Source organism: Salvelinus namaycush, chromosome 12 (genome assembly GCF_016432855.1).
Source record: "Salvelinus namaycush isolate Seneca chromosome 12, SaNama_1.0, whole genome shotgun sequence".
Taxonomy (NCBI): Eukaryota; Metazoa; Chordata; class Actinopteri; order Salmoniformes; family Salmonidae; genus Salvelinus; species Salvelinus namaycush.
Window position 1 is genome coordinate 35279279 of NC_052318.1, and position 144179 is coordinate 35423457.

General features: G+C 40.9%; 5 protein-coding genes across 8 annotated transcripts; 1 reads left to right on the plus strand and 4 right to left on the minus strand.

Moving 5' to 3' along the window:
• Positions 1-44325: 44325 nt before the first annotated feature.
• LOC120057171 (SWI/SNF-related matrix-associated actin-dependent regulator of chromatin subfamily A member 5-like) lies at positions 44326-70149 on the minus strand. Its single transcript, XM_039005644.1, has 24 exons — positions 70015-70149; positions 69051-69140; positions 68526-68692; positions 68245-68345; positions 67950-68050; positions 59627-59806; positions 59347-59502; positions 59081-59212; positions 58448-58516; positions 57487-57596; positions 57130-57356; positions 55822-55943; positions 55405-55557; positions 51811-51943; positions 50619-50764; positions 49834-49962; positions 49298-49408; positions 47464-47577; positions 46716-46838; positions 46449-46581; positions 46178-46296; positions 45714-45926; positions 44977-45087; positions 44326-44753 (listed from the first exon to the last, which is right to left on the minus strand). Exons 1-24 carry the CDS (start codon positions 70147-70149, stop codon positions 44685-44687), a joined length of 3144 nt encoding a protein of 1047 aa, XP_038861572.1. The 3' UTR covers positions 44326-44684.
• An 11011-nt stretch (positions 70150-81160) lies between these two features.
• On the plus strand, positions 81161-100198 carry gab3 (GRB2 associated binding protein 3). Its single transcript, XM_039004748.1, has 10 exons — positions 81161-81472; positions 84994-85303; positions 95091-95292; positions 95400-95848; positions 96054-96109; positions 96357-96606; positions 96972-97062; positions 97175-97256; positions 97636-97755; positions 99036-100198. Exons 1-10 carry the CDS (start codon positions 81401-81403, stop codon positions 99150-99152), a joined length of 1749 nt encoding a protein of 582 aa, XP_038860676.1. The 5' UTR covers positions 81161-81400; the 3' UTR covers positions 99153-100198.
• A 550-nt stretch (positions 100199-100748) lies between these two features.
• On the minus strand, positions 100749-119682 carry arhgef9a (Cdc42 guanine nucleotide exchange factor (GEF) 9a). 4 transcript variants are annotated; one of them, XM_039005645.1, is made up of 11 exons: positions 119561-119682; positions 115944-116123; positions 114980-115069; positions 107749-107973; positions 106282-106461; positions 105793-106025; positions 105333-105462; positions 104498-104629; positions 102974-103217; positions 102820-102888; positions 100749-102657 (listed from the first exon to the last, which is right to left on the minus strand). In XM_039005645.1, exons 1-11 carry the CDS (start codon positions 119579-119581, stop codon positions 102488-102490), a joined length of 1674 nt encoding a protein of 557 aa, XP_038861573.1. In that variant the 5' UTR covers positions 119582-119682; the 3' UTR covers positions 100749-102487. The 4 variants fall into 4 exon arrangements, with proteins under 4 accessions (XP_038861573.1, XP_038861574.1, XP_038861575.1 ...); XM_039005646.1 differs by lacking the exon at positions 119561-119682 and adding an exon at positions 119140-119223; XM_039005647.1 differs by lacking the exon at positions 119561-119682 and adding an exon at positions 118878-118959.
• Positions 119683-133539: 13857 nt separating this feature from the next.
• On the minus strand, positions 133540-138289 carry LOC120057173 (APC membrane recruitment protein 1-like). The gene is made up of 2 exons (XM_039005649.1): positions 138197-138289; positions 133540-137444 (listed from the first exon to the last, which is right to left on the minus strand). Exon 2 carries the CDS (start codon positions 137332-137334, stop codon positions 134551-134553), a length of 2784 nt encoding a protein of 927 aa, XP_038861577.1. The 5' UTR covers positions 137335-137444; positions 138197-138289; the 3' UTR covers positions 133540-134550.
• Positions 138290-141318: 3029 nt separating this feature from the next.
• On the minus strand, positions 141319-143736 carry asb12a (ankyrin repeat and SOCS box-containing 12a). Its single transcript, XM_039004749.1, has 3 exons — positions 143665-143736; positions 142017-142785; positions 141319-141763 (listed from the first exon to the last, which is right to left on the minus strand). The coding sequence occupies exons 2-3, from the start codon at positions 142777-142779 to the stop codon at positions 141606-141608; spliced, it is 921 nt and encodes a 306-aa protein (XP_038860677.1). The 5' UTR covers positions 142780-142785; positions 143665-143736; the 3' UTR covers positions 141319-141605.
• Between the last annotated feature and the right edge of the window lie 443 nt (positions 143737-144179).

The window sequence follows — 144179 nt, forward strand, 5'->3', positions numbered from 1 at the left end:
GCGCCTGAACTGCCCGTCTGCCCTACGCCGTCTGAACTGTCCGTCTGCCAAGTGCCGCATGAGCTGCCCGTCTGTATTGAGCCTTCAAAGCCGCCCGTCTGCCATGAGCCTGCAAAGCCGCCCGTCTGCCATGAGCCTACAGAGCCGTCCGCCAGACAGGAGCCGCTAGAGCCGTCCGCCAGACAGGATCAGCCAGAGCCTTCCGCCAGACAGGATCAGCCAGAGCCTTCCGCCAGACCGGATCAGCCAGAGCCTTCCGCCAGACCGGATCAGCCAGAGCCTTCCGCCAGACCGGATCAGCCAGAGCCGTCAGCGAGCCATGACCAGCCAGAGCCGTCAGCGAGCCATGACCAGCCAGAGCCGTCAGCGAGCCATGACCAGCCAGAGCCGTCAGCGAGCCATGACCAGCCAGAGCCGTCAGCGAGCCATGACCAGCCAGAGCCGTCATCCAGCCATGACCAGCCAGAGCCGTCATCCAGCCATGACCAGCCAGAGCCGTCATCCAGCCATGACCAGCCAGAGCCGTCATCCAGCCATGACCAGCCAGAGCCGTCATCCAGCCATGACCAGCCAGAGCCGTCATCCAGCCATGACCAGCCAGAGCCGTCATCCAGCCATGACCAGCCAGAGCCGTCAGCCAGCCAGGATCCGCCAGAGCCAGCCAGCCAGGATCCGCCAGAGCCAGCCAGCCAGAATCCGCCAGAGCCAGCCAGCCAGGATCCGCCAGCCAGGATCCGCCAGAGCCAGCCAGCCAGGATCCGCCAGAGCCAGCCAGCCAGGATCCGCCAGCCAGCCAGGGTCAGCCAGCCAGTCCGGTGTTGTCCCTCAGTCCGGAGCTGCCGTCCCTCAGTCCGGAGCTGCCCCTTATCCTGGTGCTGCCCCTTATCCTGGTGCTGCCCCTTATCCTGGTGCTGCCCTTTATCCTGGTGCTGCCCCTTATCCTGGTGCTGCCCCTTAGTCCGGTGCTGCCCCTTAGTCCGGTGCTGCCCCTTAGTCCGGTGCTGCCCCTTAGTCCGGTGCTGCCACTTAGTCCGGTGCTGCCCCTTAATCCAGTGGGGTTAATTTGGAGGGTGGCCATTTGGAGGAGGATACGAAAGCGGGTAGTGACTATGGTGGGGTGGGGACCACGACCAGCGCCAGAGCCGCCACCGTGGACAGACGCCCACCCAGACCCTCCCCTAGACTTTATGCTGGTGCGTCCGGAGTTCGCACCTTGAGGGGGGGGTTATGTCACGCCCTGGCCTTAGTATTCTTTGTTTTCTTTATTATTTTAGTTAGGTCAGGGTGTGACATGGGAAGTTTGTGTGTTTTGTCTAGTTTAGGGTGTGTGTATTGTTTAGGGGGTGTTGAATAGTGTATGGGGTTGTGTTCAGGAGAGAGTTCTAGGAAAGTCTATGGTTGCCTGGTTTGGTTCTCAATCAGAGACAGATGTCATTAATTGTCTCTGATTGGGAGCCATATTTAAGGCAGCCATAGGCTTTAGGTGATTGTGGGAGATTGTCTATGTGTAGTGTTTGTGTCAGCACTATCTGTATTTATAGCTTCACGGTCGTCAGTTTTGTTATTTTGTTAGTTCGTGTATAGTTGTTCGTTTCTTGTTTGTTTTCTCTCTTCTTATAATAAAGAAGATGTATTTTGCACACGCTGCGCCTTGGTCCAATCTCTCACAGCAAGACGATCGTGACATATGGCAAGCCTGAATAAGTCTAGGAGTAAACATTTGCTTAATAACAAGTCACATAATAAGTTGCATGGACTCACCCTGTGTGCAATAATACGTTTTATCATCATTTTTTAATGACTACCTCATCTCTGAACCTCACACATACAATGATCTGTAAGGTCCCTCAGTCAAGCAGTACATTTCAAACACAGGTTCAACCACAAAAACCAGGAATGTTTTCCAATGCCTCGCAAAGAAGGGCACCTGTTGGTAGATGGGTAAAAAATAAATAAACTGACATTGAATATCCCTTTGAGCATCGTGAAGTTATTAATTACACTTTAGATGGTGTATCAATACACCCAGTCACTACAAAGATACAGGCGTCCTTCCTAACTCAGTTGCAGGGATTTCACCAAGTGTTACGTCCGTCGTTGGATGAAGACCAAGGTGCAGCGTGGTAGGCGTACATTTTACTTTTATTTAAAATGACACCAAAAAACAACAAAATACAAACGAATGTAAAGCTCTGTAGCGCTAGACAGCAACTATACAAAGACAAGATCCCACAACAGAAGGTGGGAAAAAGGGCTGCCTAAGTATGATCCCCAATCAGAGACAACGATAGACAGCTGCCTCTGATTGGGAACCATACCCGGCCAACAAAGAAATAAACAAACTAGAATGCCCACCCAAATCACACCCTGACCTAACCAAATAGAGAAATAAAAAGGCTCTCTAAGGTCAGGGCGTGACACCAAGAAGCTAATGGTGATTTAAAACAGTTACAGAGTTTAATAGCTGAGCTAGGTGAAAACTGAGGATGGATCAACACTGTTGAAAGTACTCAACAATACTAACCTAAATGACAGAGTGAAAAGAAGGAAGCCTGTACAGAATAAAAATATTCCAAAACATGCATCCTGTTTGCAATGAGGCACTAAAGTAAAACTGCAAAACAAATGTGGCAAAGAAATGAACTTTATGTCCTGAATACAAAGCATTATGTTTGCGGCAAATCCAACACAACACATCACTGAGTACTGCTCTTCATATTTTCAAGCATAGTGATGTTTGCATCATGTTATTGGTATTCTTGTCATCGGCAAGGACTAGGGAGTTTTTTATGATAAAAAGAAACGGCCAAAATTCTAGAGGAAAACCTGGTTCAGTCTGTTTTCCAACACACACTGGGAGACATATTCACCTTTCAGCAGGACAATAACCTTAAACACAGGACCAGTTGCTTACCAAGACTACAGTGAATGTTCCTGAGTGACCGAGTTACAGTTTTGTCCTAACCCTTGTGTAGTCTTAGCATTCTGTATACTCCCGTTGTCCTGAAGGTAAAAAATTATCCGCCTTCACTAAACCCCTAAAATAAAGCAGCTTAATTGAATTTTAAATCCCAAATATATTTTGCATGAAGAAACAACCTGTCATTCATCACAAACTTTGGGAATATGTGGATTTTCCCTCTTCATAATGCAGAATGACTGCATTTAATCAGTGGACACCACTCGTTTTTATTACAACACACCTGTCATAATTGTTTTCTTTACTAAAGTAGAGGTTTATTATTATTATTATTATTGCTAAAGGTACTGCATAGGTGTAAACATCATTTTTTAAACAAAAGATAGCACTTGTATAGCCTAAGAAAGTAGCAGAAATGTGCAAAAAGAAGTTTTGAATCCATTTTATTGAAGGGAAACAATAACAGTCTTGAACTTTTTTGGCAACATAGTGATATATTCTTATATACTGTACAATGAGGAATTCAACTACAAAATACTAGTCTTCTCCTATTTTTTAACCATTGCCCCCACCCACAAGGTGTATGAACAACAACAATAAATAAGAATAAAATAAGATAATAGATACTTAACAAAACGTGAAGAACATAAATCAATCAACTCTAATTAGCACATGTAGGACAGTATGCAATTGTGTGTGCATGGACTTTGCAGATCTATTTCTCACATGTGCAGCACATAGTATTGTTTTACAGTCCTTCTTTGGGGGGCAGAATTGGCATCTCCTCCTCTTGCCTGCCCCAGCTGCAGCCTCAGGTGGATCAGGACAAGATTCAGCCCCCTGAACAGCTTTCACAAGCTCTGCAGAGGCTGCTGTGTGGGGGAGATGCTCCCTTCTTTGAATGTGTGGGTTACAAGTGCCTTTCCCAGCTGCTCCAGGAACAGCCTCCTCTTGTTCCGCTTATCAGGCATCCAGGTAGGGTTGATCTTGTTTCATATCACGAAGGCATTGTATAAGGACACATCAATGATGTTATGGAAGATGACCAGGGGCCAGCGGGCAGTCATCCTCCTGCAGCTGTAAGTTCTAATCGCCTTGTCCAGGTTATCCACGCGTCCATTGTCGTGGTTGTAGTCCAGGATGATGGCTGGCTTCCTGTCCTCACGAGAACCACATTCGTGTTCCTCTTTAGGAGGTAAGAAACTAGTGTGGTAATGGGGGTGAAGGCAAACTTTGATGAGAATGCCTCTCTCCTCCTTGTTGCGAGGAGTGCAAGGGGGAGCTCAGGCTTGTTCTTTCTAACTGTGCCAACCATGGTGATCTTCCTCTTCAGGAGCTGCTGGCTGAGTTCATAAGAGGTGAAGCAATTGTCACATGTGACATTGTGCACCCTCAATCCATCTGTCACATCAAGCACAACCCGTATCCCCTGGTTCTTCTCCGGGCCTCCACTGGTCGGCTTCCCTGTGTAGACTTGCATCTTCCAAGCGTAGCTGGATTGTGCGTCACAGGCCACCCATATCTTGATGCCATACTTTGCTGACTTGCTGGGCATATACTGTCGGAAAGGACAGCGACCTTTTGACAAAAGAGATTACTATCAGTAATTAGTATCAATGTCACAGAAAACAATCACATATATCAATGATATTACAGCAATACATAATTCAATGAACAGTGAAAATTACTTACATTACAGATATGAAAATACAAATGTATTTCTGAATGGAACCAGTTGCTCGTCCACTGTTACTTCAGGCCCAGGGTTGCAGAGGTATGACAGACGCTCCATCCACTTCTCCCAGACCTCTCTTATGGCCTCCAGTTTGTCTCTCACATGTCTTGCAGGTCTTGACTCACGGTTATCAAATCGTAGCATTCTTGAGAAAGTGTGAAAGACTTTCAGTGGCATGGTGGCACGGGAAATCACCCTTCCACTCTCTGCATCCCAGAGACTATATGTAGCCTCGCTTCGGGACCTATACACACCCGCTAAGATTAGCAGCCCTATGTAGGCATGCAGGTCAATCTCATCCATCCTTTTCCAGTTGTCTCCATATTTACGGAAACCCTCCAAATTTGTCATCTCCAGGATGATTTTTTTGATTGCTGGTGTGATGAACATGTAGAATGTTGAGGTGATGTCCTGGGCATGGCAACTGCATGACTTGTGGGCACTGGGGTCATCCTTATGACTTATGACCTTATGCCTTGGTTGTCATATGGTGACAAGGACCATATTATTTTGCTATTCTTCGACAAAAATGTCTCTCTTTCAGCTTGGGGATTTCTTCTTCATCTGAAGATGATGCATTGTGCTCTGGGTTGTATTCTTCCCGATCTTCTTCTTCAGATACCTCCTCCTCTTCTAAATCAATGTTCTCTTGCTCCTCCTGGACATCTGAAAAAATCTGATCTACGACCTGTTGGGCACAGAAACGTGCAGTCATGGCTTCAGCAAAGAGACTACTGGGGGGACTGTCATCTGCAGCACCTTTATAGCCTCTGACTGCATTCCACAATAGTAAACAATGCTTTCAATACATTTTTATTTTGTCTATAATTTGGTTTATTTTGTCTGAAATGTTGTTTATTTTGTCTGTGAACTTGAGTCATGTGTGCGGTCGTGGAGGGGAGTAGCTGCACATGCACAAGAAAGTTTTAGTTTTGTCTGAGTTCAATCAGTAGCACACATCATCTCCATTTCTCATTGTGAGTTTTTGTGTGTGTCTTTGTGGATTTTGTGGAGTATAAATTATTTTATAACTGCCGGGTCAAAAATTACCTTAAGACAATCTCTGTACCCTGGTGGTGTACAGCTTTCATGGAAATATGAACAAAGGCGATGTTTCACTTTTTCTAATGTTGGGGTCACTCTAGGAAAAGTCATCAAATTTCAAGTTGAAAAAATATCATTTAGGGGGTTTTCTCTGCTGTTAAACATAGTGGCGGGTCATTTTTTACCCTTAAGACAACATAAGATTTAAATCTGCTTGAAAATCTGTGGCAAGACCTAAAAAGTGTTGTCTAGCAATGATCACCAAAGCTTGAAGATGTTTGTACAATACAGGTGTGCAAAGCTCTTAGAGACATACCCAGAAAGACTCAAATCTGTAATCGCTGCCAAAGGTGATTCTAACATATATTGACTCAGGTGTATGAATACTTATGTAAATTAGATATTTCTGTATTTAATTTTCAAAACATTTGCTGGAATTTCTTTAAACATATTTTCAATTTTTCTTTATGGGGTAGTGTGTGTAGATGGGTGACAAAAAATCGATTTAATCCATTTTGAAATCAGGCTGTAACACAACAAAATGTGGAATAAGACAATGAGTATGAATACTTTCTGATGGCACTGCATACAGTACTGAAAGGATGACATTGACATTTAAAATAACTTAGAAAACACTATTTTGACATCCATTGTGAAGTTGTGTATTCATGCGTCTTAATCATTGTCGTATACCAATGTTGCTTCAAGATCTATTAGTAAATCTCAGCAGATTTGTGGTGATCTCATCTGTCTCAGCACATTAGATCACATCATTACTGTTAGTTTGTACTTAAACTTGGCATTTCTCCAAGGCCTAAGACTGCTCTCTGAAATGAGCTGTGTAGTGTTTTCTACTGCCCCCATCCTGTCCCCACAGGAAAGTAGTGTAGCAGCCGAGCGGAGCAGAGTCCTGACTCCTGGGCTGCTCCTGTGCCAGTCCTGTCTGCAAAAGGACATGATTGGAGAGAAATTAATCTAATTAATGACTCATTCAAGGTCACATTTATTAGTTACACCCTCTAGGGTGAAATCTATATTTAAAAACCTGGAGCAGATGCGTGGTTGCTTCTCAGTGGTCTGCTTACTGACTGCAGTTATTATGTGTCCATCTAGCTTATTATCAAATTAACCCCCACACTAACAGCAGACGATCCTGTGGAGGAAGACTTATGTTTGCAGGTCCACCACCGGTCAAAAAGCTACAGGCAAATAAAGCAGGACAGATGTTCTGAGGGGGTAATTAACAACATGTTTTTAAACTTTCAGCGCATGTGCTTCCTATGAAAAATATTAATTATCAATCACAGTGAACCTTTAATAATCTGATTGACAAATTTCATAATCATATTTTTTTATTGTACAAGGACCTACTGTTATCTGAAAAGTATCTAAATAGCCTAGATACCAAGGCTGACAGTGTAGTCGTGTGTAGAGAATAAAATACAAAATATACAATGGCTTTATATACAATGGATTTTTCGTCCCGATGGAATTCGACTCAGGGTCGAATTCAATTTGCACTCGTAACTTGATTTTGTTTTGAAAAGATGCTTGTGAAGTAAAGACTATATGTGAATACAAATCAAAGACAAATCTTATGTGAATACATACAGTATATAGCAAGAGAGGTGGCAAAAAAATTTACATAACCAAACTCCTGTTAAGGGCAGTTATGTATAGCTACACTGTAAAAATAGACATATTTAAAACACCATGATTGTGTAATAAAACCATGGAAAGTAGTGCACGTAACCGTAAATCTGGTGTTTGGAGGGTGTTTGCCTCTACAGTAAACCCATTGCAGGTGTTATTATACACAGAAAGTGTTTTAAAACAGAATAGAAGTACTCTGAAACACCCAAAGTGGTTATTCAATCTGAATATTGGTGTTTTTAAGAGAGTTTTGCGATAACACTTTTTGGGGTTTCAGTGCATGTAAAAGGCAGCATCAAAACACTGTGTCTCTCATTAAAAGAGCACAAGGCGAGACCCAAATGCAGACACAGGAGGCAGATGGTAGAGCTGCGATATTTATTATAACAAAGGAAGTAGGCAAAGGCAGGTCGGGAACAGGTGAGAGTTCATAAACCAGGTCAGAGTCCAAACAGTACCAGACAAAAGGCAGTCTCGAGGTCAGGCCGAGTCCAAAACAGTACAAGGGGATAGACAGACTGGTAGTCAGAACAGGCAGAGTGGTCAGGCAGGCGGGTTCGGAGTCAGGACAGACAAGCATCAAAACCAGGAGGACTAGAAACAAACAGAGACTGGGGAAAAATAGGAGCAAGGAAAACTGCTGGTTGACTTGGCAAACAAGACGAACTGGCACAGAGAGACAGGAAACACAGGGATAAATACAACGGGGATAATAAGCAACACCTGTAGGGGGTGGAGACAATCACAAGGACAGGTGAACTAGATCAGGGTGTGACACTCATACAATCAAATGGTTAAGAAATGCAAATGGTTTATAGCCTAAATATTGATTGATGATAAGGGCTATGTAAAATATTTTTGTGAAATTCCACCTTCATTTTTCAAGGTTTTTAGACTTCAGAAACAGGAAAAGACAGTGAAGGAGTGGGTGAGTGGAAGCAGGAATTCAACCCCCAACTTCTGGAACAGTATTATGGCACATTTCATCGGAATATTACACACTCAACTACACAGCCACACTGTAAAACCTTATTCTGGTGTGAATTGAAATTGACTTAAAACAAAAACAACCAACATATACTTAATAAAAAATAATGTAAGTCGTTTCAACCCAACGTAATATGTTGCACAACTTGTAAATATATTTTATGAGGATAACCAAAGATAGAGAAAATGTTGTGATTTTAATCATTGGAAGTCTGGTTTTAATCTCCTTGCACTTCCTATCTTGTACGTGGCTGTATTTATTGAGGATTGTGGGTCATTTTTCTACTTTATTATTATTTAAAAAAATGTTGGATGCATGTTTGAAAAAATAAAAGTATACTTCTATATTAGTATAAAGCAGCTTACCATCAGGTGTAATGGATCATGATGAACGGATATAAAAACTGCCAAAATTGCGTTCCCACATTTCCTACTTTTAATTGTAGAGGAAAATACAGTACCCTGTAATGCTTTCTGTAAAACCTCTAGTTACTGCTAGTTACGAGCTTCAATGCCATACAACACTCCTTCCGTGGCCTCCAACTGCTCTTAAACGCTAGTAAAACTAAATGCATGCTCTTCAACTGATCGCTGCCCGCACCCGCCCGCCTGACTAGCATCACTACTCTGGACGGTTCTGACTTAGAATATGTGGACAACTACAAATACCTAGGTGTCTGGCTAGACTGTAAACTCTCCTTCGAGACTCATATTAAACATCTCGAATCCAAAATTAAATCTAGAATCGGCTTCCTATTTCACAACAAAGCCTCCTTCACTCACGCCCCCAAACATACCCTCGTAAAACTGACTATCCTACCTATCCTTGACTTCGGCGATGTCATTTACAAAATAGCCTCCAACACTCTACTCAGCAAACTGGATGCAGTCTATCACAGTGCCATCCGTTTTGTCACCAAAGCCCCATATACCACCCACCACAGCGACCTGTATGCTCTCGTTGGCTGGCCCTTGCTACATATTCGTAGCCAGACCCACTGGCTCCAGGTCATCTATAAGTCTTTGCTAGGTAAAGCTCCGCCTTATCTCAGCTCACTGGTCACGATAACAACACCCACCCATAGCACGCGCTCCAGCAGGTATATCTCACTGGTCACCCCCAAAGCCAACACCTCCTTTGGCCGCCTTTCCTTCCAGTTCTCTGCTGCCAATGACTGGAACGAATTGCAAAAATCGCTGAAGTTGGAGACTTATATCTCCCTCACTAACTTTAAACATCAGCTATCTGAGCACCTAACCGATCGCTACAGTTGTATACAGCCCATATGTAAATAGCCCATCCAATCTACCTACCTCATCCCCATATTGTTTTTATTAACTTTTTTGCTCTTTTGCGCACCAGTATTTCTACTTGCACATCATCATCTGCACATCTATCACTCCAGTGTTAATTTGCTAAATTGTAATTACTTTGCTACTATGGCCTATTTATTGCCTTACCTCCTCACGCCATTTGCACACACTGTATATAGACTTTTCTATTGCGTTATTGACTGTACATTTTTTTATTCCATGTGTAACTCTGTGTTGTTGTTTGTGTCGCACTGCTTTGCTTTATCTTGGCCAGGTAGCAGTTGTAAATGAGAACTTGTTCTCAACTGGCCTACCTGGTTAAATAAAGGTGAAATAACATTTTATTAAAATAAACTGCTGGTGGATTGAGCCCTGTGCTCAACAATGCCTCCCAAAATGTATTAAGCAGGCAAACGATCAGATACATTAATCAATGTTCAACATTAAAATACACCAAAAGAATGTATCTAATTCTGCAGGATTTGAAACACAAATAATAGTGTTTAGATTTTAGAGGGAGGTTTTAGAGGGAGGAAATGGCACCAAAAGAGAAGGGAACTAATTATGCACGACACAGAACTCAAAACTCCAAACGTGTGTTTTCAACCTTTTCTGGTAGTGCTCCCAGTTCCTGGCAAGGTGTTGCACAACACTTGATTAAATGGTGTTACAACACACTATGTAATGTTTCAAAACATATCAGGATGATGTGTTTCAATACTCAAGTTAAGGTTTCGTCCAATTCATATTGATGGCAGCTCAGTTGCCACTAGTTTTGGTGTTAACAGTGTATATTCACTCATCTCGCTCGGTCTTGTTCAATTTTATATAATTTTGAAAGTTTCCACAGCACCTGCAAAAGTAGCTCATGGAGTAAACTCTTGAATCACTTCTATCTGTACTTCTATGCCAATTAATGCTTTTCTTCCTGACATACTTGAAATCCTCAGTATGTCAATGTAGTTCAGGGGTGTACTCAAAGTAATCCTCCCCGAAAGACTATCTTGACACAATCAAAGCTGGCTTGTCTAAAGGAGAGCTAATCAAGGGGCACACAGTCAAGCACATTGGTATTTAGAATCTACCTCTTGAATTTCAACTGGGGATACTCCGCTGCACTCTGTCAAATCGTTGTTTGTTTTATTGGCATGAGAAAGAAAGAGAGGGAGAAAGAGAGTGCTTGGTAAAGCCTGCTAAAATAACATATTTTACACACCTCCCAGCAAACCGAGAACATTCCCAGAACATTAGCTAAGATTCCCATTAAGTTCTAGTTGGGGTTTTATCTAACATCAGGATGATATCATCCCAAAATCTTTTTTTTTTATTTATTTTTTTTCTTCAGATAAGGTATCCTTAGAATGTTCTCTTGATGTTCACTAAAATGTTGTGCACAACATCTGTAACAACCACCACAGAGCATTCCCCAAACGTTCTCATTAGGTTTCCAGGTAAAGTAAAACCACAGTGTACCAGTAATGTTTTTAGAACATACAGCAACAACAAAACGTGACAGTATTCGAAATGGTTCTGAGAAAACATTATGGGAATGTTCTGATAATGTTGATGGAGATGTTATTAAAACCACCAAGCAGGGAATATTCCCACAATGTTGTCAAAAAGTTATAGTGTGAAGTTATGACACGATTGTTCCACTAACGTTCCCTAAACATTCTTTAGCAATCATGTCTGAATTCAATTAAATTGTTCTGAGAAAGCATTACTGGAATGTTCAGCTAACATTAATGGAGATATCATCCGAGACACCGATAACAAGTAGGGAACATTCCCCTAAATACTCTTATAAAGTTAGTGTTATGTTATGTCATGACTGATCCAACAACATTCCCTAAACATCCTTAAAAATAATAAGAAAAAAAATAATTATTCAGCAATTTTTTTTATTTATTTCACCTTTATTTAACCAGGTAGGCTAGTTGAGAACAAGTTCTCATTTACAACTGCGACCTGGCCAAGATAAAGCAAAGCAGTTCGACACAAACAACAACACAGAGGTACACATGGAATAATCAAACATACAGTCAGTAATACAATAGAAAAAGTCTATATACAGTGTGTGCAAATGAGGTAGGGATAAGGGAATCCAATCATGTCTGGATTCAATTAAATTGGTTCTGAGAAAACATTACTGGAATGTTCCGCTAACATTCATGGAGATGTCATCCGAGAGACCTACCTAGGTATAGGATCTTAATTTGACCAGCTTCTCACAGCAGGAAAATAATCCTGCAGCAACAGGAAATGTGTACTATGTGGATTATAATTAATGGACATTTTTGTATGGGTTGATAAATAATGTGTTAGAGCAAATCAAGTCTGACATTTTGAAGTGGAAATTGCAAACTTTAGAAGCATTTGTAAACCTTGAATACACTCCTGTCGTGCAGGAAAATGTGTCATGCAACAGTGTGGTCATATTAAGATCCTGTCACGGCCGTCGTAGGGAAGAGACCAAGGCGCAGCGTGGTATGAGTACATTCTCTTTAATATAAGAATGAACACTGAACAAAACGTGAAGCTATACAAAGAGTGCTGAACAGGCAACTACACATAGACAAGAACCCACAAAACCAAAAAGGAAAATGGCAACCTAAATATGATCCCCAATCAGAGACAACGATAAACAGCTGCCTCTGATTGGGAACCAATTCAGGCCACCATAGACCTACATATACCTAGACATACCAAAACCCCTAGATATACAAAAAAACTAGAAAATACAAAAACAAGCATACCCACCCTCGTCACACCCTGACCTAACCAAAATAATAAAGAAAACATAGATAACTAAGGTCAGGGCATGACAGATCCTGTATAAGCCCAACAAACAATGAAGTGTATTGATAACAACAAACAACTCAGCAAACCGGGAACATTCCCAGAACATTAGATTCCCATTAAAGTGAAACTGCAACTGCTGATATTGCCTCATTTTTTGGCTTGCTCCTCATGACAGACCCCAAACGAAAGTTGGCTTGGGGGTGTGATATGATGTGGGTGTTTCTTGGGTGTGTCCTTGCCACCACCAAGACACACCCATCTGTCAGAATCTTGCCCGCAGCTGTTCCCCCCACTCAATCACAACAAACAAAACTCCTACAGGTTGAATTCAATAACTACAAGCAGATGTACACCGTGCTTCTACACCTGCATTGCTTGCTGTTTGGGGTTTTAGGCTGGGTTTCTGTACAGGACTTTGTGACATCAAATAAATAAAATATAAATACATTTGATTGATGTATAGTGAGATGTCGAAGGAAGCCTTGAGTAAGTCAGTAGCCTACAGAGTAATATGAGAAGAATGCAATTGCTGAATTTATGTAGATATTCTAAAATAAGTGCTTTGATAACTTTCAAATGTTGTCCATGTAAATAAAAAAGAAGCAGTGTTTTGCTAATATAATATTGTACACATTTCATCTTTCATTGTATTCCCAGTCGATACAGATACTGTGCCTAATAACATTTTATCTGGTGGTAATGGGGCTACCTTGGCAAACATGTCAGAGTGGTCATACCTTCCTGTGTTGTATTCTGCACCAGGATCAGGGAACTCCTGTTGTATACGGGACAGTATACAACAGGAGTTCCCTGATCCTGGTGCAGAATACAACAGGGTTCCCCCTCCCCATATTGACTGATACCATTCAATTCAATAATACAAAAAGACAACACATGTAAAAGTTGTGTCGAGTAAAGTGTTTATGCCGAGTGCCAGGTCTCTCTCTATTCAGAGACATCAGTATCAAGCTTGTCTGTCAGTCTGGACTTCATCACATCATCTTGCAAGTCTCCATGTGCTGGCTCCATACATGTTTCTGTGAACACAAACACACTGTTCTATTACGAATGGCAGTTAGGATAGGTGTTTTCTGACACACAAACAGGTACTATGCTGAAGTTTGAACAGGTCAGACTAAACCTACCTAATTCTGTTCTCCCCATCGAGTGAGCAGGCAAGAGGTGAGGTCCTTGCCAGAGACCCATTGATGGGCATAGCAACGTAAATCAGCTCCGTGTCCCTCATCAGAGATACTGGTCGATCACACACACACACACACACACACACACACACACACACACACACACACACACACACACACACACACACACACACACACACACACACACACACACACACACACACACACACACACACACACACACACACACACACAGGCATGCACACACACACAGAGCACTGATTACATTACCAATGATGGTTATGATTAGCATGGTGGAAACAACCTGATCACTGCATTCACCTTTCTATTTCACTTCAGATATCATAAAATGTGAAGAGAAATAGAATGGAGAACACAGCGATCAGGCTGAATCCACCAGGCTAGGTTATGCCCTAGACATTATATGCATCTAATAGAACATAAGCAACAAATAATGTTAGCCTACTTTTTTATCAATCCGGGTATTTTTTAATGCAACTTTTCACATCACACATTACCTGTTGTTGTTGAGGCAATAACTTGGACAATAACTTGGGTCACAATGGAGAAGGTGGAAAGTTTTAAGTTCCTGGGCATACACATCACAGACAAACTGACATGGTCCACCAACACAGACAGAGTGGTGAAGAAGGCGCAACAGCACCTCTTCAACCTCAGGAGGCTGAAGAAATGTGGCTTATCACCCAAAACCCTGACAAACTTTTACAGATGCACAATCGAGAGCATCCTGTCGGGCTGTATCACAGCCTGGTACTGCAACTGCACCGCCCGCAACCGCAAGGCTCTCCAGAGGGTGGTGCGGTCTGCACAACACATCACCGGGGGCAAATTACCTGCCCTCCATGACACCTACAGCACCTGATGTCACAGGAATGCCAAAAAGATCATCAAGGACAACAACCACCCGAGCCACTGCCTGTTCACACCGCTACCATCCAGAAGGCGAGGTCAGTACAGGTGCATCAAAGCTGGGACCTAGAGATTGAGAAACAGCTCCTATCTCAAGGCCATCAGACTGCTAAACAGCCGTCACTAACTTAGAGAGGCTGCTGCCTACATTGAGACCCAATCACTAGTCACTTTAAACAATGCCACTTTAAATAATGGCACTTAAATAATGTTTACATATCTTACATTACTCATATCACATGTATATACTGTATATACCATCTACTGCACCTTGCCTATTCCGCTCGGCCATCGCTGATCCATATACTTACATGTACATATTCTCATTCACCCCTTTAGATTTGTGTGTATTAGGTAGTTGTTGGGGAATTGTTAGATTACTTGTTAGATATTACTGCACTGTCGGAACTAGAAGCACAAGAATTTCACTACACTCGCATTAACATCTGCTAACCATGTGTATGTGACCAATAAAATTTGATTGGATTTTTATCAGAGGCCTCATGATGGTGTGTCCTTTTCATAGAGGTTGAGGGAGACTGGCAACAATGCAGGGGGTTTCACAAGGGTACTTGTGTCACATTACACACTTTTATTCGGAGGTCTGCCTGACAAGCTGTCAAAACAGCAAGTGACCAGTGAATACAATTATTTCTGGAGGTCGTTAAACCATTGCTGGACATGATTCCCATATTTTCTCCTTCTGGTTGGTTTCGGCATCCGTTCATGACCGGGGATCAGTCTGGCACCCAACTGTGCACTTTATCTAACAGAAAAACAGGGACAAATGACTGTCATCATCCCTCAATTATGAAGATAGCTCAAGAAATAACGTAATCTCATTTGGAAGCTAATTCTATGTTTCACAGATGTAGACTGACTGGCTCCAGATTGGATTCGATTCAGGCCAGTGACTCCCTGCAACCAACTGCGACATGTTTTGCTATTGCCCTGGATATGTTTGTGTTTGTTGGTGCTAGTTAGTACACGGTTGTAGTTAGGCATGCGTTAGCTAGTACCATCATAGCTGCATCCAATATGTATTTGTGCCCTAGACATGGGTTGCACTTTGGAGACTAGTGGCTGTTTTGTTTAAATTAGACTAACTTAGAGTGGCATGGACATACGATGACATTGCTAAAGTAGGCAAATCATTAGCAGGAAACAACTTTGTCATATTATGATGTCATCACATTTACTTTAGAGAGATGGCAATGTTGCCATTACTGATACTAGCTACATTTGTGAAAAATAGTTAGCAATGCTAATGTTAGCAGGCTAAAATACAGTGGTTCCCTCAATCTTAGTTGGCTGGCTAAAGTTATACTGCATCTAAAGTCAAGCTGTTTCTTACAAATGATTTGCCTTCTTTTGAATTGTTATTGTGTTTCCAAGCCAAATCCAAATTGTATTGAGGTAGGCTAACGTTAGCAAGCTATCTAGTTGGCAGCTTATGTTAGCTATGTTAGCAATGATAGTGATAATGCTTATCAAAATATACATAACCAGATACATAACCAGCAGTCTATGGTCTAGCTACCTGTATACTCACCAACACTGGGGAGCAACGAACTCCAGCCATCTATTCCGCATGATGATAGGGTCCTTCCGCAGGGCATGTAAACCAAAGTTGTTGGTTGTTGAATCCTGCTGGAAGCATGTATTGCATGAGCCGAGGGGCGATTTGCACGTGGAGCTTGGCAAAAAGGGCATGATTTGTTGACATAATTGTAAACCAAAACCAACCTTCCTTTACTCGTTGTAACGCACTGATGTTCAAAACTCTGTTTTAGACTAGAATATTTACATTAGTCAAGTTTTTTATCACAAAATACTTTTTTTTTTAAGTCAGTGTTTGAAAGTAAATATCATTGGAATGTTTTCCTATCATTCACTAAAATGTTGTTCACAACATCTGTAACAACCACCACAGAGCATTCCCCAAACGTTCTCATTAGGTTTCCAGGTAAAGTAAAACCACAGTGTACCAGTAATGTTTTTAGAACATACAGCAACAACAAAACGTGACAGTATTCGAAATGGTTCTGAGAAAACATTATGGGAATGTTCTGATAATGTTGATGGAGATGTTATTAAAACCACCAAGCAGGGAATATTCCCACAATGTTGTCAAAAAGTTATAGTGTGAAGTTATGACACGATTGTTCCACTAACGTTCCCTAAACATTCTTTAGCAATCATGTCTGAATTCAATTAAATTGTTCTGAGAAAGCATTACTGGAATGTTCAGCTAACATTAATGGAGATATCATCCGAGACACCGATAACAAGTAGGGAACATTCCCCTAAATACTCTTATAAAGTTAGTGTTATGTTATGTCATGACTGATCCAACAACATTCCCTAAACATCCTTAAAAATAATAAGAAAAAAAATAATTATTCAGCAATTTTTTTTATTTATTTCACCTTTATTTAACCAGGTAGGCCAGTTGAGAACAAGTTCTCATTTACAACTGCGACCTGGCCAAGATAAAGCAAAGCAGTTCGACACAAACAACAACACAGAGGTACACATGGAATAATCAAACATACAGTCAGTAATACAATAGAAAAAGTCTATATACAGTGTGTGCAAATGAGGTAGGGATAAGGGAATCCAATCATGTCTGGATTCAATTAAATTGGTTCTGAGAAAACATTACTGGAATGTTCCGCTAACATTCATGGAGATGTCATCCGAGAGACCTACCCAGGTATAGGATCTTAATTTGACCAGCTTCTCACAGCAGGAAAATAATCCTGCAGCAACAGGAAATGTGTACTATGTGGATTATAATTAATGGACATTTTTGTATGGGTTGATAAATAATGTGTTAGAGCAAATCAAGTCTGACATTTTGAAGTGGAAATTGCAAACTTTAGAAGCATTTGTAAACCTTGAATACACTCCTGTCGTGCAGGAAAATGTGTCATGCAACAGTGTGGTCATATTAAGATCCTGTCACGGCCGTCGTAGGGAGGAGACCAAGGCGCAGCGTGGTATGAGTACATTCTCTTTAATATAAGAATGAACACTGAACAAAACGTGAAGCTATACAAAGAGTGCTGAACAGGCAACTACACATAGACAAGAACCCACAAAACCAAAAAGGAAAATGGCAACCTAAATATGATCCCCAATCAGAGACAACGATAAACAGCTGCCTCTGATTGGGAACCAATTCAGGCCACCATAGACCTACATATACCTAGACATACCAAAACCCCTAGATATACAAAAAAACTAGAAAATACAAAAACAAGCATACCCACCCTCGTCACACCCTGACCTAACCAAAATAATAAAGAAAACATAGATAACTAAGGTCAGGGTCATTCCTATCATTCACTAAAATGTTGTTCACAACATCTGTACAAACTACCACAAAACATTCCCCCAAGGTTCTCATTAGGTTGCCAGAAAATGTAATAACACAATGTGTTCTGGTAAGGTTCTTAGAACATACTGCCGCAACAAAATTTGAGAGCAATAGGAGTGGTTCTGAGGAAACATTACAGGAATGTTATGCTAATGTTGATGGATATGTTATTCAAAACGCACATAACAACAAACAAAAAAAAATCTTACATTTCTGTAAGGTTATGACATGTTGAACCAGAATTGTTCTAAAAACAACGATAATGGAAGTAGTTATGAAAACATTGCTACAATGTTCTGCTAATATTGATATGTAATGTCACATTATTATATGAAGTTGCCAAACTTTTAAAGAAATGGCATTTCAATATTTTTACATCCTTATATTTTTGGGGGGTATTGTTCAAATCAAGTAGATTTTAACCTGCAACTTCCCATCTTCAAGCCATGTAGGCTACTTAGTATGCTGCACCACCAGGATCCTAATGGTTCTAGTGGATTTTCCTTTGTACTGAAATCCTTAAATTATGATCCAAACTATGGCTATTCAGTATTTCTTAGTACATCACAGGAGGTTGGTTGCACCTTAATTGGGGAGGACGGGCTCATGGTAATGACTGGAGCGGAATTAGTGGAATGGTATCAAATACGTCAAACACATGGTTTCCATGTGTTTGATGACATTCCATTAACGCCGTTCCAGCTATTATGAGCCGTTCTCCTCTCAGCAGCCTCCACTGTATTACATATGCACATCTATGTACATACACCTCACCACAATCTGTAGGGAAAATAAAAGTAAAAACATCCCAACTTTACAGTAAGTAAAGAAGATTGGTAGAGTAAGAAATAATAGAGTGTCATGACTGTCCTGTGAGGATCAGAATGGGTCAGATCAGCTTGGTGGTGGATGAAAGTAGCCAGGCCCTCTCTTACCCACAGAGGTGAGGGGGGGGGGGGGGGGGGGCAGCTGCTGGGGGGGTTGACAGTTCACACCATGTTGTAAATTACGGGAGAAGATGACTCTCTCTCCCCCTCCAGTATTAACCAAAGGAATGTCTTTGTTAACAGACTTTTTCCCGACAAAACTCTTACAGTTTCTAAAGCGAATACTGGAACAATATTTCGAACATAAGAACGTGGGGAATGGTCAGAGATGATCTATAGAAAACTAATGTCATATTGGTTTTTATTTTGTGATGTAATTAAAAAGGTTATAAAGGAATTACTGTAACTTGGAAAGTATATCCCCTTTATGTGTCAAGTCTCCATCCTCTACGTTGTATATGAGATATGAAGAATTATGAAAGTACTTTTGTTAAGATAGGAATGTGAATTTAGGAGCCATAAGAGAATATATCTCCTATAAACTGTGCATAGTAAGTAGCCATGCCCCGAGTTTCGGACAATCAGAGCCATTCAAACGTGCCGCTGAAAGGCCAACAACCTTCCGAAAAACGGCGAACGAAGTAATTCACACGTAACGTTAAATACATTCATGAATTCTTAATTCGGTTCGTGTGCAAAGTATATGAAAACTGTGAGAATTGTTTCTAAAATGTATCAACGATAAGTGTCTTTCTTTCTCTCTCTCTCTCTCTCTCTCTCTCTCTCTCTCTCTCTCTCTCTCTCTCTCTCTCTCTCTCTCTCTCTCTCTCTCTCTCTCTCTCGCTCTCTCTCTCTCTCTCCTTCTCCATGTCGTTGTGTAAAAAGCCACCATATTGTGTCAGTCCGCTAGGGACCTTTTTCTTATGTATTAAGTGAGTATGTTTATTATGTGTTATTATTTAGTTAGCTAGTAAATACATAATTAAACCAATTTGTGTAGTACTGAATCATAAGTAAGGCTGTGGTTTTTGCAGATCCAAGAAGGTTACGACTGTTCAGAATGATGATATGATAAGAGGGTATCATTAATACGTTGACTGTTTTATGGATGTGAGGGGTAAAGACCTTTAGAGTTTAATTTGGGAGATGGTAAATTAGGCCCAAATTCCTAATGAGTTAATTGTTACATGATTCATTGGGTAACAATTAAACATAGTTAGTTAATTCGATAAATAGCAGTCATCAGATTAATGAAAGTAAAGTCACGACAACAGCATACTTATTTTTCTAGATTTAGTTATCCTCTCTATTGCAAAGACAAAGACCACAACCTGGAAGTCAGAGTAAAGGTGTAAACAGCTTTATATTTGTGTTAATCAGATCCCAGGGGTGCAGTGGACAAACATTGTAAGAATGTCATCACAACTGGACAGATTTTGTGTTTTGGGGACCTATCTCTTGTCATATCCCCACAATGTTAACACAACCTAAAAAAAACATCTGAACTTTTATTGAACATAACAAATGTGTTCTAGGATTGTTCTTGCAACATCAGGCAGATGTTTTTTCAACCTAATAGAAACATTGTAATCATCAGCACAACTGGACATTTTTTGTTATTCTGGGTCTTATCTCTTGTCATGTCCCCACAATGTTACCACAACCTAAATAAATGTTTTAGGAACTTTTAAAGAACATAAAACATTTTTTCTGAGAAGGTTCTTGCAACATCAGGTGAATGCTTTTTGCACCCTAAAATAAACATTGTATAATCATTCACATGACTGGACAGTTTTTGTGTTTTGGGAACATATCTTTTGTGATGTTCTTATAATGTTCCCATCAGAATGTTTCCACAACCTAATGAAACATTCTGGGAACCTTTAAGAACAGACTAAATGTTTTCTGGAAACGTTCTTACAACGTCAGGCGAATGTTATATTCAAACATTGTATAATCATCAGCACAACTGGACAGTTTTTTAGTTATGAGAACATTTGCCGCAATCTAACGAATGTTCTGGGAATTTTCACAGAACCAATTTTGGTTTACTGGTCTACACTGTTTACAATTCAATTCCCAGTTGACACTTTGTGAATACAGCAGTATTCCAACCTTTATAATGGAACTAATTTCATATATAAGCAGTTCTTTGAGAGTTTGTCCGAGTCCAAGTGGACAATAAAGTTGGCATGATGTAACAAATATTTGATGTGCTGCCAAACCTACACTACTGTTAACAACTGTCCTGCTGTGAGTACAATAATCTAACTGTGAAGATGCTCCAGGATTGATTGCACAATGGGCAAAGTTTATGTGGGATTTCAGATGAAAATAAGAACTAAGCATAAAGGGCACCTTAAAAGGGAGGCATTACCAATAGATCAGACCAGGGAAGCCTGTGTTGAGGGGGTTGAACTTGAAAAACGAATCCCAGGTTTATTGGATTTTCTGACCAACTCTGTAGCAGTCAGGGCATGGATCAGCCCCTAAAGACCAGGCAGAAAGTGGTGAGGCAGGTGAATGATAAAGATTAGCTATTGGCAAATAGATATTTACCTCTAGCTCACATTGTTCCCAGATTCAAGATTTCCTCTGTTGACAGAAATGCCTTGAATGGTAAAAACAAAAAGTCATCTTAATAAAGCCAATGGCTATCTAAGGGTCAAAGTAACATTGGAGGGCTCTATTCAACAATGGCTCTATTCAACCATATTGTTGAAGTTCAGCATTACAGCATGATTCAAATTTAAAGGCAACGTTCCTACGTAAGCAGAGACTGCATTCACGGTAAACGCTGCATATGTTGGCTCTATTGGAAATTACCTTCACATTTCGATCGCAAGATCTCCAATGGTTCAGCGATACAGATTGACTAGAGCCAAAAGTTAGAGACTTGTTTCTCATGGAGGAGAACCTGTATGCTCATCGATTTGATCACATCCATAATTAAGAAACTTCTTATGGCTGCAGGAGCAGTATTGAGTAGCTTGGATGAAAGGTGCCCAGAGGTGCCCATAGTAAACTGCCTGCTCCTCAGTCCCAGTTGCTAATATATGCATATTATTATTAGTATCAGATAGAAAACACTCTGAAGTTTCTAAAACTGTTTGAATGATGTCTGTGAGTATAACAGAACTCATATGGCAGGCAAAAACCTGAGAAGAAATCCAAACAGGAAGTGGGAAATCTGAGGTTGGTCGATTTTCAACCCAGCCCCTATTGAATACACAGTGGGATATGGATCAGTTTGCACTTCCTACGGCTTCCACTAGATGTCAACAGTCTGTAGAACTTTGTCTGATGCCTCTACTGTGAAGTGGGGCCGAAGGAGACAGGAATGAGTCAGGTCTACCATGACCTGACCATGCTCTGACCATGCGCGTTCACATAAGAGGGAGCTCTGTTCCATCTGAAGTCAATGGAATTCTCCGGTTGGAACGTTATTGAAGATTTATGTTAAAAACATTCTGAAGATTGATTCAATACATCGTTTGACATGATTCTACTGACTGTTACGGAACTTTTGGACATTTCGTCTGCTTTTAGTGAGCGCGCTTCCTGACTTTGGATTTATTTACCAAACACGCTAACAAAAATAGCTATTTGGACATAAATGATGGACATTACCGAACAAAACAAACATTTCTTGTGGTATTGGGAGTTCTGGGAGTGCATTCCGACGAAGATCAGCAAAGGTAAGTGAAGATTTATAATACTATTTATGAGTTTTGTTGACTGCACAATTTGGCGGGTAACTGTATGGCTTCCTTTTGTGGCTGAACGCTGTTCTCAGATTATTGAATATTGTGCTTTTGCCGTAAAGCTTTTTGAAATCTGACACAACGGTTGCATTAAGAACAAGTGTATCTTTAATTCTATGTAAAACATGTATCTTTCATCAAAGTTTATGATGAGTATTTCTGTTATTTGACGTGGCTCTCTGCAATTTCTCCGGATATTTTGGAGGCATTTCTGAACATGGCGCCAATGTAAACTGAGGTTTTTGGATATAAATATGAACTTAATCGAACAAGACATATATGTATTGTGTAACATGAAGTCCTATGAGTGTCATATGATGAAGATCATCAAAGGTTAGTGATTAATTTTATCTCTATTTCTGCTTTTTGTGACTCCGGTCTTTGGCTGGAAAAATGGCTGTGTTTTTCTGTGAGTTGGTGGTGACCTAACATAATCGTTTGTGGTACTTTCGCTAAAAAGCCTATTTGAAATTGGACACTTTTATTTATTTTTTTATCCCCTTTTCTCCCCAATTTTCGTGGTATCCAATCCCTAGTAGTTACTATCTTGTCTCATCACTACAACTCCCATACGGGCTCGGGAGAGACGAAGGTCGAAAGCCATGCGTCCTCCGAAGCACAACCCAACCAAGCCGCACTGCTTCTTAACACAGCGCGCCTCCAACCCGGAAGCCAGCCGCACCAATGTGTCGGAGGAAACACCGTGCACCCGCCCCCACGGTTAGCGCGCACTGCGCCCGGCCCGCCACAGGAATCGCTGGAGCGCGATGAGACAAGGATATCCCTACCGGCCAAACCCTCCCTAACCCGGACGACGCTATGCCAATTGTGTGTCGCCCCACGGACCTCCCGGTCGCGGCCGGCTGCGACAGAGCCTGGGCGCGAACCCAGAGACTCTGGTGGCACAGCTAGCACTGCGATGCAGTGCTCTAGACCACTGCGCCACCCGGGAGGCCCATAAGAAATCGGACACTTTGGTGGGATTAACAACAAGATTACCTTTAAAATGGTATAAGATACATGTATGTTTGAGGAATTTTAATTATGAGATTTCTGTTGTTTGAATTTGGCGCCCTGCACTTTCACTGGCTTATGGCTGCAATCCCGTTAACGGGATGATATGACAACAGCCAGTGAAAGTGCAGGGCGCCAAATTCAAACAACAGAAATCTCATAATTAAAATTCCTCAAACATACATGTATTGTGCCTTGTGCCTTGTTAAAAGTTAATTTGTGGAATTTCTTTCCTTCTTATTAATGCGTTTGAGCCAATCAGTTGTGATGTGACAAGGCAAGGGAGGTATACAGAAGATAGCCCTATTTGTTAAAAGACTAAGTCCATATTGTGGCAAGTACAGCTCAAATAAGCAAAGAGAAACGACACTCCATCATTACTTTAAGACATGAAGGTCACTCAATACGGAACATTTCAAGAACTTTGAAAGTTTCTTCAAGTGCAGTCGCAAAAACCATCAAGTGCTATGATGAAACTAGCTCTTATGATGACCGCCACAGGGAAGGAAGACCCAGAGTTACCTCTGCTGCAGAGGACAAGTTCATTAGAGTTAACTGCACCTCAGATTGCAGCCCAAATAAATGCTTCACAGAGTTCAAGTAACAGACACATCTCATCATCAACTGTTCAGAGGAGACTGTGTGAATCAGGCCTTCATGGTCGAATTGCTGCAAAGAAACCACTACTAAAGGACACCAATAAGAAGAAGAGACTTGTTTGGGCCAAGAAACACAACCAATGGACATTAGACCAGTGGAAATCTGTCCTTGGGTCTGATGAGTCCAAATGTGAGATTGGGGATGGATGATCTTCGCATGTGTGGTTCCCACTGTGAAGCATGGAGGAGGAGGTGTGATGGTCTGGGGTGCTTTACTGTTGACACTGTCAGTGATTTATTGTCACGCCCTGACCTTAGAGAGCTTTTTATGTCTCTATTTTGGTTTGGTCAGGGTGTGATTTGGGTGGGCATTCTATGTTAATTTTTCTATGTTTTGTATTTCTTTGTTTTGGCCGGGTGTGCTTCTCAATCATGGACAGCTGTCTATCGTTGTCTCTGATTGGGAACCATACTTAGGGAGCATTTTCCCACCTGTGTTTTGTGGGTAGTTATTTTCTGTTTTGTGTTTCTGCACCTGACAGAACTGTTTGTTGTCGTTTTGCTCTTTGTTATTTTGTTCAAGTGTTTTTTGAGAATAAATCATGAACACTTACCACGCTGCGCTTTGGTCCACTTCTTCATGCAACGATGACCGCTACATTTATTTAGAATTTAAGGCATACTTAACCAGCATGCTACCACAGCATTCTGTAGCGATACGCCATTCCATCTGGTTTACGCTTAGTGGGACTATTATTTGTTTTTCAAAAGGACAATGACCCAAACACACCTCCAGGCTGTGTAAGGACTATTTGATCAAGAAGGAGAGTGATGGAGTGTTGCATCAGATGACCTGGCCTCCACAATCACCTGACCTCAACCCAATTGAGATGGTTTGGGATGAGTTAGACCGCAGAGTCTAAAAGCAGCCAACAAGTGCTCAGCATATGTGGGAACTCCTTCAAGACTGTTGGAAAAGCATTCCTCATGAAGCTGGTTGAGAGAATCCCTAGAGTGTGCAAAGCTGTCATCAAGGCAAAGGGTGGTACTTTGAAGAATCTAAAATATAAAATACATTTTGATTTGTTTAACACTTTTTTGGTTACTACATGATTCCATATGTGTTATTTAATAGTTTTGATGTCTTCACTGTTATTCTACAATGTAGAAAATAGTAAAAATAAAGAACAACCGTTGAATTAGTAGGTGTGTCCAAACTTTTGACTGGTACTATATATGTAATAACAATGTAATAACAATGTGTACTTCTGTTGCTTACTTTAAGTAATGGTACCTGCTACCGAATGATACGTAAAGTTTCTAGTTTTAAAGAATATAGCAATAATACAATAGTAAGGTTGTTACAATTTAATTAGAATTAATTGAATATCTGGTATGTAGAAGATTGCAAAATAAGGTGTAACCCAGTTGTGTGTCAGTAAAGTAAATAAAGATAAAGATCTCTCTCCCAAGGTAGTAGGTTCAGACTCAGAACCCATTAGTATGAAAGACTGGAACTGCTGCATACATTTTTCAGGATGTTTCCTCACATTTTATCACCATTGCATCACTGGTAAGTGATAAGGGAAGACCAAAATCCAAAAGGAGTTCACCCCCCTTGCAAACTTTCAATAGTCCAATAATCCATGAAATTGGCCCCAACTCCCAACTGTTCACTGTGCCCTCTAAATCAGGTATGCACATTCCTTTATATGATGTGGGAGTATGTATTCAATATATTCAATGCTTTGCATCTATTATGTTACTTAACGATAATAGCTCCTTGAATCTCTCGATCAATCAGAGACGATTACTGCTGGCAGGCAACCCTCATATAAGGCAACCCTCATATAAGGAAATCAGTTAATTTAAATAAATTCATTAGGCCGTAATCTATGGATTTCACATGACTGGGCATGGGCGCAGTCATGGGTGGGCCTGGGACGGCAAACGTCCACCCACTTGGGCGCCAGGCCAACCCACTGAGAAGCCAGGCCAAGCCAATCAGAATTCGTTTTTTCCCCACAAAAGGGCTTCATTACAGACAAAAATACTCCTCAGTTTCATCAACCGTCCGGGTGGCTGGTAATAGATGATCTTGCAAGTGGAGAAGCCGGATGTGGGGGTCCTGGGCTGGTGTGGTTACATGTGGTCTGCGGTTGTGTGTCCAGTTGGACGTACTGCCAAATTCTCTAAAACAACATTGGGTAGAGAAATGAACATTCAAATCCCTGGCAACAGCACTCATGGACATTCTTCAAGTCAGCATGCCAATTGCACGATCCCTCAAAACTTGAGACATCTGTGGCATTGCGTTGTGTGACAAAACTGCACATTTTATGGTGGCCTTTTATTGTCCCCGGCATAAGGTGCACCTGTGTAATGATCATGCTGTTTAATCAGTTTCTTGACATGCCAAATCTGTTAGGTGGAAGGATTTTCTTGGCAAAGGAGAAATGCTCATTAACATGGATGTAAATACATTTGTGCAATATTTGAGAGAAATAAGCTTTTATTTCAGCTCATGAAACATAGGACCAACATTTCGCATGCTGTTTTAAAATTTTTGTTCAGTATAGATACATATTTTCATCTTTTTGTACTTTCTTTACTTTCAGGCCCACAGGGAAGGGTTGGTATGGGGGAGGGTTTTCTCTGGTTTCCGGGAGAGGGGGCAGGAGGGTGGATGTAAAAGCATCCTCGGCTGACAAGCAACATTGGATATTTAGGGGATAGAGGGGAGGGGGACTTAGTTAATACGTGGTGGGGGGAGGGAAGGGTAGTGGTTGGTTGAGGTTAAATGGAGACATGTTGGATGGGTGGGGTTAGGGGAATGGGATAGCAGGTTGGGTGTGGATGCAAAAATAATAATTGTTTCCAAAGTGAAATGATTCAATACGTTGTACTCCTGTACCCTTTTTGAGTGGCAGCCCACAGAATGTATCTATTGTACCTGTAATCCCCCCCCCCCTCCCCCCTACCCGACAAAGAAAATGACCAAATAAAATGTGGTCACAAAAAATAGTCCAGTAATCCTATTACATACTTCCTCTATCTTAATTTTTTTATAGCCAGGTCAAAATATCATAGGGTATGGTTGTATTATGACTGCAGACGTGCTCCAGTGGATCTTCAGAATCAGTGTGGAAGACAGAACAGCAAAGGGTTAACCTTAAGAGAGGAACAAAGAGAAGAGTCAGGGGGCTGGGGCTGGCTTCAGTCTACTTACTTCTCCTTCTTGATCTCTCACACCCTGGAGAGGACAGGGATATTTCCAGCCTCTTTCCCACATTTATTCCCGAAGGGAGGACAGGCTCCAGTGTGTGAGATAATCTGCAAATCAATGAAGGAGGTTGTAAAACTCTTACTAAGTCATGTCACCCCAGCTGGGGGTAAATTCACTCTGAAAACTTCTAATTAGGAGTGTCAAACCAGTTAGGGTGTTTTAAAAGGTGGGGTGATATTTTGTCACTTGGTGACCGTTTGCTACCCTCAAAATGTCATAGTGCGGTAGCAAGGAAAGTTGCACTGTAAGAATTTGATTTGATTGACGTTAACCTGCAGCCCTGGTCTTCAGTCAGGTTCAGTCACAGAACTGAAAATTGTACTAGATTGTAAGATGATGTGAAGATAATAAAAGGAAAAATGAATACAGAGCTGTGAAGAGCGAGGCACCATCTAGTAGAAGAGGAGAATGCAGCTGCTTCTCACACTGGTTGTTTCTGGTCACAGTGCTCATAACTAAAAACCTGGAGGGTGTTTTTCACCACCAAAATAAAACATGTAATGTCTTATTGTTAATGTTTAAAATCATTGCTGAGTAATATATATATAAAAATGTGAGAACCAGCCCCGCTCTCCCCTACAGATTTGATAGAACATGAAAAGATGAAAGGTTTGAATTTTGTCCGAGTTCATGCAGATTTTCTCTTTTTACTTTCCTATCATTTATAATGTTAGAAGTGTTTACAGCTCTTGATGAGTATGACGTTATAACTTAACTCTGTGACCTCATAAGCATTGTAGGTTTGCTCTTGCTATTAAAAGAGTCTGCAGCAAAGTCCTTGACATCATATACTATCTGTATGCAGACCTTACCTCCACAGTAATCCACACTTTCCACAGTTTGTCTCCAAAGACCTCTCTGCCCTCAAGAAGACAAACAAAGGATTTTTATGAATCCCTTCAGGATTACTGCCAACCAATAATTATTCCAGCACTCCCTTATCACTTAAAGCTAATCTAAACATGTCTATGGACAGGAGGCTGATGGACAGCCCGTCCACCTCTTTGCATAGGATAGAACATGTTAAGCAAAATCCTTTTTTTGTTGAATTTATTCATTAAAGGTATTTAAAATTAACATTATTTACCTTTATTTGACCAGGTAAGTAGATGAAGAAGTTGAGAACACATTCTCTTTTTTAATAATGACCCAGGGAAGAGTTGCAGAGGAGAGGTGAAGAGTTGAATGAGCCAATCTGAGGCCAGGGTGTTCAGGTGGTCATGGTAGCATGGGCAGTCAGGTTGGGAATTCAGACAGGACACTGGGGTTAACACCCATTGTCTTGTGACAAGTGAAATACGATCTTTGAATGACCATTGAGAGTCACTACGTCCATTTAGCGTGCCTTCCGAACAACAGAGCACGCTTCCCGAATCTTATGGTCTCCCATCCAGGTTTCGAAAAGGCCCCACCTTGCTTAACTTCCAGCAGAGGAAATCAGAGGGCTGAAGGGTGGCAGTTATGGCACTCATGTTTTATTCAGAGGAAAACAGTAATAGTCTTGACCTCACAACAATGTTCTATTCAAGGGTATGGTTGAGAAACAATAAATTAAAGGATATTTCAACTTTTATTTAAAGGGTGAAATTGTTTCAAAGCCTTGTGCCTAAACAGGCAAATCAGTCGCATATTACTGTCATGCAGTCAGGAAATGCATGCCCTAATCCCCCAATACAAATAAGGCTGAGATTCTGCCATGTCACGTCCAAGGCTTAGAAAGATTATTCTTGAACCACATCGAATGCCTAAATAGATTAAGAAAACCGATACAGCATCCTGTTAGACTCCTGCTTTAAAGTAAGAATTAAGAAGAGAGAGGGCTTTTGGATTTCCCTCATTGCATATTTTATGCTGTATTTGTTGGTAATGCAAAAGTGTAAACCTTAATAAGTGCCCTGAAGGGGTGTACCACTTGCTATCATGATTAATGAATGGTCTACCTACCTGGGAAGAGGTCGATAGGTAAAGGTTGTTTATACTGAGCACAACTAGCTGAGGTGAACTCAAGATTTCAGTTGACTCATGAGGTTACAATGCAAGTACAGAACACATTTTATAGCTTTTTATCAATTTTTTATTCCTTCCCATTCCCCAGAGGATTTCCTTTTTCCTTCACATTTTCATCAAGAATATTTCATTCAATTTTGGATTCCATTATCTACTGATTCCAAAAACAGACGACCTGCATCTGACCCCATGATCTTAAGGTGGTTTTGTTGAATAATGGGTCACAGAAGGACAGGGAACAGAAGTGTGTTTTGCCCTGGCATTTCTCTGGCACCTTCATATTGTCGCTTTTCTATTGCTCCTTTAAGGTCACTGGGTGCTTGCTGTGTCTATCATTGTGCTTCTGGTGGCATTTCTTTATACAAAACCATGAATATTGAGGTTGTTTAAGTCCACATGTCCCACACAATATAAATGGTTTGGTTTTCCTGCAAAAGTATGAAAGGAAATTGATATGACATTTCGGTATGAATCATCACCCCAGCTGCTATATTTCAGACCCTAATGCAAACATGTCAGTGGCTTTTATCCTCACAAACATTTTGATGTTAGAAAATAAAACATGTTACCTTGAGGGAGCTGTAAAGTGAGTGAGTAAACTGCCGGGGAGAAACCTGTAAAATCCAGGGACTGTTAATTGCAATTGGGTCAGTTAGTGCTACATGTCTAATCAGATATATAGAGACCTGTAATAGTTAGATCTACAGGCCTGCTGGGCCAGATAAATGCTGTATAACACAGCTGCCCCAGCCTCTGAACTGAGAAACTGTCATTGGCCTTTGGAATTGCTAATATATAAACAAGCTGTCTCCTGTTTATTTCCCAATAATGACATATAAATCACAAGAGACACTGCCTCTTGCAGGTCACACTTCATTTTACTGTGCTTATTCACCATAGGTATACTATGTAGAAAAACTATATCATTAACTATCTCTAATTCAATTATTACCAAGACGCACCGATGAGAACTTAATTTTAAATTATTTATAATTACTCATTAAGTCCCAAATCTCTGGTGCAGTTAACATTTAAAAACCCATATTAAAAACCCACTCTAAAACCCATATTAAAAACCCACTCTAAAACCCATATTAAAAACCCACTCTAAAACCCATATTTGTCAGATGTTTTTAGACATCAAAAGTGTTATGTTGAGATGGTTTCATGTCCTGTGGTATCTGTTGTGTAGATCCAGCTATATGCCTCAATCGAAAAGATAGGTACACAAATAACTAGATTAGACATTGTCTTTCTGGCCTTTCTCCTCTCCTTTTATCGAGCTAATACTTGAACAAGGTTGTATTTAGTTGCATCAGCATTATGTGAGTGCACATGTTTGTGCTCAAATTACCGAGAGTAGTGCTAATTCAATCTATCACTAGAGGAGTCCTAAGAGACCGGTGTCTTCGTCCAACACCATTCTATCAATTACAACCCAGAAGGGCAGGTGGGATTTTCTGGTTCATACCCTAATCTCCACTATCAATAACCTCATAAGGTCAAACCATTTTGTTGCTTTTGCATGTTGTGCTATGTTGCTCTGTCTGCATGCTATGTCTTGTTTGTCCTTTTTTTTTAACCTTTATTTAACTAGGCAAGTCAGTTAAGAACAAAATCTTATTTTCAATGACAGCCTAGGAACAGTGGGTTAACTGCCTTGTTCAGGGGCAGAACAACAGATTTGTACCTTGTCAGCCTAGGGGATTCGAGGGGATTCCTAGGGGATACTAGTCCAATTCTCTAACCACTAGGCTACCCTGCCGCCCATGTTGCTCTGCGTGTGCTCACTGCTCATTGATTGTCTGTATTGTAATTGTTTTTAATAACCTGCCCAGGGACTGCGATTGAAAATTAGCCGACTGGCTAAAACCGGCACTTTTACTGAAACGTTGATTAATGTGCCCTGTCCCTGTAAAAATAAAATAAACTCAAACTCAATTAACAAGCAAAAATATGTTTGTCTTGAAATCAGTCTTTTTTAACCAGCAACATTCATTGTACCCAATAAAATAAGCGAGTGAATATAATAAATACATAACAATCTGACAAAACAGAAATCTATAAATTAAATGCTCTGTTGAGGCCACTGTGCTCATTTCCAATGAGCTATTTTAACATGAGCGGAGTTGGCTGGGAAAAGTAGATTTTGTATAAAACTTGAAGTGGTATTAGTATAATTAGTTTTCAAAGACCCTCCCTTTATTTGATGTATGCATTTTATTTCCTAGATGCTTAGTTAGTGACTGCTTCCTGCTTTAACTTTACTAACCATATTATTATAACATGTTATTATAGCTACTGTACATACACTGACTGGAGGTAGGAGACTGAACAGAAAGAAAAGTTTATGTGCAGAGAATGAAATATAACCGTACTGCATGCTTAAGTTACATTCAAATTCTTGCTTTATTTCTTAAAAACGTATGACAGTTAAAAACAAGTCGGGTTTCCTTTCAACTCCAGGCCTTTACCTTTCATACGTACTTTTTTTCCCTAAGTGTTGATCTCTTTGTAGTGGATTTCAAACCTATGCTCACAAGGGATGAAAGAGATTTACTTTTCCTGATGCCTTGTAAAGCATGCATAAAGGTAGCCTTGATGAGCTGTTTCTGAAGCTCATTTGAGATGTCAGATCTTCTTGTTGAGGTGCTAGACAGTTGAAATGATCACATATTTATTCAGAAATTCACTCTTGAATTTAGGTAAGGGATTTAAAAATCTCAATAATTCTCAACAACACTATCCTGATGAAGTCTTTCAACAAATGAATGGACAACATATAGTGCCAAATGTGTGGTTATTTGGCCTCAAACTGGCAACATAGCCTAATAACAATAATATTTCAAATGCAGTAATAATGTTCTTTCACAATAAATGTACTGTCTATGTCAGTACTATGTACTAGCTCATAGTAGGCCTACCACAAATCAACAACAACACAATGCTGAAAAGCAGAGTGAGGGACACACTGAAAGTCTCCATGGCTCACTAAAGAGCAAGATACATCTTATCTCCATTTCCATCTTGTATGGACAGATTATTCTCTCTTCTGCCAGTCTTCACTGACCCTCTGTCAAGCCCACATCCTGAGAAAAAAGGGAAGTTAGCAAATCAATCCTAAAGAGATTCATTTCATCAACTGGCAGGTAAAGAAAGACCTGACACCCTGAATCGATCATCTGGGCAGAATCCTAATAAAGACAAATTCAGTCCTGAAGAAAGTCAACAGTAATTCAATTGTTTTATTTATCCAAATGATGTGCTTACCATTGTTTATCATTTATTTTCCTGCTGCTCACCATGATTGGGGTAAAATGGGAAGAAATATATGTTGTTAGCACAAAGTGATCTCCCAACATCACATACTGTATCTGTAATGGGTGCGTGCTGGTGGCAGGGAAGTCAGGCGCAGGAGAGTGAACTTGGTATAAACGGAGCAGTTTAATAAATGCTAAAAAAAACTCAAAAAAACAATATATACAAAAATAATATAAAAGGGTACAAAACCCGTCGAACACCAGAACATGACACCAGAACATGACACCAGAACATGATTTGCACAAAACATACAACAAACAATCACCGACAAAGACATGAGGGGAAACAGAGGGTTAAATACACAACATCTAATTGATGGGATAGAAACCAGGTGTGATGGAAGACAAGACAAAGCCAATGGAAAATTAAAAATGGATCAGCGATTGCCGAACACCACCCGAACAAGGAGAGGGACCAACTTCGGCGGAAGTCGTGACAGTATCATGGTGATACACACTACCGTGTCAGGAATTAGATGAAGTACGATAGGCATAAGATACAGAAATGAATTTAATCTCCCATGATACATCAATGTTCACTCAACACTATTCACCCCAGGGTGACATTGACACTTTTGCACAAAGAAATACTGCATGTTACTTATTTTTTTAATATCTTTTTTTATTTTTATAATATCATAATATGGCATAAATTTTACATGTAAACTTTGTATCATTCTCTGAAACAGGTTTTCAGCATGAATTATTAATGCTTACATTAAAGCTATTGCATGAATATAAATTGTTGTATGGTTTCCCATATGCAGTATAACCATACAGTACATACTGAATCTACACAATTTTAAAAAGATAGATAAAAATATTTCATTACCCCACAGATAGGGAGTGCTACTCAGTAGGGATTGGGGCATGGTCGTCTTTCATTGAGAGTTCCCTTAAGAAATCTAATGGACAGAATGATGGATGCAAAACATGGCTTTGCTTAAAAGAAAGTGCCTTGTGCCTTTGGCACAGGACCATTGTCAGTGGAGAAAATATGGACTTTCTTACTCCCGAGTTTCTCCCCAAATAAGCTCTGTGCATTGTAGTATGATCTATTGCCGTGGCCACCGTTTACCATGGCTGAATTAATGATGTTGATATTTACAACAGACCATCCTTTTATTACCAGACCATGTCAATAATTTCACCTCAAGTGTGGTTGGTTCTGACTGCTTCCAGTCTGTACATTTACATTTTACATTTTAGTCATTTAGCAGACGCTCTTATCCAGAGCGACTTACAGTAGAGTGCATACATTTTATTGATATATTGATATTTACATAATGAGACAAGGATATCCCTACCGGCCAAACCCTCCCTAACCCGGACGACGCTATGCCAATTGTGCATCGCCCCACGGACCTCCCGGTTGCGGCCGGCTGCGACAGAGCCTGGGCGCGAACCCAGCCCAGCCTGGGCGCGAACCCAGAGACTCTGAAGGTGCAGCTAGCACTGCGATGCAGTGCCCTAGACCACTGCGCCAGCCTGGAGACCGTTACATAGCTGTACATAGCAGCCTAGAAGGCATCAAAGTATTCTCATCCCTGGATGGACTTAAATAGTTCAATTAATTCCATTGTATCATTTTAGAGGTCTACTATGACTTATTGACCTAGAGAAAAGACATACAGCTCCCATGAGCATAGAAAGGGTTACTTTTGGTAGTACCCGTAAGCCTGAAATGTCACTGCCTTCATATTTCTTAATGCTTGGTATTTCCCGCTTTCATGCAGTAGTTACAGCTCACTAATGGTGCTGGAGTAGCTGAGCTGGGATAATTTTGTCACCAATTTCCAGTTTGTCTGTACATCAGGCCAGACAAGCCTGAATGCTAAAGAGATACCAGTGGGGGGGTCTAATTTGAGCCACAGCACTTCTCCATGGCGATTTGAAATTTGCAATAATCTGAAGGAAAACAATTTCTAGACATGTAGATTTGCACTGCTCAAAGTAATATATCACAGCTAGCTACTGTCCTTCACTTTATTATGTTACCCCTGTAATTGAAATGCTTTGTCTATTAACTAGATCAAGTTGAGTTAACAAAATGTAACATTAGTTAATGCTTAAAATTTTAAGTCAGAGGGGTAATATTTTTTAGTTCGAAAGTGTGAGATTTTTTTAGTGTAACAACATTCTAATGCTTTCGGATAAGAAAATATAGTAATATATTATTCCTAAGCATTTATTATTGAAATATTATTATTTCAATCACTTTGCCTGAAACTAGCCATCACAAATCACTCTTGTACAGTATTATTTGGAGACCTGTTGCTAAGAAACAAAATGTGCAGCAGTGCATGCCAGAATACTTACTGCTGTCAAATCCAATGAGGCATATACTAGACTGACAGAGAAAAACCAGCCCACATACAGATCTTGATTTATATGACGATGATTATTATAGATGCCAAATTTACAACAAAATATAAATGGCATGTCCAAATAGATCAAATACAATACAATTGAGAGAAAAAACAAGATTGATATTTACTTTTAATCTCAAAGAATAGGACCACTGAACAATTTCAAGCTCTAGTCTAGATGTTTCTGTTAGAATCAAGACAGCTAGACAATGTGCCTTTCATCTGTCAATGACCATTCACAAAGAGAATCGGAAAACTGAAATCAAAAGTGACATTTTGACAAAACATTATTATAAACCTTGTATTGGGCTACATAAATGAAACATTGTAGGGTGTTGAAAATGAAATTCAATACAAAGCATTTTCTCATGAATATCAAATTGGAATCCATTTCTTAGCATTTGCATGATATTAAAGGGGGACTACAAAAGAATATGCCTATACCTCCCCAGGGTTGGTTGGGCAGATCAACCACTTTAAGAGAGGAGGAAAGTTGCACATTCACCCTGAAGTAAATTTAGTGTGCCAAAACATAGGTTCTATCACGTAAATACAAAGGGTGTATTATAAAATGCATCTACATTGTCTATAATTTTTTGGTGTGTGTGTCTTCCACCCCTACTCTGAGACAAACCACTTTAGAGCCCATGAATACACATTTCAAATTGTTTACAAAAATACTGATCATTACTAGTCTGGAAAGGCTCCATGATGTTGTAGGCAAGATGTGTCAATAATGAAGGGGGCTGTGCTTTTTTACTGACTGGTTCTCCTCTGTGTCTTTCTCACTCAAACATCCACATGAACAGCCACACACAGCCCCCGAGCGTCGCCCCGTTCCAATACAACTGTTGGATTTTCAAATCCAAACAACTGGAGGTCTCAACCCCCCGATCCTTTTGTTGTTGTTGAGAGAACCAATCAAAGCTTAAGCCTCAACTTCTGTTTGAATACCACACTAACAGCGAATACTGTTCGCCTGTCCAGACCAGTGTGTCACAGCTCTCCCTCGCTGTGTACCACACGTGTTGCGTCAGCCAGGCTAAATCGTTACAAGTAAACAGAGAAGTAATGGTAAAGGTAAAAACGCACACATTATTTATAAGACTGAGAAATTACTGCCCATGGGTTTCTATTTCTACATAAAACTGAAAATCAAAGAACATTTTATTTCTACTGTATATTGATATACTTTTGTTTTCTGTCTTATTTTCGGAGGAAATGAACAATGAGTTATGCTACATTCTTCCTCCCACCTCAAAAATACATTGTGAGATTGGATTTCCAGCTCATTTAACAGGCAGAAAAAGTGCGAATGGCATTCTGGCTCTTGGACTGGGAGTCATTCAGATTGTAATGAGTAATCTGGGCCATGTCCTGCCCCGGGTAGTGGAATCACTGTGTGACTGAATACAGAGGTTAATTCAAGCACCTCTACAGGTGTTGGGGAAAATCAGAGCTCCGCTGCCTCTGTAATACAGTAGTCCCTTTCCTCAGATCAGAACACATCTGCTGTGAGATTGGATGCGGGGCTCTCTCTTTTAAATAAAGTGACAGGTGACCCAGTTTGCCCTTACAAAAAAAACACATGTCAAATTTGCATTTCCACATGTGAAAATCACATTTTCAAATGTGAAATAGCTGTTTGCACATGTTGAGGTTAAATTACACATGTGAAACCATATTTTCGTATGTATTACATTTAGAGTTGTTCACACCACCTTTTCACGTGAGGGAAAAAAAACATGCTTTCACCTCATGTGAATTCCACTACATGGTCAAAACTTTCATGTGAAAATATGATATGCAGTTTCCTATGTGAAAACATTTCTCATGAGGAATTGCAAGTTGTGAAATCTAATTTGGAGTTTCACATGTAAGAAACCTTCGCATGTGACAAGTGTTATTCTCCTCACATCTGGAAAGGTTGTGTAAACACGTTGCAGTAGCAATGTTTCCACATATACAATTGCAAATTCTGTAATGCCATTCTGTAAAAGCCTACCTGAATATAATAATTCAACTCAATTAAAAATGATGAGCCATCCATTCAGAATGTTACTGCTGCAGGTGCACGCCTCTCTTCATAGTGTAACGACCCTGGGTTTATAAACGCGGAAATCGACTATGCCGCACGAGCATGCTTTTGCGGCACAGTCGATAGCGCGCCGGACCTCGGGCTAGGGGGTCGAGGGTTCGAGACCTGCTCCCTGCTGTTTCATTACAATATGTTGGTTAGTGACCGTTGGAAAAAGCCCAGTGAAAAGAACAGAGAAGCTAGCGCTCCGTGTCTCCTTATTTATCCTGTTCAACATGTTAAAATTAGTGCTGTCAGTTGTTAATCAGATAATTGTTTGAAATTTTAGTGAAAGCTTTCAAAATACACTGAAAACATGCAAAATGCATCATCTATACAGCTAAAAACAACAATACGAAGTCAAAACAAATTGACTCTGAGGTTAAAGAAAGTGTTTATCAATTTACCAGATTTTGCTAATCGTTACTTTGGACAAAATCAAGACGTCAATATTCTTGTAATATTCTTGTAATATTTTTGTATAAAACATCTGAAATTACAGCTCAATCCTGCGATATACACGACTACATTGTTGAATTGTTTGACAGCCCAAATTGACTTTAAAATATGAAAATGCACACGTGAAAGTGTAGGTGACATGAGTCAGTCTTGGTTGCTCATGGTCATGTGATGAGGTAGCCTTGCCTGCGACTTGAAAATTAGTGTTGCCCCTCTTGGTCTAATGGTGAAGACGTTGGCTGAGACCTGGGTTCTAATCCCGCCAGTTATAAGCAAATTTATATCACGTGAAATGTTGGGAAACAACGTGTCTGAGTCATGTGAAAAATCCATGTGAAACGTCACACGTGTCCGAAAAACACGTCTGACTCGTGAAAATATCAAACGTCACTCGTTTTCAAAAACCACGTTTTTTCACAGGTGTTCTTTCCACGTTTTATTTTTAAGGGCGGTGCCATGTCGCTGTGCCTATAAAAAAGCAGAGGTCCAGCAGAGCTTGTCTGACTTTTTAACAGTGTATGAGAGGTGAAACATACACAGGTCTCATGAAGCCATATTGATTTCCAATCAACAGCAGTGTCCAGATGTGCGTGGACAGAGAAGCGGGGGGCTTATTGAAGGTCTGGGTTTTAGGAGCTGGTCAACAGGTGTACTGTTAGAATGACCTGCTGTGCTTGATAAAAGACAGTACGGGCTGTACCACAGGGTGTATGTGCTATTTCTATTCGGGGAACAAATGAATCACAAGATGCAGGAGGGTATGGAAGAATGGCACATGGGTAGGTGGGAAAGCAGATGGAGATTATGAAAAAGTACTTGGCGTTGGCTGAACAATACAAAAGAAAGGCAGCAGCAGGCAGTTCTGACAGCAGAACTAACAGTTACACTAAGGCATAGTGGCAAGGCACTGGGAGACAAGCCAGCAGCAGAGGAGGCCCCAGGATATTAGGACTGGGTGTCAAAAGTAGGAGGAATGGTAAGCTGAATTAATTACAGGCTTTCAAAGTAAGACTCTTCTTCTTTATGATGTATGTTATCATTTAACATTATATGTAGTTCTGCTGGCTTGCTGTCATGTTGATGTCACCTGTGGAAATTATATGAATTATACATATGATAGGCAAAGCAATATACATAGAAACAATATACTGTTAAAAAAAACTTGGAAATCAAGTGATTATGTTAGCACTGCACATGTCATACCGTTCTGCCACAAAAAAAGTACCTTGGTTAGAGTAGGCCTACACAGAGCTGTGCACAATGGTTTCCTTCCCCCACATGGAATAAACAGCCTATTCGCCTTGGGACATTGTGATCGGGTCATGTGTGAATGTAAATCTGTAAACCACTACACAGGGCTTTGGCACCTATCATGTATCAGAACGCTACTGTGAAGTGATATTAGACTGGGAGGTCATACCGATATTGTGGACCGCATATAGCTCTTCTTACAGCAACCTAATGAGGTGCATAATTACAAATATAAACAATATTCATTAAAAAAAATTGATTGTTGTTCATTTAGAGTGATTGGTGAGGTGATTTGGTCCAACAAGTAGGTCACTTTAGTCCTGAACAGGTCAGAAAACACTGGTACTTACTGAAAGATAAGATAAATCATGAAACACCCCATCATTAGCATTGTTAGTTGGTTTGTAAGACAGAATAGTCATCTTGCTATACATAGAGCATTGTTCTCTCACCAGACAGCAGTTAGTGCTGTAAATGTACAGGGTGTCATCTCTCATCACCTGACTGGCAGCCGTCAAGTGATGGAAAATGACTTGGAGACAGGCCAAGGTTTCCTCACCCCTCTATTGCTGGGCCTGACAGTGAGAATAGCAGCTATTATCATGTACTGTTCACAGGGTGTTTAGTTGGCCAAAATAGTCTCAGGGGCAACATTGTGTCTTCCTCGCAGACAGAGCTGATGCCATTTTGACTGGTTCACATATATAAACTGAGAAAATAGTGGTAAAGGGGAAGTGCAGTAAAAAACAGTGCAGTTCTTCATTTTTTAAAAGGATTTTTGGTTGAAATAACAGGTTGAATAACACAATGAAATTGGGACAATGATGATAAAGCCTTTTTTGTGTATGAGCTGTTTGAAAAAAAAAGGTGAGATGGAACTTTTAGCCCACATCATGAAGTCACAATGTGATCTGATTATAATAGACCAATGCCTTTTCATTTGGTTAAGGGGGTGGGCTCTAGACCATACTATCAGCCAATCAGGGCTGTGTATGTAGATATCTTCAAATTTCTTTCCAAACGCCAACACGATCAGACTGAGCATTTCAAGGGCCAAAGGATTCTCAGGGAAATAACTTTAAAAATATATTATTTTCATTAAATAAACGCACATTGATTTATTAGACATATCGTGATGATTTAAAAATACAATTACAAAGACATATGGATTTTTCACATCAGTGTAGTGAATCAAGAAATGTATCTAAACATAACTCTGTCTAGTTTGTATGAATATCAACAGTTGATACAGGTACAATGAGAGATGTTATCTCTTCACCCATAATTTAAATAATTCTAAAACCACCTAAAGGCAACTCCAATTCAAATTTGGCCATTTCACACAATCTATTTTCTATTGAGTAATTTCAGATGGAAGTTCACACTTTGATACACCATAGTTTCCAGCAATATCACAAGGGGAAGATAGTAATTAAATGAAAAAAAAACTGAGACTATGTTTGGAGAAATCGATTACAAACTCCATTACAGAGTCAATATTGTGTTAATGTCAACAGACAAATTATCTTTGCGACCGAGAATTATCTCTGTGTACCATCTACACAGGGACAAGAAACAAGTAAACTTGAAAACATCACCTTTCTAACTTGTCTTAAGTCGTGTTTCATCAGCCCAGTCTCACCTGGGACTGAGATCACTTGAAAATCAAAGGCAAACACATTGAATGGAGGGATGCTGATCCTCCTCTGTGAGGCTGTTGTTGCTTTTCTTTCTTTTAGTTTTTGCTCTTTTCTTTCCTCTAATCAATTGATGCCAATCTCTGAGGGCCTCATTATTTCTTAATTATAGATAGGCTGGCTCTACGATTTGGGACCAGAGTTTTATGAGGGCTGTCATGCATCATGGCTCCCTTCTTCTCACAGAGCATTTATAAGACAACAGTTCACCTTGGGATATTCTCTAGGAGGACAATGGCATGAATCTCACTCTTAAAGTAAGGGAATCATATTCATCAGCATAAAGAAAAAACTATTTGACGCAGTGTCAGTGTGTCACACAATGTTGTCTTTCAGATGATGCAGTAGCCCACAGTATAAGATGTTCCTGATTGACAATGTACACAAACATAATACATCTAACATCTAATACATCTAATTTTAACTCTGCATTATGCATCGTATGTAGTTTAGTCTGCTTAAATAGGTGTACTGTTGTCACCTGTCAGAATTTAAATTGTGTATCAACTAAGTGACCCAAACTAAAGCTCCTAGTGATTCACACCAATTAGACTATTTGAAAAGCGACAAATGAGAACCTCCCTATTAACTGATAATTAGATAATCCATGCATTAGGAAGGATGTAACATTGTTAACATTTATCACACCTGAGTAATCACAGCTACTGTATGTGTTAATTAGAACTAGGCTGCATGTAGCTCCACATACTTTTTAAAGCTCTGGCAGAAGACACCTTAAAGATCTGCATGCTACCGAGATTCACTTACAGTTTTTCTACAGATGTTTGTAAGTATTAGTTACAGTATAAATTGCAGGGCCTAATATCACGGTCTCAATCAGATCATGCTAGCAGTCTCACAGCTTAAAGTAAACTCACAGCTCTGAAGCAGCGATTCTATTTCAATTAGATTAAAGGTAAAAGTATGTGTGATTTGAATTACTGCTTTTTGAAAACAGAATAAAAAACGAGTTGAGTTGGATTCAAGGGGAATATCCACATACTGAAGGGTGGTTTGCAATATCATTGGTTTCTTAACAGGTTATAAATGACATGATGAATATACTATAGTATATTCTCAGACTAGCCACCTGGTTCAAGACTGCCTCTTATTCTAGGACAGCGTTAAAATGCCCCCATGTGGACATATAGTGTAACTGCATCCTCCATGAAGCACGAAGAGTTCCCTCCCAATAATAAATGAGCAGCTTAGATTAATCATTGCTCAGTGAAGCATATTATTGCTCTAGAATTTGTAAAAGGGGAACCACACACATTTTATGCCAACAAAAATGAGGGTCCAACATGTTACAGCAGTCAGTGTCAATACAATATATACCACATGACCAAAAGTATGTTGACACCTGTTCGTCGAACATCTCATTCCAAAATCATGGGCATTAATATGGAGTCCCCCACTTTGCTGCTATAACAGCCTACACTCTTCTGGGAAGGCTTTCCACAAATTTTTTGGAACATTGCTGCGGAGTCTTGCTTCAATTCAGCCACAAAAACATTAGTAAGGTCTGGCACTGATGTTTGACAATTAGGCCTGGCTCACAGTAGGTGTTCCAATTCATCCCAAAGGTGTTCAATGGGGTTAAGGTCAGGGCTCTGTGCAGGCCAGTCAAGGTCTTCCACACTGATCTCAACAAACCATTTCTGTATGGACCTGGCTTTGTGCACTGGGGCATTGTCATGCTGAAACAGGAAAGGGCCTTTCCTAAAGTGTTGCCACAAAGTTGGAAGCACAGAATAATCTAGAATGTCATTGTATACTGTAGCATTAAGATTTCCCTTCACTGGAACTAAGGGACCTAGCCCGAACCATGAGATAGAGCCCCAGACCATTACTCCTCCTCCACCAAACTTTACAGTTGGCACTATGCATTGGGGCAGGTAGCGTTCTCCTGGCATCCGCCAAACCCAGATTTGTACTTACACATACCCTTATCTTATGTAATACTATCTGCTACTGTTGGGTTCACAGCTTTCTTTAGTTTAGTTTGATGAGTTTAATATAATGTGAACTGGGATTTTGTGTGACATAAAAGTTACTCTCAAAAAACGGTAAAGTACAGTATAACTAAGGTTGGATTTTGTTTAATGAACTCGTACATTAAAAAAATTAACAGGAAAAGCAAAATACAACAGGTACTTTTTGTTCGGATACCAACACTTAAAAAGGATCAATGGAATTAAACTCAATATAAAATGAGCTGAGGATATGTGCAAAGCAACAGGTTATATAAGGTGCATACAGGGAACCGCTTGATGTAACATAATAACAATGTGTCAAACACAGGGCTTCAAAAACAGCCATGCACAAAAATAGAGGAAAAACAAACATACAAAGGTTGCTATTTCACCACCACGCCAACTACACAAGAAATGAAACAATCAAAACACATCCGTAGACAAACTCAGCAAAAAAAAAGAAATGTCCCTTTTTCAGGACCCTGTCTTTCAAAGATAATTTGTAAAAATCCAAATAACTTCACAGATCTTCATTGTAAAGGGTTTAAAACACCATTTCTCATGCTTGTTCAATAAACCATAAACAATTAATGAACATGCACCTGTGGAACGGTCATTAAGACACTAACAGCTTACAGACGGTAGGCAATTAAGGTCACAATTATGAAAACTGAGGACACTAAAGAGGCCTTGCTACTGACTCTGAAAAACACCAAAAGAAAGATGTCCAGGGTACCTGCTCATCTGTGTGAACCTGCCTTAGGCATGCTGCAAGGAGGCATGAGGACTGCAGATGTGGCCAGGGCAATAAATTGCAATGTCCGTACTGTGAGATGCCTAAGACAGAGCTACAGGGAGACAGTGGCAGACAGCTGATCAAACATCACACCTGCGGGACAGGTACAGGATGGCAACAACAACTGCCTGAGTAACACCAGGAATGCACAATCCCTCCATCAGTGCTCAGACTGTTCGCAATAGGCTGAGAGAGGCTGGACTGAGGGCTTGTAGGCCTGTTGTAAGGCAGGTCCTCACCAGACATCACCGGCAACAACGTCGCTGGACCAGACAGGACTGGCAAAAAGTGCTCTTCACTGACGAGTCGCGGTTTTGTCTCACCAGAGGTGATGGTCGGATTCGCGTTTATCGTTGAAGGAATGAGCGTTACACCGAGGCCTGTACTCTGGAGCGGGATCAATTTGTAGGTGGAGGGTCCATCATGGTCTGGGGCGGTGTGTCACAGCATCATCGGACTGAGCTTGTTGTCATTGCAGGCAATCTCAACGCTGTGTGTTACTGGGAAGACATCCTCCTCCCTTATGTGGTACCCTTCCTGCAGGCTCATCCTGACATGACCCTCCAGCATGACAATGCCACCAGCCATACTGCTCGTTCTGTGCGTGATTTCCTGCAAGACAGGAATGTCAGTGTTCTGCCATGGCCAGCTAGGAGCCCGGATCTCAATCCCATTGAGCACGTCTGAGACCTGTTGGATCAGAGGTTGAGGACTAGGGCCATTCCTCCCCAGAAATGTCCAGGAACTTGCAGGTGCCTTGGTGGAAGAGTGGGGTAACATCTCACAGCAAGAACTGGCAAATCTGGTGCAGTCCATGAGAAGGAGATGCACTGCAGTACTTAATGCCACACCAGATATTGACTGTTACTTTTGATTTTGACCCCCCCTTTGTTCAGGGACACATTATTCCATTTCTGTTAGTCACGTCTGTGGAACTTGTTCAGTTTATGTCTCAGTTGTTGAATCTTGTTACGTTCATACAAATATTTACACGTTGCTGAAAATAAACGCAGTTGACAGTGAGAGGACGTTTCTTTTTTTGCTGAGTTTACATATAGCATGCTGAGTTTCAAAGGTCATCAAACGATTGCAAAAAAGAGTAATACAAAATGTCTTAAAAATGAGAAGCCACACTTCCACAGAAATTACTACAACTATTGAAGGTTGTGTTTGTATTTTTTGTGTGGGTGATTAATGCTGTTTGTTTTTGATGGGCCAAATCCTAACTTGAGAACTGTGTGCGTAAATCAAATGACTTATCTTTCAAGTTAGGATTGGGCCTGCTGGGAGCTACATTAATTACATGACATCTTCAGGCTCTCGCTTTCTTCTCTTTGCGTCCTGTGCCTTCTGATGACGCATCTGCCTTCCTTTTGTGAGCCTTAGAATAAAAATGACATTAGAATCAAATCAATTGCATGTCTATGTGTAAATGTTACAATGTATGTATGAAATATTAATTCTAACACTTGAGTATTGATCCATTTGTCATGGTAACATGGTTCAGAATCCTCAAGATGGTCAGCCAATACACCTGTTGGATTTTGGACATTAAAATAGTTCAAATCTGTATATTATTCTTTTGAAATGGTAAGATCAATTACCGTCTGGCTTTTTGGTGTTCTTTTCTTCTTTTCAGCACGCTCCTTTTCCTCAATCTCCATATTTTCTTTTTCGATGAGGGAGATGAGAGTGTTACAACGTCGCTGGAGTTCCTGGGGGAACAAGAGACAGCTGTTAGCAGAGAACAAGAAAACAATAGTACAATGTATGTCTGCTGTTCCTCTCTGTTAGCCAGTCTGTTTGTAGCAACAACAAAAATATATATTCATTCAATATGCTCTTGTGTGGTTATTACAGTTTTTGTTCATAATATTGACATTTCAATAACCAAAACAGTTCATGTAACATACCACTTTGTCAAAGCACAAAGTAATGAAAAATAACCCCAGAGAGGTAAGTGTCTCTGTATTCAAGTGATGCATGAAACGGAATCTATAGGAGTCTTTCATCCCATGAATTCTCATCCATCTCAACTTGTAAAGGAGGAACACATTGAAACAAATTCAATTCTATATTCCGCCATACCTACTATAAATGTCAGGCAAGCAAACAAGATGATCTCTGAATTCACTACAAATGTACTACTTTCTATAATAAAAGTAATAAAACAGGTTTTTATGATGGGTCCAGAGAAAGCAAAGAAGTAGGACACTAAGACACTGTAACTGGGTTTATTGACAGGCAGTCCAGGTGTCATATCAAATACCCGTGCCCATGTTTGCTCACCTAACCCTTCTAACAGCTACAACATAGTCAAACTGTTCAGGGTATACTGTACCATGGCAGTTCGGGACTTGATGAACCAGTCAAATCTGAACTGGGGAGCGTTCCGTACACACTGTCGGAGTTCCTCATAAACATTCTCCTTGTCAAAGCCCATCTTGTGAAGCATACAGATCAGGAACCTGTCCTCCTCCTCTGTGTAGTTCTTCCCTTTATTGGTGCCATACTGAATCCTCAACTGGTGGAATGGGGCCTTGTATCTCGCAACCTGAAATGAATCAAGACAAAATTTCCATTTCGTCAATTTGAAATTAAGAATTAATCTTGGCGCATACTCAAAATAAAAGGTTGCTAGTATCACATTCAAATAATTAATTTCCACAGTATTTACAAGGAAAAATATGTTTTAGAGGCAATCATTTCATTTTAAAGATCAATACAAAAATACTTATCAGCCACTATCCAACACACTTGAGCACTTATTTAGAAAATCTAAACAACTTATGTAAAGTAGTTCACCTTAGCATCCAGTGCCTTCTTAATGCTGATCCTCCTCTGGATGCGGGCCTCACCACGCTCGATCTGGGCCATGATTTTCTCAATATCCTGGAGTTCATTGCACCGCTCCCAGAAAATGGCTTGAAAATAAAACAAGAGTATGAAAAGACTAGCGTGGAGCATATAAAATGATAATAAGCTGTAATACATACAAGAATGGGTCTCTAGTAAACAACTGTAATGGAATAATAGATGATGATCATTATGATGATGAGGACCTCCGGTATCTTACCAGAATATTCAATGACTTCTTCAGGGTTTTTCCCCTCGACTTCCCGAGCGATGTTGTCGATGTCATCACGGCCATATTTCTCATTGGCTTTAATGAACTGATTGAAATCTCTCTTGTTCCAACTTGTGAACCCCTGCGAAATAACATTCACCATAAACACAGCACTTGTTAGATACAAGCTTTAGCTTGTCCAATAATGTGGCACCTTTTGTGACAAACACTATAGGGATCTTAGACATTTGTGTCTAGCCTAGCGCCCTCCAGTACCTGTGTAAGAAGCTTCTCCTTCTCCTCAGTCTCCTCAGGACTGAGCGGCCCTGCCTCGTCGATCTTCCTCTGCTCCTCCTTCTGCACCTGAGCAGAGTTAGAAATGTCAGGGCTCCTGGGCACCTGCAGCAGCACAGAGGAGAGGACGGACACAGCTCATATTAGATAAACCTCTGATGAGACATAACACTGAACCGCTCTGTCTCTCGCTATTAAGCTGGGCGAGAGACCCCTAAGGCTGGGTGAAGCGATAGACAGGCCTGTTGGGGAACCAGGCTAACTGGGCAGAACTGAGCAGATGTACCCTGGGATCAGGTGGCATAGGGGGAATGTGTGTGTATTTGTGTTCTGTGGTTCTGGCAACATGGAGGAGTAAAAGCTCCAATCTGTCTCAGTTCAGCAGTCTGCCTTGGCAGCGAGTGCCTTGGCACAGTTAAGCACTTGGGATGCTGCTCACAAATGTCAGAGTTGAGACACACTTCTATGGGCTCTATTCACCATCCCACAACTAATATGTTGGCTCTGTGAAAGCACAAGCCAACAGATTTCAAAATATTGTTTTTAAATATTCAACTTTGTAAATTGTTTCAGTAAAGTAGAACCAGCAAGAAGGGACATTCAAGTCACAATACCATGTGCAGGAAACAAGAATACATGACTATAAATGGCTAAGCTTAACGCTACCTATGTCAACATAGGCACACTTTATTTATCCATCAGACAATGAACTTAACTACAGCCGTCTTACCTTGTAGCCTATAGTATTCCTGTAGAAAAGGATCTCCATCTCTAGCAGCTCAAACAGGCGAGGGGGAAAAAACTGGAAGTCCTGGATGTTGGGCTGTTTGGGGGGACGTGGGGCCTGAAATACATTCATCATTATTAATCATGTTCTGGTGAGCAAGATTAACATATACCTCTTCATATACCTCGTCATCATTCTGACTTCTTGACCATCATTATTTGGAAGAAGTGGGAAACAAGAGGAATGATTAGAGTTGCAAAGCTACCAGTAATATACCAAAGTTACCGGAATCTTCTATAATTTCGGTAATGAAGAGGTAATCTATGGCAATTTAGGTCATTTATACTTTAATAACTCACTTTTTTTATTCATATACAGTATTAATTTATTATATCTGTGTCTATATTGCCTATGAGTTTCTAGTGGATAGACCATATGGTTAAAGAGAAAATAGCCTAATTATCATAAAAAGTATATAATCAACAAAGACATTCACTTCAATTAACTCTGCAGCTCTTCCAAGTAATGACTTTTTTTCACAACTGCCACCAGTTTGGAAGTTACCAAAGTTTGAATGTTACCAAATTTCTGGTAGTTTACTTTGCAACCCTACGAATGATTGACTAGCAACTCTTCCATGAACACGAGGACCACGGTTACTATAGTTTTGTGATATAATGTTGGTTTTATTTCTATTGGTTTTTATTTGAACATTTTGTGAGGTGGTTGTTCGGTTTCTCAAGCCTGATGACAGTTGTCCACAGACAGAGAATATTCTCTCCACGAACGCTTGGGATGCAGGGGCAGAAACCAGATCCAGTGTCACAGGGTACAGCTTTGGATAAACAGCGATCCTTGCCTGCCAGAACTGGAGGTGACTCTAAACATGCCCCCCTTCACCTCTTCCAGGCATTTCCTCAGCTCACACGGGGCACTTAATGCCCTGCCAGGTTGACTCTTGGGACAGTGAACTCAGACACAATCCTCGATGCGAGAAAGCTATATTTATGAAGCACTGTGGTCGAGATGCTTGCTGGATTTATCTTGCTGGTATCTTCTTGGGGTACTCCTGCCCCATGGCTGTACTCTCTGATTTACTGAAGTACAAAAGACTCTGCTTCCCTCATCAGTGGCTCCGTCTGTTGAGCGAAGTGACAGAGAGACATTTGGGTCCATCAAGCAAGCTGCTGCAGGGGATGGATCGAAATTGGCTGCCAGAAGACTCAGTATGCATGCGAAGTGCTCACACTGACTTCAGGAGGACCTGTGCCAACTGTTTTGCAATAATAATTGACTGCAAGTGTGCCTCAAGGTTGAGAAAGCACGGCACCACATCCGACTACGACTGGCTGTCAGTTTGAAGTTGGTCGGTGTAGATTGTGAACGGCTCCAGCAACTTCACAAGCTGTTCTAGCTTGGCCCAGACATACTCAGTGCTCGCCTTTGGATTTCTTCCCTGTTAGCTAATGATAGTGATGCACAAGCTAGGCCTATCTGAAACATCGGCATCTACTAGCAGCATTTACCCGCCAGATTCAGAAGCCAGAAAACCCCATTAGAAGCTTGAAAACCTTGTCCAAGAAAAAAATGAACTAAAGATAATTTGATGGTTTTTCCTTTAAGTTAATTTTGTAGTCAAATATAATAGTTTCAGTATAGTTTTCGTTTTTCTGATTTTTTTTTATTTAACTAAATTGTTTTTATTTTAGTTTCAGTTTTAGTTTAGTATAATAACCTTGATTGGGACAGCACTTGAATAAGCATGTCATTTAAAAGCAGGGATGCAAAGCAAGGCGGTTGGCGGTTTCTGTGTGATTGATCTGTGAGTGGGCGTTACCTTGGGGGCTCGAGGTTCACTGACACGCAGGGCCTCTCTGAAGTAGGCATCCACCGCATAGTTGGCTTTCCTCTCTCTTTTAGGAGGCTCAATCCATTCCATCATACTCAGCTACAAAAAAAGACCAGTCCATCCCTCACAAGGTGAACCAACTCAGTGTACGGTATATGATGCACACCTCATTTCATGGTTACGGTGGTTTGATAAAGTTTATTTCATAAGCATCTATGAATAGTATATGTATGCCATCTTTACCTCTATCACACAGTATTCACAAAGTTCAATATCTAAGATGAAATTCAACCTGAGGCACAAGGGACTTAGCTAATCAAAGTACAGTACCATATCAAGCTGCTCAGTTGGTTGAGAATGGCACTTGCAATGCCAGGGTTGTGGGTATGATTCCCACGGGGGACCAGAATGAAAAAGAATCGCTCTTGGATAAGAGAGTCTGCTAAATGACTAAAATGTCAATGCAAATTGCTCTTTGATGCTATTAACCGTGAGTCATGACAAAACATGTAGTAATTTAATACCTTTTGCTTCTCTCTGTAGTCCTCCCCTTCAAAGTTGTAGAGGCTGGTCTCTGCTCCTCCGGTGTCCACAGTGAAGTTCCTGAGGGAGCTCTCTCCCAGAGACTCCATGCGCTCGTTCATCTCAGCTGTCTAGGATAAGTCAAAAGGCAGTGGTGTAAAGTACTTAAGTAAAAAATACTTTATACTACTAAAGTAGTTTTTTGGGGGTCTGTACTTTACTATTTATATGTTTGACTACTTTTGCTTTTACTCCACTACATTCCTAAAGAAAATAATGTACTTTTTTCATACATTTCAAATGCTTAGCAAGACAGGAAAATGGTCCAATTCACACACTTATCAAGAGAACATCCCTACTACCTCTGATCTGGCAGACTCACTAAACACATGCTTCGTTTGTAAATTATGTCTGAGTGTTGGAGCGTGCCCCTGGCTATCCGTAAAATATATATATATATTTTTTTAAATCGTGCTGTCTGGTTTTCTTAATATAAGGAATGTGAAATTATTTATACTTCTACTTTTGATACTGAAGTACATTTTCACAATTACATTTACTTTTGATGCTTAAGTATATTTAAAACCAAATACTTTTAGTCTTTTACCCAAGTAGTATTTTACTGGGTGACTTTCACTTTTATTTGAGTCATTTTCTATTAAGGCATCTTTACTTTTACTCAAGTATGACAATTGGGTACAGGTGAAGACAGGTGAGCACAGAAAACCAAGCAGCCAGTCTGTCAACCAAACACTGTGTACTGATCCTTCACATGGTCCTCACTCACCTTCTTTGCCCCCCTCTCTAAGAGGGTGTTGATGTCTTCGTCCGTGAGCTCATTGTCTTTGGAGGCGAAGACGTGAGTGGCCCCATGCCTGATCATCTGCAGCATCTCATCTTTCCCCAGCTTGTTGGACTGCTCCATCAGCCTCCCTGGAAAGTTGAAAAGATGTGAGAAGTAGTTGTGGTGTGGGACTGAATGTACAAGACCCTGCAGCAGGCACTTCCATCCATGTCTCAGGGTCTAGATCATTCTATAAAGTACATGTATGCATGCATGTACAGTATACATGTGTGGTCTAATTTTGTCTCAAGCCTAACCAAGGTCTGTCTTGCCTGTCCCAATAACAAATCCAAGTCTGATTTACTGTCTGCTGAGTCAGACCATAAAATTAAAAAAAAAAAAGGTAAGGACACATTTAAGGGATTTGAACATAGAATTAGGAATTAGAATACTAGAATGGACATGAACCTTCTTATGATGGTCCAAAGGTCAGCCATGTTGGTCAGGGAGTTGGTCAACCACAGTTTGTCAGTGCTGTGATAAGATATTGTGAAAAACAATGAATGTGAAGAAAGTATCTGCACTGTGTGTTAACTAGCTAGCCCAGGCAGTTTTAGAGGAATCACCTGCCAATATGCCAACATCCCATTCAAACAATGCAGTTAATCCACAGCCATACACAGGCTCAGATCAGTTCATAATAAGAATAATTAATTTAATTTGTAAAGCTCTTTTCTCACACCCAAGGCACTGAATAGGACTTGGATGAGTTATAAATGCAGCAGGTACTGATATTGTATCATATAATAGCACTCAGCTTTCCAAGAAAACACAACATGAGACATTTATGGACTGTTTACATATATTTTAGATGCTGTTTATCCAGAAAATGTGTATAAAAATCCATACTGTAATTATAATATGACAATATTTTATGTTGACTATAATTCCATTACATAATTTTCCTGTGTAAGTAAAAGCAGGAAATGCATCACCTACATTATGCCTCTACTGCCATTCATTCCAATTAGACTGGTTTTGGATTTCTTCCTGACCAAGCTGGCTGCAAATTTCACCCCATTATGGAACTTTGAGAGTTTATGACATAACCCCTCTAGTAATTTTATATGATCTACATGGTGTAAGCCATGGAATGACAAACCACGAAGTTGCAAATTAAAACCATGCTGAATACCTTGTTGTATAACAATGGAGTCTAGCCTCAACTTCATCTCAGCTCTCTCTACAATCCTCTCTTCGACTGTATTATCAGTGATGAGGCGGAACACACGCACTGGTTTCTTCTGACCAATTCTATGAGCCCTGTCCTAGAGAGGCAAAAACAAACACACTGATTGCCTCAGTGTATGGATGTGTCTATTTCTTTGAAACAAGACACTTTGTAAAAGTAAAAGACAAGATACAAGCCAGTGTTATGAACTAACATTACTAGTATTTTTGTATGCATGACATAGAATTTCACACATAAGTGACTAATACTAACTAATAATTACTAAGTCATATTTACTTTTATTTAATACTGACTAATAATTACTTATACTTACTACTGACTAATATTTACTTTTCCAAATGGTTAATATACAGTGCATTCAAAAAGTTCAGACCCCTTCCCTTTTTCCACATGTTGTTTCAGCTTTATTCTAAAATTGATGTAAAAAAACTAAAATCCCTCATCAATCTACACACAATACCCCATAATGACAAAGTGAAAACAGGTTAAGACATTTTAGAAAATAAATAACAGAAATACCTTATTTACATAAGTAATCAGACCCCTTGCTATGAGACTCGAAATTGAGCTAAGGTGTTTCCATTAATCCTCCTTGAGCTGTTTTTACAACTTAATTGGAGTCCACCTGTCGTAAATTCAATTGATTGGACATGATTTGGAAAGGCACACACCTGTCTATATAAGGTCCCACAGTTGACCGTGCATGTCAGAGCAAAAACCAAGCAATGAGGTCAAAGGAATTGTCCGTAGATCTCCGAGACAGGATTGTGTCAGAGGTGTGGGGAAGGGTGCCAAAACAATTCTGCAGCATTGAAGGTCCCCAAAAACACAGTGGCCTCCATCATTCTTAAATTGAATAAGTTAGGAACCACCAAAACTCTTCCTAGAGCTGACCGCCCGGCCAAACTGAGCAATCGGGGGAGAAGGGCCTTGGTCAGGGAGGTGACCAAGAACCCAATGGTCACTCTGACAGAGCTCCAGAGTTCCTCTGTAGAAATGGGAGAACCTTCCAGAAGGACAACCATCTCTGCAGCACTCCACCAATCAGGCCTTTATGGTAGAGTGAGCAGACGGAAGCCATTCCTCAGTAAAAGGCACATCACAGCCTGCTTGGAGTTCGCCAAAAGGCACCCAAAGGACTCTCAGAACATGAGAAACAAGATTCTCTGGTCTGATGACACCAAAATTGAACTCTTTGGCCTGAATGCCAAGTGTCACGTCTGGAGGAAACCTGGCACCATCCCTACGGTGAAGCATGGTGGTGGCAGCATCATGCTGTGGGGATGTTTTTCAGTGGCAGGGACTAGGAGACTAGTCAAGATCGAGGGAAAGAAGAACGAAGCAAACTACAGAGAGATCCTTGATGAAAACCTGCTTCAGAGCACTCAGGACCTTAGATTGGTGCGAAGGTTCACCTTCCAACAGGACAACGACCCTAAGCACACATCCAAGACAACGCAGGAGTGGCTTCGGGACAAGTCTCTGAATGTCCTTGAGTGGGCTAGCCAGAGTCCGGACTTGAACCTGATCGAACATCTCTGGAGAGACCTGAAAATAGCTGTGCAGTGAAGCTACCCATTCAACATGACAGAGCTTGAGAAGATCTGCAGAGAAAAATGGCAGAAACTCCCCAAATATAGGTGTACCAAGCTTGTAACATCATACCGGTACCCAAGACTCGAGGCTGTAATCGCTGCCAAAGGTGCTTCAACAAAGTACTGAGTAAAGGGTCTGAATACTAATGTAAATGTCATATTTAAGTTATATTCTTAATAGATTTGCAAAACATTTCTAAACCTGTTTTTGCTTTGATATTATGGGGTATTGTGTAGATTGATGAGAAAAAAGTCTGTAACGTAACAAAATGTGGAAGAAGTGAAGGGGTGTGAATACTTCCTGAATGCACTAATATATATATATATATACACACAGTGGGGAGAACAAGTATTTGATACACTGCCGATTTCGCAGGTTTTCCTACTTACAAAGCATGTAGAAAATCCAGAAAATCACATTGTATGATTTTTAAGTAATTAATTTGCATTTTATTGCATGACATAATTATTTGATACATCAGAAAAGCAGAACTTAATATTTGGTACAGAAACCTTTGTTTGCAATTACAGAGATCATACGTTTCCTGTAGTTCTTGACCAGGTTTGCACACACTGCAGCAGGGATTTTGGCCCACTCCTCCATACAGACCTTCTCCAGATCCTTCAGGTTTCGGGGCTGTCGCTGGGCAATACGGACTTTCAGCTCCCTCCAAAGATTTTCTATTGGGTTCAGGTCTGGAGACTGGCTAGGCCACTCCAGGACCTTGAGATGCTTCTTACGGAGCCACTCCTTAGTTGCCCTGGCTGTGTGTTTCGGGTCGTTGTCATGCTGGAAGACCCAGCCACGACCTATCTTCAATGCTCTTACTGAGGGAAGGAGGTTGTTGGCCAAGATCTCGCGATACATGGCCCCATCCATCCTCTCCTCAATACGGTGCAGTCGTCCTGTCCCCTTTGCAGAAAAGCATCTCAAAGAATGATGTTTCCACCTCTATGCTTCACGGTTGGGATGGTGTTCTTGGGGTTGTACTCATCCTTCTTCTTCCTCCAAACAGAGCGAGTGGAGTTTAGACCAAAAAGCTCTATTTTTGTCTCATCAGACCACATGACATTCTCCCATTCCTCCTCTGGATCATCCAGATGGTCATTAGCAAACTTCAGACGGGCCTGGACATGCGCTGGCTTGTGCAGGGGGACCTTGCGTGCGCTGCAGGATTTTAATCCATGACGGCGTAGTGTGTTACTAATGGTTTTCTTTGAGACTGTGGTCCCAGCTCTCTTCAGGTCATTGACCAGGTCCTGCCGTGTAGTTCTGGGCTGATCCCTCACCTTCCTCATGATCATTGATGTCCCACGAGGTGAGATCTTGCATGGAGCCCCAGACCGAGGGTGATTGACCGTCATCTTGAACTTCTTCCATTTTCTAATAATTGCGCCAACAGTTGTTGCCTTCTCACCAAGCTGCTTGCCTATTGTCCTGTAGCCCATCCCAGCCTTGTGCAGGTCTACAATTGTATCCCTGATGTCCTTACACAGCTCTCTGGTCTTGGCCATTGTGGAGAGGTTGGAGTCTGTTTGATTGAGTGTGTGGACAGGTGTCTTTTATACAGGTAACGAGTTCAAACAGGTGCAGTTAATACAGGTAATGAGTGGAGAACAGGAGGACTTCTTAAAGAAAAACGAACAGGTCTGTGAGAGCCGGAATTCTTACTGGTTGGTAGGTGATCAAATACTTATGTCATGCAATAAAATGCAAATTAATTACTTTAAAATCATACAATGTGATTTTCTGGATTTTTGTTTTAGATTCCGTCTCTCACAGTTGAAGTGTACCTATGATAAAAAATTACACACCTCTACATGCTTTGTAAGTAGGAGAACCTGCAAAATCGGCAGTGTATCAAATACTTGTTCTCCCCACTGTATATATATATATATAGAAGTACGTTTCCAAGGAAGCCACAACTGAAATGTTTCTAACCATTGCTTGCAGGTCCACTTGAGGGTTCCAGTCGGAGTCATACAGGATGACGACGTCTGCAGTTGCCAGGTTAATGCCCAGACCTCCAGCTCTTGTGCTCAACATGAAAATGAACTTGCTGCTGTTGTCAGCATTGTAGGCCTCTATGGCTTCCTTGAAACATGGCCATAAAGCTAATGCATTAGTTAGACACAATATCTAAAATATCAGTTTTGTTTCATGTAGTTAAAGTAATTACACTTTACACAAATTTTACAAGCACAGTCAGTACGAGTTCAGTGTTTTGAAGTAAAGATACTACAAAAACACGACCATGGTACGTTTGATTGAACTGTTCCAATACAGCTCCTTATGTTTTCCATGGGAGCCTGTGATTGTGGTCAATGAGGCCTCATCAGCTGAAGTCATGCCCCGTACCTGTCTGGCTTCGTGTGGAGTGTTCCCATCTAGACGGCAGTACTCATAACCTCTCCACATGCAGTAGTCCTCAAGAATGTCAAGGACCCTGGTCATCTGGCTGAAGATGAGGACTCTAGACCCTGGCAACCAATGAGACAAAACAGTAATTCCATTAGGGAACAGAACAGCATACAATATCAGGTCACATAGCTCTAGTTCAAATGCTATCTCCACAAAGGGGAAAAAAACATGGCAGAAAATGATTCATGGGGTTTCTTGCATGCCAGCAAGGTTTGATTAATTCTAAATGAGCATGGCTAATTTGATTGTCAAATGAACGTCTCATCATGAAAGCTTCATGAAAAAACTTGAAATTATACATGTGAATCCTGATATTCTTCAACAAAATGCAAACTTTTGAGCCTGTATGCTATGAGGTTGTCCTTGCCCGTTTAACCTCTACGAGATGGGTGTCTGATTTGTCATCCTGAGGGTCCCAGAGATAAAATGTAGCATCGTTTTGTTTGATAAAATCATTTTTTATGTTCAAATGTAGGAACTGGGGTCTACAGTTTGACCCAACTGCTGTCTCTGGCTCCACAGTCACCTCACCACCTAGATGTGAAAGTTCATGTATAAGCTAATGATCCATCATGTATGACATTCCTGGGAGTGTGTAAACTTTAAAACGTTTTTTTTACCATAGCATTTTTGAATGTTCTCTATAGTTATGTACTTGAAAATGTATCAATTGACCAATTCAGCACATTTGGACAAACTCCTGGCAGACTTGATACAAAATATTGTGCAGTAATGTAATTCACTGGATCAGTCTGACCTTGCACACACACACTACTGTCATCTGGTAGCCAACATCTAAATTACACATAGACTCCTATCTGAAAGTATGGCCTTTCTCTTGCATTTCAAATATGTTTTTGTTTGTATTATCTTTACCAGATCTAATGTGTTATATTCACCTACATTAATATCACATTTCCACAAACTTCAAAGTTTTTCCTTTCAAATAGTATCAAGAATATGCATATCCTTGCTTCAGGTCCAGAGCTACAGGCAGTTAGATTTGGGTGTCATTTTAGGCAAAAATTGAAAAAAAGAGTAAGATCCTTAAGGGGATTTAAAGGACCATTATGTACTTGAATCTATCAGAGTTTGTATATACAACCTATTGCATAGTCTGTTACAACTGAACATGTACAGTAACAACCACAGATCAAAGCTCTGAGATAAAGACATCAAATTTACATGAATAATGTTGGGATAAACTACAGTAAAAGCATTTAATGATCAGAGAGAATGTAGCACCTTGCTCCTGGACTTTGGGCAGCAGTTTGTCCAGGGCCACCATTTTGCCGCTGTTGGTTACAAGGTGAGTGTCGGTGGTGTAGGGGGGTCCAGGCTCGGCCCCATCAAACAGGTATGGGTGGTTGCAGCACTTCCGCAGCTGCATCAGGATGTTCAAGAGACGCATCTTGTCAGTTTTTCCAGAAGAATTGAGGATGTCAATGTCCTTCATCAGAATCCGTGTGTACCTAACAAAAATAGAACAAAACATTGTTTAATTTGAAATAATTTTTCTTGAATTTCATAGGTAGAAACATTGAACCAACAAAAGCTATTGCCAACACTGGGAAGTACTAAGTATTTGAACCAAACACATACCATTCTCGCTGCATCTTACTCAGTCCGAGGTAAATCTTCACCTCTTTTTTGGGAGGCAGGTTTTTCTCCACTTCAGCTTTAATGCGACGCAGAAGGAAAGGCCTCAGCACCTGTACAAAGCAAATGCTTTAATTAAATCTATTTTTACCCATGTATTACAAGTATTTCTTTACATACACTGAGTGTACAAAACATTAAGAACACCTGCTCTTTCCATGACATACACAATCTGTGTAGATGAAGGGGAGGAGACTGGTTAAAGAAGGATTTTTAAGCCTTGAGACATGGATTGTGAATGTGTGCCATTCAGAGGGTGAATGGGCAAGACAAAATATTTAAGTGCCTTTGAACAGGGCATGGTAGTAGGTACCAAGTGCACCATTTGTGTCAAGAACTGCAACGCTGCTGGGTTTTTCACACTCAACAGTTTCCCATGTGTATCAAGAATGGTCCACCACCCAAAGGACATCCAGCCAACTTGACACAACTGTGGGAAGCATTGGAGTCAACATGAGCCAGCATCCCTGTGGAATGCTTTCTTGTAGAGTCCTTGCCCTGACAAAATGAGGCTGTTCTGAGGGCAAAAGGGGGTGCCACTCAATAGTAGAAAGGTGTTCTTAATGTTTTGTACACTCAGTGTATATCATTAACAAAATATATATTTAACCTTTATTTAACTAGGCAAGTCAGTTAAGAACAAATTCTTATTTACAATAATGGCCTACCCCGGCCAAACCCGAACGACGTTGGGACGACAATTGTGCGCCGCCCTATGGGACTCCCAATCACGGCCGGATGTGATACAGCCTGGAATCAAACCAGGGACTGTAGTGACGCCGCTTGCACTAAGATGCAGTGCCTTAGACCGCTGTGCCACTCGGGATGTATTATTTATACTAAAAATAAATATAGATAAGAAGGAACCTGCAGTGAACTCTGAACGTAATGAAACACAGCTTACCGCATGCAGACGCTCCACCAGCTTCTGGTCCCCCAGACAGTTGTTGGTGTCAAACCAAGAATCAAAGTCCTGAGAATTAAAGAAAAATGTTCCTTTTGTTTTTAACACATAGATTTTCCATGAAAGTGCAAAAGTTATTTTAAAGAAAAAATAAAAAGTAAAGATGATTCTGCTTTGGCTTCAGATGTAGAGGGGATTGTGTTAGAGAAAAGGACAGGATACATATGATCAGCTACTGCCTCTGGGGGTGACTGGGGGGAGGGATCCCAGACAAACTGGGAGGAACTGACAACAGAACAGAGCAGTGCCTGAGGGGGGAAGCCTATGCTCAGGGCTACCTTTCCCTCTGACACATCATGGAAAGACAAGAAGCATGTCAGGTGGGGCTGAGGAGCTCAGTGATTGACTGAAGCGAATTGAAACTTGGTGATATAAATGGAACAACAAAAAACATTAAGATACTGCTGGAGGGTCTTTTGATACAAAACAACAAAAGAATGCAGTTCCATTTGCCTGGAGCGATATATGAATTTCTTTTTTCCTCGATTTGGTATTCCAGTCACATGAATCTAAAGGAGAGGAATATCACTACAAGAGGAATACATGGAGAGAACAAACAGAGGCAGGACTCACGTTGGCAGAGTTGAAGACATCAGGCAGTAGGAAGTTGAGGAGTGACCACAGCTCATGGAGGTTGTTCTGCAGAGGTGTTCCAGTCAGGAGGAGACGGTTGGTGGTTTTGAACTCACGGACAATCTCTGAGAGCTGACAACACAGGATGAATGTAAAGGTTACATACAAATCATTAAAAATGATTGTGTATAGGCCAAACTTCATTAATTGAAAAGTAGAAAAAGAAACATGTTTTATCCCTAATTTATTTTAATTTGAGTTCATACCTTAGACTTCTCATTTTTTATCCTATGAGCTTCGTCAATGACAAGGTATCTCCAGTTGAACTTCTTGAAGACAGATTTCTCTCTGATGACCATCTCATAGGATGTGACGCAAACATCCCATTCCCCTGGCATCATGACATCACGAATGAAAGCCGCCTGGTGAATAAGGAGAACATTTGTCAAAGGAGTCATTAGTGGTCTTGGTTACCTACCCACCTGATAATGTGTTATGAAAGGGGATGTTTAATCAGTGTCAATCAAGAGAAAATACAGGACATACCCTTGCATCCTTGTCCCCGATGAGACAGACTGCCTTAAGGGTTGGTACCCAGCGTTTGAACTCATTCATCCAGTTGTGTAGCGTTGATTTGGGAACCAGAACCATGTGGGGGCCTGGAATGTTCCTGTAATGCTTCAGGTATCCCAGCAACGCAATGGTTTGGAGGGTCTTCCCCAAGCCCTGTGGTCAATAAACAAATAAACAACCTGTCATACATACAGCGCATAAGCTTGACTCACAACTAGTGGCACTTACCAGAGGCTTAAGGGCCATCCACACCAAGGACAATAACTATAACAATAAAAAAAATAAAAGTTGTTCTAATTCAAGTGAACAGCAGCGTCCACACTACAACAATAACTATAAAAACAATAACAATAGCTATCGTTGGGATAACTTTGTGTGATTTTATCCCTGTCTCCCCAACAGTACAACGTCAAAAAACAATCCAAAATACGTTCTATTAAAGCGTTCTAGGTTCTAGGTGCGCAAGGAATAGCTGCTCGGAGGGGAGAGGCAGAGTGTGCGGTGAGCTTTTCTGAATAAATGGGCATGTAAGCATATTAGTATCCACATGAATTATAGGATGACTTCGAAGACTCATGATCCACGACAGACAGCGCATCTCAATGTCAGAAGAAGCCCATATTTTCCTATGTACACCATATAGAAAAGTATGTGGACACCCCTTCAAATTAGTGGATTCGGCTATTTCAGCCACACCAGTTGCTGACAGGTGTATAAAATCGAGCACACCGCCATGCAATCTCCATAGACAAACATTGGCAGTAGAATGGCCCTACTGAAGAGCTCAGTGACTCTCAACGTCGCACCGTCATAGGATGCTACCTTTCCAACAAGTCAGTTCCAACAAGCTGCCCTGGTCAACTGTGTGCTGTTATTGTGAAGTGGAAACATCTAGGAGCAACAACTGCTCAGTCATGAAGTGGTAGGCCACACAAGCGCAGAGAACGGGACCACCGAGTGCTGAAGCGCGTAAAAATCGTCTGTCCTCGGTTGCAACACTCACTACCAAGTTCCAAACTGCCTCTGGAAGCAACATCTGTCAGCACAAGAACTGAAATGGGTTTCCATCGCCGAGCAGCCTAAGATCACCATGTGCAATGGCCAAGTGTCGGCTGGAGAGGTGTAAAGCTCGCCGCCATTGGACTCGGGAGCAATGGAAGCTCGTTCTCTGGAGTGATGAAGCACGCTTCACCATCTGGCAGTCCGTCGAACGAATATGGGTTTGGCGGATGCCAGGAGAACGCTACCTGCCCCAATGCGTAGTGCCACTGTAAAATTTGGTGGAGGAGGAATAATGGTCTTGGGATGTTTTTCATGGTTCGGGCTAGGCCCCTTAGTTCCAGTGAAGGGAAACCTTAACGCTAGAGCATACAATTACATTTTAAACGTTTCTGTGCTTCCAACTTTGTGGCAAGTTTGGGGAAGGCCCTTTCCTGTTTCAGCATGACAATGCCCCCATGCACAAAGCGAGGTCCATACAGAAATGGTTTGTCGAGATCGGTATAGAAGAAATTGACTGGCCTGCACAAACCCCTGACCTCAACCCCATCGAACACCTTTAGGATGAATTGGAACGCCGACTGCGAGCCAGGCCTAATCGCCCAACATCATTGCCCGACCTCACTAATGCTCTTGTGGCTGAATGGAAGAAAGTTCCCGCAGCAATGTTCCAGCATCTAGTGGAAAGCCTTCCCAGAAGAGTGGAGGCTGTATTTTTTTTTTATATAACCTTTATTTAACCAGGTAGGCTAGTTGAGAACAAGTTCTCATTTACAACTGCGACCTGGCCAAGCAAAAGCAGTGCGACAAAAACAACAACACAGAGTTACACATGGAATAAACAAACGTACAGTCAATAACACAATAGAAAAATCTGTATACAGTCTGTGCAAATTAAGTAAGGAGGTAAGGCAATAAACAGGTCATAGTGGCGAAGTAATTACAATTTAGCAATTAACACTGGAGTGATAGATGTGCAGATGAGGATGTGCAAGTAGAGATACTGGTGTGCAAAAGAGCAGAAAAACAAAAACAAATATGGGGATGAGGTAGGTAGTTGGTTGGATGGGCTATTTATAGATGGGCTGTGTACAGCTGCAGTGATGGGTAAGCTGCTCTGACAGCTATGCTTCAAGTTAGTGAGGGAGATATAAGTCTCCAACTTCAGTGATTTTTGCAATTCGTTCCAGTCATTGGCAGCAGAGAACTGGAAGGAAAGGCGGCCAAAGAAGGTGTTGGCTTTGGGGATGACCAGTGAAATATACCTGCTGGAGAGCGTGCTATGGGTGGGTGTGGCTATGGTGACCAGTGAGTTGAGATAAGGCGGAGCTTTACCTAGCAAAGACTTATAGGTGACCTGGAGCCAGTGGGTTTGGCGACGAATATGAAGTGAGGACCAGCCAACAAGAGCATACAGGTCGCAGTGGTGGGTAGTATATGGGGCTTTGGTGACAAAACGGATGGCACTGTGATAGACTCCATCCAATTTGCTGAGTAAAGTGTTGGAGGCTATTTTGTAAATGACATCGTCGAAGTCAAGGATCGGTAGGATAGTCAGTTTTACCAGGGTATGTTTGGCAGCATGAGTGAAGGAGGCTTTGTTGTGAAATAGGAAGACGATTCTAGATTGCATTTTGGATTGGAGATGCTTAATATGAGTCTGGAAGGAGAGTTTACAGTCTAGCCAGACACCTAGGTATTTATAGTTGTCCACATATTCTAAGTCAGAATCGTCCAGAGTAGTGATGCTAGTCGGGCGGGAGGGAGCGAGCAGCGATCGGTTGAAGAGCATGCATTTAGTTTTACTTGCATTTAAGATCAGTTGGAGGCCACGGAAAGAGTATTGTATGGCATTTAAGCTCGTTTGGAGGTTTGTTAACACAGTGTCCAAAGAAGGGCCAGATGTATACAGAATGGTGTCGTCTGCGTAGAGGTGGATCAAAGAATCACCCGCAGCAAGAGCGACATTAATGATATATACAGAGAAAAGAGTCAGCCCGAGAATTGAACCCTGTGGCACCCCCACAGAGACTGCCAGAGGTCCGGACAAAAGGCCCTCCGATTTGACACATTGAACTCTATCTGAGAAGTAGTTAGCGAATCAGGCGAGCAGTCATTCGAGAAACCAAGGCTGTTGAGTCTGCCGATAAGAATACAGTGATTGACAGAGTCGAAAGCCTTGGTCAGGTCGATGAAGACGGCTGCACAGTACTGTCTTTTATCGATGGCGGTTATGATATCGTTTAGGACGTTGAGCGTGGCTCAGGTGCACCCGTGACCAGCTCGGAAACCAGATTGCATTGCGGAGAAGGTACGTTGGGATTCGAAATGGTCGGTGAGCTGTTTGTTCACTTGGCTTTCGAAGACTTTAGAAAGGCAGGGCAGGATGGATATAGGTCTGTAACAATTTGGGTCTAGAGTGTCTCCCCCTTTGAAGAGGGGGATAACTGTGGCCGCTTTCCAATCTTTAAGAATCTCAGACGATACGAAAAAGAGGTTGAACAGACTACTAATAGGGGTTGCAACAATGGCGGTGGATAATTTTAGGAAGAGAGGGTCCAGATTGTCTAGCCCAGTTGATTTGTAGGGTTCCAGATTTTTCAGCTCTATCAGAACAACAGCTGTCTGGATTTGGGTGAAGGAGAAGCGGGGGGGGGGGGGGGGGGGGGCTTGGGCCAGTTGCTGCGGGGGGTGCAGAGCTGTTGGCCGGGGTTGGGGTAGCCAGGTGGAAAGCATGGCCAGCCGTAGAGAGATGCTATTTGAAATTCTTGATTATAGTGGATTTATCAGCGGTGACAGTGTTTCCTAGCCTCAGTGCAGTGGGCAGCTGGGAGGAGGTGCTCTTATTCTCCATGAACTTTAGTGTCAGGCAGTTAACCCACTGTCCCTAGGCTGTCATTGTAAATACAATTTTGTTCTTAACTGACTTGCCTAGTTAAATAAAAGGTTAAAAAAAACAATAGCATGGGATTTTTTCACTGTAATAGCTACTGTAAATTGGACAGTGCATTTAGATGAACAAGAATTTAAGCTTCCTGCCCATATCAGATATGTCTATGTCCCGGAGAGTTGGCTGTTGTATACTACGTCATTCTAGTCACATTAGCGCACGTTAGCGACAACCTTCCCAGTTTAGGACCCAACCCGTAAAAGTTAAAAAGGCTTCTGAAGTTTGCAATTTACGATTTGAAATTTCAGACTTAATTTTCCCTCATAAAGAACGCTACAGAGGGTAGTGCGTATCGCCCAGTACATCACTGGGGGCAAGCTTCCTGCCATCCAGGACCTCTATACCAGGCCCTAAAATTTGTCAAAGACTCCAGCCATCCTAGTCATTGACTGTTCTCTCTACTACCATACGGCACCAGAGTGCCACGTCTAGGTCCAAAAGGCTCCTTAACAGCTTCTACCCCCAAGCCATAAGACTGCTGAACAGTTAATCAAATGGCTACCCAAACTACTGTATTTGCATTGACCCCCTTTTTTAAGCTTCTGCTACTCGCTGTTTATTATTACCTCAATTACCTTTATTATTACCTATTGCCTCAATTATCTCGACTAACCTGTACCCCTGCACATTGATTCGGTACCGGTACCCCCTGTATATGTAAGTCCTAATGCCCAAGAAGCCGGTGTCTGGAGGATATATTGGCACGGGTGTTGTTAGGCCTGATGAATACGTGCCAATATATCCTCCAAACACCGGCCTAGGGGGCATTATCCCCTAGGCCGGTGTTACAAATATATTCAAATAATGATTTACGTTATTTAGATGAATATTTATCTTATTCATACTATTTCATAATTCCACAAGCTATATTCCCGACACAAATCTAGGGTTGCTACCCAAGCCAGCTGGTCGTTCATTCTATCGGTTCAGTTGCCAGAGACAAGGGTTGCAAAATTCCGGGAACTTTCAATAAATTCCCTGGTTATGCAGAAATCCTTGTTGGAAGATTCCAGGTTTCATGTTTATTCCCTCCTGATTCCGGGATTCCTCCATCTGGGATTTTGGGAAAACCAGGGAATTTATTGAAAGTTCCCAGAATTTTGCAACCCTACCGGAGACACAACCCAGTCGTTCAGTCTTTTTGTTCTGTATCTATGGACGCGACCCAGTCGTTCATTCTAAAATTGTTCCATTGCCATACAGGCTGGCAACTTTTTATCCCTTGCTTTATCACAAGAGTAGCTGCATTTGCATTTGTTTAAGCTGTTTTCTAGAGTCATTTAGTTGGATACATCCAATGAGCTAATGAGGCGCGATTTCGCCGGGCATAGAAAATGTGCTCTCTAGTCAGGACACTGTTATTCTAGGAGCTAGCCAACAACAGAGCTAACACAATCACTTCAAACTGAAGCTGGAAAGACTGCAAACTAGCTGCACTTCGTTTCGTTTGACCTTTTTTCAATTGACATTTCTTTGTATATATCCTTAAAAATGATAAAATCAAATGTTATTTGTCACATGCGCTGAATACAACAGATTTAGACCTTACCTTACCGTGAACTGCTTACTTACAAGCCCTTAACCAACAATGCAGTTCAAGAAATAGAGTTAAGATATTTACTTAATAAAATAAAATAAAAAAACAATAAAAAAGTAAAACATTAAAATAACAATATCGAGGGTATATAGAGGGGGTACCGGTACCGAGTCAATGTGTGGGGGTACAGGTTAGTCGAGGTAATTTGTACATGTACTGTAGATAGGGGTAAAGTGACTATGCATAGATAATAAACAGCGAGTAGCAGCAGTATAAAAACAACATAAATAGTCCGGGTGGCCATTTGAATAACTGTTCAGCAGTCTTATGGCTTGGGTGTAGAATCTGTTAAGGAGCCTTTTGGACCTAGACTTCGGTACCGCTTGTTGTGAGGTAGCAGGGAGAACAATCTATGACTAGGGTGGCTGGCGTCTTTGACAATTTGTTGGGCCTTCCTCTGACACTGCCTAGTATATAGGTCCTGGATGGCAGGAAGCCTGGCCCCAGTGATGTTCTGGGCCGTACGCACTAGCCTCTGTAGCGCCTTACGGTCGGATGCCGAGGAGTTGCCATACCAAGCGGTGATACAACCAGTCAGGATGGTCTCGATGGTGCAGCTGTAGAACTTTTTGAGGATCTGGGGACCCATGCCAAATCATTTCAGTCTCCTGAGGGGGAAAAGGTGTTGTCGTGCCCTCTTCACGACTGACTTGGTGTGTTTAGACCGTGATAGTTTGTTGGTGATGTGGACACCAAGGAACTTGAAACTCTCGACCCGCTCCACTACAGCCGCGTCGATGTGAATGGAGGCCTGTTCGGCACTCCTTTTCCTGTAGTCCACGATCATCTCCTTTGTCTTGCTCACGTTGAGGGAGAGGTTGTTGTCCTGGCACCACACTGCCAGGTCTCTGACCTCCTCCCTATAGGCTGTCTCATCATTGTCGGTGATCAAGCCTACCAATGCTGTGTCGTCAGCAAACTTAATGATGGTGTTGGAGTCATTATGAAAGCTGACTCATGATTTCAACTGGCTGAGAAATGCTGCCTGCCTGCCTGTCTCGACACGTTCATTACTATGGGACAGCTGGAGATAGAATTTGAATTTTTAAACAATGTTGCAAATGTTGGAAAGACAGACAGCAAGGTTTATACAAATCTCCGCTGTTGAAAACGAAATATTAGTCTAAAATGAAATGTGAGATAATGTCTAGATGCTTTTTATAGTGGAGATGAAGTTTATAAATTACCTGGCTGGGCTGATGAGACAGTGGATTGCGCAGTCAGATGAAACAGAGTAAATAGGCATTTTAAAGTCATAGATTTAGCCGGTGGTAACTTGTGGAATAGACACTGGCTGGAATGCGGTTTAAACCAATCAGCATTGAGGATTAGACCCACCTGTTGTATAAAGCCTCGTTATTGTAATTTTATTATATTACTTTTTTTCTTACTTTAGTTTATTAAAAAAATTGTTGGTTAAGAGCTTGTACGTAAGCATTTCACAGTATTTTATATATTTTTTTATTTAACCTTTATTTAAAGGTCAGTTAAGGAAAGTCAGTTAAGAACAAATTCTTATTTACAATGACTGCCTACCCCGGCCAAACCCTAAACCGGACGACTCTGGGCCAATTTTGTGCCGCCCCATTGGACTCCCAATCACAGACGGTTATGATACAGCCTGGAATTGAACCAGGGCCTGTAGTGACGCCTCTAGCATTGAGATGCAGTGCCTTAGACTGCTGTGCCACTCGGGAGCCCCACAGTAAGGTCTACACTTTTTGTATTCGGCGCATGTGACAAATAAAATGTGATTTAATGTTTGATTTGACACATCTCTACTAGCCTCTCTCTTCCAGCTGTTACCATGCGCATTCCAGGAAAAGCTACAGGCTACAAAAGCTATATGACATTTTTTTTTAGCATTTTTTTTTATAGTACACCTAACAGCCTATTCGAGGACACAAGCAGGCATGCTCTTGCTAATTGTTGAATGTAAAAAAAAAGTTGAGGAGAAAGAGTGTTGGTGTGATTACTTTAGCTGGTGATAACATTGTTGCATTGCAAATGGTGCACAGAACAGACAGATGAAAAAGAAGATTTGACAACTATTAGAAAAATGGAAATCACTTGCACACCACTAGAGCAACGAGGCAAGCACGACATGAAGATGCACAGGCTAAACAGCGTTTGTTGTTGAATTGCTACATTTAAAATATGTGTTTCTATATTATTATCTACATTGAAGTATTATTTGCAGTAGTCACTATGAAAATGAACACACCATGAAAATAGTGAATGGTATGTGTTACATTAATAAGCGTGCAGTAGGATGCGTTAATCAGTTGATTGACAGGTGTAGCCTAGAGTGTAGAACAGGGGTTGGCAAACTACGGCCCGCATGGGCGGGAGGTTTGAGTAAAAATGATGAGCTGGGAAATGATTGTTTTGGGTAAAAAAATAAACCCCAGGCCATACTCAAACATCTAAAACTAGATAGAAAGTATGTAGATTTTATAATGGACCTATATATTTTCAAATAACTGCTCTTTTTCTGTCCCTCCATTGAATTTCAAAATCCTGATGTGGCCCTAAAGCCAAAAAGTTTGCCCACCCCTGCTGCAGAACGATAAACATTCCTCTAGTGTGGATGCTTGCCAACGTTTTATAGTTATGTATAGTTTATCTTTATCATCCTTGGTGTGTATGTCCCTTTACACTTGGATATCAATATATGGCTCTGGCACTTAATGGAGGCAAGTAAACATCAACTATTGTTAATTCTATGATTAAGTTACAGTCATTATTACCATTTCATCAGCCAAGATTCCATTAATGCCATTTTCATAAAGGGAGATCATCCAGTTGAGACCTCTGATTTGGTAATCTCTCAGCTCTCCATTTTTTACATCTGGAAAATACAAAAAGTTTTGTCATTAATGGAGGGAAAAAAACGAATAATCAGCAGTTCTCAAATGGGAGCTAATTAGTATTAGAGGTATACACCTGCTAGAATACAACACTGAGTTACACCTGCTACAGTTCATTTACATGGAGGGCTGACTATTAAAATTAGAATTTAAAAGCTATATGAAAACACCGTACAGGATGGGGACTCTTCAAAGCGAACCAAGACGTTAGCTGCCTTCCTGCTCTCAGATAACAACTCCTCATCTTCTTCTTGTTCTGTGCGTCGGTGGCGGTTACTGTAAAAACACAGGTGGCGGACAAATAGTATGCTTTGCTACAATGGTAAACAGACTGTATTGTTTATTATTCATGGATTATTCACCAATATAGCTTGTTTATTTACAACAACATAGACCTGACATTTAGAAAGTTGTAAATAAAGGCAAGACTCTTAAAACAAGTCAGCAACCACATACTCTCCAACAGAGAGGAGATTTTGTTTCTCATCCTGTTTAACGCGAGGTCGTCCAAGTTTCACTTTCAGGGGTGAAGTAGGAGACTTCTGAGACGCAGGCTGGATGAAGTGGGCAAAGAGTTCTGTTTGCTTGAGCAGAAACTCAAACCGGTTCGCTCTATCTGTTTTCTATGGTAAAAAGACAGGGGGGGGAAAAATACAGAAATACACCAACAAGTTGTTTTTGACTAGTAAGGATGTGAGATCAATGTTATGCTTAACTTTAATTTTGCCATTCACATTCTCCCTATATACTGCAGTCTCACTACACACTGCAATTCCCCACATTTACCACAGTGGGGAGCCCATTGCAAAAGTTGGAAAAAAATGTTATGTTTTTCTCAAATATCTGGCACAGAATTCAACCAATGCTGTGACTAATCTGTCTCACGTGATACTCCCTAATGTAATCATTCAACTTGCAATTGCATTTTAAAATCTTAAATGAATCCATAGAGAGAGTTTGTGACAAAGCAATTTGTCTCACCCTTTTCTCTTCGTATTCTGGATCCACATCTCCCTCCGCCTTAGGCAAAGCCTTCGGAGGTGGCTTCAGCTGAAATGGGGGGTCTTTTGCCTGCGCACAAACACAGTAGACTACTTTATGACTTGCTCACTGAATTGTACATATTTATTTGGCATATGATTCACTAACATTTAATCAATGTAATGTGCAATTTAAAACAATTTTGTATGGCTATTTCAGTGATCTTATACGGGAATGTGCTGTGTATTGTATACCATTTCCTGTGAATTCATGCAACATTATTCTATAATACGTTTAATCAATATAGATTTATGGTTGAAGGTCGAGAAAGTTTGCTACATGTGATGCTTGTTGCACAATCAATTATAATAAATTTTGAGCACGTTCACATATTATTTATTATAAAATGTGCAATAAGTTATGCCTTCAATTGAACCGATGTTAAAGTTCAAGCAGTTAGGTACACCTCACCACGAATGTTCTTCATAAACATTAAATTGTTAGCTACTGTAGCCAATTGACAGTCCCCAGAGCGCAACAAGCAGCTAACGTTAGTGTTGAAAGTAGACAGCTGATTTGCTCTGGGCTGGTCTTGCTGCATGCGACTGTGCGGTGTGCTGCCTGGGCTAAGTGAAACAGACGACAAGCTACAGATACAGTCAGTTGGGTTGCTCTGGGACTCCAAGGTTTGTCAGACTGAAATTGGCAGGATTTAAAAGTCTACGGGAATGTTGGCTACATTTCTCTCAACTGCACGACGACAAACATTGTAGCTAATGTTTTCTGGTCAGCGTTTGACCTGGTGGTATCTAGTTAGCTAGCATCTGTAGAGAGCTATGCAGATGTGTAAGCCTCCTTCCCGCCATGTTCCCCCCCAAATCAACAATACTGCAAACTTCTAGCTAGCTACTAACACTCTATCTCATATTTCTGGAAAAGAAAATGTCTGCTTTCAAATGCTCACCTCTTCATCTTCGGGTAAAGGCTCTCTGGAAGTTGACGGAATCTCTTCATCTGACATTCTGTGGACTTTTCTTTTATCATTAGTTTTTAGACCAGACTGTAAGTTATTATACAGCAAATAGGCTTGGTACGTCATTAGATAGAGCATTGTGAACCTAGCGACATTAAGGTCACATTATCAAACGACTACATTTCATAATAAAAGTCCCCTAAAAATGTTTACTAGACTTACAGTACGTTTGTAAATTTAAAATCAGAACGGTTATAGTTTAAAGTTACTTAAACATTTAAATTCATTATTTCATACATTGTACCTATGGGCTGCAGCTCAGAAAATAAAATAATATTACAAAAGGTACCTAACTACAAAGCATTGATCATTTTGACGGCTATATTTACGTCATTCAATAGTTTATTTGAGGACAATCAACTGTTACCAAAACCGTATTGTCATTACAGCACTTTACAGCTATTTGTTACTGTACTATTGGAACAATACAAGTTGTATCCAATAAAGGGGGTGATTTGGAATCCTCATACACTAATAGTGTTATACAGTGTTATACAATCAAAGTTTGCGTCATCAGGCAATTTTATTCAGCAGAAATCTACTACCACTGCTGACATGTATTTTTATTTGATTTAAGTCCTCTATGACAACACTATACAAGATAATGTGGCGTGGTGATTTAATTCACATAACACACTCTGGCAGGGGAACATGGGGAACAGAGGTGAAAGAGCTGGTGTGCCTGAATGATGGCCGAGGGACCAGGATTAATGTAGCCACAGGGAATGATTCTGCCTTGGACCACACTGGTATTTAGTATGATGGCAAGAATCTTGGGGTGGAAGGTATGGGAGGAGTCAATGTAGGGAGTGATATTTACCCCTTAGTAGGCCTGAGGGAGGAGGAGGTGTTTGTGGATGGTGTAGGAATGTGGGTGTTTGGAAGGGCAGAGTGTGACCAGTTTCAGGAGCTGAGTGAGCAGGGAATGGCTTTGGTGGTTATGATAGGTGATGTGAGTAGCGGGAATATCTAGGTGAGAGCAGAATTAGTAGGGGCTACTGAGAAAAATGTACATGAATACAGCATATCAAATCCTATTGGTTACTTGAAACTCAGTCTCATCTACAACAACCTCATCAGCTTCAGATAAGTGGTTACATGTCTGTCTGTCTGACTGTCTGTGAGTTATTTCTTGGTTCTCCTCTTGTAACTTATTTTATAAGGACAACTTTCCCCCTTCAGCTCATGTGTTTCTGCAAACCCTTTATGATTTCACCCACTCTTCACAATGTAGGTTTGTTGTTTTAACAATGTAATAACAATGTACAATGTAATATGTGTTTATAACAGTCAATAACAGTGTAATAATTGTAAAGTTTATAACCATGCACACCACATCTACCAATGCATGTGTTTGACTAGTTTAATCCTCAGACGCCTGATGTGGAGCAGCATGGGGGACAGTGCCATCCAGTGGAATGGAAATTAAACTAATATTAGAATATTTAAGTTTCAATCATTAATTCCTTTTCAACTCATTTACATGTAACATTGATGTTTAATAAATATGTCCCCTTATTAAAATAGAATGATTTCATTTTTTTGTTTATTTACCTACCTTGGCAGAATATTTACAAATAACCTCTAGAACTTAACCATGAGCCTTAATATCTATTAAAATAACACGAAAAGATGAGGGTAGGATCAGAAAGACAGAACACATCTTGAAACAGACAAACTATAATACAATTTGTGATAGTGTTCAGGTAAATATATGATTTTGTTTTGAAGCTTTTTGCGCGACTTGGGACCCGTTAGTGTCGCTTAGTGTGGCTTAATGTCGCTGATTTCACGTAGCTATTAAATAGAATGTACACGAGAGAATACGCCCCTTTCGTAATTTCTCGCTGGTTTACAATAGTGAAATACCGCGATAACACAATTTATACCACTAGAACGTTCTCAATAATATTGATATAATTTATACATGATGATAATAACCTTGGAAATTAATATAATTGAGAAGGTAACACATTTTGTTTTTTTCTATAATGTGTGAAAATCTTAAAATAGTGGGCATCAACAAAAACAATGGTGCATCCCATCATATGTTCACATGTACAGCACTTGGTGATTTCTATAACACATCTAATTCACAAAGAATAACAATCCAACATAATTTGGAGCTATACATCATTTGTTTATAAGGTAGGCTATCCTTTGGAAACAAAAGTATTTTAAAAATTGAGTTTTTTGTTTTTGTTTAAAATAAGTAAAATAAGAGAGTTAATCCTCAATAAAGTTTATTAACCATATTCTTAGAAATTAAGCCTGTATTTCGTTGAAATTAGGCCTGCTAGATACAGTATCTACCACAAGATGGCAATCAGGGATAAATCTTTACTGTCTCGTTCACCAGCCATGTATCTTGTTCAGCATGACAAGCTAGAGCATTTAATTAATATACAGTGCATTCTGAAAGTTTTCAGACCCCTTGACTTTTTCCATATTTTGTTACGTTACAGCCTTATTCTAAAATGGATTCAATTGTTTTTTCCCCTCATCAATCTACACACAATACCCAATAATGACAAAGAAAAAACAGGTTTTTATAATTGTTTGCAAATTTATAAAGAAAAAACTACTGAAATATAACACTTACGTAAGTAGTCAGACCCTTTACTTTCATATCAAATCAAATCAAATTTGATTGCACATACACATGGTCAGCAGATGTTAATGCTAGTGTAGCGAAATGCTTGTGCTTCTAGTTCCAACAGTGCAGTACTATCTAACAAGTAATCTAACAATTCCCAACAACTACCTAATACACACAAATCTAAAGGGGTAAATGAGAATATGTACATTTAAGTATATGGATGAGCGATGGCCGAGCTGCATAGGCAAGGTGCAGTAGATGGTATAAAATACAGTATATACATGTGATATGAGTAATGTAAGATAGGTAAACATTATTAAAGTGGCATTATTTAAAGAGGCATTGTTTAAAGTGAATAGTGATCCTAGTGATACTCAGCACTTTGTTGAAGCACCTTTGGCAGTAATTACAGCCTCAAGTCTTCTTGAGTATGACACTACAAGCGTGGCACACCTGTATTTGGGGAGTTTCTCCCATTCTTCTCTGCAGATCCTCTGTCAGGTAGGATGGGGAGCATCGCTGCACAGATATTTTCAGGTCACTCCAGATATGTTTGATCGGGATCAAGTCTCTAGCTGGGCCACTCAAGGGCATTCAAAAACTTGTCCTGAAGCCACTCCTGCATTGTCTTGGCTGTGTGCTTAGGGTCGTTGTCCTGTTGGAAGGTGAACCTTCGCCCCAGTCTGAGGACCTGAGCATTCTGGAGTAGGTTTTCATCAAGGATCTCTCTGTACTTTGCTCCGTTAATCTTTCCCTCGATCCTGACTAGTCTCCCAGTCCCTGACTCTGAAAAACATCCTCACAGCATAATGCTGCCACCACCATGCTTAACCTTAGGGATGCTGCCAGGTTTCCTCCAGAGGTGACGCTTGGCATTCAGGCCAAAGAGTTGAATCTTGGTTTCATCAGAACAGAGAATCTTGTTTCTCATGGTCTGAGAGTCTTTAGGTGCCTTTTGGAAAACTCCAAGCGGGATGTGATGTGCCTTTTACTGAGGAGTGGCTTCCATCTGGCCACTCTACCATAAAGGCCTGATTGGTGGAGTGCTGCACAGATGGTTGTCCTTCTGGAAGGTTCTCCCATCTCCACAGAGGAGCTCTGGATCTCTGTCAGAGTGACCATCAGGTTCTTGGTCACCTCCCTGACTAAGGCCCTTCTCCCCTGATTGCTCAGTTTGTCCGGGCAGCCAGCTCTAGGAAGAATCTTGGTGGTTCCAAACTTCTTCCATTTTAAAAATGATGGAGGCCACTGTGTTCTTGGGGGCCTTCAATGCTGCAGACATTTTTTGGTACCCTTCCCCAGATCTGTGCCTGGACACAATCCTGTCTCTGAACTTTACGGACAATTCCTTCGACCTCATGGCTTGGTTTTTGCTCTGACATGCACTGTCAACTGTGGAAGCTATATAGACAGATGTGTGCCTTTCCAAATCATGTCCATTCAATTGAATTTACCACAGGTGGACTCCAATCAAGTTGTAGAAACATCTCAAGGATTATCAATGGAAACAGGATGCACCTGAGCTCAATTTCGAGTTTCATAGCAAAGGGTCTGAATACTTATGTAAATAAGGTATTTCTGTATTTTTTTATATACATTTGCTAAAAACCAAATTTACCTGTTTTTGATTTGTCATTATGGGGTATTGTGTGTAGATTACACACAATACCTCATAATGACAAAGTGAAAACATGTTTTTAGAAATGTTTGCAAATTTATTGAAAAATAAATAAAGACATTTATATAAGTATTCACACCCCAGAGTCAATATTTTGTAGGAGCACCTTTGGCAGTGATTACAGCTGTGAGTCTTTCTGGGTAAATTTTCTAAGAGCTTTCCACACCTGCATTGTGCAACATTTGCCCATTATTATTTTCAAAATTCTTCAAGCTCTGTCAAATTGGTTGTTGATCATCGCTTCAGGTCTTGTCATAGATCTTCAAGTAGATTTAAGTCAAAACTGTAATTCGGCCACCCAGGAACTTTCACTGTCTTCTTGTTAAGCAACTCCAGGGTAGACTTAGACTTGTATTTTAAGTTATTGTCCTGCTGAAATGTGAATTGATCTCCCAGTGTCTGGTGGAATTATTTTCCTCTAGGATTTTGCCTGTGCTTAGCTACATTCAGTTTATTTTTTTTATCCTGAAAAACTCCCCAGTCCTTAACGATTACAAGCATACCTATAACATGATGCGGCCACCATTATGCTTGAAAATATGGAGAGTGATACTCAGTAATGTGTTGTATTGGATTTGCCCCAAACATAACACTTTGTATTCAGGAAAAAAGTTACAAGTTTAGTGCCTTAATCCAAACAGGAACATTTTTCTTCTGTACAGGCTTCCTTCTTTTCACTCTGTCAATTAAAATTGTAGTCATTTAGTAGATGCTATTATCCAGAGCAACTAGGGTAAGTGTCTTGCTCAAGGGCACGTCAACCAATTGTTCACCTCTCAGCTAGGATTTGAACTAGCAACCTTTACTGTTTTTGGCCGAACACTCTAACCGCTAGGCTACCTGCCACCCTAAATTAGGTTAGTATTGTGGAGTAACTACAATGGTGTTGATCCATCCTCAGTTTTCTCCTGTCATAGCGATTAAACTCTGTAACTGTTTTAATAAATATTCTTCTTAAGGCTAGGGGGCAGTATTTTGACGTCCAGATGAAAAGCGTGCCCAAAGTAAACAGCCTGTTACTCAGGCCCTGAAGCTAGGATATGCATACATTTGGATAGAAAACACTCTAAAGTTTCTAAAACTGTTAAAATCATGTCTGTGAGTATAACAGAACTGATTTGACAGGCGAAACCCCGAGGACAAACCATCCAGGGGGGGAAAAATTGAGGTCATATGATTTTCCAATATATTTCTATGGGAAACCCTATTTATTAGGAACCTGGTTGCAGTTCCTATGGCTTCCACTAGATGCCAACAGTCTTTAGAAATTGGTCGATGTTTTTCTTTCGAGAAATGAAGAAGTAGTGCTGTTCTTTGTACGTGTCAATCTGAAGGTCCCTAGTCTTTTGTTGATCGTTGTCACGATCGTCTTGAGGACAATGAGTGGACCAAGGCGCAGCGTGTGAAAAATACATCTTCTTTTATTGGAAGACGAAAACAAAACAACAAACAGACGAACGTGAAGCTGTAAAAGACTAAGTGCTAACATGCAACATAGACATAGACAACTACCCACAAAAGCCTACTGCCTATGGCTGCCTTAAATATGGCTCCCAATCAGAGACAATGAATGACAGCTGTCTCTGATTGAGAACCATTCAGGCAACCATAGACATACCTAGACACCTACACTCAAACACAAACCCATCTACTCTACCTAAACCCCCTATACCATACAACCACCCAAGACGAGACAAAAACACACAAACATCCCCCCTGTCACACCCTGACCTAACCAAACTATTACAGAAAACAAAGATAACAAAGGCCAGGGCGTGACAGTACCCCACCCCCCCCAAAGGTGCGGACTCCGGCCGCAAAACCTGACACAGAAGGGGAGGGTCCGGGGTGGGCCTTATTATGGCGGCGGCTCGGGTGCGGGACGTGGCCCCCACTCCACCATTGTCAATACCCGCTTTGGTGGCTCTGGTAGATCCTGGCTGACTGGCGGCTCTGGCAGATCCTGGCTGACTGGCGGCTCTGGCAGATCCTGGCTGACTGGCGGCTCTGGCAGATCCTGGCTGACTGGCGGCTCTGGCAGATCCTGGCTGGCTGACGGCTCTGGCTGGTCATGGCTGGCTGACGGCTCTGGCTGGTCATGGCTGGCTGACGGCTCTGGCTGGTCATGGCTGGCTGACGGCTCTGGCTGGTCATGGCTGGCTGACGGCTCTGGCTGGTCATGGCTGGCTGACGGCTCTGGCTGGTCATGGCTGGATGACGGCTCTGGCTGGTCATGGCTGGATGACGGCTCTGGCTGGTCATGGCTGGATGACGGCTCTGGCTGGTCATGTCTGGCGGAAGGCTCTGGCTGCTCCTGTCTGGCGGAAGGCTCTGGCGGCTCCTGTCTGGCGGAAGGCTCTGGCGGCTCCTGTCTGGCGGAAGGCTCTGGCGGCTCCTGTCTGGCGGAAGGCTCTGGCGGTTCCTGTCTGGCGGAAGGCTCTGGCGGCTCCTGTCTGGCGGAAGGCTCTAGCGGCTCCTGTCTGGCGGAAGGCTCTAGCGGCTCCTGACTGGCGGACGGCTCTAGCGGCTCCTGACTGACGGACGGCTCTGAAGGCTCAGGACAGACGGGCAGCTTTGAAGGCTCAGGACAGACGGGCGGCTTTGAAGGCTCAGGACAGACGGGCGGCTTTGAAGGCTCAGGACAGACGGGCGGCTTTGAAGGCTCAGGACAGACGGGCGGCTTTGAAGGCTCAGTACAGACAGGCAGCGCAGGCGGCGCTTGGCAGACGGACAGCTCAGACGGCGTTGGGCAGACGGGCAGTTCAGGCGCCGCTGGGCAGACGGCAGACTCTGGCCGGCTGAGGCGCACTGTAGGCCTGGTGCGTGGTATAGGCACTGGTGGTACTGGGCTGGGGCGGGGGAGGTGGCGCCGGAAATACCGGACCGTGCAGGCGTACTGGCTCCCTTGAGCACTGAGCCTGCCCAACCTTACCTGGTTGAATGCTCCCCGTAGCCCGACCAGTGCGGGGAGGTGGAATAACCCGCACTGGGCTGTGTTGGCGAACCGGGGACACCATGCGTAAGGCTGGTGCCATGTATGCCGGCCCGAGGAGACGCACTGGAGACCAGACGCGTTGAGCCGGCTCAATACTCAATCTAGCCCGGCCGATACGAGGAGCTGGTATGTACCGCACCGGGCTATGTACACGTACAGGAGACACCATGCGCTCTACCGCATAACACGGTGTCTGCCCGTACTCTCGCTCTCCACGGTAAGATCGGGAAGTTGGCGCAGGTCTCCTACCTGACTTCGCCACACTACCCTTTAGCCTCCCCCCCCACCCCCCCAATAAATTTTTGGGCTTGATTTACAGGCTTCCTACCGCTTCGTCGTGCTGCCTCCATTCGCCGGTATCCCTCCGCACATTGCTCCATCGAATCCCAGGCGGGCTCCGGCACTCTCCTTGGGTCGATCGCCCACCTATCGATCTCCTCCCAGGTTGTATAGCCCAGATCCTTCTCCTGCTTCCGTGCTGCCTCCTCATACCGCCGCCTCTCTGCTTTCGCTGCCTCCAGCTCAGCTTTGGGGCGGCGATATTCTCCCGGTTGTGCCCAGGGTCCTCCGCTGTCCAGAATTTCCTCCCAATTCCTATAATCGTGCGTTCGCTGCTGCTGCCTTGATTCACGCTGCTTGGTCCTGGTATGGTGGGTAATTCTGTCACGATCGTCGTAACTTTGAGGAAGAGTGGACCAAGGCGCAGCGTGAGAGAAATACATCTTATTTTATTTTTGAAGATGAAACACGAAAAACGAACACTTTTACAAAACAAAACAACAAACGACCGTGAAGCTACAAACGTAAGTGCATACACAAGCTACAAACGTTAAACATAGACAATTACCCACATTAACCTAATGCCTATGGGTCCCTTAAATATGGCTCCCAATCAGAGACAATGAATGACAGCTGTCTGATTGAGAACCATTCAGGCAACCATAGACATACCTAGACACCTACACTCAACACAAACCCATACACTCTACTAAACCCCCTATACCATACAACCACCCAAGACGAGACAAATACAGACAAACATCCCCCCTGTCACACCCTGACCTAACCAAAATATTACAGAAAACAAAGACAACTAAGGCCAGGGTGTGACATACATTCTGAAATCTTGCTCTGATTTATCATCGAAAGGGTCCCAGAGATAACATGAAGTGTAGTTTTGTTAGATAAAATCCTTTTTCATATCCTAAAAAGGTCCATATAGCATGCACAATCGATTTTGTATTTCCACTCATTCAATTTGCAAAGAAAGTATTTCCACTCATTCAATTTGCAAAGAAAGGAAAATCTGTGAAAATCTCACCCTGAACGTTGTTTCAACGAGTCAAATCACGTTCGTATGTATTCCTCAGAGATCCTAGAAGGTAACAAGACTTCACTATATCATTAGGGGTGTAGCATATCCTATAGGACACCATATTTGGTCAGAGAGCGACGCCTTCATGGCACGCCGATGACGCGGGCAGTCATCACTTGAACGAATGTATCTTTGTCAAATAAGCACCAATCGGGGTCAAACAAAGCTAGCTAGATAGTCAATGGGCTGGGCTTTACGGGAGTATCCGGAAACCATGTATATGTCATAAAATGTAGCTACTAACCTTGTACGACAGTATGCCTTTTCATTTTGGACAGAAATTATAAGAATATTCAGAGTTATGAAGTAATGAATACTGGTTGTTTTGCAAATGTTGAACTTATAATATGGCTACTAATACTTGGAAAGCTAAATAAAAGTCCAAGTTTACAGATTTTACGATATTCTTGCAGAAAAATGTAATATGAATGCGAATGTCTCCTTCACGATTTGCCCAAACGTACCTGGGGACTTCACACTAAAAGTCTTGTAGTTCACTCATTCTTCAAGTTATCTGTCTGAAACTTTGCACATACACCGTTGCCATCTTGTGGACACTATCGGAATTACAATCAGAGTGATGGCTAGAACTGGTACCTTTCTCTTGCATTTCAAAGATGGTGGTATTTTCTTCTACCAGGTCTATTGTGTTATATTCTCCTACATTCAGGTGGTTCCAAGAATGTGCATATCCTTGCTTCACGGCCTGAGGTACAGGCAGTTAGATTTGGGTATGTCATTTAGGTGAAAATTTAAAAAAGGGGGCTATCCCTAAGTCACCATTGGCCTCATGGTGAAATCCCTGAGCGGTTTTCTTCCTTTCTGGCAACTGAGTTAGGAAGGACGCCTGTATCTTTGTAGTGACGGGATGTTTTGACTCACCATCCAACATGTAATTAATGACTTCACCATGCTCAAAGGGATATTTCATGTTTGCTTTTTTTTTACCTGTCTACCAATAGGTTCCCTTCTTTGCGAGGCATTGGAAAACCTCCTTGGTCTTTGTGGTTGAATCTGTGTGGGGTACAGAGATTAGGTAGTTATTCAAAAATCATGTTAAACACTATTATTGCACACAGTAAGTCCATGCAACTTATTATGTGATTTGTTAAGCACATTTTTACTCCTGAACTTATTTAGGCTTGCCATAACAAAGGGTTGAATACGTATTGACTTAAGACATTTCATCTTTTAATTTTACAATTTATAAAAATATAATTACACTTTGACAATATGTGGTATTGTGTGTAAGCCAGTGACAAACAATCTCAATTGAATCCATTTTAAATTCAGGCTGTAACACAACAAAATGTGGAAGTCAAGTGGTGTGAATACTTTCTGAAGGCACTGTGTATATTTTTTACAATCATGTTGAGCCCTAAATCATTTGGCCTTCGACCAACAGCGCAGTTTTAGTTGTTGTTGTTATGTTTTTATTTTTACCAGGCAGAGGCATCCTAAACCAAAGCATGATGTCTCCTTCACTAAATTATCCTACATCAATAACCCTAGTTATTTCATTTCCCCTACAAGCAGCCTATTGTAATCAGTTCTATGTTTCAAATTCGAAAGGTTTTTATAGAATTTACATGAAAAATGCAATACCAAGGTTTGCTATAATATTTTTCCTCTGTTAGTGCATTTAACATGCACAAACAAAATAACAAATAAATCGTATTTTGTTATTTATTTCAAATCAAAACAAAGTTTATTTGTCACATGCGCCGAATACAACAGGTGTAGACCTTACAGTGAAATGCTTACTTACAGGCTCTAACCAATAGTGCAAAAAAGGTATTAGGTGAACAATAGGTAAGTAAAGAAATAAAACAACAGTAAAAAGACAGGCTATATATAGTAGCGAGGCTATAAAAGTAGCGAGGCTACATACAGACACCGGTTAGTCAGGCTGATTGAGGTAGTATGTACATGTAGATATGGTTGTTGTTCTAGGACTGAGGTTGTTATTTTGGTACACACCGGTATTCTGACACTAAGACATTGAACATTGCGAGGGCTGATGTGACAGATGGCTCATGAAACTCCCTCCACAGCACTTTTCAGCCAGACACAGTTCAACTACAGCTCATCCACATGAGTGCTGCTCTGTTTAGAAAAAAATATTCTCATGTGCTGGTCTTTTCTCTGTAAACACAGACAGACAGACAGACAGACAGACAGACAGACAGACAGACAGACAGACAGACAGACAGACAGACAGACAGACAGACAGACAGACAGACAGACAGACAGACAGACAGACAGACGTCTCTCTCTCTCTCTCTCTCTCTCTCTCTCTCTCTCTCTCTCTCTCTCTCTCTCTCTCTCTCTCTCCCTCTCTCTCTCTCTCTCTCTCTCTCTCTCACTCTCTCTGTCAGACCCACACAATCTGCAGACCCACACACATCTACAGACAAGCATACACACATCTCCCCCTCTCTCTCTTCCCCTCCTTTTTCTTCCTCCCTCCCTCCCTCTCTCTCTCTCCATCTCCCCTTGTCTGTCAGTGTGATCAATGGCTTGACTTCCTCCTTTTGGTACGGCTGCAGGCTGTATACAAGAACACAGGAATCGCCTGGTGCTGCTCACAGTTTCACAGCAGCAGCAGCAGCCATCAGTGCTAAAGACAATTATATCCAGAAAACACGCCGGATTCCCTCTGCAGTCAAGATGAGTGCAGGGGATGTGGTCTGCACTGGCTGGCTCATCAAATCTCCCCCTGAGAAGAAACTAAAGAGATACGTGAGTAGGGGAACAGGCTGGGCGGGTTGCTTGCATCTGTGCTATTGTGATGCATTATAGCCAAGCAGTAGTAGTACCAGTTCAGTGTGTGTGTGTGTGTGTGTGTGTGTGTGTGTGTGTGTGTGTGTGTGTGTGTGTGTGTGTGTGTGTGTGTGTGTGTGTGTGTGTGTGTGTGTGTGTGTGTGTGTGTGTGTGTGTGTGTGTGTGGGGGGGGGGGTCTCAGTTATCAACACAGCTGCACTGCTATGCCGTTAGTTCACAAGATACTGTTGGTTTCTTTTCTGAAATGAAGCTTGCAGAGGCATGTAGAATAATGACCATTGTATGCCTTTTTGTAAACAGTGTTTTCATGCAACCTCACCAGTGTCTTCCTCCTCATTATAATAGTGGCCATTACATACTGTAGGACATGCTGTTATAACTGCTGGTCATGCTGATGTGAATCGTTAATGCACTGTGAAAATAGCATTTTAATTTCCTTCAGTAAATGCACATGTATTTTAAACATATCAAACGGCTTATAAACCATAATGTTTACAATTTTTTAACTTTGTTTAGAATTTTATATTTTTTGCAGATGGGTTTACCTCTTATTAATAATTCAAGTGTATTATACTCTAATGTTAACATGTCTGGATTAGCATGTTTGACCAAAAGTGAACTGGGACAAGTGCCTGGCAATCTGCAATGTTTCTGTAGGGGTCATGTGAGAATGTTGTTGTGTAGGGAGGAAAGGGGGAGGCCACCCATTCTGGGATGTGTGTTGAGACTGTTGGCCTCTCATTCTGTGAAATTTGGGTGTGTATTGCAAAACATGGGAAGTACTGTCGCTGCCAAGCAGTACAAAATGACCCGACAGGCAGAAATGACCAGGCTTTATGATGGCTGTTTGCACTTCCTCTCTACAGAGTAGAGAGTAGTCTACAGAGTAGAGAGTAGTCTACAGAGTAGAGAGTAGTCTACAGAGTAGAGAGTAGTCTACAGAGTAGAGAGGAGGATGGCTTTTCTGAAAACTAGCACAGATTAAGGGGGCAGTGGTAATTCACTGGAAAGAGAGTCACTTCAGAAATACTATTTGGTGGAAAATAGTTCAAGGGCTTTGTGGAGGACACAGACAAACAGGAAGGACAATGTTTCCCTTTGCAAGGACCAGACTAACCATACACAAGAGAAAAGTGTGTGGGCATACATTGGGCTCATCATTCCCTACACATAGCAAGTGAAGGCCCAGAGCAGCTAGCTCTTAGAAACACTAATGATGAGACTCAGAGAGTGAAAGTCACAGACAGTTAAAATTCTCCAACACACAGAGGTCACAGCTAGCATTGCCAGTGGCCCATAAATTAACATACATAAATACACAAGTTAACCACATTTAAATTTTAAAAAGGCAATGCCTGCGTAAGGGTCAACAAAACAAATTAAAGGATCTGTAGTGGTAAAATAGTTCAATGTTTTAATATTCTACATAACATAATAATTGTGTGACATTTTATAAAAAATATCATGGGGAAACATGTTCCAAACAAAAATTGTATGGTTTAAAAACATCACTCTCAATAGAATAGGCCTAGTTTATCTTCCAGCAGAGTTGAGTTCGCACTCAATAAGGCCATTATCACCACAACAAGGAAGTGTTTTTACGCATGATTCTGTAGAGGTTTCTAGAGTGTGAGGATATTTCCCGTTAGGGGTTTTTTGTATTGTTTTTATTAGGGATCCCCATTAGCTGCAGCCAAGGCAGCAGCTACTCTTCCTGGGGTCCAAACACATTAAGGCACTTACATCACAAATAAAACCAAAGATAAAACGGTACATCATATAACATTATTACTCCACTACATATCTAGAATACAAAATGTTTAACACCACCATACAACAATATTACAATGTACATGTGTGTAGAGTGCGTGTGCTAGTGTGTGCATGCGTATGTGTGTGTTAATTATTCTCACATCATGCATTTTCAATATGCTTTGACATACTGAACATGTAGCACTGATGATGAACATGAGCTGCCCTACTCTCTGTATCTCTGTCCTCTGTCCTAGCACTGTGTGATGCAAATGAGGATTTACAACTTGTTCACTGTTTATGATTGATTTGAATATGAGTGTGGGCACAACAAGACAGAGTTTTGGTTTCAAACAAACGTTCTGAGCATGTTCATAACTCTCTTGAAAGATCATCACAAAGATAAACAATATATTCCTGAAATTGGTGGCTGGTGGGTTATAGCACACATTTCCTTTGTCAACTGAGATAGGAATAATAGTGTAACACAGCTACAACAAGTGTTGTTGCCAATATGCTAATACTACTGCCTCTTCAAAACAAATCACATTTCTTCTTTCTGATAGGTTGTTTCATCAAATTTACTCTCAAAGCTCAAAAACAGCTATGATTTCATTTCAGACCATCCAGTGTTCCATGACAACAGATGTATGACAGGTAGAATAATGCATGAATCACCTGAATACTGAATTTATTAGTCAACGGTATACAAATATACAACTGCTGCTAAAAAGGTGGTAATGGAAATGGCTTTAAATAGTACATGGGTGAAGTTTGAAGAACAGACGTAGTAGGCCGATGGAAGTCAGTCATGAATATTTGACAGTTAGTATATAGATGGACATATGACTCATAGCCCATGTGAGTGAACATGAGGTCAAGACCAACATTTTTAAGTACTTCAGTTAGGCCTACTTATTCAGTATCAAAATGAAGAGAGCCAGCTAAGTATCAAATTCTCATAGCATTACTGAAAACAAAACCCCTCCTATACTAATCGGTATCCATTCTGGCATGGAAAACTGCAGCAGAAAAAGAGGTTGCCTTTTTAATCTTCCCCAATACGTTAGTGACCCACACTGCAGTACAATTAGCTTTTTGTTCGTGTCAGACCTTCTCTTCTACATAGAATTAACTTCCTCTTCTCAGCACTTCTGGGAAACGTTGTTGTCAGTTCCTCACAACAACCGTACCAAAAGCAAGAAAAAGGGTGTTGTCTATAGCTGTGGTAAATTAAGGTTGTGTTGCTAAATGAACGTGGTCAGAAGAGCAGTGATACATTTTCCATGCCTAAAAATGTATGTTCCCCGATGCATTGTGTGTGACATAAACTGATTGACACAGGTCACAATGCTGGAAACTATACGAGGATAAAGACAGTGCTTTGTACAAAGAATCTTTAGTCACAGTCAGGGGACATAAAAATAGTTCACATGTTTCTGTATTGAGCTACCATGTTTTAATGTATCACTGATGGTTCTGTTTATAAACTATGAAATAAACATTGATAGAGAACAGCAACATTCTATTGCTGAGGCCATGGTTGAACCTAAAGTCACATAAAAATACACCAACCATTATTACCAACCAAATATTTCTAAGGTTACTAACCAACTAAGGCAACTAGTCTACATATGTGTGCAGAATAATTGTATTATATTGATTTGTCTATAAGTACAAGGTGCAACAGTACAGTATGTTAATCTGCGTAGTTCCCTGTCCCCTAGGCATGGAGGAGACGTTGGTTTGTTCTTCAAAGAGGACGTATGAGTGGGAACCCAGATGTGTTGGAGTACTACCGAAACAAGACCTCAAAGAAGCCCATCCGCACCATCGACCTGAGAGAGTGTGAGGTGCAGATGCAGACGGAGCAACGCCTGGTCAAGAGGGAGTTCCAGAACCAGCACCTCTTCGTTGTCAAGACGTCGTCTCGCATGTTCTACCTGGTGGCCAAGACTGAGGAGGAGATGAACATTTGGGTCAGTCAGATCAGGGAGATCTGTCACTTTGGACCTCTGAGTATGGATGATGGGACAGGTAAGGAACTCGCACAGAGACGCAGTTCATTACAGTCACAGTTTAAGCGCCTTGGGTGTGAGAAATGCGCTTTACAAATTAAATGAATTATTAGTATTAGTTCCAAAATCACATTTATGTGTTCAATTTCAACAAAGAATATAGAGAAACAGTTTGGTATTCAACTATTGTTGGAGGCTTTCATCCTATGACAGAGTAGTCATGTAGGCATGTTTAAGGAAGGATATATAAATTCAAGACTGAGATAATATACCATTTACGTGGTAATCTGATGATGACTGGTAAGTCAATGAAAGGACAATATTAATTTGTCATGTGCAGTTTTGCATTGCATTTAAAGGAGATGTTTCAATCATTACTGCTGCAGGACAAGTGTTATACTGCCTCTAAAGTTTTGGGCCGATAAAGTTATTGGGCTCAAGAAATGTACTGATGTCACTTATGCAATGACATTGAAATACATACGATTTATTGATGGTAAACAATTTTATGAATAGTATGAGCAGAATATATTTTATTTAACCTTTATTTAACCAGGAAAGGCTCTGGAGGTTATAACCTGTTTTGCAAAGGGACCCTGATGTACAGTGCATTCGGAAAGTATTCAGATTACATAGTTTTTTACCCTCATAAATCTGAACGCAATACCCCATAATGACAAATAAAAACTTCTTCCATTGGAGGCCACTGTGTTCTTGGGGACCTTCAATGATGCAGAGATTTTTTGGTACCCTTTTCCAGATCTCTGCCTTGACACAATCCTGTCACGGAGCTCTATGGACAATTCCTTCGACCTCATGGCTTGGTTTTTGCTCTGCATGCACGGTCATCTGTGAGACCTTATATAGATAGGTGTGTCCCATTCCAAATGATGTCCAATCAATAAAATTTACATCAGGTGGACTCCAATCAAGTTGTAGAAACATCTCATGGATCAGTGGCGATTTTAGCATGTATATCTTGGTGGGGCAAACTCCCCACATTGCCAGCAAAGCCACTACACAGCACAACACAACACTAAACAATAGATTAATTGCACTATAACGGTGACAAATGGTGCCAACAAACTGTTAGGGCCTACATAAAGATGTCCCAATCTTTTCAGCACCATGTAGTGAATCCTTATCACTGCTACACCTGGCTATCATCGGAGCCTTTTCTGGCAGTGAAACAGTTCATTCAGATTCATTTACAGTCTTTAAAAAAAACATAGCTGATATGACTGATTTGCTTAAACAAATGTGGTTTCTACCGACAATTGAGATGTACAAACTATGGCATAAGGGGACGAGGAGCGGATAAGAGTGAATCCGTAATTTGGATTAAGACATTAATGAGCGAGCTAGGACGAAGGTAGTCAATATAAAAAAATGTTCAGCACTTTTGAAATGTACAGTGACAGAATTCTGAACGTGGGCCATTCTTACAGTATTCTCCCTGTACACCAAGTCAGAACCGTAGGATAAATCAAGTGGGCATATAAGCAGACAATGAAAACTCTTACAATATTCAATGATTACATTTCTCTAAAACAGGCTATAGGCTACATGTGTACCACCAAATCAGAATAGTAGGCTAAATTATGAGGGGGAAAGGGACCGAACCCTCCCCTAACCCGGACGTCGCTGGGCCAATTGTGTGCCGCCTCATGGGTCTCCCGGTCACAGCCGGCTGTGACACAGCCTGGGATCGAACCCGGGGCTGCAGTGGCGCCTTAGCACTCATTGTTTAATTTGTGATTTCCAATTTGTTGTGTATGTTTATGTCCAATGGCTGATGAGCACTGAAACGTGTTATCTATATTTTCTCTTCATATGACAAGGATTGAAAAGGATTTGCCAGTAGATTGCCGACTTGATGCATGATGATCACTCCTTTTTGAAAGAATGATGTTGATATGATCAGTCTAATCAAAGCTGCGGTAGTAATATCTGTGGCCAATGACTTTGAGCCTTCTTGGATGGGCACTTCTAATTTAAGTTGATGGCAGCACCCAAGGGGCTTGAATGTTCGAGCTCTAACCGTACATTTTGCAGTGACGTAGTGTCTCAAGAAAGCAAAAAAGAGACGTTTGTCCGTGGCTTTATTAACGCAATTATTTATTTATTTTACATCATTTGCAAACTGACATGTTACACGTTTTTAATGCCAAAATAACATGCAAAACAGGCACACAAAAATAAAAGATATATATATTTTTTATAGCTAAACAGGTGTGGCTCAAAACAGGTGGGGTTCTGCCCTACCTGCCCTGAATGACATGTCACCGCTGTCAAGGATGATCAATGGAAACAGGATGCACCTGAGCTCAATTTCGAGTCTCATAGCAAAGGGTCTGAATACTTATGTAAATACGGTATTTCAGCTTTTATTTTTAATAAATTTGCAAAACATTTCAATTTTTTTTCTCGCTTCGTCATTATGGACTATTGTGTGTAGATCTTTTTATTTATTTATTTTCTATTTCACCTTTATTTAACCAGGTAGGCTAGTTGAGAACAAGTTCTCATTTACAATTGCGACCTGGCCAAGATAAAGCAAAGCAGTTTGACACATACAACAACACAGAGTTACACATGGAGTAAAACAAACATACAGTCAATAATACAGTAGAGAAATAAGTCTGTATACAATGTGAGATGAGGATATTTTTATTTAATCCATTTTAGAATAAGGCTGTAAACTAGCAAAATGTGGAAAAGTGAAGGGTCTGAGTACTTTCCGAATGCACTGACACGCATGGGCAGCACACACAGCTTTGTCATTATGGGGTATTGTGTGTAGATTGGTGAGGATTAAAAAATAATAATAATAATAATTTTAAAATAAGGCTGTAATGTAACAAAATGTGGAAAGGGGAAGGGGTGTGAAAAATGTCCCAATGCACTGTACATGCACACTAAATGATAGAAACACAAAGATGTATGCACACACACACCACACACAAACTCACAAGTAAGAATGCACTCACACATGCATACACGCACGCACTCACCTACCTCAATGTTGTAGCAATAATCAAATCATTTTGCAGAGATTCTGAGTGCTACAGTTTTTTTCCATCACTTTGATGCATTTTCCCCTAGTGTGTGGTACATTTTTCACTAGTGTGTGGTACATTTTTCACTAGTGTGGGGTACAACTCTTTGTACAACAATCTAAACAGATAATCAAAATGACTCATGTTTCAAAACTCATTTTCAGTTGACTAAGTACAGATGTAGGATCTTAATTTGATCACCCTGTTGCAGGATCTTTCCTACAATGCACGACGTTTAAAACTTGTAGTGTATTTGAGTTTTAAAAAGGCTTCTGAAATTTGTAACTTCCACTTAGAAATTTCTGACTTGATTTTCCCTTACGAAAAATGTATCAACCCCTACAAAGATGTTCATTAATTATAATCTACATAACAATTCACATTTTCTGTTGCTAAATCATTATTTTCCTGATGTAGCAAATTGGCTCAAATTAAGATCCTACATCTGTACAACAAACAAAGTCACTTGTTCACTGCACCAAATAACTCTTTCAATATTCAAGTATTTTCTTTTTCTTTTTTTTAATGCAATATTCACATAACTTTTTATATGATTGTCTTGTCATTTGTTAACAGTACATTTAACTGTCACTTAATCAAATGTCTCAAAACAGATAACTACTGTACTGAACCAAAATAATACAGTGCCTATTTTACATACACTGAACAAAAATATAAACGCAACATGTAAAGTTTTGGTCCCATGTTTCATGAGCTGAAATAAAAGACCCCAAAAATGATCCATACGCACAAAAACATAATTTTTCTCAAATTTTGTGGACAAATTTGTTTACATCCCTGTTAGTGACCATTTCTCATTTGCCAAGATAATCCATCCACCTGACAGGTGTGGCATGTCAAGAAGCTAAAATGTGCAGTTTTGTCACACAACACCATAGATGTCTGAAGTTTTGAGTGGAGTGTGCAATTGGCATGCTGACTGCAGGAATGTCCACCAGAGCTGTTGCCAAATAATTGAATGTTAATTTCTCTACCATAAGCCGCCTCTAACATCGATTTAGTAAATTTGGCAGTACGTCCAACCAGCTGACAACCACAGACCACGTGTAACCACGCCAGCCCAGGATCTCCATATCCAGCTTCTTCCCCTGTGAGATCGTTTGAGACTAGCCAACCGGACAGCTGATGAAACTGTGGGTTTGCACAACCGAAGGATTTCTGCACAAACTGTCAGAAGCCGTCTCAGGGATGCTCATCTGCGTGCTCGTCGTCCTCACCAGGGTTTTGACCTGACTTTAGTTTGGCGTCGTAACTGACTTCAGTGGGCAAATTCTCCTCTTAGATGGCCACTGGCACACTGGAGAAGTGTGCTCTTCACGGATGAATCCTGGTTTCAACTGTACCTGGCAGATGGCAGACAGCGTGTATGGCCTTGTGTGGCCGAACTATTTGCTAATGTCAACGTTGTGAACAGAGTGCCACATGATGGAGGTGGGTTTATGGTATGAGCAGGCATAAGCTATGGACAATGAACACAATTGCATTTTATAGATGGAGATACCGTGATGAGATTCTGAGGCCCATTGTCATGCCATTCATCCACCACCATCACCTCATGTTTTAGCATGATAATGCACTGCCCCATGTCGCAAGGATCTATACACAATTCCTAGAAGCTGAAAATGTCCCAGTTCTTCCATGGTCTGCATACTCACCAGACATGTCACCCATTGAGCATGTTTGGGATGCTCTGGATCAACATGTACAACAGCGTGTAACAGTTCCCGCCAATATCCAGCAACTTCGCACAGCCATTGAAGAGGAGAGGAACAACATTCCACATGCCACAATCAACAGCCTGATTAACCTTATGCGAAGGAGATTCGTCTCGCTGCATGAGGCAAATGGTGGTCACACCAGATACTGCCTGGTTTTCTGATCCACGCCCCTTCCTTTTTTAAGGTGTCTGTGACCAACAGATGTATATCTGTATTCCCAGTCATGTGAAATCTGTAGATTAGGGCCTCATTTATTTATTTCAATTGACTGATTTCCTTATTTGAACTGCAACTTAATAAAATCTTTGAAATTGTTGCATGTTGCATTTATATTTTTGTTCAGTGTATATAGCTGAGCACTGTACAAATCTATATTTGTGCACAGTTATGAACTTGAAAATGTATTAATAAACCAATTAGGCACATTTGGGCAGTCTTGATACAACATTTTGAACAGCAATGCAATGGTTCATTGAATCAGTCTAAAATTTTGCACATAAGCTGCTGCCATCTAGTGGCCAAAATCGAAATTGTGCCTCACCGGCAATAGTACATTGTGACCTCTCTCTTGTATTTCAAAGATGATGGTACAAAAAAAACATGTTTTTTTCTTTGTATTATCTTTTACCAGATCTAATGTGTTAAATTCTCCTACATTAATTTCACATTTCCACAAACATCAAAGTGTTTCCTTTCAAATGATATCAATAATATGCATATCCTTGCTTCAGGTCCTGAGCTACAGGCATTTAGATTTAGATGTCATGTTAGGCAAACATTTAAAAAAAGGGTCAGATCCTTAAGTTAACAACCCAAATAACACTAAATAAGTAATCCAAACACAATCTATCCATATATACACCACAAATATGTACTAAGAATGATATGTACAGCAGTAGATTTATTACAGTGAGCTATGTCAAGAATCCAGCATATAAATAGACAGTGTGTATAAACAGTATAACAAAAATACAATGTACAGTAGTAGGTACAGTTTATTAGAATGAGTTATGTAGAGAATAATGTATTTAAATACACAGAGTGAAAAACAGTATAAAAGAAACCGGACGTGTCCAGTCAATGCACTGCTGAAATACCTGGGTGGTATATAACAATATATTCTACTCATTATCTGAAATACACTGTAAACTGATGGATTTTGTTAAGCAGAAAGATATGTGATAATGTATCAGTTGAAAAGTCACATAGAAAAGGTGTATCAGGTATGTAAGACCAAGATGAAGACACGTCAAATTAACAATGGTTTAATAATCCAACAAGAGCAGGCAATAGACAGGTCAAGGCAGGCAGGGGTCATTGAACCAGAGGTAGGGCAACGGTACCGGACGGCAGGCGGGCTCAGAGTCAGGACAGGCAAGGGTCAAAACCAGGAGGGCAAGAAAAAGAGAGACTGGGAAAAGCAGAAGCTGAGAACAAAAATGCTGGACTTGACAAACAAGACAAACTGGCAACAGACAAACAGAGAACACAGGTATAAATACACAGGGGATAATGGGGAAGATGGGCGACACCTGGAGGGGGGTGGAGACAATCACAAAGACAGGTGTGACAAGGTGATATACACCAATAACGTTTTACTAATTATATTTAATAAAAAATGGTTTGAGATTAACTACAACATTTTGAAAAGACACCACTTACATCTGAAAAATGTGCCAAAGTGACATATTTTTTTTATTACAAACATATAGTAAAGCGGTGGACAGAGCTGCAGTAAAATCTGATTTATTTTACCCAATTCCGTTACTAGCTATCTTTCTCTGTGAAACTCATAGTGCCATAGACATTACAACTCTCTACAGGCATGGAAGTTCAGCCAGGGTGATGCTTGAACAGTTGGATGTGGATGCTTGAACACTTAGAAACCATGCTCTCTTGCATTCATGTCTTTTCCACAGTTCTCCCCCTGGTTTGGAGTTAATAAGAGTTGGCAGTTGGAACATTTAGTAAAACAGTGTTGCCTGTGTGGAGCAGATAGGGCAGACTACATGATATCCAGACAAAGATAAGAGATTATAGCCCAGAGGAACAGTAGCAAACCCCAGGTTTACACATAACTGGGAAAGATAACACAATGTGAGACATTAGGTCAATGAAATTCTGAACTTGTTGACTATTCATTACACAAAAAAAGAAGAAAATACTAAATGTATGAATGTGAACGTAATTCAATCCACACACTGTGATAAATCCATTGTGAAAGAAACACACAAGAGATACTGCCACAATTGTTTAGTTTTATCTGCTGTTTCATGTGCTGAAAAAATAAGAAGTTTAGGCTCTGCCTGATGTTACAGTATGAGTCTTATAAATACATAACTAATTAGAGCATTCAGTATTCATTTTTTCACAGTGCATCTCATTGTCTGTAGAAATATAAATATACAAAGCGTTTATAGATCAAACCCATGTTATCTCCCCCATACTGTACTAGGTCTTTATAACTATAATGAACTCAGTTACTGAAAGCCAAGCCGAGATGATTGCCAATGATTAAGTGAAATACTACTTAACGGGCCCTTCGGTACGCTCCATGTCAGATGGAAGGCGGGGTACAATTGTACTTCGATGGATCCCTTGATCCAGCCTGTACTCCTTGGAGCTAACCGCGTTTGAGACGGTGTACGGCAGCCGGGAGCAAAAACTCCCTATTAGTTGGGCCCAATGGAGAAATCCTGGGAGGACCAATGATGATAACATGGATGTTTCCCCTTATATCCTGACCATATAGATCTCACGCTCCTGTCTGCATGTCTCACTGCTCAACTAAAACCATTTTATAAGAAAACAAATAGTTATAGCTGTGTTCCACTAGTCAGCACCTTGCCTCAAACATTTTCAGTAGAAAACTCAAAAACACAACTATACAGCGCATTCGGAAATTATTCAGACCCCATGACAATTTCCACATTTTGTTACTTTACAGCCTTGTTCTAAAATTGATTAAATAGTTTTTTCCCCCTCATCAATCTACACACAATACCCCATAATGACAAAGCAAAAACAGGTTTTTAGACATTTTGAAATATCACATTTACATAAGTATTCAGACCCTTTACTCAGTAGTTTGTTGAAGCACCTTTGGCAGCGATTACAGCCTTGAGTCTTCTTGGGCATGATGCTACAAGCTTGGCACACCTGTATTTGGGGAGTTTCTCCCATTATTCTCTGCAGATCCTCTCAATCTTTGTCAGGTTGGATGGGGAGCGTCGCTGCACAGCTATTTTCAGGTCTCTCCAGAGATGTTTGATCAGGTTCAAGCCCGGGCTCTGGCTAGGCCACTCGAGGACATTCAGAGCCTTGTCCCGAAGCCACTCCTGCATTGTCTTGGCTCTGTGCTTAGGGTCGTTGTCCTGTTGGAAGGTGAACATTCATCCCAGTCTGAGGTCCTGAGCGAGCTGGAACAGGTTTTCATCAAGGATCTCTCTGTACTTTTCTCCGTTCATCTTTCCTTTGATCCTGACTAGTCTCCCAGTCCCTGCATTTGAAAAACATCTCCACAGCATGATGCTGCAACCACGATGCTTCACCATAGGGATAGTATCATGTTTCCTCCAGACATGATGCTTAGCATTCAGGCGAAAGAGTTCAATCTTGGTTTCATCAGACCAGAGAATCTTGTTTCTCATGGTCTGAGAGTCCTTTAGGTGCCATTTGGCAAACTCCGAGCAGGCTGTCATGTGCCTTTTACTGAGGAGTGGCTTCCGGCTGGCCACTCTACCATAAAGGCCTGATTGGTGGAGTGCTGCAGAGATGGTTGTCCTTCTGGAAAGTTATCCCATCTTCACAGAGGAACTCTGGAGCTCTGTCAGAGTGACCATCAGGTTCTTGGTACCTACTTGACCAAGGCCCTTCTCCCTCGATTGCTCAGTTTGGCCGGGCGGCCAGCTCTAGGAAGAGTCTTGGTGGTTCCAAACTTTTTAAATTTAAGAACGACGGAGGCCATTGTGTTCTTGGGGACCTTCAATGCTGCCGACATTTTTTGGTACCCTTCCCCAGATTTATGCCTCGACACAATCCTGTCTCAGAGCTCTACGGACAATTTCTTCTACCTCATGGTTTGGTTTTTGCTCTGACATCCACTGTCAACTGTGGGACCTAATATAGACTGGTGTGTGCCTTCCAAATCATGTCCAATATATTGAATTTACCACATTTGGACTCCAATCAAGTTTAAGAAACATCTCAAGGATGATAAATGGAAACAGGATGCACCTGAGCTCAATTTCGAGTCTCATAATAAAGGGTCTGAATACTTATGTAAATAAGGTATTTCTGTTTCTAATTTTTAGTAAATTTGCTAAAAATTCAAAACCTGTTTTTGCTTCGTCATTAAGGACTATTGTGTGTAGATTGATGAGGACATTTTTATTTAATCCATTTTAGAATAAGGCTGTAAACTAACTAAATGTGGAAAAGTTAAGGGTCTGAGTACTTTCCGAATGCGCTGTACAGACACAAACTATGTATATGGTTTGGAGAAGTTAAGAATGGTCTTTCTTTTTTTCCATATTTAAACTGCCTGTTCTTTTTTCTTCTCATTCTTATGTTTTATGGTGCTGGTGAGATAATGTTTATATGCATGTCACATGTTTATACAACATACAACATGTTTATACATACACAGGTGTTGTGATTATATTGTACCATAGTGGATGTTCTTTTAGCAGAGGGGCTGCTCAGTCTGCATAGCTATATGGTAGGGGCTTTGTTTAGGGTAAAGGGGCATGGACAAGAGCAAAAGCATTTAAAGCACTGCTCAAATTCATTCCACTGCCACCTGCTGGAGATCATTGACAACTACGTCTCAGAGATCACATTTGTCAAGAGACAGATCAGGATTCCTGTTTGACTCTGGCCTAATGAATGTAACATTATCCTGAGCCAGCTCAGAACTAATGTAGAAACTATGGATTTCTTCTCTCTTTTCTCTCTATTCCTTATATTATCTCTCTCTTGCTCTCTCCCCACATATCTGTTTTTTCAGAATCAGAGGAAGGTTTTTCGCACAACCCAACCTCCCAGCAGCCTTCACCTGCTCTCTCCCGAAATATGTCATTCACTTCCAACCATGACTTCATGGCCTATGGCAACAGCAGAGTTGAGATGCCCAGCCTGATGAATCCCAACCATCCAATGGACTACCTCTTCCTCTCACAGTGTGAGACAGGGAGGTTCAGCATCTTTAGGTATGTAGCCTATACCTCTCAAACCTCAAACTGGACACCATATCCACACATTGTTTTAATGATGATAAACAATAAGCACTGTATTTCCCTTTTTCTTTATTTTATAGATGTGACAGCTTTTCAAACTCTGAGCGATCTCTGGAACAAAATTCATCAGACACTACTACAGAAGATGTCTTCTCTTCACCTGATCCTTCTCGGTCTCCCTTTCCCCACACTGGACCATCTCCGTCCCCCTTCCCCCACATAAGGATGCATGACCCCCCTTCCAGCGCCCCATGTGGCCCCACGTCATCCTCGAACTCTCCTCGAACTCTCAACCGTACACCCAACATCTTCCAGTTTGATAAGCCATATTCTTCTGCCATATTGGAGGTAACTACTGATGGACTAACTCCCCCTCCTCTGCCCCCCAAGTCTATCCACCTCTCAGAGCACCTTAGTGATGAGGGCTCCTATAGGCCTCTGGGTGGGGTTGGGCAGCAGCTCACAGGCCAACCTGCACTCATCCCTCGGAGGATCTCTCTGTCAGGCCTGCCAGACCACTTCAGAAGAGGTACAGTATATAACCAGCAGAGTCCTTCAGTCTAGGCCCTTCATACCTGGCTCCATAAACTGGTATATATTATACGGTATATGTAATATATACAGTCAGCACATGTATTGATTCTGACCAATCATGTTTCCAACCACACAGTGTCATTTTTTCTGTTATATAACATCACAACCGCCTTCATCAGCGATATTTCTGTCTAATCTAGAAGACATTGAGGGGAGTGCACTGAGGAGCAGGAACAAAAGGCTCAGTCTTAATTTGGTAAGAACACATGTACTTGCAATCGATGGGAACTGATGGGCATTTTCAATACTACAAAATGTTTTGGACATAATGTTGTTGGACAGTTCATAGCAGGTAATAATTAATAATAATTGTCAACTGTAATTTTTTGCCTTCTTGAATGTCAAACAACAATACAGGATTTACAAGTGACCTTTCTACATCATTATAAGCCATGGTCTACTACACATTTCCAAGTTGGTCTGGTCTTGTTGTCTTTTTGCAGCCACGTTTCATTGCCACTCAAAGTCCAAACTGCCATGACGACTCGTACGTGCCCATGGCCTCTCCACCTGTCTGTGTTGGTGAAGATGTATCGGACGGCTACATCCCTATGAGCCCCACTACAATCAGCTTCCTCAAGGCTAATGGCAAAACAGAGGCCCCTCTCGCTCCCACCCCCTTTCCCACTGCAGGTCTACCTGGGGATTTAGAACCACCTCCAATCAACAGGGATCTCAAACCACGCAGGAGAGGTAATGAGCAAAAAGGAAGGAAAAAGTCCTGTCTAAAGGGCTACATAATCTATTCAATCATCGTACTCAGTAGAGGAAGCATAAAAAAATGCTTTCATAAGCATGTATTTTGCTGAAAGCAAAATGAATAAGGTTTTACATTCTATTGAACCTTGTGACTCCCACAAGACCCACTATTGGATACATGTCTTCGTCTGTGAAAGTCTTCTTTCGGGACAGTATTTGCAGCATGGCTCTTTTTGAAATATTGCTATTTCAACACAAATGCCCTTTGTTTGGAGAAAAGTAGACCTGCTCATTATTGTCCAATAGAGAATTTGAGGGTTGCTTGCCTCATCTCACCATGTTGTTTCTCTGGTTCGCAGCCCGGCCTCCACCACTGGACCTGAGGGGCCTGTCCACTATAAGAGAATGTCCAACTCATATGCCTCTGATCAGAACCATGACAGAGCCAGGGTGAGTCAGAGATATAACTATATCCACCCTGAACTCTCAGCTCTCTTTCTGTCCAAATTCTAAAATGAAAAAAGGAGGGAAAAATTGATTAATTTGTTTGTGTTGTTCCCAGAAATGCACTGCAAGTCCTACTGGAGAGAAGACAAGGACAACTGGGAATTAAAGGAGACCAAGAAGCCAGCAGCATTCCAACAGTAAAGTTACCTTCTGCATGTATATTGACATCACAAATAGTTATACATATACACTTTTGTTTCCACAATCTACACAGAGAGAAAAAAGTACCCCAGTCACTGTATAGGTAGACTGCTTTCCTCCCCTCCATGAATAATTCAGCAGTTGTGTCTAAACTCAGAGTTCCAAACTGCCTAAAGCAAAGGAATAAAGGTTTGAGCATCACAATTATTAATTCATGTTTGCAGTACCAAGAAAGGCTTAAAATATGACAATTGATCTTCACCTGAAACTAGCGATACAAATGGAAAGTGTTCAGTATTGGTGGATCATATGACACCATATTCAGAGATGAATATGAAGTGAGCCTCATTGTAAATGAGATTACTTTAATTTCAGGAGTCAAGGCAGCTGTTCTTCTCTACAAACGAGGGAGCCACCCAGCCGTGGTTTAGGAGATCAAACCTTGACTACCTTTCACTGGATTTCAATTCCGCATCCCCGTCTCCTGTGCAAAAGGTAAGCTTGATTGAATAAATAGAGGTCAAATGGTGGGAATGGGTTTGTCTCCAAAGCAAGACATGGAATCAATTCAACCATTTAACGGCGTTAGAAGTGCCTGTCTTTCACTTTGAGCTGCCACTGGCAGATTTAAGGACTTCAAATTACAGTCATCATCCACTGCAATTCCCTCTGGTCATTCTAGTGTGTGTGGGCAATTACTTTTTAATTGAAAAATCCCCTGTACAGTAATACAACTTTGTCTCTGCATGCTTAATTGATACGCATGATAGTAGACAGATTGGTGTCATACATTTTCATTATTGCTACTATTACCAATCTAGGGGAATAATCTGACATTTGTTGCTTTGCTCACTCTTATCGTTCAATCTCCAATTGAATGTGCCATGCGCCTGTATCTAGGCAACAGGTCCTTCGGTGACTCCTTATCTGTATTCTGTATGTGACATTTTCTTGAAGTGCCACTTTGCATTGACTCGTATGTTAGAAATCAAGCCAAATTATTGGTCTGTCACCGTCTGAGCAGGAGTGCAAAATAGGTTTTCATTGAAATAGTATTTGAAAACACACATACTGGTCAGACTTTAAAACAGTGAACAACATACAAAAATTGTATGTATCATTTCATTTGTTTGGTTTTATTGTCCCATCTTCCATCTGGATTCAATAGCCCAGAGGTAAACAATACATTACATTGTGGTTTTGGCTCAAATTCAAGCAAATGTGTGATAAGAATGAAATAGCACTTGCAGGGTGTAGCTGTGTCCATTTCCATGGTAATGAATCAGGCAGCTGCATACTGTGAGACAATAATGTCAGTGACTCATTGTTTTGGTGACAAGTCATTCACTCTCAATCTGCAAAAGACATAGCGAAAGGAATACTAATGCTTTCCTTCAGTCTGAAGCATAGGGGACATATTACATGCAACTAACTATAAGACTGCATTATATCCACTGAATAACTGACTAAACAGAATCAATTTAAAATAGATTTTCCCTTTATGGAAAGGGGAGAAAGGTAATCTATGTACATTTACATTTTAGTCATTTAACAGATGCTCTTTTTCAGAGCAACTTACAGTGAGTGCATACCTTTTAGTGCTTTTTCATACTGGTCCCCGTGAGTATCAAACCCACAAAGTGCTCTGCTCCACCAACTGAGCCGCACGGGACCCGAAATGTAAGACTGGTAGTTCCATTCTGGATACAGGTTTTGATTGAATAATGTAATTACCTTAGTTGACTGTACACCAACTCTGCTGGGATGTCTTCCAGAAGCCCCTCCTTGCTGATGAACACAGGGTGGACTATGTGCAGGTGGATGAGAAGAAGACTCAGGCCCTGCAGAACACTAAGATGGAGTGGAAGGATGTTCGGCAGTCTAAAGTGTAAATCGGGTGGGGAAAAAACACGACTTTCCATTTCACAAAACAAGTGGAGCAAATGCAACATCACATACAAAATCTGTCATAAGAGATGGTAACTTACCTCAAAGAGAGCAGTTCTTCTTTCATGTACAAAATAAAAGCACTTTGAAATGCATCAGATATAAACATCTATGAGAGAAGAAAGTGGACAGTGTTGTCAAAGACAGTTTAAATAACTGATTTGTGGTCATCAAAATTCACTGTACAAATATGACATCAAAGTTACACTGTGAATGTCACTTTACCATGCACTGTGTTACAGTGCTGTTTTTGTATTAAATGTTACTCAATAAAAAGGACACTGCTCATTTCTAATTCTTTTGCTGAAACAGATTGTATGGATTCTCAATACACAGGAATTCAAGTATTCTGTTTTTAGATGAACAATGGTCTGAGTATAAGAGTATGTTAAACCAAATGAGCAGGTGTCTAAGTACAGGTGTATATGTAGAAGTGCAAATGTAGACCTGGAATCCTAAAGACAAAGACATGCATTAATGCTTCTGCCCTGCATTTGTTGTTTTTTTAAATTCTGATGCCTTGGATTGGCAGCCAGCAGGAAAAGCGCAATGCGATCTGTAGTCATGTAAATAGGGATTGAATGGAGTGGTATCATTCAAATAAGTCATATGAACAGGATGAACATCTCAGACCTGATATTGTGTAACAGTACTGTGTTATTACTGTGTAAGCGGGTACCAATGACTCAAACCACAATACTTAACACCATCTCGATAGGTCAATCAGAAGAAAGCACAAATCACTGTGTGCCTATCCTAAAGTTGGTGAGGGTGGAGAACTACCTTACAATAAACAATCTCTTCACAAATGTCGGAAAAGCCATAGTCTTAACTAGATGTTTCTAAAGATGGAGTTGAACCCATTATTTTAGCACAAGCGGTACAATCTTCAGGTTGTGAGCTTTATTGTTTTAATGTATGCTTTACCATGTCCATGTAATGTATGCAAAGATGCACATTCAAGAATGTTTTCATGCTTTAATAAATCCCTTTTACCTGACATACAGTACATTTGTTGTCTTTATTAAGTCATCCACCGCTACAGTAGCAGGCTATACTACATCACTAATTAGTGTAAACAACTGAAAAGCTGTTACACACAGCCAGCAGGCTACCAAGTCTACCACTTCCCTAAGTAGCTAGCTGGGGGCCATAGTGCAATTATACTGTAGCTTATCCTGAAGTTGCACAGTTCCAAACATAATTTTACTCATAAAGTTTAATGTCTTCATATAGTCTTTCAACATACATACCTGCAATAGTCAATAAATTGATTTCTTCACACAATGGTTATTCTTTAATAGTAGATCTTATACATTATTTATCTTACAAGTTGGTGTGCTTGTCTTTTGGTACATCATGAGGAAAGTATAAGGGGAGATGGTGATTCTTTGAGGAAATAGTAAATATCAACACCTGGCATTTAGATAAATTAAATCAGATGTTGGTGTTTATCCATTGCATTGGAGTTTATGTTAATGCACATCTGTTTACAACAAACAGGGTTCATTACAACTTAAACTATGAAAGAAACAGTCATGTTGACATATTTGGATTTATTCCAAGACATAGTCACAGAATGAATGATAAATCATCCATAATTATTAATAAAAACAAAAAATGAAATAAAAACAACTTAAGAATTCGATATTTAAGCGTTTGTTTTCATTATAATGCACTTTATTAAAAATATATGAATGCTCCATACATAGATCATCAAGATAAATGCCTTAATATTAAAAGCGTTTTGTCTTTCAATATTACTGCACACTTTCATATTGCACTTTTACACTGTATTTAGTGCAATGTATTAAATCCTAGTTAATTTTTTAGGCATATAAATATCCTTTTAAAAATTGTTTTGAACCTTTAAATATAAATATAGATAACAAGCTTGACCACCAGCCTTCCCTTTGCATTTTTTCAATTCTGGCAAAACTTTTTGATTGAAGTTGCCATCCTAATGCCTAGAAAACCCCCTGAAACATCCCCCATCTCCTGCTTCATCTAAGCCTGGTGGCAGAAGTGAAGACTTAAACCTGAAATAACAGGTGTAAAATCAGTAATGTCATAACATTGTGCTGGCACTATGAAAGCCACCCCAGGAAAATGATTCCCAATATGTTTTTACTGTAGTTTGGCTACCTTTTAAACAAAGTGGTATTCTTTTCTTGTCCTAAGCAATAAAGCTCTCACTATCAACAATGAACATCACATGAAAATAAATCCAATGGATTTGGCATTAACCATGGTTATTTCCTGGAACTATCGTCAAATTGAATGGTAAGCCTATGTTCGACTGAGATCGCAATCTTTGTTGAATGACTTGGTTGAAGGGCATTCTAGCAGACTCTTCTACCTGAAGAAATCACAGGTGCATCTTATGTAAGTGCAACTATAACCACATAGTATTATACAATAACTGTAAGATGGTAAAGAAAGCAATATACTATATGATAGCTGAATATACTGTAATATCAGGTCTCAAACTTCCCTCCTGGTTATGTAAAATCAGTGTGAATGACGATTAGGAGAACAAATCAAGATGGTATTCCTATCAGACTGAAGATCCTAGAGGAAACAACAAGATGTAAAGTATATGAATGAGTCACATTGAAGTTGATGATGGTGATTCTCTTTTCCTTTGACCCGTAAGAATATAATTGCACATAGAACACCTGTATTGGACTTCATCATGCATTACAAATTTAAAAAAATAAAATGTTAATAAATAATAACAAAAACAATACAAGATTGATGCATTTGGCCAGCATTTTACATTTTAACAAAAACAAGAAAATAAAAGAAGAGAAACCTATAAAATGCACATTAAGGTCACAGTGAACTGTAGGACACAACCAGATTTGGCATAAAGATCAATGTATGACTAGCGCTTCCTCGTTTTTAAATGTGGACACAAAATGAATGTTCAGTTTGTTCTTTCTTGAAACCTGCGATTCCCTTTTCCATTGTCCAAGGATTAGTTGAGGTCACAAAAACATTCTCACAGTTCAGGAGATAGGAAGGTGTTTTGGTTTCTCAGGATCCAAAGGTGTGGTTCACTGTGGTAGTTGTGTTGCTAGTTGTCATTGCACTCATACAGGTAAAGTGATTATAACAGTACAGTCATTAATGAGATGCTCACAAGCTAAATGTTTGACAATCCAAATACTCTTGGGTCCAAATAGTATTGTGTTCAGATTTCCCTTTAAAAAGTCACAATTGAATTAGAACGGTGCTTCTAAAAAAAATAAGGTGGTCTTTCTAAACTATCTCGTCTCTATTTCCGAAAGGGGGTTAACCTGCTGAAGCTCTGCCAGAAGGGAGACTTGCACCTTTCAGGTTCAGGGAATTGAAATTCTGATTGTTCCAAGCTGTCTCCTACTAAGTACTGTCCTGGATTCATGGGATCCATAGGAGGGGGGTATCCAGGGGGCACAGACCTATGGCCTAAAATTTGGGAGGAGAGAGATATTAAGGAGGAGGAGAGAGATATTAAGGAGGAGAGAGATATTAAGGAGGAGGAGAGAGATATTAAGGAGGAGGAGAGAGATGCACTACAGATGGACTAAAAGCAGACACTTAGTAAAACTTGGTTAAGTATGTATTTACCTTTCTGTTTGGTCATTCTTCGCACTGTCATTGCCGCTTGCCGCTTCTGATACTCTGATATCTCAAACCCTGAAAAATATAAATCATTGTTATTGTTATTTTTATTTACCATTTTAATTTGTTGTGCAAATGACCATTTCTTTCACATACACACCTATTTTTTCATCCTCTTGCACCATCTTGCGTTCCTCATGGAAACCTCTGAGCCAGCGAAGTTTCTCCTCCAGCTTCTTGGCCAGGAAGATGTGGATCTCGTCTGAGTCCTTATTACTCAGCTTGAATGCGTTCTTCACACTCACGTTGAAGTCATCATCCCGCCCATCTACGGCATCAACTACATTGTACCTGTCCATATTGATGCGGCCCTTGTAGTACAGAATGTCTCGTCGTATCAAGTCCTGAAGGAAAAGGAAGGGAGGGAGGAGTGGAAGGGAAAACTAAGTAGAGAACAGATTCTAATTTACTTTGAATCTACACTAGTGCTTTGAACACTAGCAAGGTACTGCGAAACCCAGGTGACAGACAGGAAATGAAAAGGCTTGAATTCCTGGCAGCCAGGAAGAAATAATTGCACCCTATCAATTTCCCTGTGACAGACAGGGGTCCATGCTGTAAGCAGCTGCTTCAGATTCCAGGCATCCCGTCCCCATTAGTGATGCTGCTGCGTACTCCTGTATTCCTTTCCCCTCTGAGAGCTTGCGTCACACTTGTCGCAGCTGCCAGCGGTAAACTCTGAGGGACACAACAGCCCTGTGTCCTGTACTGTAAGCCTGTCAGCTACCCCTCACTTCTCTTTGGACATGACGGCGTCTCTTATGTAACAACACTGTTGTCATCCACGTCAGAAGCAGGAATCAATCACAGTTCTGAGGCGATGGAGATCAAAGATAAGATCTCATAGACAAGCAGAGGTGACTCGGGATGTACAGTATATCCATCAAGAACTGTTACTTCAAGGGACATAATATTCTGTACCACAAGGTTCATTCCATTTCAGGAGCTGAATGAAAGAATTGTGTTCCTGACCATTTTCATTTCAAGCTACAAGTTTGTGAGAGCTACCATCATATTTGAATGATTAAGCTTTTATAAAGACTCGTACCTAAAGAATGGGATTGATTGAGGGTGTAAGAGCTAAGCACTTCATTAATTGAGAATTTCTTAACATGACATTTCAGAATCTCTCAAGAGTTATTGGATGCATTTAAGAACTTTTTTTCTTGAGATGATTCTTTTTTTCATAGTTGTAGAGATTTGTGAATATGACTCAAATGTCTTGTTGGTATTGGGGAGTAAATAAGAATTGCTGTCATATAAACTATCCAACAAGCATGTTTGGTCATAAAAACTGCAGTCATACTGTCCTAAAGCTCTGTCTCTGTCACCACACTGCTGAGGCTAAGCATTTTCTCTTACAATCCTGTGAGACTTTCTGTTTGGCACAATAAATCATTACCCCTTAGGCACACCAAGCTGGCCTTGAACCTGGGAGGTACAAACACCCCTACTGACTTTGTTGCCATGTTTTATTCACAAACAAATTGAGCAATGGATCACATTTTAGCAAATTCATGCCAACTCTGTCTGCAAAAGAGAGGAGTTAACTAAGCACCTGGGTGCACCAAGACTGGTTCCGATCAATTAAATAGTATTTGTGACCCAGATGTGGCCACCTTACCTTTTTACACAGAACCATCTGATGGTCGAACAGGAAGAAGACCCTAGTCTGACTCCGCCCATACGGCTGGTAGATCCATGACATCTCCCCAGTGTAGACCAGCTCTGAACTCCTGTCTAGAACATCATCCCCCTGCACAGAGAAATACAAGACTTCAGATCTTTAAACAGGATCAATAATGGTCTGTGATACATAGTCATCAAAACTGAATCATTTTATGCTTATGAAATTAGAAAAGTGGCTAATAAGATACAGGCTTGTAAGACAGGCTTCATCTCATTAACGTTGACTCTTTAGATCTTGAGAGAAGAATCAAATACATTTTTTTTTTTACTTGACATAATTACAGTACCTTAGTGACTGCGCAACTCTGGAAAAACTCTCTTCAACTAGGTCAGAGTGACCTGATAACGCTAGCTCTCTCTCGTATCAAATACAGGTTCAAGTCTAGCAAAACAGATTCATCCACCTCCTCTTCTCACTCCTGACTAGTTTGATCCTGATTAAATGGAGTGCTTCAAAATGCACTGCATTTGACAGTCTGTGTTTTCTTATTTCATCAAAAGAACAGATGCTCCAAAAGGAGAGATTGGAGAGATATATTTTCCTTTAAAAGAATAAACAGCTTCTTGCCTCTCCAAGCCTTCAACTAGGCTCTACTTGACAGCTTATCAAAAGATGTGCATTGTAAAATACAAACTCTGACCAACACAAACTAGTGCAGTAGCAAAGGAGTGAGTTGACAGAGCAAAACATTCAACTAAAACAGCTTGGTGTATGTTTGTCCCACAGTACTTGTTTGTTCCTCATTCCTGTCACCCTGTCTCAGCCCTACCTCCCAGTCCAGCACAGACGCCTGCCACTGTGCTATCTTCTCAATGTTTTCCAGGCGACGCTTCCGCTCGTTAATCTGCTGAGTGACATTCCTCATTACGGCCAGCGCTGCAGCGACATAACGGTAGTCACTACAAGAGGAGGGGATGATGACACAATGTTACAGTGGTGGCAACTTAAGAAAAAAAGGAACACAAGGCCAACAATAGTACTGTAAATAGTCAGGCATTCAAACTGTGCCACGTCTCTATCGTAGACTTCACTTCACAAAATACTTTTAGCTTAGCATCCACGTCTAGGATCCTCACACCCTCATGGCACCCTTATGTCTCATACAATTAGCCTGAGAGCATAAAGGACCATTCATTCCAGAAGGATCTTTATCAGTAGAAACATCCTTCATCATAACACAGAGGTGAATGTAAATCTTTGATGTGACATTGAGACTGAGGGACAGGTACCTGTGCTCCTGGACAGTGTACTTGAGCAGCTCTGCCAGCTGCAGAGGGTACTTGCAGATCTTCTGGACGGGCGTGAACAGGAAACCGTCAATGGCGATGTCAATCATCTGCTGCACAAGGCGACACGCCTCGAAGAATTGCTGATAGCGGCCATCCTTCATCAGTCGAGAGAGCTCCATGCAGGCATCCACGTGGTTGTTGCAGTACTCCGAATATATCCAAAAGCCATCTTGCTGTAAACAGATAAATGTGTATAGTATGTCTAAAATGCTGAAACAAGCTACAAATGTTTATATTTTTTGTGATTTCACAAAAGTTTTCCATTGAAACTAATAACCAAAGGGAACTGCCATCATCAAGGTTCTCATATGTAAGACAAAGGATGAGATAATGGGCATGTATGTATGATACACAAGGTTTGCTCAAATCTATTGTGAGGGATTACATTTAAAAAACACTTGAAATTCTGAGAGATACAAAAATGCTTACATGCTCTAGGAAGCAGGGACCTATTTCACTGAGATGAGGTTCTTCTGTATTGTACTGCTTCTCCAGGTCTCTGACAAAGCCCATTTGAAATCTATAGATATCTTCAATGTTCCCAAATATGACCCTCAACTGGTCATCGTTGAACATGTCTCTTCTTTTTTTACATTGCCGGAAGTAACCCTGGCGCAGCAAAGAAAATAAGAAAAAATGTTTTTGTTTCGATCCAATATTAGCGATTGCAGGTTGTTTCATGGCATCTGAAAAAAATGTTTTAACTGCAGTGCATTTAAACAGTTTTGTCTTAGCATAAAAAAGGCATCAGTGCCAAAGATTGCATCATAGTCATTATTTATTCAAATTCTTCCCAGAATAGACCCGGGGAAAAATAAAAGCAGTGAAAATGGCTACAGCTCTATAAGCAAGAGTCTCAGTTAGGCAACTTATCCCCTCTGTGGGAGCTTATTTCTCAGATAACATTTAAAATAAAACATGAAAAATCATATAGTTTCACACTTAAGAGACCATCACGCTTCAATACCCAGTCACCTACACATTACAATTCCCCATGTGATGTTGATTAAACTCTTTTTTTTCTGCATAATTTCCAGATGATGTAATATTTCTGTGGAAACAGAGGGAAAACTGATTTTAAAATTAATAGATCAGATAAGAGCTTTTTGAGTACTTTTTCATGTACTCTACTGGGTGCATTGTTTGACAGAGATAGGCGGAGCGTGAAAGATATGGCGTGCTTTTTACAATATATGCAGGGGAAGAGTGCAGTGTGATGGGAGGGATACCATTTCTGATCCCAGCACTTACACCCTCAGTCATCACTTCTAATCTCTCACTAAAACACTGTAGCCCTGTCACTACTCATTGGAACACCATCACCCTCTGCGGGGTCAGACCCACTGGATGCTTCCGTTTTTCAGGGGAAATGGAAAGAGAGCCTGTGATGCGACTTCCGCTATTGGTTGATAAAAAGGCGACACTCCACCTTAACTCCTCTGCATTTACTGGATTGGTTCAACATTGCAGAAGAGAACCTCCCCTGACAGTTTTTCTTCTCTCATCAGGACCAGAAAGAAACACCGCTCAGGTGTTTTTTTTACGCCTGCCCTGCTACGTTAGGCTAGAACACCATTGATTGAAGTTTGCCTCTGAGGGACACGGGAAGCACTGTACTGCATAATCTAATCACTGTAGTGTAAAAACGCTGTTATAGCACTGTGGAGATATTGGATATACAGTTTACTGGGTACTTAGATATATTTAAAGAAACTTCTTCAACCTTCATGCTCATGAAATATCTTATATTTCATTTTTAATCATCACTAGTAACCTGGCTTATCATGCTTTGAATAGTAGTTGGATAATGATCCAAAACAAGGTAATTGTCTATAACCTCTGCCTCACATATGCCCTTTAGTCTCTGGAAGATGTCCTCTAGCCAGCCAAGCCTACCTCACATATGTCCTTCAGGTGTTTGATGTAGTGACGCTCTGTGCTCATAATCTCATTGATTATGTTGGCCCTCATCTGGTCTCTGTCCTGGGCGGGCTGGCCCAGGCACAAGCAGTCGCTGCTGCTGGGGCTGGCATCCGCATGGCCGTTCTGGACCTCACTGGGGCTGGGGCTAGCACCTTCAACTGTCTCTACCGCCGTGTTCTCCTCCTGGTTCACCCACAACTGAGGACAGCCAAACACAAAATGTCAGCCTGAACAAATATTCAGTAGCATCAACAATCAGGGTTGGGTTGTAAGTATATGATCTAAAATAAACTTAAAATACAAAAAACAACTCCATACTAATTACAAAGCCGTGGGACTTTTTTCTCCCAATTTAAATAAATGTTCAATGCCACTCCTTCAGTTTAACACTGTGCATCATAATTAGATTCAACACAACACCTGTTACAAAAATACAAGTAAACAAATATACATATACTGTACATCAGGTCTTCATTCCTCTGATGCACCTGTAAAAGAGGTACCTGTCAAAAAAAGGTTGTCATTGATCTTGAATTGTAGCGAACACATTGCAAGGGGAAAAAGCCTTTACATCAAATAGGTTGAGCTAAAGCAACAGTATGCATCGAAACAAGAAAGATAAACAAGCATGAAATTGCAAGTTAGGCTTAGTATACCACTGTGACTGCACAATAGAGCTTTAAGCAAGAGCGCTTACACGATGTAAGGCAGAGATAGGGGGAATTTAAAACAGAGTTTTGCTACTGATAAATGGGACAGTTGATAGGCCGCACTGTATTATCACTGTGTTTCAACAGTGGCTCCTGAAAGTCTGTTTCCCATTGGAGCCATGCTCAAATTGATAGTGATAGACCATGTTATAACTTAACCTAATGAACAATATAAATATACACCACATGCAGTGCCTTTAAAAAAATATGAATTCCCCTTGACTTATTCCACATTTTGTTGTGTTACAGCCTGAATTCAAAATGGATGACATTTATTTTTTTCCTTCCTCACCCATCTACACACGATACCCCTTAATGACAAAGTGAAAACATGTTTTAGAAATTTTTGCACATTTCTTGAAAATGAAATAGAGAAATATCTAATTTACATACGTATTCAAACCCCTGAGTCAACACTTCGTAGAAGCACCTTTGGCAGTGATTACAGCTTTGAATCGTCTTGGGTATGTCTACATCAGCTTTGCACATCTGGATTTTGAGATTTTCTCTCATTCTTCCTTGCGGACTTTCTCAAGCTCTGTTAAGTTAGATGGGGAGAGGCGGTGAACGGCAATCTTCAAGTCTTACCACAAATTTCAATGGGATTCAAGTCTGGCCTTTGGCTGGGCCACTCAAGGACTTTCACATTCTTGTTCTGAAGCCAATCCAGCGTTGCTTTGGCTGTATGCTTAGGGCCATTGTCCTGTTGGAACAAAGTGCCTGAGCCCCGGTCTCAGGTAGTTTGCACTCTGAAGTAGGTTCTCATCCAGGATTTGCCTGTATTTGGCTTCATTCATTCCTCCCTCTATCCTTACCAGTCTCTCAGTCCCTGCTGCTGAAAAGCATCAGGTGTTAGACGAGTGATGAGCTGTGCCTTGTTTTCTCCAGACATAGTGCTTTGCATTCAGGCCAAAAAGTTAAATTCTTTGTGTCATCAGGCCACAGAATGTTTTGCATTTATTTCCGGTTGCTCAGTTTGGTTGGACGGCCAGCTCTAGACAGAGTCTAGGTAGTTCCATATTCTTTAAATTTCCCAATGATGGAAAGCACTCTGCTCTTGGAAACATTTAACACTCTAGAAATGGTTTTATAAACTTCCCCAGATATATGCCTCTACAGACAGTTCCTTGGACTTCATGGTACAGTTTCTGCTCTGACATGCACTGTAAACTGTGAAACCTTACAATGACGTGTGTTTCTTTCTAAATTATGTCCAAACTATTAGATGACATCGTAAGGATGATCAATGGAAACTGGATGCACCTGAGCTCAATTTGAACTCTCATAGCAAACGGGTGTGAATACTTACAGTATGTTAATTAGATATTTCCGCATTTAATTTTCAATAAATCTGAAAAAATATATAAAAACATGTTTTCACTTGGGTGAGAAAAAAAAATATTTAATCAATTTTGAATTCAGGCTGTAACACAACAAAATGTAGAATAAGTCAATGGGTATGAACACTTTCAGAAGGCTCTGTAGTTCTGTAAATTAACAGTTTGCATATGTTTACATCGAACACAAATATCAGGACTCAATAGAGCAGGGATGGCAACTGGTCGTGACACGCCTTTTGTAGGCCCACGGATCAATAGTAGAATACACAAGGTGCAATTTAGAAATGTGGTTGTGCATCAGCAGTTTGTCTCTTGTTATCTCAGTCACTGACAGTCACTCCATTAGCCCATGTCAGCATTTTTTTTTTTATATCGGTAAATTAGTGTAGCGGCCAGCTATCTAAAGATGTACTAATCATGGTCGAATTGCCAAATTACCAAAAACATTTGCTTAGGGCCCCCATAAGGCTAGGGCCGGCTCTGACTGCATGTGTGTGTATGGATGTAGGTAGGCAGACCTGCGAGCCACTGCGGCCCCTCAAGATGAGTTCTGATTTTTTGGTGGCCCCCACCCCCATCAAAGTTACCCATCCCTGCCCTAGAGTAACTGAGGAACACTCACAGTGAAACACCCAACTCGTCAAAAACGTTGTTTTTTTTTTATTCATAAAGTGCTGTGACTATGTCGAGTAGAAAACTGTAACTGAGGTACAAAGCAAAAATGTTCTATGATGTTGCCGTGGTTATTAAACTGAAAGTGATATGGAATTCCACCTTTTCTTTTTAATTGTCATATTATGATATTACAGACTGAAGGTGGATCTTTTGGACATGGATTTGGGTGTTCTTGGAAAGAAATTAAGCGTTGGTTAACACACACACAGATAAGAAATAACATTGCATTACAAAAGGGATAAAACCATGAAAAAATGTATACAATGTCCTTCTACGCAGTATTCATTGTTTGATTACAATCTGATACCTCCTAGTTGAAGGAGTCACAGGAGTTGTGAGCGCATTTGTGCATCGGTTTCTTGAAGGCATCTCAAAGAATGAACTGTCACTTTGTGTAATCCTCAAAGGGAACTAATTTTAGCATCCTTGCCAGAGAACACAGGGTAGGTAGCTGACTCCTAATGCCCATCTACATAATCATGATGTTTTTCAGGAGAATACACATTTCAAAGCCAGCCAGGAAGCAACTGTGTTGTTAATGGGCACATTGCCATCTAGGATATGAGGGTACTATGTTCCTATAGAATTCTCTTACTATTTCTTGTCACACAAAGAAAATCAACACATGAAATGAGATGAGATCAGTCTGTAGATTCAGTCAAATTGAAAAAAGATGAGGCTGAAACATTTACTCCAGAGAGTTTTGCTCAATCGTCCTGACATATATGATATCTGTTTGTTCGCAAATATGAGGTAGTTGTTTAACTTTGATGGTGGTCATTAATGAGACCAGCTACTGTAAGTTAGTTATCGGTTGTGCTGTTTTGTCCTTCACCACTACTTGGGTAACCAACCACACTTTGAGAGACCGCACATAAAGAAGATGGGTATAAAGCATATGCCAATATATGTTACAAACACTAGACCCTGCCCTAATATACATAGAGTCATGGGACCCTTCTGATGTGGCCATACAAGAGTCACAAATGGCCTCTGTTGTAAGTAATCTTTTCCAGACATCTGGTCTCAGTGCGGGCCGGCTCGAAGAGTTAGCCCCCTCAGTTCAAACTTTAGCCCCCTCAGTTTAAGTTTTAAGTCCCTATATAAAAATAGCAAAAAAGGTTTAACTGATTGAGTGACAGGTTAGCGGGTGAAAAAATCTGTATCTCCGCTGCGCTGTGTCAGCACAATGGACAGGGCGCACTGCAGTGTGTGTAGGGGGGCTATGGAAAGCACAGGGCGGTTAGGTGTAACTCCTTTGGGTTTACATAAAAAGCGGGGGAAAACGCTTCTCATCTCTCATCTTTGTGGTAGGCTAAGTGACCGTGATACGCCTCCGTCTGTAATATTTGATTTTGATTTATAAGGTTGGGGTCAAGTTTACCGTTGAAACTGCTTTACTCTTAGCTAGCTGTAGCTAGCATCCTTCCACAAACGCCGCAAGGATAATGGCTCCACCACAGCCACCTCCACTGTTCCTGATGATCTTGGAACAAAGGAGCCAGCAAAGGTTAGCCTAGAATCCTGCCCAGGCCGCAAGTTTTCTGTCCCAAAAACTTTCATGTAATAGCATCTGGTTCATAGGAAGAGAGTGGCTGGAATACTCGGTTTTATGCAGATGCTGCATTTTGTTTCCCAAACAACGCAGACAAGGCCTTCACCCAAGTTGGGTATTCTAACTGGAAGAATTCTATTGATAGAACCAAAGGATATGATGCACCACCACCAGCTCCAAGCAAATGACACAGTTAGGTAAGTACAAAATCTCCAGCAATATCTGGTGGACAGTACAGTAGGCCAACAGGACAGAGGAGAAGAGACTGAGTGTAAAAGACTGTTCTTCAGCACGAGTCAGAAATGTCAGAACGATTTAGCGAACACAACAGCCAACTGGTGGAGGCCCTGTGTGTCCTTAACACAGAGAGCAATGACTTTCTAGATCTGAAAAAGGGGAAACCACTGCTGGATCTAAGCAAAACAGATTTGGTGGAAGCTTAGTTTAGTGTTGCTCGCCAGTTTTTGCAGACTGAAATCGCCCGCTCTGGCTCCAATGAGGACAAATGGAGCCCACTTGATATTCTGCAATGATTCCCCGAGCCTCTCTCCGTTATGCTGACTGCACTGAAATATGGACTGACTTTTGAGGCGTCCACAGCTACATGCAAGAACTCATTTTCCACTTTGACAAACGAGTTCCGTCAGCACAGAAGAAGCATGCTACATCCGAGAAAAGCTCAACTCATCCAAATGGCAAGAAGATTTTGGGGAGAATGGAATGATCGATTACTCAAGTTCCACAGAGCAACAAGGAAGCTGCAACTCTTTAGGAAAGGTAAGATTGAAATAATCTAGCTGTTTGGTTTTTATCAAAATATTGCTTTAGTGTGTAGGGCGCTGCCCATGGTGTTGATAGAGAGCAGCAAGATTTTGTGCCATTGAACCTGTCACTTCTTTTTGTAACGTTTATGTTTATTGTGGTATAGCGGGATATAAGCAGAATTCAATATAATTCCAATGTAAGAACCCAAATGACGCCCCTGGGTAAAGCTACATATGGGTATGTTTCATCATAGAAATAGATACTATTGTGGTTTTCTTGGTAACCTATTGGTTTGAGTTTCTGTAAATGGAACTGTACTTGTTAGAAACGTGTTTATGGTAGGCTGGCGTTGCTTAAATTATTACGTGGGTCAAATTTGATTCACAGAAGTGTATTGTGGCATATCACAACGTGTTGCTGAACTCATGAGCGAGTGCCATGATTTTCCATGTTTGAAGCGGGCCTATAGGCCTATTTATTTGGCAAGACAGCTGTGCACGGTTGCATCTCACTGTAGTAGGCTGTAGGCTATGTTTTGGTTATTTGGATCTCCATTTGCCTTTTGTTTACTGTGTGTGTTTACTGTTAATGTAACTAGCCTAAATATAAATTGTGTCAAGCCTTCATTGATCAGATATTTTGTTTACTAGGCCTACTACTTGGTTTCCTGCTGTTTTGGTCTGTTCACATTTATTCGCATTCGCAGTTGTGTCGGTATTCCAAGCCAAACTGCACAAAGGTGCTATCTAGACCCTAAATGGGTTCTTCAGCTGTCCCCATAGGAGAACCCTTTGAAGACCACTTTTTGTCCTCGGTAGAACTCTTTTGGTTCCATGTAGAACCATTTCCACAGACGGTTGTAATTGGACCCCAAAAGGGTTCTATCTGGAACCAAAAAGGGTTCTTCAAAGGGTTCTCCTATAGGACAGCCAAAAACAACTTTTAGAACCCTTTTTTCTAAGTGTGCTAGTCAGTATTTTTGTTTGCATGCATGAATAAGTATGCTTCTACTTTCATCATTAAGTTTGCATTATTTGGGTAAGACAGCTGTGTGTATGGCTGCATTCACATATGCTGTTTGAAAAGATTAATTGCTCTATCTTGTAGCCTATACTCATTACCAAAACGGCCTAGCTGTATGGTGCTGTCCATTGTGCTGATAAAGCACAGCAGAGATAGGCTACAGATTTCAAAATCACTCAATGATCTCATCATTTGAACTTGATGTTTCTTGTGGTATAGCATGATTATATACGCAGAATTCAATATAATTCCAATGCAAGAACCCCCCCCAAAAAATCCCCCTCGCCGATTTCAAGTGCCCCCTAAGTCACTTGATCCTGGCGATGGGTCTGTCTCAGTGCTTGATGGTACTCTGTGTACACGGTTTATCTCAGCCTGAGCTCATTGTCCATGGGTGTCTATTTAGGTCCCACTCTCTCTGTTTCCTTGGACCAGTGGACAAAAGCTGTATGGTAAATTCATAGGATTGGTGCAATAATCCAGAAATGCTCTTAAGATTTTAGAAAATGTACTGAAAATAACTTCCAACATGCCAACAAATCCAGTTATATAAAATAGCCATTAAATAACTTTTATTTGAGTCACTCATCACTTATCCACCTGTTTGATATGCCCTGTCCTCTGCTAAAAGGGTGGTCATACATGTTTCATCATTCAGATCTGAGATGAATCAGTGCCTCAGTGCTCGCTTTTCAGTTTAGTGAGAGAGCAGATAGTGAGAATAAGAGTGAAAGGAGAATGAAAGAAAGAGATTGAGTGGAAAGAGATAGATAGAGTGTGTGAGAGGGAGTGGAGAGCAAAGCAGAGCCCACCACTCACTTTCAAGGCCAACTTGGAAAAGGTTTCCTACAATTTTCCCAAGTTGGAAATGAACACATTTCTATTTGTTTGTTTAGATTTTGGTGGAAGCACTTTATCAATTAAGAATGAACAATAACTATTCTCTATGCTTGTTTGAGATACCATAGTTCAACCTTGATGCCATTACAAGCTTGACACTTGAAGCATGGTGTTGTCGGCAAATGGAAGCAGTAGTATCAAAGCTACAAGATGTTAGATATGGGGTGGTCCAATGTGCAGTGAGATGCTAGTTAAAACAGATGCTTTGAAATTCTTGCTGAAACTATTAAACGCACCTTGGTAGTCGTGTTTTGGAACCTTGGAGCTGCTATAGGGTTGATATAGAAAACCTGTTTTGTTTGAGGTTGTGGTGGGTGGGGTTCAACCTTTGGAGAGAAAAACATGACATACCTTGTTCAGACTCATTTGTAGCAGAGTGAGAAGGCTAGTAGTGATAACCACCAAGTATTAACTCCTCACTTTTCTGATGTCTTCTTGTTTTCACAGTATTTCATTTGGAGACTAGTAAAAATGTTTAGTTGCTGTGAGATTACCATGGCATAATCATATTTTTATCAATATCAAATCATCATCATCACCATCAAAGCCTAAAATATCTGCCTTCAAAACAGGGCAGTCAATCAATAATTATCAACGATAAGGCAGTGTCAAATGAGTAGTGGGGAAGCTACTCTGAAAATATAGTTTACCAAGCTACCTATTACTTCACACGAAGAAGTTATGCTACCCTGAAGAAAAATATAGTTTACTTAACTAAAGTTACTTTGAAGAAATAGTTCACTTCATCCAAACTACTTTGCGAAAAATTATTATACATCTGAAATTTCTACAAACTGCAAGAACAGCTCACTTTGGGGTCATACGTTAACAGAATTTGTTTTTAGCCTATTAAACACAAAAACGATGTTTGAAGTTAGAATTAGGCAGGACTGATGCCCAAAAAGAAAATTAATTATTGCCCCCAAAAAAGATAGTGTGTAGTTCCAGTAGTTAGCTACACAAGGCAAAAACAACTTTTATTATCTACTGAAAACACTACATAGATTGAATTTAGTTCAACTACCACCAAGCTACTGCAAAATGTAGTTAAATTACTAGTTGAACTCCGTGTAGTTTACTACTCCTCAACACTGATAATCTATCACACCATTGTGAATAGGTGGTGAACCCTTGTGTTCTGGTTGATAGGCAAGACATGGTGCAGCACAGAATGAGAAAATCGTTGATGGCTCCACTCACCCTCACAAAGCTGGCTGGGAACCATCCTTCTTCATCGTCAATCTGTCCCCACCACCAGTCCTTATTTGATGCATCGAGGACCTTGATTACATCCCCCGCCTTAAATGCCAACTCCCTGTCGGCCATGGTGACATGATCCCATACTGCCTCAGCGCTGACGATGGATCCTCCACTGATCAACTGTGAGGGTGAGGATAGGGGAGAGGAGAGAAGGGAAGTGAGATGTGAAAGAGAAGAGAGAAGAGAAAAAGAGAAGAGAGGAGAGGGAAAATGGGATATTGGGGTGAGGGGAGAGAGGGGGAAGAGGGAAAATGGGGGGAAAGGGTGAGAGAGGAGTGTACGGGCTTATTAGTACTCTAGTTCTCATTCAACTTCTAGCAAAAGGGCAGGAGGGCACTGTCAAGTCTTGGTGATCATATCTGAGTTTTTAACCAACTTATCTACATACACATAGAGTGTGCAAAGCTGTCAAGGCAAAGGGTTGCTACTTTGAAGAATCTAAAATATAAACTACATGTTGATTTGTTTAACACTTTTTTGGTTACTACATGATTCCATATGTGTTATTTCATAGTTTTGATGTCTTCACTATTATTCTACAATGTAGAAAATAGTCAAAATAATGAAAAACCCTTGAATGAGTAGGTGTGTCCAAACTTTTGACTGGTATGTAAATATATATACTTCATTTTTTAAACTTATTTGCTCTAATCTTCTCCAATATTAAATCCACCATAAGTGCCCAGACAAACACAACCAACTAACTAAAAGACACCAAAGTTTCGTTCCACCATCGATCATACCACCGATGGACACTGCAATAGGATTAAGTATAAGATCGAGTAGTGGGTAGAGATGACTCAAGGATGATACTCTAACAGACACATGCCTATTTGTGTCCACCCTGAGGGAATACCTCCTTCTACAGATGATCAATCTTAATCTAGGGTTTAGACATGAAAGTGGGGAGATCTAAAACTGCTCAAATGAAGTCTCATGAAGAGGAATGATTGTGTTAATATTTCCCCATCCGTATTGCCACAGTATAAGCCAGGTCAAACAAAACAAATTCAGTTTGACCACCCTATTAATTGTATCACCCACAATGGTTAAAATATTTTATTACACCTGTGCCACATTTCGTCTTTCCACTCCCTCTCACAAAATGGCCCTGGGTTTGTCAGCAAAATCTGTAATTGGCCTTATTCTGTCTAAAACAGATTTACTGTACATAATACACTTCTCCCCAGTGTAAAATATACATGTTACATAAGATGATCGGTAGTACACGGTTCAGTCAAACTACTAAGAAAAGCAGTTAAATATGCCCAGAAAATATACAAATCAACCAAATCTCTTCTTGTCTCAAAACTCAACAATCTACAGTATAGTGTAAAAAGCTGAATATAAACATAAAGGATAGCCTATTGCTCTAGAGAGCTTTGTGTAGTTGGCTATAGCTTTTTGTAGTTGGCTAGAGCTTTGTGTAGTTGGCTAGAGCTTTGTGTAGTTGGCTGGAATGCAATGCAGGCTCAAGGGAGCCGGCACACCATATTGAAACAGGGTGCAGGCTGGTAGATACTACATTTGTACATTGACCCGGATTACACAGCCAAGCTGTTATGGTCAATAAATCCCTAAAACATAGCTGTAGTTGCTCTGCTTGGAGTGACTGTTTTTCTCATAATCCCAAAACAAGCAACAAACTTTGCCATAATTTGTGTTTTACTCAACAACGTTTCTCTAATATATAATGCAGAGAAAAACCTACCCTCCATTCACATGTTAATGTCATGACCTATTCCAGGTTACAGAAGGCCAACTGACTTTATGTAGGCTATTAACATAATTAACATTTCTATAAACAAAGATTTATGCAATAGACCACAGGTGCCATTGTCTGAGCTCTGGAATCATAATAACATCATGAGTGAAACAAAAAAGGTAATAGCCCAAACAATGAGAGATACAACAGAATTAAAACAGACAAGCCCTCACAGTAATATACAAATGTACAAGTCAACATGTCTGTCCCCTGATAAATGTGGCAAGAGTGCTCACTCTCCACTATAACTCACAAGCTCAAGAATATAAAGAGGTATTTTTGCTCCACATGCATCTCCGTGTGAATTCCACCCCTGCCTGCATTAAATATGCACACCCATGTTTTGATTTGACAACCTACCTTTCGCTTCCTCATAATACAACTAATGAATAATCATGTATTTTTTTAAAGGAATGTCTGCATACTGACAGTATTAGTGTTATTACACTACCAGAGCATTGCCTTTTTGTAATACAGCTATTTTATCTCCTGTGAGACTCATTGCATCACCATTTGTTTTACTGGGACCCTGCAATATGAACAGCACTGTAAGCATTCCATACAGCAGAGAAACAGTAGGTATATCTTGAATTAGGTTGCAAACACACACACAACAAAAACATGCAATCATATTCATAGCATCTGTAGAATTGTCACTATGAAAAGGAAAACTGCATTATATTTAGCCTACTTTACAAAACATGATGCATATATATACGCATACTATTTAGGCCTACCCACTGTCATTCACTAAAAGCAATGGAAATACAACCATATGCCTATGTTGCACCACGGGGCCTACAGTGAGATATAGTAGAAGCATGGAAGAATAGACATAAAAACTACTTCAATATCAACGTAAAACCATTAAAACAGGGTCAATATTTTTTTAAAGACAGACAACTCTACATTCGATAACAAATAATAACATTATTAGGCTATATGCTAGATGATACTGTTTGTTTGCATTGCGCCCATTAGCTCTAAGACATGACATGTTGGTCGGTACAAAATGTTATCTACACAGCCATTTAGAGCTTACATGCTGAATAATGACATTATTCTAATATATTCTATTCTATTATTAAATCGCGTTCTTTCAATCCTACCAGATCAAGAAGATGATGTGATAAGACCTCATTTATTTCAACCGAGCACCATTGCCAAGTAGGCTAATCAACAGAACCCACATGCGGGATGTGTTTTACAACATGCCAATAAAAAAATATTTACGAGGGAACAGAGGCCAAGGAACCTTTCCTTTAAATCTGTATAACCAATCTGGCGCTCCGTGACTGCCATATTCTACTGATGGTCGACATGTTAAAGAAAAGGTAAACCACAAACAAGATATGAAAAAATAGAATATACCAGCGCCATTCATATCGTGATGAGGCCATGTTGAAGCCCTGTGTTCCTCCATAAGAACGCGCATTCGCTCCCACTTCCTTGCCTCCACTGCACGCCGTGCGTAGGCTAAACTTGCGTGCGGGCTGCGATTATCCATACGCACACTGAGGCACAGTATCAGCAACCACTAACCACACAAACATAAGCATCATATACGATGATTACGATCATGCAAATTATAATTTTCATATCCAAGGTCATAATGTAGTACATGAGCGCAACAAAATGCAATCGGTTAAGGTGCAGATTATTGTACACCAACATTTTGTGTGACTGTTCATAATTTTATCCAAATGCAAGGAAAAATATATAAATCTCTAATTATATCCTCTTTCACATAATATTGTATTCATGTTTATAACTCTTACAGAATCATCCTCACCATCATCATCCTCATCATCATCAGAGTCTCCACCGTTAGTTCCCTTTCCACTCTGACACCCGTAGTCTGCTAGTTTCCCGATTTGACGATTTGAGTGCCGTTTTGCATTAGCAGGTAGGGTCTTTGCATGCACTAAAATTGTGACGGTAACGTAGCCACTGTAGAATGCTACTACTGCATCTCTCCCTGCGTAGTGGGGAGCAAAAGCCTGGGCGGTGCTTCATGCATAGAAGAACATACCACAGACGCAAATTGGGGGCTCATCATTTATTGTTCCTATCTATGCTTTAAAATGGGTGTCCTAACCTCGTGACGCTTGCTCATCAAAACATAGTTACAATCACAGCCCTGAAATACTCAACAAAAGGAACATAAACAGACACTGCGTTCGGGTTGCGATGGTTGTTCTATTGGACTGTGTCAATTTGCAATTAAAATGTCATCATTTCATTATAGGCCTAGGCTACTGTAACAATTGATAATAGTAGGTATTTGTCAAAAGAAATGTTGACATCCACCCACTTGAACCAATCCACAGAAATCATTGAAAGGTCTTAACAGTTTGATAAATAATTGGAGATTCATCTCTCCTCATGGCTCCTGTGCACCTGTCACTCCCAATCCCCATGGACTCTGAGCTCGAGTGTTCACTGGACCCATAGCTGTCACTTCTGTAACTCTCAGAAGCATGATGAGAGAGGTGAATATTAGCACTATCAACCTTGGAAGTCTCAGACTTCCAACAACACATAAACTTCAGTTGAAAAAACTCACAAGAATAATAATTCAATTGAACAATAATCCAATAAATTAAATAAGATCAATTAAAGCAACACAGCACAGGATGAGGAGAAAATATTCTTTAGGCTAATAGGACAAGTGGTTGAGGATAACCAGCAGCTTTGCTGTTCCAACACACCCGTACAGTTCTTTCTACCACTGAATATGCTTTTAGAATAAGCTTTCACAAAATACTGTGTATCAGAAAGAGGAGGCCTGGGTAGGGGGATGGAGTGGGGGGGTACTGTAGAAGTCCAGTGAAACATTAAACCAGGGAGACTGCTACATTACAGTGGGGCTAAACCACTGCAGTGGAAAATCTACACACCTCTACTACACATAGCCACAGGAAGTAGAGGTGCTGCAGCACCCCCTGAAAAATAAAAATGTATTAATATACAGTACCAGTCAAAAGTTTGGACACACCTACTCATCCAAGGGTTTTTCTTTATTTTTACAATTTTTTCTACATTGTAGAATAATAGTGAAGACATCAAAACTATGAAATAACACATTTGGAATCATGTAGTAACCAAAAAAGTGTTTATCAAATTAAAATATATTTTATATTTGAGATTCTTCAAAGTAGCCACCCTTTGCCTTGATGACAACTTTGCACACTCTTGGCATTCTCTCAACCAGCTTCATGAGGTAGTCACCTGAAATGCATTTCAATTAACATGTGTGCTTTGTTAAAAGTTAATTTGTGGAATTTCTTTCCTTCTTAATGCATTTGAGCCAATCAGTTGTGTAAAGACAAGGTAGGGGTGGTATACAGAAGATAGCCCTATTTGGTAAAATACCAAGTATATCTTATGGCAAGAACAGCTCAAATAAACAAAGAGAAACAATATATATTTGTTTGGACCTTTACTCGTCCTGTATTAGAGTACAGATATAGCCGTCCGTAGTGCTGGCAATATATTATTTTCCTGCTGCTATGCTACCACAGCCTTTGTAGTGGATCCATTGCACTGAAATGACCCAGCCTTGGCCCATCTACACTTCAAATAGTCTCACAGTCCAAGTCACATTTTTATTTTGTTCACTTGTTAATGTTCAAATGTGTTCTTTTAAATTAAAATCATAGAGCTTTCAGTCTCTCTAAATACACTGAGTACAGTGGTTTCAAAAGTATTCACCCCTCTTGGCATTTTTCCTATTTTGTTGCTGTCACGTTCCTGACCTGTTTTCCTTTGTTATGTATTTGTTTTAGTTGGTCAGGGCGTGAGTTGGGTGGGTTGGTCTAGGTTTGTTTTTCTATGTTGGGATTTTGTGTTCGGCCTGGTATGATTCTCAATCAGAGACAGGTGTGTATCGTTGTCTCTGATTGAGAGTCATACTAAGGCAGCCAGGGTTTCACTGGTGTTTTGTGGGTGTTTGTTTCCTGTGTCAGTGTTTGGGCCACACAGGACTGTTTTCAGGTTAGTCACGTTTGTAGAGTTTCGTAATTTGTAGTGTTTGTTGTTTGTTCATTAAAACATGAATACCTACTACTCCGCATCTTGGTCCGATCCATGCTCCTCCTCGTCTGAGGAGGAGAACGACTACGACGACCGTAACAGTTGCCTTACAACCTGGAATTAAAATTGATTTTGGGGGGGTTTGTATCATTTGATTTACAACATGCCTACCACTTTGAAGATGCAAAATTATTTGTATTGTGAAACAAACAAGAAATAATACAAAAAAACTGAAAACTTGAGCGTGCATAACTATTCACCCCCCCAAAGTCAATACTTTGTAGAGCCAACTTTTGCAGCAATTACAGCTGCAAGTCTCTTGGCGTATGTCTCTATAAGCTTGGCACATCTAGCCACTGGGATTTTTGCCCATTCTTCAAAGCAAAACTGCTCCAGCTCCTTCAAGTTGGATGGGTTCCGCTGGAGTACAGCAATCTTTAAGTCATACCACAGAATCTCAATTGGATTGAGGTCTGGGCTTTGACTAGGCCATTCCAAGACATTTAAATATTTCCCCTTAAACCACTCGAGTGTTGCTTTAGGAGTATGCTTAGGGTCATTGTCCTGCTGGAAGGTGAACCTCCGTCCCAGTCTCAAATATCTGGAAGACAAACAGGTTTCCCTCAAGAATTTCCCAGTATTCAGCGTCATCCATCATTCCTTGAATTCTGACCAGTTTCCCAGTCCCTGCCGATGAAAAACATCCCCACAGCATGATACTGCCACCACCATGCTTCACTGTGGGGATGGTGTTCTCGGGGTGATGAAAGGTGTTGGGTTTGCGCCAGACATGGCGTTATCCTTGATGGCCAGAAAGCTACATTTTAGTCTCATCTGACCAGAGTACCTTCTTCCATATGTTTGGGGAGTCTCCCACATGCCTTTTGGCGAACACCAAACGTGTTTGCTTATTTTTTCTTTAACAATGGCTTTCTTCTGGCCACTCTTCCGTAAAGCCCAGCTCTGTGGAGTTTACAGCTTAAAGTGGTCCTATGGACAGATACTCCAATCTCCGCTGTGGAGCTTTGCAGATCTTTCAGGGTTATCTTTGGTCTCTTTGTTGCCTCTCTGATTAATGCCCTCCTTGCCTGGTCCATGAGTTTTGGTGGGCGGCACTCTCTTGGCAGGTTTGTTGTGGTTCCATATTCTTTCAATTTTTAAATAATGAATTTAATGGTACTCAGTGGGATGTTCAAAGTTTCAGATATTTTTATAACCCAACTCTGATCTGTACTTCTCCACAACTTTGTCCCTGACCTGTTTGGAGACCTCCTTGTTCTTCATGGTGCCGCTTGCTTGGTTGTGCCCCTTGCTTAGTGGTGTTGCAGACTCTGGGGCCATTCAGAACAGGTGTATATATACTGAGATCATGTGACAGATCATGTGACACTTAGATTGCACACAGGTGGACTTTATTTAACTAATTATGTGACTTTTGAAGGTAATTGGTTGCACCAGATCTTATTTAGGGGCTTCATAGCAAAGGGGGTGAATACATATGCACGTACCATTTTTCCATTTAAAAAAAAAATGTAAACAAGTTCTTTTTTTTATTTCACTTCACCAATTTGGACTATTTTGTTTATGTCCATTACATGAAATCCAAATAAAAATCCATTTAAATTACAGGTTGTAATGCAACAAAATAGGAAAATATGCCAAGGGGGATGAATACTTTTGCAAGGCACTGTATATCAAACATTAAACCCTTTTGCACGCAGAACAGCCTCAATTCATCGGGGCATGGACTCTACAAGGTGTCGAAAGTTTTCCACAGGGATGCTGGCCCATGTTAACTTTAATGCTTCCTACAGTTGTGTCAAGTTGGCTGGATGTCCTTTGGGTGGTGGACCATTCTTGATATACACGGGACACCAACAGGCTCCTGAACCGCTTCCATCCCCATGCCATAAGACTGCTAAATAGCGATGAAATAGCTAACAAAATGGCTACACAGACTATCTGAGTTGAACTTGTATTTTATTCTTATTTTTGCACTTTTGTTACTACGCACACTGATACTCCAACACACATACAAACACTCACTCCATAATTTGCTCACACACACATAATATGCACATACATTTATTCTGACTCTACACACATCCACTCACATAAAATCATCAGCTATTCTGCTGCTACTCTGTTTACCATATATCCTGATGCCTAGTCACCTTACCCCTATAGATACAGTATCTACCTCTATCACTCCAGTATCCATGTACATTGTAAATATGGTATTGGAACTAACCCTGTATATAGTATGCTTACTTACTTTATTAGGTTCTTTCTATTTCTTATTTTGATATTTAGTGTGTTTTAGGTTTTCCTTGTTATTATTAGTATTGCATTGTTATTGATTACTGCATTGTTGGGGTTAGAGCTTGCAAGAAAGGCATTTCACTGTACTTGTGCATGTGACATAAAATCTTTAAAACTGTTGAGTGTGAAAAACCCAGCAGCGTTGCAGTTCTTGACACAAATCGGTGCGCCTGGCACCTAATACCATACCCCGTCTAAAGGTACTTAAATCTTTTGTTTTGACTATTCACACTCTAAATGGCACACATACACAATACATGTCTCCATTGTCTTAAAAATCATTCTAGAAACTGTCTCCTCCCCTTTATCTACACTGATTGAAGTGGATTTAACAAGAGACATCAATAAGGGATCATAGCTTTCACCTGGATTCACCTGGTCATTCTATGTCAAAGAAAGAGAAGGTGTTCTTAATGTATACTCAGTGTATAAGTAATGGCGCTGGAGGAGATGGCTGCCGTTTTACGATCCCCTAACCAAATGTGCTATTGTGTGTGGTTTTTCACGTTATTTGTAACTTGTTTTGTACATAATGTTTCTGCCTCCGTGTCTTATGACCGAAAAGAGCTTCTAGATATCAGGACAGCAATTACTCACCCCGAACAGGAGGAATACTTTTTCTTTAAAGTCGGACGGGAAGAATTTACTTCAGACACCCGACAAGGCCCTCTTCCCCGTCATTCGCAGGAGAAAGAGACGGCGATATCGGGGACGCAGATCTGGGTGCCTTGTAAGGATCTGACTCCGAGCGGGTAATCTCCCTTTACCATCAGTCCTATTAGCCAACGTACAATCAATGGAAAATAAAATAGACGAACTACGATCACGTATATCCTACCAGCGGGATATTAAAAACTGTAATATCTTACTTTCACCGAGTCGTGGCTGAACGACAACATGAATAACATACAGCTGGCGGGTTTTATGCTTTTTCGGCAGGATAGTACAGCGGCCTCTGGTGACAAGGGGTGGCGGTCTATGTAGATTTGTAAACAACAGCTAGTGCACGGAATCTAAGGAAGTCTCGAGGTTTTGCCCGCCTGAGGTAGAGTACCTTATGATAATCTGCAGACCACACTATTTACCTATAGAGTTTTCATCTATTTTCTTCATAGCTGCCTATTTACCACCACTGTAGCTGTCTATTTACTGGCACTAAGACCCGCACTCAATGAGCTGTATACGGCCATAAGCAAACAGGAAAACGCTCATCCAGAGGCGAATCTCCTAGCGCCCTCCATTTGGCAAATCTGACTATAATTCTATCCTCCTGATTCCTGCTTACAAGCAAAAACTAAAGCAGGAAGCACACCAGTGACTAGATCAATAAAAAAGTGGTCAAATGAAGCAAATGCTAAGCTACAGGACTGTTTTGCTAGCACAGACTGGAATGTGTTCCGGGATTCCTCCGATGGCATTGAGTAATACACCACATCAGTCACTGGCTTCATCAATAAGTGCATTGATGACATCATCCCAACAGTTATCGTACGTACATACCCCAACCAGAAGCCATGGATTACAGGCAATATCCGCACTGAGCTAAAGGGTAGAGCTGCAGCTTTCAATGAGTGGGACTCTAACCCGGAAGCTTATAAGAAATCCCGCTATGCCCTCCGGCGAACCATCAAGCAGGCAAAATGTCAATACAGGACTAAGATTGAATCGTACTATACCGGCTCCGACACTCGTCGGATGTGGCAGGGCTTGCAAACTATTACAGACTACAAAGGTAAGCACAGCTGCGAGCTGCCAAGTGACATGAGCCTACCAGACGTGCTAAATTACTTCTATGCTCGCTTCGAGGCAAGTAACACTAAAACATGCATGAGAGCATCAGCTGTTCCGGACGGCTGTGTGATCACACTCTCCGTAGCCGATGTGAGATCTTTAAAAAGGTCAACATTCACAAGGCCGCAGGGCCAAACGGATTACCAGGATGTGTACTCCAAGCATGCGCTGACCAACTGGCAAGTGTCTTCACTGACATTTTCAACCTGTCCATGACTGAGTCTATAATACCAACATGTTTCAAGCAGACCAGCATAGTCCCTGTGCCCAAGAACACTAAGGTAACCTGCCTAAATGACTACTGAACCGTAGCACTCACGTCTGTAGACATGAAGTGCTTTGAAAGGCTAGTCATGGCTCACATCAACACCATTATCCCAGAAACCCTAGACCCACTCCAATGTGCATACTGCCCCAACAGATCCACAGATGATGCAATCTCTATTGCACTCAACACTGCCCTTTCCCACTTGGACAAAAGGAACACCTATGTGAGAATGCTATTCATTGACTACAGCTCACCGTTCAACACCATTGTGCCCTCAAAGCTCATCACTAAGCTAAGGACCCTGGGACTAAACAACTCCCTCTACAACTGGATCCTGGACTTCCTGACGGGCTGCCCCCAGGTGGTAAGGGTCTGTAACAAATCATCCGCCACGCTGATCCTCAACAGGTGGGCCCCTCAGCGGTGTGCGCTCAGTCCCCTCCTGTACTCCCTGTTCCCTCCTTTACTCCCTGTTCCCTCCAATACCATCATCAAGTTTGCCGATGACACAACAGTGGTAGGACTGATCACCGACAGCGATGAGACAGCCTATAGGGAGGAGACCTGGCCATGTGGTGCCAGGACAACAACCTCTCCCTTAACGTGATCAAGACAAAGGAGATGATTGTGGACTACAGGAAAAGGAGGACCGAGCACGCCCCCATTCTCATCGACGGGGCTGTAGTGGAGCAGGTTGAGAGCTTCAAGTTCCTTGGTGTCCACATCACCAACAAACTATCATGGTCCAAACACACTAAGACAGTCGTGAAGAGGGCACGACAAAGGCTATTCCCCCTCAGGAGGCTTAAAAGATTTGGCATGGGTCCCCAGATCCTCAAAAGGTTCTACAGCTGCACCATCGAGAGCATCCTGACTGGTTTCATCACCGCCTGGTATGGCAACTGCTCGGTCTCTCACCACAAGGCACTACAGAGGGTAGTGCGTATGGCTCAGTACATCACTGAGGCCAAACTTTCTCCCATCCAGGACCTCTATATCAGGCGGTGTCAGAGGAAGGCCCTAAAAATTGTAAAAGACTCCAGCCACCCTAGTCATAGACTGTTCTCTCTGCTACCGCATGGCAAGCAGTACCGAAGCGCCAAGTCTAGGTCCAAAAGGCTCCTTAACAGCTTCTACCCTCAAGCCATAAGACTCGTGAACATCTTATCAAAGGGCTACCCAGACCCCTCTTTTCCGCTGCTGCTACTCTGTTTATTATCTGTGCATAGTCACTTTAACTCCACCTACATGTACATATTACCTCAATTACCTCAACTAACCGGCACATTGACTCTGCACCGGTACCCCCTGTATATAGCCTTGCTATTGTTATTTTACTGCTGCTGTTTAATTATTTGTTACTTTTATTTTTTACTTAACACTTATTTTTCTTAAAATTACATTGTTGGTTAAGGGCTTGTAAGTAAGCATTTCACTGTAAGGTCTACACCTGTTGTACTCAGCGCATGTGACGTATAACATTTGATTTGATATCCACATAGGCCTATACACACTTATCTAAATCCGGAGGACAACAAGAATAGTTCCTGTTTGCTGTGTCCCAACTCCTCTGGAGACTGCGAGGTTGAGCACAGTAGTTGGCCACAAAAGGTCTTGGATGATGGCCAGGCAACCTTAAGAGTAGCATTTCCCCTCATCTTAATGTGTTTACAGTTCAAGGAACATAAGGACTTACATAACTCAGGCAAATAGCTCTGCTCTCATGGTCTGGACACAAAAGACAGTTTCAGATAAATATGTTCAGATGAATACCTGTAATGTAATCATACTCAAGCTTTATGACATAGCCTACTAAACTGTGGTCAGGGTGTGACATTCACTTGATGAATTTCTGAGCATTTTTCCAGTGGCAACAGATTTGATGCCTTATCTTGTAGTTCCAGGTGTTTTGTCAACAACCACTCTGACTCTGACATACTATTTGTGAAGTAGGCTTCAAACAATCCTCGTTATGCCATATTATTAAATCTGCTCCTCCGTCTCACATTGCTACCACGTGCCACTGTAAATCCATGGAGAACAATAGCCTACATGATTGTACAGCAAATGGGGAGGAATTTGGAGGCTTGCTTACAACAGATGAGACTGCAAACTGACCTTGATGCTCTTCTATTTCAGCACTGGCCAGCTCCAACCCAAAAATGCCATGAAATGGTCCAGGATTGTATGCTGCTGGATTCTTGTCTCATTTGCTGTTGTAAAGTTATTTGTCCGGTAGTGTCTCTTGTTCTAAATTATTTCTTTTTTTAAATAGAAAACATATTTGAACATCTGTGTAAGCTCATGAGATCAGACTGGCTTGCCAGGCTAGGAGAACATAGGCAATCCATATAATGTAGATACTATAGGCCAGTGGTGGCTGCTGAGGGGAGGAAGGCTCAGATTAATGGCGGGAATGGAGTGAATGGAATGGTATCAAACATATGGTTTTCTTGTGCTTGATAACATTCCATTCACTCCATTCCAACCAGTATACTAAATTCCAGAAATTATTATGAGCTGTCCTCCCCTCAGCAGCCTCCACTGCTATAGGCCTACGTGAGGGAACATACACAATGTGCAACCTTCTCTCTATGCATCACTGTTCACCAGGGTTGGGGTCAATTCCATTTTAATTCCAGTCAATTCAGAAAGCAAACAAAATTCCAATTCGACATTTTCCTCATAGAAAAGCATTGAAGAGGATTTGAATGTCAGTGTACTTCCTGTATTGAAATGGAATTGACCCCAACCCTGCTGTTCACCAAACTAATTGATAAAAAATAACAGTAAATGCCAAACTTTAATTTTGTTGCATTCTTCATTGACAATAGATCAGTTACTGTGGTATTTGTTCAAAATTCTTCAAGCTCTGTCAAGACATTGGGGATCATGGTTAGACAGAAATTTTCAAGTCTTGCCATAGGTTTTCAAGCAGTTTTAAGTCAAAACTGCCACATTCACTGTGTTCTTGGTAAGCAACTCCAGTGTAGATTTAGCCTTGTGTTGTAGGGAATTGTCCTGACGAAAGGTGAATTCTTCTCCCAGTCTAGTGTAAAGCAAACTGAAGCAGGTTTTCCTCTAAGATTATGCCTGTGCTTAGCTTCACCCCGTTTCTTTAAAATCCTGAAAAACTCCCAGTATTTGCCAATGTCAAGCATACTCATACCATGATGCAAACCACCACCATGCTTGAAAATAAGGAGGCAGTTACTCATAAGGCTTTGCATTTAGGCCAAAATGTGTATTACTTTAGTGCCTTGTTGCATACAAGATGGATGTTTCGTATATTTTTCCCCCCACTATCATTTAGGTCATTATTGTGGAGTTACTAGAATGTTGTTGATCCATCCTCAGTTTTCTCCCATCACAGCCAATGTACTGTAGCTGTTTTAAAATCACCAGTGGCCTCATTGTAACATCCCTGAGTAGTTTCATTCCTGTCCTGCAGCTCAGTTCAGAAAAATGACTGTATCTTTGACGTGTCTGGGAGGTTTAATGCATAATCCACAGCATAATTAACTTGATCATGCTAAAAGAGATATTCAACGTCTGATTTGGTTATTGTTACCCATTTACCAATCACTGCCCTTCTTTATGAGGCTTTTAAAAATCTCCCTGGTCTTTGTAGTTGAATCTGTGCTTGAAATTCAATACGTGACTGAGGGACCTTACAGATGTATTATGTATGGGGGACAGAGGAAGGGTTAGTCATTCAAAAATCATGTCAACCCTTATTATTTCACACAGAGTGAGTCCATGTAACTTCATATGTGATTTATTCAGCCAAATTTTACTTCTGAACTAATTTAGGTTTGCCTAAATAAAGGGGCTTTATGCTTATGCAATGCCTATATTTTAGTTATTAATTTATGTATCTTTTCTTCCACTTTGACATTACAGTATTTTGGATAGAGTGTTGACAGAAAATGACAATTAAATCCCACTTTGTAACACATTAAAATGTGAAGAAATCTAATGGGTCTGAATACTTTTGCACGGCACTGTATATACTACATTAACACAAATATAAATGCAACATCCCCATGTTTCATGAGCTGAAATAAAATATATATTTTTAAATCCATACACACAAAAAGTGTATTTCTCTCAAAATGTTTGAGCAAATTTGTTTACATCACTGTCAGTGAGCATTTCTCATTTGCCAAGATAATCCATCCACCTGTTCAGAGGAGACTGCATGAATCAGGCCTGCATGGTTGAATTGCTGCATAGAAACCACTACTAAAGGACACAAATAAGAAGAAACACGCACAATGGACATTAGACCAGGGGAAATCGATGAGTCCAAATGTGCAATTTTTGGTTCCAACCGCCGTGTCTGTGAGACGCAGAGTAGATGAACAGATGATCTCCGCATGTGTAGTTCCCACTGTGAAGCATGGAGGAAGTGGTGTGATGGTGCTTTGCTGGTGACACTGGGATTTATTTAGAATTCAAGGCCCACTTAACCAGCATGGCTACAACAGCCTTCTGAAGCGATACGCCATCCCATCTGGTTTGCGCTTAGTGGGACTATCTTTTGTTTTTCAACAGGACAATGACCTAACACAACTGCTGCATCAGATGACCTGGCCTCCACAATCAACGGACCTCAACCCAATTGAAACAGTTTGGGATGAGTTGGACAGCAGAGGGAAGGAAAAGCAGCCAACAAGCGCTCAGCATATGTGGGAACTTCTTCAAGACCGTTGGAAAAGCATTCCAGGCGAAGCTGGTTGAGAGAATTCCAAGTGTGTGCAAAGCTGTCATCAAGGCAAAGGGTGGCTACTTTGAAGAATCTAAAATATATTTAGATTTGATTAACACTTTTTTGGTTACACATGATTCCATATGTCTTATTTCATAGTTTTGATGTCTTCACTATTATTCTACAATTTAGAAAATAGTACAAATAAAGAAAAACCTTTGAATAAGTAGGTGTGTCCAAACTTTTGACTGTTGCTGTATATCTGTTCTCAGCAGATGGATTGGTTGTGAATACAAATTCAACCTCACTTTTTTGAATACTTGCAGAGGTACTACAGAATACAAATCTATTGAACAAATAATTACTTTGCCATCAAATTCTGTCAACCCCCCAAAAAGAAAGACAGCTAACAAATGCCCTAACCACAAAAAATAAGTACAATGGTTAAGTGATGCATGATGAAATACATTCTAAAATGTAGCCTAAAACACATACAGTATATTGTAAAAGTTAATAGCTTACCATTTGTCTTTACAAAAATGTAAGACATTATCAATGCTGTTCTCTATACATATGGTATCTAAAAAAGTTAATTGACCTGCGATCCAAATCTGCATGTCGAGGCTGCATCTTACAATATAATACCATCCTAAGAGTTTACAAGCACCGTCCTAGACTGTAGTCAACAACTTGCTGTAAAGAAAGTCATAAAAAAGACTAAAGGCTAGATACAACTTTTGTCAGTGACATTTTATTTTTAAACTCTGCATTGTTGGGAAGGGCTCTTAAGGAAGCCTTTCACAGTAGTCTACACAAGAGGTATTCTGCGCATGTGACAAATTACATTTGATTTTAAATGGACCACGTAGTTTACAGTACCTACCAATTCACAATACCTACCAATATGTGTAATAAGTGTTGTGTGTGGCCTAACTCTGGACTGAGCAAATGCAAGGCATACTCAGGCCTGAACATTTTAATGAAAGACTGCATTGGAGAGCCTCTATTATGACTGTTCACAAGATAACACAGTATGATAGAACAGCAACACAAATAAGGCTTATACAATACAGTGAAATACAATAGCTTATCAATAAAAACAACATACTTGCAGTAACAGACAATAATTCTATTTTCAGTTATGTAAACATACTAGATGGTGTCTTTGGTGGCACATAACATGTATACCACATTTCAATACTAAGTGTAGAAGAGGTTTCATTATATTTTTGGGAATTTGCTTCGGAAAGTATTCAGACCCCTTGACTTTTTCCACGTTGTTCCGTTACAGCCTTATTCTACAATTTATTAAATTCAATGTTTTACTCAATCTACAAACAATACCCTATAATGACAAAACGAAAACAGTTTATTTTAATTTTAAATACCTTATTTACATAAGTAATCAGACATTTTGCTATGAGACTCTAAATAAAGCTCAGGTGCATCCTGTTCTATTGATCATCCTTGAGATGTTTCTACAACTTGATTGTAGAACACCTGTGCTAAATTCGATTGACTGTACGTGAATTTGAAATTCACACCCGTCTATATTAAAAGGTCCCACAGTTGACAGTGCATGTCAGAGCAAAAACCAGGTCGAAGGAATTGTCCGTAGAGCTCCAAAACAGGATTGTGTCGGGGCACAGGTCTGGGGGAAGGTACCAAAAAAATGTCTGCAGTATTGAAGGTCCCCAGGAACACAGTGGCCTTCATTACTCTTAAATGTAAGATGTTTGAAACCACCAAAACTCTTCCTAGAACTGGCCTCCCGGCCAAACTGAGCAGTAGGGGGAGAAGAGCCTTGGTCATGGAGGTGACCAAGAACCCGATGGTCACTCTGACAGAGCTCCTCTTTGGAGATGGGAAAACCTTCCAGAAGGACAACCATCTCTGCAGCACTCCACCAATCAGGCCTTTATGGTAGAGTGGCAGACAGGAATCACTCCTCAGTAAAAGGCACATGACAGCCCTCTTGGAGTTTGCCAAAAAGCACCTAAAGACTCAGACCATGAGAAACAAGATTCTCTGGTCTGATGAAACCAAGATTGAACTCTTTGGCCTGAATGCCAAGCGTCACGTCTGGAGGAAACCGGACACCATCCCTACGGTGAAGCATGGTGGTGGCAGCATCATGCTGTGGGGATGTTTTTCAGCAACAGGGACTGGGAGACTAGTCAGGATCAAGGAAAAGACCTGATCCAGAGAGCTCAGGACCTCAGGCTGGGGCGAACATACACCTTCCAACAGGACAACGACTCTAAGCACACAGCCAAAACAATGCAGGAGTGGCTTCGGGACAAGTCTCTGAATGTCCTTGAGTGGCCCAGCCATAGCCTGGACTTGAACCCGATCAAACATCCCTGAAGACATATGAAAAGAGCTGTGCAGCGACGCTCCCCATCCAACCTGACAGAGCTTGAGAGGATCTGCAGAGCAGAATGGGAGAAACTCCCCAAATACAGGTGTGCCAAGCTTGTAGCGTCATACCCAAGACTCGAGGCTGTAATCGCTGCCAAAGGTGCTTCAACGAAGTACTGAGTAAAGGGTCTGAATAGTTTTATAAATGTGATATTGCCGTTTATTTTCATAAATTTGCACTTTGTCATTATGGGGTATTATGTGTAGATTGATAAAGGGAAAAAATGATTTAAATCAATTTTAGAATAAGGCTGTAACGTAATAAAATGTGGAAAAAGTCAAGGGGTCTGAATACTTTCCGAAGGCACTGTGTGTTTGTTACTTTCAACAGGGTGTACCATATCCAGTTTTTCCTTCCTTTAATGGTGAAGTCTGCCTGCTGCTCATAGTCCACTGGCCTTACAGGCAGGGCTTTGAAGTGCACATTTGCAACTAAATATTTTGCTGTGCGACCTCAACCTGGAGTTTTAATTTGGGAGCACCAGTGCAACAAAATAAATATAATTTCATTTTATTTGTATAATTTTTGTAATAAGGCTTATCGTTTCCCCGAGTCCAGATTCATTAAGAGTCATGCTTGCACCATTAATACAGCAAAAACTGCTTGTTTCTAGCCCAAACAGTTCAAAAGAGCTGACCCATATTATCAGTGCAACGTTTGTTGTTTTTTTTGTCACAGATTGGGAGGCCGCATTTTACATTCATAAACCATGTCGCGGGACGTTCTAAAACTACTTGCGGACCGCATTTGTTTTACACCTTGTTCAGTCATGTTTGATACCTCATTAGCTAGCTAGCTAACAACCTGATAACAGTATATCCAAACATTTGGGGGCACAGAAAGAAAGGAAAAGGGATAGCTTCTTCAGGAGATCCATGATCATAACAATGAACGAATGACGTCTTGCATGTCATAACAAACTTGATGCTCTTAAAGAGACGGTGTACAACATTAAATGTTAAAGTGAATTTACATGATGTAGAGACCTAATATTCCACAAATGACTTAATTTTAAATGAGGTATTTATATCAACATTTTTGCTTCTTATAATAAAAAAAGTGTTTACAGTGTTTCATATTTGTTTCTAGGGCACAACATGTGCTTTAGAAGTAGCTAGGCTATACTGTATCTGAAACAATTTAAAAAATCACATTTCTGCTGTTCCTACATTTTATGTGGTGCTCCTGCATTTTTTAAATTAGTTTAGAGCCCTGCTTACAGAACTGCCAGACTCACAACCAAGGTTGAGGCATCTTATTGTGTTGATTGTAAGGATGAGAGCTAACGGTCGATGTGTAAAAAAGGGCCTCACCACCACCATCTGATGCCTTAACTGATCTCCCATAGGGGGCATGGGGCCGACAGGATTCTGATTGCAAAGGAAGATGAGATGGCCTATGTAACGGTCCTGTAATCTGAGAGATATAATTACAGGATACTCTGTCAGTCATTTTGCTAGCTGAGATCGGTTGAGATTTACAGTTTGGGACTCGACTGACAGGCTGACTGAATGATACCATGTGTCTGTTTTGAGTTTGATAGAGACTGTACGTCTGCTCTGTTCTTTTCCCAACTGCTCGTGGGTGCGTTACAGTCCGCTCAGTCTCTGGCTGCCATGACGGAAACATGATCTGTCTATTATCCCTGTTTTTTGAAGTGGAAATGTGTCCATCATTTTTGCGGTGAAGCGAGGACACTCTCTTCGAGTTCCTTTCAGTTCTAGGGCAAGACGCTAGTGCTGCCCCACTCCCTAAATACATGTCATTCATCTCTAACTCCAAGCTCTCCGTGTCCAGGGATCTACTCCTCCTATTTAAGGCCAGAGGACTCGGCAGAGGAGCCAGTGGACTCGACCGATTGACTTGTGTAAGGCTAAGGTGACGTGGCAGGCTGGCGATTCCCCAAGTATTACTGAGGAGACTCTGTTCAAGGAGGTCAAACATTCGTAAGTCACATTCAGCAAACGCATCCTTTTGCAGGTAGCTTTCTTCAAACACTTCATAAGGCGACGTGATGTATTCCTCCTCCATTACCATATCCATCTGCTGGTCATATTCCCCCTCGTTATCCATGTCCACGACATCAAACGTGACAATGGCTGGGAGGGCTTGCATGTTTTGGGCAAAGGGAGAGTTTGACTCAGAGCCTCCCATGCTTTCAGTTAAATTACTATAAACATGTGATTGTTTTGTGAAGTCCACTAGGGCTTGGGAGAAGCAAACTGTCTGGTCATCCTCCAAGTCATTCTTTGTTTCTTTAGATAGATCATGATTTCCTTTTAACAGTGGGGACTGTGGCTTGTTTTGCTCAGAGTCAATTTCTTGTGATTGACATGTTGAGGTAAAGGTGCCAAAAACTGCATCTGACAACTTAGGGGTGCCAAGCATTTTCTCCCTATTCCCAGTTAGCCTGTCCTCTTCAATTAGACCCGTTTCAGGAGCGAACACAGCATTTACATCTTCATCACCACACTGAGCTGACATGTCTAAAAACTCAAGTGGATCAGAGACGGGCAGCTTAGCTTTTTCAAAAGGTGGACTGATAAGACTGTCATCAGGCTCAAAAAGCTCATACAGTGCATCGCCACTATAACTGTCCCTTGGTAGTCTATCGGTCCTGATCCTGTCAACTTTGTCACGTCCGTCTTCATCTTGTCCTGGGGTGGTAGAGTCATAGTAACCCTCATCGCTGTTAGGAACTGACACTTGATTTTCGCTCTGTGGGGTCATGACATCCGAAGATGTAAGGGTGGTCTCTGTAACTCCAAGAGCACCATTGCTGTTGCTGCTGATGTCCATGGTATAGGAGCTAGATGGCTCTTCAGGTGTCATCCTAGGACTTTCACTGTGCTCTAGAAAGTCTTCTTCCTGGCTGTGGGTATAGCAAGCGTCCTCTGCAACCTCATTTCCCCAGAGGTCGTGGAGATAATCCCCGTCCACCTTAACAGGGGTGGCCATTTCTTCTCCTCCACCCTGGTACGTAACATAACAGGAACTCCTTTTGCCTGCATTTCGACTCCTTTCCCTTGAGACTGTGCCCTGAGAATCTGCAATACTGCCGTCATCTTGATCAGCTATTATGTCACCACAGCCAGTGAGCGAGTCAAAACTCTTTAGAGAGGCCACATCACCAAACATCAAGCTCATCTGAGATGAGCCAGTAGGCAGCTGGACGTTCACAGTAGACTCTAGGTTAGTCTTCGGGAAAGAATCTGGTTCTGTGTTTATATGGAGTGTCTCTACCATATCCTCACCTTTCTTCAGTTCCCCTATCAGGGAATCCAGGCTCCCTTGTTTCACCAGGTCTTTCTCAGACACTATGACATCAACATTAATACATTCAGGAGCAATTGTCAAACAATTGTCAACGTTTGCCGAAACAGGCACATTGGATTCAGACAAACTGCCCAGGCACTCCGTGTCATTTTGGTCAATGATAGTCTGGGCAATAGGCACCTCTTTGTTGCAGACATGAGAATTCGAAACCATTTCATTTTTTTCAAAATCAAAATTTCTATTCTTCCTACAATGCCTAATGCTGTTAAAAAGTTCTCTCAAACCCTTTTTCTGCCGGGGGAGAGAGAATGACTTCTGATCACCAGTAGGGTGACCAAATTCCCTACAAGCCTTTCCAGCAGTATCTTTCTGGCTGTGGTACTCAAAATATCCTGCTGGGACATATCCAATTCCCAGACTGTCCTCCCAGTCTGCCTTGCTAAGTCCATCATGAGTTTTACTCTTGCTGACTCCCTTCTTAGAGGACCACTTGTTCAGATTTTTGTTCCTTCCCCCAAAGAAGTTTGGTAAAACACAGATGCTTTTGCGTCCTCCAAAGAATCTTAAGGCAGTCCTCCTCAGTTTCCCTGATGGCTGATGCTCAAGGGGTACAGCATCAGAAATGTCAGATGGAGGCTTCACCTCAGTCTGTGAATCCTGGTCACCCATGGCCGTCTGCTCACAGCCAGCAGACAAATGCTTTGTATCACTTGCTGGCTCATTTCCGTCACAGTGCTCCATGGCAACAATCTACAGGAAGGTGAAGTGAACAGATATGAGCATGATGGTATCACCATCAGGTGCAAAGACTGCTGGCAATCAATCTTCCAAAACCATTTGCTTCCATTTTTCTGAAACGTAGGACAAACAAAGGATTAGATTCTGTGCAAACAGTGATGGGCCTACATTAATCACTTTGGGCTTATTTACGGTGGTTTTCTTTACATCAGATGAAATAACACACGTACAGGTAATTAACTATCTACCTTGCAAAGCGTTCAGAACAAGTGTTATGCTATCTGCATAGAAAGTATAAAGGAAACTGACCATTGATATACGTGCAACAGTAACAGCGAAATAAAAAATAGACAGCAGGACATATCCTAAATTGTTTTAGCTTGGGATAGCTTTCAATGAATCACCTGTTTTTGAAGCAACATCATTATGTATACTAATTGTTTATGCGATACACTACACGAGAAAACAGAGATGCGTGACGTTGACCAAGAAGTCGTCAGGTTGGGACCACAAAGCAATGTGTCGCTAGCAGTGGAAGCTAACTAACGTTACCTTGTGCCTGGCCCGCAAATCTAAAAGGATGTAGCACTATCGGCTGCCTAGGATAGCTACCAGCAAGTTATCGACCTAGCTAGCAATATTAAGAAAACGGAGTTGGTTGTGTTAACCTAGTTTGCTTGCTCTTCTTCAATTAAATAACATTTTACACCCTTAACTTGCTAGCAACAATGGCAATGCATGGCTGGAAAATACACGTTGACTAGCCTAGGAGACAAGCATTGTCTGCAAGCATTAAATTGAAGGGAAAATTTGCTATATTTCCAATAAGGGCTTATGTGGTTGGGGGATATATAAATGAACCGACCTTGTTGGGCTTCTACACGCCAGAATAACAAACAATAAATCCGAATCACTTCTTCAGTCGTGGAACACAAACAGTCTTGAGCCTCTTGTTAATGTACGCATTGAATTCTGGTAGTTGTAGTGAGAGCGGGGTGTGTCCTGGGGTCCAAAGAGGATCTAGAGTATATATTGAGCGGCTTTGCCTCTTCCTCTCTGATTTATCTTTACCGGTAGTTCTAGATTGCTAAAGACCATTTACACCCCCCAAATTCATTCAAAGAGGATGCTCAATCTAGAATCATTTTGCCAACAAAACATTTAGTAAATAGTTTCCTGACTGACAATATATTTCCTTTGACATTGTCACACTTACATGGCTAATATAGCTCAATTGAATTGTTAGTACTGGAATATGTCATGCTCTATATAGCTTCAGTTACACCCTCCGTCAATAATATGTATATATATATATATATATACACACACACATATACACCCACACACCGAGTGCACAAAACATTAGGAGCACCTGCTTTTTCCATTACAGACTGACCAGGTGAACACTAGAATCCCTTCTTCTTCTGTGGGTTTTATGGCAGACTACAAACCAAAAACATGTATTGCTGCCACCAACTAGATGGGTTTAAATCAAAACAAGGTAAAAAGAAAACCGATACGTGATATGGAAACTAACTTAATCCACCCAAATAAAAATGTACATTGACAAAACAAAACTCCCATTTCATCCTTATTTCAATTATCCATATCTCCCTTCTCAGGTTCTAGAGTACAGCTTGTGACAATATTCCATGTAACTCCTTTGCTGAGAAATCTTTCAGCCCCAGGAACCGCTCTGCCTCTTCCACAATGATTTCTATCTTCCTGGACCTTCTCTCCACCTTGGCAGTGCCATTTATCACCATAGCTATAAAGACCACAAAGTCCACCTTCTTAACCTTTAAAAAGTCAGGATCCTGCTGGTGAAAGTCAACCCCTGCAGCCAGCAGTGAAGGCCTATCCACCACCATGGACTCTTCAAGTGCATCATTCACACCCTCAAACCATTATAACAGCAGCTGCATATGATATGCTCTGGACAGCCCTGACTTTGGCCACCTCATTCTCTTTCACCCTTGTGGGGCATTTGAAAGATGTGGCTTCATGGTTCCCACCACAATTGCAAAGTCACATTTTCATCACTTTTATAACACATATGATCTTTTCCACAACTTGTACATCTCGGCTTCTCCCTTCTGCAAACACTTGCCACATGACCAAAAACTTTAAAATGATCACACTGCATTGGTCTTGGGATAAATGCTCTAACTCTGTAGTTAATATACCCTAACTGCACTTGAGTAGGGAGAGACTCCATATCAAAAAACAAAAGAACAGATAGGTTTAACTTTTTCTTTATTCACCACACAATTCATCCGACGTACATCAATCACTCCAGGAATATTTTTTCTCTCTTCAAAATCTACTTCCCACAAGACGCCAGACATAATCCCCTTGAGGGGTGCCTTGTTCCTAAGAGACACACACAACACTTCAAACTTATCAAATTGGGTGAGAGAGACGCAGCACACGTTTCTTCTGATCCGCAGTAACACAAACGAATCAAAACCAAAACTCTTGATCCTCACAGCCTTATCTCTACCCACTCTCTCCACCAGTTTGGATATCTCAAATGGATTCAAGCTTGGTAATTCGATCAGCTGCTCCTCATTTACAAACCGTACTACTACAAAATATGAAGTAACATTCTCACTGTACTCTACTTTGCTCCGTTTTCCTTTCTTTTGGACAATTTTCCAATTCTCCTTGATTCTAGGCCATTAGATTCAGAATCCACTTCATCATCCGCGTCCGCCATCTTTACAGCTATGATCCCTTATCGATGGCACCTGTTAAATTCACTTCGAATCAGTGTAGATGAAGGGGAGGAGACTGGTTAAAGGATTTTTAGCACGAGACAATTGAGACATGGATTGTTCCTAAGGGCTGCAGGTAGCCTAGTGGTTAAGCACATTGGGCCAGTAACCGAAAAGTCGCTGTTTTGAAACCCCGAGCTGACTAGGTGAAAAATCTGTCGATGTGCTCTTGAGCAAGGCACTTATCCCTAATTGCTCCTGTAAGTCGCACTGGATAAGAGCGTCTGCCAAATGTATACAATTGTGTATGTCTGCCATTCAGAGGGTGAATGGTCAAGACAAAAGGTGTGCCTTTGAACAGAGGATGGTAGTAGATGCCAGGAGCACTGGTTTGAGTGTGAAGAACTGCAGCGCTGCTAGGGTTTTCACACTCAACAGTTTCCTGTGTGTATCAGGAATGGTCCACCACCCAAAGGACACCCAGTCAACTTGACACAACTGTGGGAAGTATTGGAGTCAACATGGGCCAGCATCCCTGTGGAAGCTTGACACCTTGTAGTCCATGTGTAACAGTTTAACTTTACGCCCGTCCCCTCGCCCTGGGCGCGAACCTCTGCACACATCAACAACAGTCACCCACGAAGCGTCGTTACCCATCGCTCCACAAAGGCCGCGGCTCTTGCAGAGCAAGGGGAACCACTACTTCAAGGTCTCAAAGCGAGTGACGTAACCGATTGAAACGCTATTAGCGCGCACCACCGCTAACTAGCTAGCCATTTCACATCCGGTACACTCACCCCCCTTTCAACCTCATCCTTTTCCGCAGCAACCAGTGATCCGGGTCAACAGCATCAATGTAACAGTTTAACTTTACGTCCGTCCACTCGCGAACCAGGGACCCTCTGCACACATCAACAACAGTCACCCACGAAGCATCATTACCCATCGCTCCACAAAAGCCGCGGCCCTTGCAGAGCAAGGGGAACCACTACTTCAAGGTTTCAGAGCAAGTGACGTCACCGATTGAAAGGCTGCTAGCGCGCACCACCTCTACCTAGCTAGCCATTTCACATCGGTTACACATGCCCTGACAAATTGAGGCTGTTCTGAGGGCAAAAGGGGTGCAACTCAATATTAGGAAGGTCTTCCTAACATTTTGTACACAGATATTTATAAGTGTAAAGCACCTTGCACATAATTATATAATACTTTATCATACATAGTGTACGCACAATGTTTAAAAATAAAATACATATTTTCTGATACAAAATTAGTTCAAGACATTTTAATGGTTGTCATTTCTACTGTACATTGTATTTTATGCTGACATTGCAGTATTACAAAAAAATTCCCACATATATTATGGAAGAGGGATAAAACAAGAAAATGAAAAACATGATTGCATCATTTATTGAAAACATTGAGAATAAACATTACACAACTATTCTCAAATGCAGGACAATAAATGTGTACTATTTCAACATCACTATGAAATGTTTTGCAAAAAGTAAGCATCATGTTTCATGTAGCAAAAGCATAGGGACAATATATGCTTTCTCAGAGATGCATAGCAATTGCTGGGACTGATTTATATTGCAAGAAGTTTATCATGCTTGATGGCATTTCCAAATGGTCAATGGACTGGATTCTGTTGATCTTCCTGAGGTATGCTCGGATGGCAAGTCGGCACTGTGATACAAGGGACTTGGGAAAACCTAGCAAAAATAACAATTGAATTTGAGTTAGAGTTAAAAAATACTTTTGAAAAACTGCTTATTACACATACACAGATTCAATAGTCTATTCAAATAGTCAAATGCTGCTCTGTCAGCAAAGCAGTTCAGTAGTGTATTGTCAAGTAGCAATTCAACAAAAAAAAAAAACAGAGATGCTTGTTTAATGTCAATAAAAACATTACCATAAATCAATAGAATACCAAGGTCATCAACAGCATAACTCCTGCATTACCTCTTTCTTGCAGCAGCAGCTCCACCGCCTCATTCTGCTTTGTGGACTTTTCTATGATGAGAGTGGGGAGGTAGACATTTGCACCAAAGTCAATCAAAAGTTGGATGTACTCCACTCCACAGCCATGTCTGAGGCACATTTCAAGCACGGTCTTAGGCTGCTTGATTTTACTCAGTAGTTTTGCATCTGTGCAGTTGTAATTTGGATCAGCCCCATAGAGAAGCAATACTTTAAAGCAGTCTAAGTGTCCATACACAGCAGACAGATAGAGGGGACCACTAGAAACACTGGCACTTGATGTAAACAGCAAGACTTTGGATCTGGAGTTGACCTCAGCACCATGTTTAAGAAGTTGCTTCAAAATCTCAACATCCCCTTCCCTGGCTGCAGTCAGGACCGGAGAGCAGTTGTTATACAAGCTGCCATTGGGGTTAGCACCTGCCCTGAGGAGGGCTAAAACACAGTTGAAGTATTTCCCACAGACAGCTGTGAAAAGTGGGGTCTGAGCCTTCACGTCTAGACAGTCCACCTCTGCTCCGTGGGCCAGCAGAACCTGCAGACACCTGAGATGACCTTTAGATGCAGCCATTCGTAAAGGTGTTCTTGGGATACCCCAGCCGCTCCTACAGTTGATGAACTTTCTGTACTTTTCTTGAGAGAGCAGTTCATCAAGGAGTCTGTCATCATTGTTGGACACTGCCTGATGGAGCAGTTGACCTTCACCGTTGTCTTTTTCTTCTAGAATTTTTTTAAACTGGATCATAGAAATCTGTTTCGAAACAAGAAAGAAAAACACCATAATAAAAGCAATAATATCCATAATACACACACTGTTGGTTATACAAAATGATGAGCATCAACTAGTTATACTGGTACCATTTATTTGTTGTTAAAAGGCTGTTGATAGCTAGCTAACATTACCTAGCTAACGTTAACTATTTTTCTATGACGAAGGATACGGCAGACATTTGCACCAAAGGGAATCTAGCTAGTTAACGTTATGTACAACAATAGATGGTATAATCTTTGACAATAACTAAAAATTTGTATGTTTGCTAGCAAATAACTATAAACACGAACTGCTGAAGAAGCTAACCTTAGTTAGTTGACTTCCTGACTAACAATCCATATCCGATTATTTCTGTGAGCACAGAGATCATTTTAAGCCAAACACGAACCCTTTCCCTAACCTTATTATCCTAACCTGCTACGTTAATTATCCTAACCTGCTGCGTAAATTATTCTAACCTACTACGAAAAAGTAACTTCCGGTCGTAGCTGTCTTCCACCTAGTCAGAACTGTGTCCACTAGTTACCACAGCCACAAAGTCAAAATTGTCTACATCGTCAAAATTCATGAAAACAAAAAAAATATTTTGGTATTAATTTAAGATTAGGTTTAAAATCACATTTTAAGAAGAGGCCAGTCAAAACCGTTCATCATCAAGCTTTGCTAGCTTACTAGCTAAGTTGGCTAAGTTAGCTAGCTAACTAATACATACCTATGCTAATCGATGCGGCTGTGTTATCTAGCTAGCTAGGGACAAGTCAACAACACAGAGAAACTCATATTGTCTTTGTCAATACTTGCAAGACGAGACAATTTTCAAACAGTGACATGACTATCTAACGGGCAAACATTTGTTACCTTGACAGATGAACAACAGTCGATGTAGTGCTGGGCTGGGCCGTGTCGCGGAGACAGCAGTGAGCGCGCGCAGTGAGCGCGCGCATTCAAATCAAATCAAATTTTATTGGACGCGTCGCGTACACATATTTAGTAAATTATAAACAGTGCAGTAACAGTGCAGTAATAGCTGACAATACATGCAAATCCCATAAATAAAAATAATGGAATTAAGAAATATAAGAACGAACAATGTCAGAGTCCGGAATATAAATATATATATATCTATATGATGGTGTGTATAGACATTATGGGCATCATATGAATAAAAAAAGATGCGTACCGCCGTAGTTATAAAGGATAGGCCTTGACTAGAATACAGTATATACATATGAAATGGGTAATACAGTATGTAAACATTATTAAAGTGACCAGTGTTCAATGACTATGTAATGTACATAGGGCAACAATTTCTAAAGTGCATGATTGAGTACAGCCAGCTAGCAACAGTGACTAAAGTTCAGAGCAGGGTCCTG

What these genes read in the sequence shown, in the direction of transcription:
- arhgef9a (XM_039005645.1), bottom strand. Translation starts at nt 119,581, where the DNA reads ATGATGATGAGGATGATGATG. An exon ending in TGATGATGAGGATGATGATG is followed by an intron (nt 116,124 to 119,560) that starts GTGAGGATGATT and finishes TCACCCTCACAG; the next exon opens with TTGATCAGTGGAGGATCCAT. An exon ending in AGATGGTTCTGTGTAAAAAG is followed by an intron (nt 103,218 to 104,497) that starts GTAAGGTGGCCA and finishes CTTTTCCTTCAG; the next exon opens with GACTTGATACGACGAGACAT.
- LOC120057171 (XM_039005644.1), bottom strand. Translation starts at nt 70,149, where the DNA reads ATGACGTACCAAGCCTATTTGCTGTATAATAACTTACAGTCTGGTCTA. An exon ending in CTTTACCCGAAGATGAAGAG is followed by an intron (nt 69,141 to 70,014) that starts GTGAGCATTTGA and finishes GTTTGTGCGCAG; the next exon opens with GCAAAAGACCCCCCATTTCA. An exon ending in TAGAGAGGGGGGCAAAGAAG is followed by an intron (nt 49,963 to 50,618) that starts GTGAGTGAGGAC and finishes GACTTATCCTAG; the next exon opens with ACAGCTGAGATGAACGAGCG.
- LOC120057173 (XM_039005649.1), bottom strand. Translation starts at nt 137,334, where the DNA reads ATGGAGCACTGTGACGGAAATGAGCCAGCAAGTGATACAAAGCATTTG.
- asb12a (XM_039004749.1), bottom strand. Translation starts at nt 142,779, where the DNA reads ATGATCCAGTTTAAAAAAATTCTAGAAGAAAAAGACAACGGTGAAGGT. An exon ending in GCTGCTGCTGCAAGAAAGAG is followed by an intron (nt 141,764 to 142,016) that starts GTAATGCAGGAG and finishes TATTTTTGCTAG; the next exon opens with GTTTTCCCAAGTCCCTTGTA.
- gab3 (XM_039004748.1), top strand. Translation starts at nt 81,401, where the DNA reads ATGAGTGCAGGGGATGTGGTCTGCACTGGCTGGCTCATCAAATCTCCC. An exon ending in AGAAGAAACTAAAGAGATAC is followed by an intron (nt 81,473 to 84,993) that starts GTGAGTAGGGGA and finishes CCTGTCCCCTAG; the next exon opens with GCATGGAGGAGACGTTGGTT. An exon ending in GGGAGGTTCAGCATCTTTAG is followed by an intron (nt 95,293 to 95,399) that starts GTATGTAGCCTA and finishes TTTATTTTATAG; the next exon opens with ATGTGACAGCTTTTCAAACT.